We start from the raw sequence: 144,179 nt of genomic DNA on the forward strand, positions 1-144,179 counted from the left end.
GGTCTCTAACTCTGAATGCTAGCCTATGAAAAGCCAACTGACATTTACTCCTGAGGTGCTGACCTGTTGCAGCCTCCACAACCACTGTGGTTATTATTATTTGACTCTGCTGGTCATCTATGAATGTTTGCCCATCTTGGCCATGTACTGTTATAATCTCCATCCAGCACAGCCAGAAGAGTACTGGGCACCCCTCAGAGCCTGGTACCTCGCTAGGTTTTGTCCTAGGTTCTTGCCTTTCTAGGGAGTTTTTCCTAGCCACCGTGCTTCTACATCTGCATTGCTTGCTGTTTGGGGTTTTAGGCTGGGTTTCTGTACAGCACTTTGTGACATCAGCTAAAAAGGGCTTTATAAATACATTTGATTGATATTGGACTGGAAGACACCTCTTCACAGGACTCAGCTTGCGTAACACATTACTAAGGGAGACAATAGGCTTCTGAAACCATTATCTGTAATTTCATTTATTCATTAATTTAAGGCAACAACAAAAATGTAATCATTTTAATGTCTTGAATATTTTCCTTTCACCCTCTTTACTCTTACCATTATTGCTGAATAGAAACAATCAATGCATCTTTTTCTAGAAATCATTATATGACTGCTACAAAATAACATGATCCCATTGGGTAGGGCTGAGTCTTGTTCACAACTCAAGTCATATTGATTAGGTCAAAGGTCACCTTCTCCTTTCACATTAAGACTTGTCTCTAGATCACATCACAAACAAAACACACACACACACACCCTCTGTATGTGAATATTGAAAGACATGATGGAGTAAGACAATACTGAGTGAAGTTAGTCATCAGGAGTCAGGACTGTACTGTCTGTGCAGATTGTCTCGGGTAATGAGGCATGGTATTAGAGAATGCTGACACTGCACAGAGGAATATTACATACAGGCAAAATACACTTTGATTTTCACCTAGCATGTACTCCGAGGCTCTCACAAATTAATTATGTGTCAATGCTTCATCTGATTGATCTGACAAACACAAAGAATTTTTAGGAGAGGTAGAAGAAGAAGAGGAGAGGAGATGAGAGGTGAGTGCTAGGTTGTGTTTATACGTCAAGGAAGATTTTCGAGACACCTGTAATACATTTCCCTTTAGAGTATAAAACAGGAACACCCACCTTGTCCTGTACATTCTATAATTCTCCTCTGATCTAAGTCCTGTCACCAGTCAACTTCTATTTTCAAGGCTGCTTGTCAAAACAAAATATACAGAAGAAATTAAAGTAAAGCACAGCGTGTCACATTCAGGATTTCATGTTCTATTCAGTTGGGTTTTAGCAGGCACTCAGCCGCTATGCTTTCCTACCCACAGTCCTCTCTAAGCCAAGCTCACCAGCCAAGGATCTGATTGGGTGTGAAAACTGACTCTGACGGAAATTGATTGCATGGATATCATGCTCCTCAATTAAAATAGTTATTGTAGTTTTAAAAGTTCTGAAAGCAATAAGATCCATTTTGTTATACCACCAGCAGCCTTCTTCAAGGTCACTCCAACGTCAGCAGACATGCAGAGGAAAGGAGACTCTCTCTAGTGTTGGTCTCCTGGACAGAGGTAGGAGGAGAGAGAGGTGTGGGAGGTGATTTGTCAGGGGGCGTGTCCCATTGAGGATCCGGACCTGCCCTCTCCGTAGTCCCTGGGGTCTCGTCTCGGCTCAGGGAGTCTGATGGAACAAGACACGCAAGAACATCTTCGTGAGAAGAAAATCTCTCTCTCTTTCTCACACACACACAAACACACACAGACACACAAACTACATGTCACCAATCAAGTCTTCATTTTTACATTTTGTATAGAAATCTTTCTACTTAGTGGCTGTCGAGTGACGCAGATAAAGTGATTGCCAAATTGGTGGAGCCTGTAGTAATCAGAGAGAGTGTAATAGATTCCATTCCAATGGGGACAGGCTGCACTAATCATATCCCTTAATTGGACAGTGTTCAGAGGGTGATAGAACGACAGAAACGAGAGAGAAGGGAGAGCAAAAATACTATAGTTCTCCCCTCCTGCTCTCATCCTCCTGCTCTCATCCTCCTGCTCTCATCCTCCTGCTCTCATCCTTCTGCTCTCATCCCTCCTCTTACCTCTCCCTGTCCTCCCTGAGAGAGAGAAGACAAGAAACAGACATACTCCTCCTCACGTCTGCACACTTATCCTCCTCTTTTTCTCTCTATCCTTTCCTCCCTTCCTTCTAACCACGTCCTACTCCTACTCCCCTCAAACGTTCTGTCTCCCCACTCTGCTAACTGATCTTTCTCTGTACTTCTAACCATTCTCTCTTCTTACCCCCTTTCCCCTCCCAAAGACCACATCTCTGCTGGCGCTTACTCTGTCTGAATCCAAACATCCCTCTCTCCCCTCTCTCTCCTATCCTCTCTTGTTGGGATCTGGTCAAAGAGCCTATCCCCTGTTCTCTCCTCTTTTAACGACCTGTACCACCCATTCCTCTGTCCTTCCTCCCTCTCCTGCTCCCCAGTCTTAGACTGAGGTGCTGTCTCAGGCAGCAGAGCACCACATCCATTAACCAGGAGAAGGCATGCAGCTACCTCTGAGCCCTACTAAGCCCACCTGTGTGTGTGTGTGTGTGTGTTTGTTTGTTTTGCTCTGTAGTGTGTGTATGTATGTGTGAGTGCGCATGTGTGTATGCTCTGCAGTGTTTGTGTATGTTCTGTAATGTGTATGTGCATACTTCTCTTCTGGCTGCAGATATAAAGACCTCTGGTTCTGCACCTCAACCCACCTCTCAGCCAACAAGGGCACCTCATCAAAGAGTAGACACTCAAACAAACACACATATGCACACGCACACACAGACACACACACCATTCCCCCATGCCTGACATGAGGGGAGAAGCTGAGATAAGGGAGAAACTCAGAAAGGCTTTTTTGTGTTAGGCAATTTCATCTTTTATCTCCAGTCAACCAAAAAGTCTCCCTGCTGTTTGACATAATTACAAATATATTTACATGGCTCCCCTACGTTGATAAATTAACTATTTCTATTGCAATTGTCCTGGCTCAACCCTAGGCGCCATGGATGTAATAACTTATACAGTATATTCTATCCGACCCGCAGGAGAGAGGCCATTTTGTCCAGAGAGAAAGAGAGGAAGCAGGGATAGAGTTAACATGGAAGAAATGTCAGAATAAAGAGATAAATATTCCCTACAAGGTTAGAATACCTCTTTCTTTTTACCTGTCTCTCCCTGTTTCTCTGGAAATGCACACATGCACATGCAAGCACACTTCCCCATCACCTCTCTGTCTCTCTCTCTCTTTCTCCACCACCTCTCCATCTCTCCATCTGCTCTGCCCTGGTTAGAACAGTCAAGTTGTGGGGAAGTGCTATCTTAAAGAGGACTTTCCGGGTTCTTACCAGCCATTTCTTATTTATGGGCTTTAATGTAGTCGATGCATTATTGATCACAACCAATCATTTCCTCCTCCCCTTGCTTGTGACCGTGGCCCATGGATAGGGGGCAGGCTGAGCTGAAAAGCCCAATGCGGAGCTCACTGCAGAGTGTGGGGTTGGGACAGTCCTGGGGCTCCTGGGTGATGGACGGAGAGATGAGGTCTAAATGGAAGGGGTCGGATGTGTATCTTGTGTGTGTGTGAGAGACAATGCTGAGAGAGAGAGAGAGAGTGCTGTGGAGGGAAAAATTAGCTGAAAGTGTCAAACGTCTCCAAATCATACTAATATCCACTGACTGGTTAAATTGGAAATGCCTAGCCAGTCACCCCTAAAATGAACCCATCACTCATTTTGGAAAACTTTAGGTGCCCCGCGAGGAACCAGAGAGGAGGATCAAGCACCATGTTGCCGACACACTTTTCTCTCTCTGTTCTTTTTCTGGCGTTGTTGCTGAGGTCTATAGAGACAGACAGAGAGGGAATGGGGGAGGGAGAGATGCAGAGAGGGAGGAGGGGAGCGAGCTGTGCCCTGATTGAGTTTGAATTCCCTGCTCTTGGCCTAGAAACCGCAGGGCTTCTAAGTCATCATCCGGAAATGCGCTCATCACGCTCCAGCCTTGCCTCCTCAATCTTGTCACAAGTGTAGAGAGAAGTAGGCAGGATGCAGTCGCAGGTTTAGAACTACTGAGATTTATTAAAGCACCATATAGAAAAGCGTGACGAAACCCAAAGTGCAAAATAATAAAGTACTCAGGAAAAACTAGGAGAGATTCCTCTCAGGAAAACAAGCAACATATACAATGACTGAGTATATATACAGTGATAGAGTGGGGATTGGAACCAGGTGCGTGTAATGATGACGAGACCAGTCTGGAGTTGATGAGTGTAGGGCGTTTGCCAGCAACAGGTTCGGCAGCAGCTAGAAGGCCGGCGACGCTGAATGCTTGAGCTGGACAGGAGGGGCAGCCAAAGCGAAGGTTGGTGTGACAAATCTAGCCTTATTGCACCAGGCATAATCAATCAGAATGCGGTACTTCGGATGGTCTTAATGGGACGGGTGAAACAGCGATGAGGGGGGTTGAGACCGTGGCTGTGCCAGTTAGTGACCACTCTGCAGAACTGCCTCCAGAACAAGATTCATGATGAAAAATGCTAACCTGTGTGAGGGAACAGAGATGCAGAGGAAAGGCACTCATGGCAGTCATCCGTGGGTTAAATAAATATCGCCATTTGCATTTCCAAAAGGCAGGGCCGCCGACTGACCCTACTCGATAACATTAGGCAGGGAGAGAGAGGCCCATTTCTCAGGGGCCCCAAAACCCTGCGAGGAGGGGGGGCGTAATGAGAGAGGATCCTTAACGGATATTGATAGGGCCCCCAGGACAGCCTCTTATCCTAACTCTCCAGTAAGCAGTGCACTCTGCCGCGACTTAATTAAGTAAAACTTGTAGCTTCCCCGGGAGGATTTAACATCACAAACAGCTCTGAGACATGGACCGATCGAGAGGGTGAGTGGTAGAGGGAAGGAAGGAGAAAGGGGGAGAGAGAGAATGAGAGAAAGTATGAGTGATGAAGAATGAGTGCGGGTTATCAAGAGAACAAGAAAAGAAAGAGTTAGTCCACCCACATAAAAAACTAAAGTTTACTATAGAATATTACAGTACTTACTAAAAAATGTTGTAGTAAACTGTAGTATATTGTAGAATACTATACTACACACTGTAGTATCCCCCAATCATGTGTGTAGTATTTAGTATATAATTTTGTAGTATACTGTAGTAAATACTACAGAAATGTCCACAATAACACTACAGTCCGCAAAAACACTACATTTTTAAAACCTATAGTAAATACTACATTATTCAATTTGCATATACCCTGCCCATTCCCCTCCCCCATATCCCAATGTGTGCAACCCATAACTGAGAAACTTACATGCCAAGTATATGTCATATTGTGTTCCCTCGAGAAGCCCTGAACTCTCCATTCACAACCTAGTCCTAACTATAGGCTATGGAACAGTTAGTCTTTTAGTCTTTCTCCAGTAGGTTTCCTCAAGGAGAAAGTCCCCCACTTCTACATCAAAGATAATAAAACACTTTAGTAAATGTACCCCAAAACACCACAGTAAAAACGAAAGTCAGCAAAAACACTACAGTAAATCCTAACAGCGCTGCGGATTTTGCAACAAAAGAGAATCACGAGGTCACTTGTTTTGGTACTGCCCTTATGTCGCTTGTTTTTGGTCACAGGTTCAGGAATGACTGAAGAATTGCAACATTTACCTGGAGCTAACTCTGCAAATAGCACTCCTGGGTGTGTCTTAATCCATTATATAACACTCTTAGCAAAAATGTTTATCTGTAGAAACTATGAGAATAGAAAGGTTTTTTAAACTTTTCTAAAACATCACAGCACAGTTGAAAAAAGATGGCAATTAGAAATCAAAATTGGATGACCTTCAGAGATAAATGGGAGGGGTTGAGGGTAGCTGAAGGGTGCGATTAAAAACAGTAAATTCAACAGTATACTGCAGTAAATACTACAGCATTCACTATTGTGTTTTTGCAGACTTCAGAGGCACTATAGTATTTTTTACATTGGGCAGATGGCGGTCCCTTGTGGAAAACGGAACCAGGGGTATGATGGGTAATATGTCTTATCACAGCGAATGCTCCACTGGGTCTAATTGACCATTGTCCTGCAGGACACCATCTCTCTTTTCCTCTCTCGGTCTCTTGATCTTCCTTTCTCTGTCTCTCTTTCCCTCTCCTTTCCGCTCTCTTCCACTCACCATCCCAATCTCTCTCTCTTTTCTGGTTAATGTCAGTAGATCAGTCCTCCACCATTCATCCGACAGCTGTTCTTTGGAAAATGTGTAATTTAGAAATGGCCCCTGCTCATCCACCTGTCCCTGGGAAACCCTGTGCCAGTCCCCAGCACTTTCTACTGCAATCATCCTGCCATGGAGAATCTCAGCTGGGGATGAAGTGTGATGTGAAGAAATGCAGAGTGGAAGGAGTGGATGGAGGGAGGGAAGGGAAGGATGTAGGGAATGAGAGAGAGACATCACTGCTTCACATGAAGCCTGAGGAGGAAATGGATTCTCTGTCAGAGTGATTCAGAGGAAGCAGGAGGAACTGCTATAATGTCAATTGGAGATTGTGTGTGTGTCTGTGTCAGCGCGTAGAGTTTCATATGTTGAAAGGGAAGAGAGGATTTTGTAAATGTATGCTTCCACCACATCGCCTCTAGATAAGAGCTGTGAATAGCTATTCAGTAAGTGGATCTTTCTACATACAGCTGTTATTGACGTTGGAGTGTCTATTGTAAACTGAAGCGGCTTGCTGAGGCAACCTTCCCCGACCTGACAGGGAGTGAACACCTGCCGGCCAGTCCACTCACTCATCATCATCTCACTCTTCACTTCACAGCAGCCACCACACATACGCATACTGTATACACAGTACACACCCACCCACCCACGTACACACCCACTAAAATAGAGACAAAGACAGAACAGACGGCCTAATAAAGCTGTTAAACAAAGCCGCAGAGGGAAAAAAGACATGAGTAGAGTTACTATTCCATGATAAAGGAGATATCAGCGCAAACCATTCAGAGCGTTGCTTGACATAATTCCCAGAACATTATTTTCAACAATTCCTTTGATAAAGCTATCTGAAGACTGAGTTGCAGTAGAGAGAGAGAAAAAACAAAAAGCTGTCTAGCCACCAATCACATCCTGAATCTACAAGGAGTCTCAGAAACATGACCCTAGGCTTCAGTGGTGATTAGGGTCTGGTTTCAATGACGGACACTTTTGGCAACTTCAATAAGGGTAAAACATACATCTGGGGTGGGCCCTCTTCAGACAGACAACTCTCCCAACAAATCACGAAGCAGACATGTCAGAACTTTGCGAAATGCAGTTATTAAAATACTAAGGTTGGAGCGAAAACCTAAAGGACGATAACTCTCCAGGAACAGGGTTGGGGAGCCATGCTCTATGCCAAACTGACGTTCTATTACTGTTCAGCCGGAACATTTGAACATTGTGGGAGGCAACTCAGATGGGAACCTGTCATATGATGTAACACATACAGTATCAGTCAAAAGTTTGGACACACTTACTCATTCAAGGGTTTTTCTTTATTTTACTATTTCCTACATTTAGGAATAATAGTGAAGACATCAAAACCAGGGAATAACACATATGGAATCACGTAGTAACCAAAAAAGTGTTAAACAACTAAAAATATATATTTTCTATCTGAGAGTTTTACATTGATGACAGCTTCGCAGACTCTTGGCATTATCTCAACCATCTTCACGAGGTAGTCACCTGGAATGCATTTCAATTAACAGGTGTGCCTTGATAAAAGTTAATTTGTGGAATTTCTCTCCTTTTTAATATGTTTGAGCCAATCAGTTGTGTTGTGACAAGGTAGGGGTGGTATACAGAAGATAGCCCGATTTGGTAAAAGACCAAGTCTATATTATGCCAACAGCTCAAAAAAGCAAAGAGAAATGATGGTCTGCCATTACTTTAAGACATGAAGGTCAGTCAATGCAGTCGCAAAAACCATCAAGCGTTATGATGAAACTGGCTCTCATGAGGACCGCCACAGGAAAGGAAGACCCAGAGTTACCTCAGCTGCAGAAGATACGACCATTAGAGTTACCAGGATCAAAAATTGCAGCCCAAATAAGTGATTCACAGAGTTCAGTTATGTTATATTTTAGATTTTTCAAAGTAGCTACCCTTTGCCTCGATGTCAGCTTTGGACACTCTTGGCATTCTCTCAACCAGCTTCATCTGGAATGGTTTTCCAACAGTCTTGAAAGAGTTCCCACATATGCTGAGCACTTGTTGGCTGCTTTTCCTTCACTCTGCAGTCCAACTCACCCCAAACCATCTCAATTGGTTTGACGTTGGGTGATTGTGGAGGCCAGGTCATCTGATGCAGCACTCCATCACTATCCTTCTTGGTCAAATAGCACAGCCTGGAAATGATTTGGGTCATTGTCCTGTTGAAAAACAAATGATAGCCCAACTAAGCGCAAACCAAACGGGATGGCGTATCGCTGCAAAATACTGTGGTAGCCATGCTGGTTAAGTGTGCCTTGAATTCTGAATAACAGTGTCACCAGCAAATGACCCCCACACTATCACACCTCCTGCTCCATGCTTCACGGTGAGAACCACACATACAGAGATCATCCGTTCACCTACTCTGCGTCTCACAAAGAAACAGCGGTTGGATCCAAAAATCTCAAATTGCTCGTGTTTCTTGGCCCAAGCATGTCTCTTCTTCTTATTGATGTCCTTTAGTAGTGGTTTCTTTGCAGCAATTCAACCATGAAGGCCTGATTCACGCAGTCTCTTCTGAACAGCTGATGTTGAGATGTGTCTGTTACTTGAAATCTTTGAAGCATTTATTTGGGCTGCAATCTCAAGTGCAGTTAACTCTAATGAACTTATCCTCTGCAGCAGAGGTACAGTAACTCTGGGTCTCCCTTTCCTGTGGCCGTCCTCATGAGAGTCAGTTTCATCATAGCGCTTGATGGTTTTTGTGACTGCACTTGAAGAAACTTTAAAAGTTCTTGAAATGTTCCATATTGACTGACCTTCATGTCTTAAAGTAATGATGGACTGTCATTTCTCTTTGCTTGTTCTTGACATAATATGGACTTGGTCTTTTACCAAATAGGGCTATCTTCTGTATACCACCCCTACCTTGCCACATTACAACTGATAAATTCCACAAATTAACTTTTAACAAGGCACACCTGTTAATTGAAATGCATTCCAGGTGACCTCGTGAAGCTGGTTGAGAGAATGCCAAGAGTGTGCAAAGCTGTCATCAAAGCAAAGGGTGGCTACTTCGAAGAATCTCAAATATACTTTGATTAGTTTTAACACTTTTTTGGTTACTACATGATTCCATATGTGTTATTTCATAGTTGTGATGTCTTCACTATTATTATACAATGTAGAACATAGTCAAAATAAAGAAAAAAATCTTGAATGAGTAGGTGTGTCCAAACTTTTGACTGGTACTGTACACATATATACCAATCTATTTTACTAGCCATGTTATCACAGCAATATTGATACTGCATTCCCTCATACATACATGTATACAGTACTGTACTGTTAATGGTGACTGAAGTCTATTCCAGGAGAACATCTTCACATAGGTAAATAATGCACCTATGATTACACTGGCACGGTGCGTGTAAGATATAATCTGTTCACTACAGGCAGAGAAGCGGAGGGAACTGCTGCTTCTTATTACCTGTAGTTTACATTGCAAGTGATTGATGTGAGCAAAATGCGGCTCAGTATAGTAGGGAAAGAATCCATATCATTAGCTTACTGATCCACAGCCTCCAGCGGCCCTGATTCCAGCTCATGTTCATGCATGCCATTACGTAAAAATGTACATTATAAATGGATACTACCACTCACTTGCCCAAGAAGATATCCATGCAATCTACCCACCACATGTAGCATACAATTGCCTGAATATGCCTCTGTGTGCTACCGGCTCTAAACCACAACGCTGGAACACATAAGGTCAGTGATGTGTAATTAAATCAAGCGTAGTTGATGTTCATCCAATCTGAATATTCATTGAGGAGATAGATTGTGTGAAGCAGTGTTACAGCTGTTATCAACCAAGAGCCAATTTCCTGTGTGCGTCGACAACGTACGCACCTGCCTTAATCGTTTACAGGAATGAACAAAGAGATATTCTGATAAGAGCATTAATCATGGTAAAGAGTCAATCTGACATAGGTTCATTTAGTGCTTTATCAATCACTGTTTCCACAGGGGCAATTGAGGAATTAATTGAGGAGAGTTGCATCGAGAAATGCTGCCGCCTGCGTAGGGCGAAGAAATAAAATCGCTCATTAATTAGTAATGTGAAATAAAAATTGGGGCTAAACAGAACGACACAAAGCTGCCAAGCGGCTAGGCAGGGAGGGCTGTTTGTGTTGCATGTGTCACGTGGCTGATAATTCCCCCATAAAGCCATTCTTCACAGAAATGTAAATAGACGATAAACAATTAGAGTACATCCTGGGCTGAGCCTGCGCCTGCCTCCCATACCACCTCCAGAGTCGTTAAAATCCTATTAGCCGTCATTAGTTTTTAAAGAGCTTCCTATAGAAGAGCGGAAAAACAACATAAAAGTGGAGGCCTAGGTATAGAAAGAGGAGGAGAAACAAGAGAGATGAGAGAGAGAGAGAGAGAGAGAGAGAGAGAGAGAGAGAGAGGGAGAGTGAGAGTCTCTAATGGAAGCTGTGGAGCAGGCCTGAAAAGAAGATGAGATTTGTTTCATTCTCCACCATTATTTTTTCTGGGGCCAGATGGAGAAATGGAGCATATCAGTGCCTACAGTAATGCTGTAGTTTAATGTAGGCCAATGTGCCGGGATCCCCCAAGCAAGCAGCCTGCAGAACACACCAGGCAGACAGGAAATAGGGAAGTGAAGGACCCATAACAACCAAGGCTTTGCATAGTACTGGAGCCCTCTGTGTTCACGATGCACTATAAAGTCTTGTCCCCAGAGTGTGCAAAGCCATTTGGTCCTGGGTTTCATTGGGACTGCATATGGGAACAGGGCCTGGAGTAGTATGATATTGTACCACTCACCACCTCCCAGACGATGACTGTAAGCTGCGTCCCAAATGGTACTCCCTATTCCCTATATGGTGCACTACTTTTGACCAGAGCCTCATGGACCCAGGTCAAGAGTACTACACTATAAAGGGAATAGGGTACCATTTGGGACACAGGCTATGACTGTGGAGTGTAGAGTCCCACCCTGTGTCAGAGGGTAATAGAGCAGAGGCTATAACCAGCTTGGACAAGTCACTCTTATGGAACTGCTGGGAGGTCACAGAACGGTCACACTGGGTTCTGGAACATTGTGGAAATGATAAGCTGTAGCACGTGGTTGAATGGAGAAAAAGTTATTTGGAGTGACGAGGGGGTCATGGGAATTCCAATGTGACCACGTGCCGGTGTCGCAGCCCAATGCTGCCAACTGTGTTGTAGTGTAACCATAGCATTTGATCATAACTTTAACCATTTAATTATAGCAGAGATGGACCTTGATTAGCTGAATCAGGTGTTTCGGAGAAGCACTGGAACAAAATCCTTCACACTCAGTTAGCGCTCCCTGAATGTGAGTGTTTGTGTGGGCAGCATACCTGAAATGGGTGGCAAAACGTGTCAGAAGAAAGTCTTATGCCAATCAGGAGTAAAATAAAGTATTTGGATCTTTCTGCGGTTAACTTTGACATTTCTCCCGAGGAGAGCAGAGTTTGGAGGAACCTTTGTCTTTTTTCTCCAGCTTCTTGCCAAGGATCCAAACTTTAAACCAGGTTTATTTTCCTCATCTCAGTTGAAAAAGCCTCTTTCTTCACCACTGCTCTAAATATATCTTAAACTTCTCTCCGAAAAGTTGGAGATTCAAGGACAGCAGAGAGAAAAACAGAATGGAGATAAACTTGTATCTATCCCTCTATTAAACCACACCTCTGTTGTGCTGAGAAATCAATAGCTAACAGGGGATAAATAACAGTAAAACCATCCCCCATCCCCACCCTCCCTCCTCTCTTCTCTGCGCTTCTAAGAGCCATCAATCTTGCTCTACTAGAGGGGAACTCCCCCTGGTGTGATATGAATATCAGGCCCATGTGATGTATGTTATGAGATGTATAGGCGCCGGGCCATTATGAAGAGTGATTGGTCACAGCGTCCTCCCGCCCACAAACATGGTACGCACTTACTCACGCACTCACTCACGCACACACACACACAGAGAAAGGGGTAAGAAGACTGGCACATCTGCGTCCCTCCCTCCATCCTTCTCTAACGGCTGATCACTGGCGCCACCACCATTGAAGAATCACCCAGGTGCAGAGGCAAGCTGTCCGGGAATGCTTAGGAATGCTGTCTGAGTGGACTCTCTCGGCTCAATGTTATGGAAATCACTTTCTCACCTTCTCTCCCTTCGTCAGAGATGGAGAGATGGCAGAGGCACATATGGTTGCAGAAAAGGGAGAGGGAGAGAGTTAGAGAGAGAGTGTGGCGGAGAAGTGACAGCCTGGCTATTAGGCAAAGCCTTCTGTCATGTGAATACTCCCCCCATAGTCCTGTCATCCACACGTACATAGCCCTAGTCTGAAGGACACACAGGAAGCCTATACCATCTTCTCTGCCTGCCTGTGTGCTGCTGTCAAAACGTTCTTCTCCTGATAAATGTCCCCTGTCCCTCAGTTCCACATGTCCTCTCATAAATATATATTTTTAATCGACTGACAGAATTTGCCCTGAATAGTAACCACTGGGGATATCATTGATTACATAACTTTTCATGTTTGAGCATACAATCCATGCCCTCATAATGAACCAGACAGAACAGAATAGAGCTGTGAGAATATGTATATGCCTGGTCCCAGTGTCTGTGGTTCCTGTAGTAGTAGCTGAGACAGGAACAGAAAGAGAAACATGCAGAGACACTGCCACTGGGGCCTGACAGCTCCACAGTGTTAGCTGCTAGCTGGATGACTTATAAACTTTTATGTGTGCTAATGCATCTTGTAAAGCGTGTGTCATAAAAGCATGCCAACTCCTGCAGTCCCCCCCCCCCCCCCCCCCGATGATATTTCAGGATAGCACTAGACAGAATGCAATTGAAGTGTTTTGAGAAATCCAGTGGCCTGTCCATCCATGCCTGTTAGTAAAAACACACCCCTACTACCAGGACACAACCACATAAATACCTTCAGTGGAGGCTAGGGGGGAAAGCAACCAGAAAACATTCACATCTACAATATAAAAACTACCACGATAACAACTTCACCTCAAACATGTCATTCAAACAAAGAAAAACGAATCAGCAATCTACCTCAACGGCCCTGCTCAATCCAAAGCGGGGAAAAAACAACACACAAAGTGAAAATAGTAAAAAAATAAAAAAGCTGTCTGGATGTTTGACTAGTGAGAGGATGTGTGCTATGTGGTGCGCATATTAACACACCCTCTATGGCAGGGTAATTAAGAACTGGCTCCCTCCACTCGCTCTACTCCTCCCTGCCCCTACATTCCACTCAAGGTTGCCTTCTCCCTCCACCGCCGAATGCTGATGCTGAGGTGGGAGGCAACACAACGCCACGACAACACATAAATCGCCACTGTGACAGTGACTGTCGGGAGGCTGCTGAATTAAACATGCCATGACAATCGTCACGCTGTCCCTCTCTCTCTCTCTGGGTAGAGGGAGGGAGGAAAGGAGAGGAGGAACAGACGTCTTCTACCTTTTTACCTTGCTGAAGTGTGTGTTGTAATGCCACGTGATTCGGCGGGCCCCTGCCTGCAGTGGGACGGGAGTGGGGCTGCGGCTGGGGGATGAGGAGTTGTAATGTGGCACTGCGGTGGTGCTGGGTGATAATGTCGCTCTGCTGCTGCCGCGTTGACAGGTCATACGAGGGGCTGGAGTTTGATAAGCAGCTGATTCATCAGCCTTTGTTCAGCTCACCACTATCACCCTCCAGCATCTCCACTGAGCTGACACCAAACCTAGAACACTACCCCGGGGTGTCAAGGTTTGTTGCACTGTGTGTTTCGATATGTCGCAGTGTGTGTATGTGTGAGTGAATGTGTGTGTGTGTGAGAGAGAGAGAGAGAGAGAGAGAGAAATCGAGAAGAGAGAGAGAAATTGAGAGAGAGAGAGACAGAAAGACAAAAAATGAGCATGAACACTCCTGTAGTGTTTGTGCATGTTGTGTTCAGTCTTTTGACTGTTTGCATGAATAATGTTTCTGTGTGCAGTAATTTCTAGAGTGTGTATGTGTGGGAGTACTCTCTACAGAGATACAGGGTGGAAATCTGCTTTGGGAAGCACACCGGCACTCAAAGAAAGAAAGGAGAGAGAGAGATTGTGCACTTGCTCTTTTCTGTATCTGTTTCTGTATGCGTGTGTTTCCACAGACAAAGGAGGAGGGAGTGTTATCCCCAGGTACCGAGTCCCAGTGCCCAGTTATTCCAACTTTAAAAAACTCTGTCCCAGAAAACACCAAAGCAGACATTGACTGTCTTTTCACAACCAATAGGTCTGCCTTGTGTAAGACCCACAATTCTACCAGCCTGGAGACCGCTACATTGACCTTTAGCTGCTAGTTGAAATGGATGCCGTATGTCGCCAGTGCTCTGATAACCATCGTGGCCCATTACAGACCATTACATATTCTCCATTGCTACTGTGTCCGCTCCGTGACGATGATAACCCTGCCTGGTCTCGTCTCGCTGTAACAGAATGCTTCCCTCCAGATGTTGACTAGTCAAACTACACAGAGAATCACAACACATCTGTGTTCTACGATACACTGCTCCCACCTTCTCCTGCTGTCTACCTCTCATATGGGTTCTCTCTCTCTGACACGCACATCCCTTTTCTGTCTCAAGCTTGCTCTTACTTTCCCACACTTTCTCTTTCTCTCCCTCCTCAACAATATGAGGTATATGTTTCCTCCAGGACAATTGTTTTAATTAGCATGTTGACTGTGTTATATACCTACTCATCTTTTCATCTAACACCTTTCTCTCTCTCTTCCTGGGGGGGGCATGACAGGCCACGAGACCAAATTAATTGTTTAAACATATTTTAAATAGTCTACACACGACGCAAATGACAAAACACATTAACAATTGTTCAATTTGGTTTCATGGCCTGCCAGCAAACAAGAAAACGATCATTCAGTGGCGGCGCTCCTAGTAGCCGGGGACTTTAATACAGGGAAACTTAAATCACCTTTAACCAAATTTCTATCAGCATGTTAAAAGTGCAAGCAGAGGAGAAAAAAACTCTGGACCACCTTTACTCCACACACAAAGACGTATACAAAGCTCTCCCTCGCCCTCCATTTGACAAATCTGACCATAATTCTATCCTCCTGATTCCTGCATGCAAGCAAAAATTAAAGCAGGAAGCACCAGTGACTAGATCAATAAAAAAAGTGGTCAGATGAAGTAGATGCTAAGCTAAAGGACTGTTTTGCTATCACAGACTGGAATATGTTCCGGGGTTGCTCCGATGGCAATGAGGACTACACCACATCAGTCATTGGCTTCATCACTAAGGGCATCAATGACGTCGTCCCCACAGTGACCGTACGTACATACCCCAACCAGCAGCCATGGATTACAGGTAACATTCGCACTGAGCCAAAGGCTAGAGCTGCCGCTTTCAAGGAGCGGGACTTTAACCCGGAAGCTTATAAGAAATCCCGCTATGACCTCCGATGAACCATCAAACAGGCAAAGAGTCAATACAGGACTAAGATTGTATCATACTACACCGGCTGTGATGCTTGTCGGATGTGGTACGGCTTGCAAACCATTACAGACTACAAAGGGAAGCACAGCCAAGAGCTGCCCAGTGACACAAGCCTACCAGCCGAGCTAAACTACTTCTATGCTCACTTCGAGGAAAATAACACTGAAACATGCATGGGAGCACCAGCTGTTCCAGAAGACTGTGTGATCATGTAAGACCTTTAAACAGGTCAACATTCACAAGGCCGCAGGGCCAGATGGATTACCAAGATGTGTACTGCGAGCATGTGCTGACCAACTGGCAAGTGTCTTCACTGATATTTTCAACATCTCCCTGTCCTAGTCTGTAATAACAACATGTTAAAGCAGACCACCATCATGCCTGTGCCCAAGAACACTAAGGTAACCATAGTGTCCTCAAAGCTCATCAATAAGCGAAGGACCCTGGGACTAAACACCTCCCTCTGCAGCTGTATCCTGGACTTCCTGATGGGTCGCCCCCATGTTGTAAGGTTAGGCAAAAACACATCTTCCACGCTGATCCTCAACACGGGGGCCCCTCAGTGGTGCGTGCTCAGTCCCCTCCTGTACTCCCTGTTCACTCATGACTGCACGGCCAGGCAATACCATCAATAAGTTTTCCGATGACACAACAGTGGTAGGCCTAATCACCGACAACGACAAGACAGCCTATAGGGAGGAGGTCAGAGACCCGGCCGTGTGGTGCCAGGACAACAACCTCTCCCTCGACATGATCAAGACAAAGGAGATGACTGTGGAATACAGGAAAAAGAGGGCCGAACACTCCCCAATTCTCATTGATGGGGCTGCAGTGGAGCATGTTGAGAGCTTCAAGTTCCTTGATGTCTACATCACCAACAAACTAACATAGTTTGCACACCAAGACAGTCGTGAAGAGGGCACAACGAAAACTATTCCCCCTCAGGAGACTGAAAAGATTTGGCATGGGTCCTCAGATCCTCAAAAGGTTCTACAGCTGCACCATCGAGAGCATCACTGCCTGGTATGGCAACTGCTCGGCCTCTGACCGCAAGGCACTACAGAGGGTAGTGCGTACGGCCCAGTACATCACTGGGGCCAAGCTTCCTGCCATCCAGGACCTCTATACCAGGCGGTGTCAGTGGAAGGCCCTAAAAATGGTCAATGTCTCCTGCCACCCTAGTCATAGACTGCTCTCTCTGCTACCGCATGGCAAGCGGTACCGGTGTACCAAGTGCGGGGGTGACAGTCTAGGTCCAAGAGGCTTCTAAACAGCTTCTACCCCCAAGCCATAAGACTCCTGAACACTTAAACAAAAGGATACCCAGACTATTGCCCGCTCTCCCCCTCTTTTACACCGCTGCTACTCTCTGTTAACTTCTATGCATAGTCACTTTAAAAACTCTGCCTACATGTACATATTACTTCAACTAAACGGTGCCTCCGCACATTGACTCTGTACCGGTACTCCCCTGTATATAGTCTCGCTATTGTTATTTTACTGTTGCTCTTTAATTACTTGTTACTTTTATTTCTTATTCTTATCCATATTTTTTTTAAACTGCATTGTTGGTTAGGAGCTCGTAACTAAGCATTTCACTGTCAGGTCTACACCTGTTGTATTCGGCGCATGTGACCAAATTGATTTCATTTGAGTCAAACAGTTGTACTGAGCTCACGAGGCCACAGTACAGTACATGGACTTGGTAGGAAGTATTGGTAATATATTGGATACCACAAGATTATCAGCAAGAGCATCCCTGGAGGCAGATGCAACACAGGAGAAGATAGCAAACTGTTTATACCACCGTACACACTGAAGTTTGCTGTCAGACTCACCTATTGTTGTTGTTTTGTGCACTGGAGCCCTATGCGATACTGTATGATTCACTAGGCTTGCCCCCATTTTTCATTCCCTATTCTTCTATATTACTGCATGCCCAGAAAGCTACAATCTCCCCCATTTTACCATCTCCCCTCTTTCCCTTCTCTGTTCTGAGTTAAACAGGATCTCATTTTTTTGAATACTTAAAGCGGTACCCTCTTGATTCTCTTGTTAGATAGTTGAAGTACATCCTCTCCTGGCTCCTTTTCAATGTCATCAGAAAATGCTGAGGATAACTGCTTTCAAATGAATGAGTAGGCAAACACAGTGTGTACATATACTTCACTGACAAACCGACACACACCGACAAACACACTCAGAAATAGACAATCCATTATTTACAGACACTATATGCGTATTTCATGTTATTTAACCAGGAAAGTTCACTCAGTACACTTCCTAAGATCACAGTCCTGGTACTACAGTATACTAGTCTGCGATTGGTACAGATGTATGATCTTAATTTGAGCCAGGTTGCTAAAGCAGGAAAATAATCATTCAGCAACAGAAAATGTGAATTATTATGTGAATTATAATTAATGGACTTTTTTGTCGGGGTTAATACATTTTTCGTGAGGGAAATTACAAACTTCAGAAACCTTTTAAAACCTCAAATACACAATTAAATGTTAAGTTATCCTGCGACCGGTTGATCAAATTAAGATCCTACATCTGTACTGGGGGTGATGGTCAATGCAGAAAACAACACCAATATTGTCCAGTATTGACTCAAAACGTTGCTAGGCTGTGTGTTGTTGCAAGTCTTCCTACCTACAACTGAACTCAACCAGAGTAATCAGGCAGCTAGTCCACAGCAACATCCATTATAGAATCAGACACTGTCTGTTGCATCTTTTATGAAAAAACATTATCTTAGATAATTTTTTTGATGTGGGAGAACACATTTTTATGATTCAGATTGTGCCATTTCAGAAACTCTATTCATCTGAAAAGCTTTAATTTTGCAGCACTACCCTTTCCATTTAAAGACTCACGTCTGTACAGCGGAACAAAATACAAAACCACAATGTACGGGTTGCTATGGCAACTCCCAACATTAAATTGCGATGGTTATCAGAAGCTTTCTTGTTGTAAAATGACCTTTTATGTATTCCAGTGAATCCCTGAGAGATAAAAAAAAAACTGACCATTTGTCATCTTCTAAAGGAGCACATGAAAGATCACACACACATGCACACTTGCATAAGATATGTGTTGCTTAGGCTGCCTTGTTGATGTTTTTAGATAGTGGCCCTCAGAGTGAATACCGGTGACATGAGCCTTAAAAAGTGTGTGCGCGCTGTGTCTAGTACATGTGAGTTTTTCAATGAATAATGCAAGTTTATTTGTGGCGTGACATTCAATGAGTGGTGTTTGTGTGTGTGTGTATTTGTGCATGCACAGAGAACAAAATGAAAGGTGTTATGCCAGTGTGCATGTTAGTGCACACATGCCAGTGTGTGTGTGTATGGTGTTAGCAGGATAGCGCAGAGTGTGAAGTAGAATGTGACACCCACAGTCCCACTGGAGTGTGAATAAGAGAGGAGAGGAGTGTGAGGTGGAGGAGAGACACATGATCCTCCATCACCAACCACAGCAGCTACCTGGGCCCATCTATACACACACACACACACACATACACACACACACACACACACACACACACACACACACACACACACACACACACACACACACACACACACACTCATACTTGCAGCACTTACTAAAACCCTGTTGGCTGATGTTATATAGCCTATAGCCACTTAAGTGAGGGCATGTTGATTATACCGCGGCATACAGCACACGTGATGAGGTGGGGAGAATGGAGGGATGAAGGAGGGGTGGGGGAGAGAGAGTGGGAGGCCGCAGTGCCTTTTCTTCTCTCTGGGTAATGTAAATATTTCACTGTGTTTCCATCTCAGGGACAATCCCCTGTTCTCTACCATTTCACTCCTCTCTCACTCCTCCCTTTCTTCTCGTCCTCCACTGGTCTGTTTAACCATCTGAAGGGCAACTCATCTCAACACCAGACCCTTCCGTCTCCTGACCCTGGATGTGTTGACTGAACTGAACACCAGGAAGGTAACGCCAGAGAGCTCCAACTTCTTCTCCATGTACAGCCTCCATCCACAGAACCAGACCTCAACCAGAAAACTACCAACAAACCATCCATTCAACCAGAACACCACTAACTAACCATCCAATCAACCAGTACACCACTAACTAATCATCCAATCAACCACAACACCACTAAATAACCATCCATTCAACCAGAACACCACTAACTAATCATCCAATCAACCAGAACACTACTAACTAACCATCCATTCAACCAGCACACCTCTTAACTAACCATCCATTCAACCAGAACACTACTAACTAACCATCAATTCAACCAGAACACTACTAACTAATCATCCATTCAACCAGAACACTAGTAACCATCCATTCAACCAGAACACTACTAACTAATCATCCATTCAACCAGAACACCACTAACTAACCATCCATTCAACCAGAACACTACTAACTAATCATCCATTCAACCAGAACACTACTAATTAATCATCCATTCAACCAGAACACTAGTAACCATCCATTTAACCAGAACACTATTAACCATCCATTCAACCAGAACACTACTAACTAATCATCCATTCAACCAAAACACTACTAACTAATCATCCATTCAACCAAAACACTACTAACTTACCATCCATTCAACCAGAACAACACTAACTAAGCACCCATTCAACCAGAACACTACTAACTAACCATCCATTCAATCAGAACACCACTAACTAATCACCCATTCAACCAGAACACCATTAACTAAGCACCCATTCAACCAGAACACCCCTAACTAAGCACTCATTCAACCAGAACACCACTAACTAAGCACCCATTCAACCAGAACACCACTAACTAATTATCCAATCAACCAAAACACCACTAACTTTTATTTTATTTTATTTTTTAATTAACCTTTATTTAACCAGGTAGGCAAGTTGAGAACAAGTTCTCATTTACAATTGCGACCTGGCCAAGATAAAGCAAAGCAGTTCGACACATACAACGACACAGAGTTACACATGGAGTAAAACAAACGTACAGTAACTAATACAGTAGAAACAAGTCTATATACGATGTGAGTAAATGAGGTGAGATAAGGGAGGTAAAGGCAAAAAAAAAGGCCATGGTGGCAAAGTAAATACAATATAGCAAGTAAAACACTGGAATGGTAGATTTGCAGTGGAAGAATGTGCAAAATGGAAATAAAAATAATGGGGTGCAAAGGAGCAAAATAAATAAATAAATAAAATAAAATAAATACAGTAGGGAAAGAGGTACTTGTTTGGGCTAAATTATCGGTGGGCTATGTACAGGTGCAATAATCTGTGAGCTGCACTGACAGCTAGTGCTTAAAGCTAGTGAGGGAGATAAGTGTTTCCAGTTTCAGAGATTTTTGTAGTTCGTTCCAGTCATTGGCAGCAGAGAACTGGAAGGAGAGGCGGCCAAAGAAAGAATTGGTTTTGGGGGTGACCAGAGAGATATACCTGCTGGAGAGCGTGCTACAGGTGGGTGATGCTATGGTGATCAGCACGCTGAGATAAGGGGGTCTTTACCTAGCAGGGTCTTGTAGATGACATGGAGCCAGTGGGTTTGGCGATGAGTATGAAGCGAGGGCCAGCCAACGAGAGCGTACCGGTCGCAATGGTGGGTAATATATTGGGCTTTGGTGACAAAACAGATGGCACTGTGATAGACTGCATCCAATTTGTTGAGTAGGGTATTGGAGGCTATTTTGTAAATGACATCGCCGAAGTCGAGGATTGGTAGGATGGTCAGTTTTACGAGGGTATGTTTGGCAGCATGAGTGAAGGATGCTTTGTTGCGAAATAGGAAGCCAATTCTAGATTTAACTTTGGATTGGAGATGTTTGATGTGGGTCTGGAAGGAGAGTTTACAGTCTAACCAGACACCTAGGCATTTGTAGTTGTCCACGTATTCTAAGTCAGAGCCGTCCAGAGTAGTGATGTTGGACAGGCGGGCAGGTGCAGGCAGCGATCGGATGAAGAGCATGCATTTAGTTTTACTTGTATTTAAGAGCAATTGGAGGCCACGGAAGGAGAGTTGTATGGCATTGAAGCTTGCCTGGAGGGTTGTTAACACAGTGTCCAAAGATGGGCCAGAAGTATACAGAATGGTGTCATCTGCATAGAGGTGGATCAGAGACTCACCAGCAGCAAGAGCGACATCATTGATGTATACAGAGAAGAGAGTCGGTCCAAGAATTGAACCCTGTGGCACCCTCATAGAGACTGCCAGAGGTCCGGACAGCAGACCCTCCGATTTGACACACTGAACTCTATCAGAGAAGTAGTTGGTTAACCAGGCGAGGCAATCATTTGAGAAACCAAGGTTGTCGATTCTACCGATGAGGATGTGCTGATTGACAGAGTCGAAAGCCTTGGCCAGATCAATGGATACGGCTGCACAGTAATGTTTCTTATCGATGGCGGTTAAGATATCGCTTAGGACCTTGAGCGTGGCTGAGGTGCACCCATGACCAGCTCTGAAACCAGATTGCATAGCAGAGAGGTTATGGTGAGATTTGAAATGGTCGGTAATCTGTTTGTTGACTTGGCTTTCGAAGACCTTAGAAAGGCAGGGTAGGATAGATATAGGTCTGTAGCTAACCATCCATTAAATCAGAACACCACTAACTAATCATCCATTCAACCAGAACACCACTAACTAATCATCCATTAAACCAGAACACCACTAACTCATCATCCATTCATCCAGAACACAACCAGAACACCACTAACTAATCATCCATTAAACCAGAACATCCCTAAATAACCATCCATTCAACCAGCACACCACTAACTAACCATTCAATCAACCAGAACACTACTAACTAACCATCCATTCAACCAGAACACCACTAACTAACTAACCATCCATTCAGCCAGAACACTAGTAACCATCCATTAAATCAGAACACCACTAACTAACCACCCATTCAACCAGCACACTACTGACTAAGAGAGATAATTATCAAAACAACAACAAAATAGGTAGTTGGACGTGAGCCACTACAGCTCAGACTGTGTGTGTTTAAATACATGTCCTGCTGTTAGTGTGTGTGTGTTTGAGAGAGTGAGAGTGAGAGAGAGAGAGGGAAAGAAAGACAGAAAGAGAGTAGGAGAGAGAGATAGTGTTTGTGTTTAAAGGCTCTGGTGAGAGCAATAGCCCTTAGCCCTCTTATCGCTATTCTCTGAGGTAACGCTACTTCTCCTCAGGTCCCATGCATGATAAAACAGAGGTTGTGTGTGTGTCTGTAGGTCCCATGCATGATAAAACAGAGGTTGTGTGTGTCTGTAGTTCCCATGCATGATAAAACAGAGGTTGTGTGTGTGTCTGTAGGTCCCATGCATGATAAAACAGAGGTTCTCTGTGTGTGTGTAGGTCCCATGCATGATAAAACAGAGGGTGTGTGTGTGTGTGTGTGTGTGTGTGTGTGTGTGTGTGTGTGTGTGTGTGTGTGTGTGTGTGTGTGTGTGTGTGTGTGTGTGTGTGTCCCATGCATGATAAAACAGAGGTTGTGTGTGTGTGTGTATGTGTGTGTAGGTCCCATGCATGATAAAACAGAGGTTCTGTGTATGTGTGTGTGTAGGTCCCATGCATGATAAAACAGAGTTTCTGTGTGTGTGTGTGTGTGTGTGTGTGTAGGTCAGGGGATGTTTCATGGCTCCAGAGACAGGGACAGAGCAGAGAAAAGTGACAGAGTGGAGGAATAAATGAAGGGACCTGCTATCATCATTAGAAGTGCCAGACACCCCAGAGTGCCTATCATATTAGTGTGATTACATTGCATGATTTATATCCCTGCCAAGCCTCCCCTGCTAAGCAGACTTTATGCACATCACAGTCCCGTAGCTCTTTGACACACATACTGTATGTCCTTTGTTCCTGGAGTGGTTGCTTAAATGGAGCAGTGTTTGCTAAACAAGGTGTGAGCCAACGCACTTTAAAAGCTCCACCACAGCAATGCCTTCTGGTAAATATATATATATATTTTTTATTTAACTACGCAAGACAATTAAAAACAAATTCTTATTTACAATGACGGCCTAGGAACAATGGGTTAACTGCCTTGTTCAGGGGCAGACAGACAGATTTCTACATTGTCAGCTCAGGGATTCGATCTACCAACCTTTCAGTTACAGGCCCAACGCTCTAACCACTAGGCTACCTGCCGTATATACAGTGTACAGTGCCTTCTGAAAGTATTCATACCCCTTGACTTATTCCACATTTTGTTGTGTTGCAGCCTGAATTCAAAATTGATTAAATGTATTTTGTTTCTCACCCATTTACACACAATAACCCATAATGCCATAGTGAAAACATGATTTTTTGAAAATGAAATACAGAAATATCTCATTTACATAAGTATTCACACCCTTGAGTCAATACATGTTAGAATCACTTTTGGTAGCGATTACAGCTGTGAGTCTTTCTGGGTAAGTCTATAAGAGCTATGCGCACTTGGATTGTATAATACTTGCACAATATTATTAAAAAAATTATTCAAGCTCTGTCAAGTTTGTTGTTGATCATTGCTAGACACCCATTTTCAAGTCTATTTACGTCAAAACTGTAACTAGGCCGTTATTAAGGAACATTCAATGTCTTCTTAGTAAGCAATTCCAATGTATATTTGGCCTTGTGTTTTAGGTTATTGTCCTGCTGAAAGGTGAATTTGTCTCCCAATGTCTGTTGGAAAGCAGACTGAACCAGGTTTTCCTCTAGGATTTTGCCTATACTCAGCTGTATTCCTAAAAAACTCTGTAGACCTTGCCGATGACAAGCATACACATAGCATGTAGCCACCACCATGCTTGAAAATATGAAGAGTTGTACTGAGTGATGTGTTGTGTTGGATTTGCCCCAAACATAATGCTTTGTATTCAGGACATACAGGTAATTTCTTTGCAGTTTTATTTTAGTGCCTTATTGCAAACAGGAGGCAAACTCTGTCATCTAGGTTAGTATTGTGGAGTAACTACAATGTTGTTGATCCATCCTTAGTTTTCTCCTATCACAGCGATGAAACTCTAACTGTTTTAAAGTTACCATTAGCCTCATGGTGAAATCCCTGAGCGGGTTTCCTTCCTCTCCGGCAACTGAGTTAGGAAGGACGCCTGTATCTTTGTTGTGTCTGAGTGTATTGATACACCATCCAAAGTGTAATTAATAACGCCACGTTTCTCTAAGGGATATTTATTCAATGTCTGCTTCTTTTCTTTTTACATTTATTTTATCTACCAATAGGTGCCCTTCTTTACGAAGCATTGGAAAACCTCCCTGGTGTTTGTGGTTGAATATAGGTTTGAAATTCACTGCTCGACTGAGGGACCTTAAAGATAATTGTATGTGTGGGGTACAGAGATGAGGTAGTCATTCAAAAATCATGTTAAACACTATTACTGCACACAGAGTGATCCCATGCAACTTATTATGTGACATGTTGAGCAAATGTTTACTCCTGAACATATTTAGGCTTGCCATAATTAAGGAGTTGAATACTTATGGGTTATTGTGTTTAGGTCAGTGATACAAAATCGCAATTTAATCCATTTTAAATGTAGGCTGTTACAACAAAGTGTGGAAAAAGTCAATGGGGTGTGAATACTTTCTGAAGGCACTCTTTGTAGAAGTACATTTCATCCCTCGGGGCCATCGCTCAGTGATGTCATTGACAGCTAAAAAGGGATACAGTGATATATAACCCAGAAAAAAAGAAAAAGAGATGCTATAAGTAGCACAACTGCAATGGAAGACACAACTGCCAACCCAACCCTGTAAAACAACACATTTCCCTGACAATAAAACGTCTTATCTTATTCAAATTAGAAAACTTTTCCAAATCTTATATTGGATAAAGCTGGTATATTCTTTGACCGGATCTCATTGTTTTCTCTTCTCTTTATTTATAGACTATCTGATTGAACTTTTGATATGGAAAGACACCACACAGAACAGGGGGTGCAGAAAGATGAACGGACAGAAAGAGAGCACAATTATAACATGAAACGGGGCCAGCTTGTGACGCAAGTGTTCCTGATCCTCTGCACCCTTGATCGAGGAAAAGCTCAAGATTTTTGAATAATCCCAGAATATTCTATTAGGGCATTCTTATTCCAAAACTCTGAATGGGGACATCTCAACTACTGAATAGAGGGAGCCGAAGAGAGAAAGCTGAAAGCATTCCATAGGCCTCAGTGAATGTCCTGCCTCTGTCTTTATCAGAAAACTAACAGAAACCATATCCAAAAAGGACTGACTCCCTAAACGCCTGTCTATCATCACTTGCAACTCATACAGGATGAAAAACATCTTAAAAAGACAAGCAATTATCAACTTTTAGAGACAGAGAGACTCGATTGATTGGGATTTTTATTTTATTTTTATTTTTTATCTCCTTTCTTTCTTTCTTACTCCCTCTCCCTCTCCCTCTCCTCCCTCTCCCTCTCCCTCTCCCTAGGTCGTGGAATTGATCACTTCTCCCGACTATTTGCACTGGACTCTTGGATGAAGTCAGGACTCAGAAAAAGCATTGGATTGGTTTCGGGAGCAACCACAGTTCCTAAAAAGTGATGACCTGCACCCGAACAGGAGAGGAGTTTGGATGCTGAGTGCTTACATCGAAAGGGTACTAAAAAAGTGATCGGATATCAGTCCTTGTCCGCAACAGGTAACACATTGATTCTTGTTTTAATCCATGTCCTAGTTTGAGGCATAGACAAAATGGCACAGTTCTAAGCAATCTTTTATCTACTGTACTGTATACCATTTCAAGACAACCCCATGGCTATTTGATATAGAGGGTTATCTACTGATCATAGCATGTTTGTATTAGAGACTCAGTCTGATCTGAAATACCACATCTGTGGCCTTGGACCGATTCATGTAAATGTTAGAAGTTTGATTTAGAAAATGGATCTTATTGTAAATCTGGCTTCTCAGACCAAAGCATACATTTTTATAATTACTGAGACTTGGTAAAAAAAAAGTCTGTGCCAGACTCTGATGTGTCTCTGAATGGATATAATGTATCTGACAGAGCTGGCAGAGGTGGGGGTGTCGCCATTTCATAAAGAACAACTTGAATATTGCTGTGTGTATTACCAACCTCTGTCCCCAAGCAATTTGAATGTTTTGTTCTAAATGTGTGCCTTGGTAATAATGGACCAACGAACGTTAGTGGGAGTTTATCATCCTCCCTCAGCCCTCCCAATTGCTCTTAGAAAATAGCCTGACTTGATGTTTAACTATGCTAAATCTGAATGATTAATATTCGATGGTCTTTACCTGGATTGATTCAGATAGACTGAAAGATATTTGTACTGAGCTAAATTTAACTAAACCAACCAGTCCCAACTAAACCAGCCTGAAAAATATACTATTTTGGAAATCATTCTGACAAACGCCCCTGTTTGCTAACAAGCTCAGTGACCAGTGACCATTGTCCCATTGCCGGTAAGATATCCTAAATCATGTCGCCGCATTTTTGTTATTTTTGGTTCAATGAGCAACTATCCCTGTGTCATGACGTTGGCCTGGGGGATAGGTTTATGACAGTCATAAATACCTCTTCCCTCCTTTTTCCTCTCTCTAACCTACTGAGGTTACATTAAAAAAACCTTGGTTAACATAGAGATTCTGGGAACATCAGTAGGTAGGGGGAAATGAACTATATTCTGAACAATTGAACATATGTGGTGGTACTTAATGAATATGATGTCAGTTCGGTTGTCATCTGAGACATTCTCATCAATGATAAGTTGACATAAACTCTACAGTGGAAAGTCTACACATCAGAGTTATCGGATTCACATGGAATTGTTGTTCTATTTAAATGTTTGAATATGAAATTATTTGTGATGGGATGAAATGTGATTTTATCTTCTAAAATGTGAGATGTGGGTTTTCATAAGTTAGGGCTGCTCACTCAGTGGCCCGCCTCTGTGAAGGGACATGGGCTATAAAACTTTTCAAACACGCCCTCTTCTCCCTTCCTATATAAAGCCTTGACGACAACAGAACTTCCTGTTCCGAGGATATGAGGACGACGGTCCTATGTCAGAATGGTTCAGATAATCACTACAGAACGAAGCTAACATCAGCATGAGCTTTGGTTGCGAATGGTATGAACTTTTGAACTCTTATTCACTACAGAAGTGATACCTGCTAGAGAGTACATTTTTATTGCATTTTCCTTTTCCAAATGGGCGGTAATTTAGAATGCATAAGATGCTGTATTTACGATAGCATAGCTTTTTCCCTTTGTTCCACAGTCTCCCGCTCTTTCACTCAACTTAGCCCCTTTTCCTTTGTGTAACAAGCTGTCATATCTGTTCCGCTCACTAGGGACGTTTTCCTTTATGACGTAATTTGTAATCAAGTTATGATTAATTGTGTGTGATTAGTTAGGTATTTAGTAAATAAATAATTAAACCCAATTTTGTATTGCTGATTCAAATTGTTAGCCAGGGTTCTTGAAGATAAAAGAATTTACAACTTTCAGATGAGACTGAATTAAGACGATATTTGATATTGACGGCTATTGATGTAAAATATTACTAGGTCTTTAAGAGTTTATTCGGAAGATAATAGCTCTATAAATATTATTTTGTGGTGCTCGACTCTCTAGTTAATTACATTTACATGATTAGCTCAATCAGGTGATATTAATTACGAATAGCAAGTCATATCACATAATCCGGCATAGCCAAAGACCTGTATGACCTGGGGTTGTATGATTGGGAGGGTATGTCCTCAATCTCTGATTCGGATCAGGCCCTTAACTCGCTGTTTAACTCGGTTGTAGATTAGCATGCCCCATAGAACATATTAAGGACCGATCTAAATCAAGCTTCACTCATTAATTGTCTGAGAGATTTCATTAAAGAAAATTAGCTTGGGCCAAGGCTAGATTGATTCTACCTCTGACTGGCAGTCTTTCAGACATTTGAAAAATACATGTCTTACTCGGGTTAGAAAAGCATTGCAGTGCTAGAGGTGTCATTACAGAACCTGGTTCAATCCCGGGCTGTATCACAACCGGCCGTGATTGGGAGTCCCATAGGGCAGCGCACAATTGGCCCAGGGTAGTCCGGGTTAGGGGAGGATTTGGCCGGGTGGGATTTACTTGGCTCATTGCGCTCTAGAGACTCCTTGTGACGTGCTCGGTCGTCAGGTGAACAGTATTTCCTTCGACACATTGGTGCGGCTCGCTTGCGGGTTAAGTGGGCGGGTGTTAAGAAGCGCAGTTTGGCAGGCAGGAAATGGGCCTAAACTAACCGGTGCCCCCGCACACTGACTCTGTACCAGAACCCCCTGTAAATAGTCACGCTATTGTTATTTTACTGCTGCTCTTCAATTACTTGTTACTTTAATTCTTATTCTTATCCGTATATTTTTTAACTGCATTGTTGGTTAGGGGCTCGTAAGTAAGCAATTCACTTTTTGTATTCGGCGCATGTGACTAATAAAATTTGATGTGTAAATATTTGTATGAACATTCAACAACTGAGACATAAACTGAACAAGTTCCACAGACATGTGTCTAACAGAAATGGAATAACGTGTCCCTGAACAAGGGGGGGGCTCAAAATCAAAAGTAACAGTCAGTATCTGGTGTGGCCACCAGATGCATTAATTACTGCAGTGCATCTCCTCCTCATGGACTACACCAGATTTACCAGTTCTTGCTGTGAGATGTTACCCCACTCTTCCACCAAGGCACCCACAAGTTCCCGGACATTTCTGGGGGGAATGGCCCTAGCCCTCACCCTCTGATCCAACAGGTCCCAGACGTGCTCAATGAGATTGAGATCCGGGCTCTGCATTGGCCATGACAGAACACTGACATTCCAGTCTTGCAGGAAATCATGCACAGAACGAGCAGTATGGCTGGTGGCATTGTCATGCTGGAGGGTAATGTCAGGATGAGCCTACAGGAAGGGTACCACATGAGGGAGGAGGATGTCTTCCCTGTAACGCACAGAGTTGAGATTGCCTGTAATGATAAGCTCAGTCCGACGATGCTGTGACACACCACCCCAGACCGTGACGGACCCTCCACCTCAATCCCGCTTCAGAGTACAGGCCTCGGTGAGTACAGGTTCATTCCTTCGACGATGAACGCAAATCCGACCATCACCCCTGGTGAAAAAAAAAACATGACACGTCAGTGAAGAGCACTTTTTGCCAGTCCTGTCTGGTCCAGCGACGGTGGGTTTGTGCCCATAGGCGATGTTGTTGCCAGTGATGTCTGGTGAGGACCTGCCTTGCAACAGGCCTACAAGCCCTCAGTCCAGCCTCTCTCAGCCTATTGCGGAGAGTCTGAGCACTGATGGAGGGATCGTGCATTCCTGGTGAAACTCGGGCAGTTGTTGTTGCCATCCAGTACCTGTCCCGCAGGTGTGATGTTCGGATGTACCGATCCTGTGCAGGTGTTGTTACACGTGGTCTGCGACTGCGAGGACGATCAGCTGTCTGTCCCGTCTCCCTGTAGCGCTGTCTTAGGCGCAATTTAATGCCCTGGCCACATCTGCAGTCCTCATGCCTCCTTGCACGTTCACGCAGATGAGCAAGGACCCTGGGCATCTTTATTTTGGTGTATTTCAGAGTCAGTAGAAAGGCCTCTTTAGTGTCCCAAGTTTTAATAACTGTTACCTTAATTGCCTACCGGCTGTAAGCTGTTAGTGTCTTAACGACCGTTCCACAGGTGCATGATCATTTATTGTTTATGGTTCATTGAACAAGCATTGGAAACTGAAGTTATTTGGATTTTTAGGAATTATCTTTGAAAGACAGGGTCCTGAAAAAGGGACGTTTCTTTTTTTGCTGAGTTTAAATATATAAATTTTAAAAAGTCAACATACTTATTTTTTTCTTCATTTGAACCATTTACTGTCAATGAAGTGCCTTGCAAAAAAATTATGTAAAAAATCATAGGAGCTGATTCGCTTAATCCCTTTTTACTGCAGCTTTCTGCCCCCTCATTGTCAAACCTTTGACCCACATTTTTTGTTTGTTTAACGATTGCTTCTGGTGCTATCCCTAAAATCTTGAAGGCAGCGAATGCCCTCCCCCTTCACAAAGGCGGGGATCCTTCTGACCTACATACTGTAACTACTGCCCAATTTCTAAGCTATCTTGCTTTGCTCAAATATTGGAATCGCAAACACTAACTAAGTTTCTAACTAACTTAGTTTCAAATGATATTCTTCATGTGCACCAGTCTAGTATTATACCTGGACATAGCAATGTTTCAGCAGCTATGTTTGTCTTAAATTATGTGTTAAATTGCTTAGATCTTAGGCATCAGTGTGCTGCCATATTTATAGACCTATCCAAAGCCTTCGATAATGTCGACCATCCCCTAATCATTCCAAGGTTGTCTGAAATGGGCCTCGACCAGGCGTCTTGCAAGTGGTTTGGGAACTGTCAGACAGGACACAATGTGTGGTTTTTGATGGTGTCAAGTCAAGTTACCTCGATATTACTAAAGGTTTCCTGCCGGGGTCGATATGGGGACCTGTTCTCTTAAATATTTATATAATTAATATTGGTCTATCTGCAAAAACCTGTAACATTCATCTGTATGCAGATTACACATATGTATGCTATTGCACCTACTGCTGACCAGGCTATGTTAGAGCTGCAATCTGATTTTGTTGCCTTGCAGAAAGCCCTTGTTGATTTAAAATGGGTACTTAATGCAGGAAAAACGAAATAAATGTTGTTTTCTAATTCTCATAGAAATATTTCATATGGTTTACACTTTTAAGCATGGGAAGGTTCTCTCATAGAGCAGGTTCCTGCCTATAAATATCTGGGCTTTTGGATTGACAACAACTTAACATTTAAAAAACATACGGATGAGCTAGTTATGAAGAGAGTCTATTGACGCACCCGTGTGTCAATCTAAGTAACATAATAAAATAACTCTATCAAAATCTGTCAGTTTAAACTAGAGATATGTTTTTTTTGCATGGGCTGCCTATCAATCCACCCCATCTGCCTATTTCTGAATCCCGCATCTGCAGTGGAAGGTGGCTGAGCTACAGCGATGTTTGTCAGAACATGAGACATTCTGAAAATCGGTATTCTCATGAAAACTTCTGTAGCGTCTGTGAACGGTTTGGCCTACAAACTAATGTGACCAATCTATGGAAAGATAAGACTCCCACGAATACGATGGATCCGTTTTGCTCTACGACTCCCACAGTTGTCACGGGACTCGTCAGAAGGTAACCCATACAAATGAATGGAAGTATGGAGGTAGTTTTATGCCAACAAAAATAAAGGGTTAAATATGCGTAGAAAAAAAACACAAATATTTCCTGAGCTTTCTTATACCTCCCAGACAAAGGACAGACACTACAAAACTTTATTGCTTATGATTTATTTTTTCACAGTCCTTTTTTCCACTTATGAATGTGTTATTCAATGTGTTTCTATGGGTTATAATATTAAACGCCAAATTAAATATTTTATAAAATAATTGTTATACCTGAATGATCCTATAACTCAAAATCAAATAGCTAAACGATCCATGGTATGACCATCTTAAAACAATTCCTCTCTCTAAACATCAGGAAGCAGGTTGTAAAGGCAACCTTTCTGCCAGCTCATGATTATTGTGACACCATTTATAAGAAAGCAGCAACCACTACTCTAAAACCCTTGGATATAGTGTACCATAGCGTGCTTCACTTTTTCACAGGTGACAGGTTTAATACTCATCACTGCATCCTTTATCAGAAGGTCGGCTGGATTACTCTAAATTCCCGTAGATCACTTAATTTCTCCCTTTTTGTTTCCAAAGCTCTGCTGCACCAGCTTCCAACATATCTCACTTCTCTGTTAAAGTATAGAAATATGAGGCACCAAACCTGCTCACAGGGTTGGTTAACTCTTGAGGTCCCTCATGCCTCTACCAACCTAGGTAAATCAGCCTTTAGTTTTAATGCCCCCCCATAATATACAAATCCCTGGTGCCAATAGGGCAGTTTAGAACGCTGATGAGGAAGGAATTCACTGAGGTTTGCGAGTGTTTTGGTTGAATGCAAGAATTTATTTGTGTTGTTGAATTGTAATGCATCTGTAACTGCTGCATCTGTAATTTCTCTTTTGCTGTTTTATTGAATTATAATGTTGTTTTGTGAATTGTTTCTTCTCAGGGCACCATTGAGAATGAGATTCTGGTCTTAATTGGATTCCCCTGAATAAATAAAAGTTAATACATAAATACAAATCTTTCTCTCCCATTCTTCCTCCAATTAATTTTCTCCTCTCCACTGCCTCAATCCCCATCTTCCCAAGCTTGTAAACTAACCCTTCAGACAATAAAAATACTTGCATTCCCTCCTCTCTCCCAGTCACATTCCTCCCTTCATCCCTCTCTTGTCCCTCTATCCTCGTCCTTCTTGTATGATGAGTTCATTATGTTTTATACCAGTCATTATCTGATGTCTTTATCCAGGCAGGGAGCTGGGCTGGATTCTGCAACCTAGGAGTTTTATGAAGATGGGGAAAGGTGGTGTGTGTGCGTTCATGTGTGTCTGCGCATACTTTTATGTGTATGTGTGTATGTCTGTGTGTGTATGTGTGTGTGTTAACCTTGACCAAGGGCATTGCAGAAGCGTTATGCCACCCTGGGGTCCCAAATTGCAGCCATCTGGTCTGGAGTAGAGAGTAGTGGATTGTGCTTGGGTCTCAGTATTACCATTGGCAGGGTAAATCTCCTACAGCCCCTGAGATGGCAGTTATACTGGGCTTCTCCATGACTGGGTCATGGCCGTTAAAAACAAAACACTAGAATCTGCAAATATCTACAAATACAGTATATTCCTCCAAAATAAATACTCAAACTCCTATATTTATTTGTTACACAGGCTTTTTCAGTTTTTCATGAGTGTAGCAGAGCAAGGCAATGCAGTTTCCCCGTCATAGCTGTTATTTGGTTATTTGTGTTATCACTTATACATATGTTCTGAAAATCCAACAACATTCCAAAGATAAAACACTGAGCACTCTGTTCTTTTTTCAAACTTTTAGCTTAAAGCTTGTAGGTGTCTGTCTTATCAGACAGGTTCTCCTTTAACCATTATTCACCCAGATAGTACCTTTCAGATAAAGCATTTCTTTCCCACCCGAGATGCTGAGGCTGACATTTGCACAGCTCAGACAGGCAGACAGGGAGGCTCTGCCTGTGTCTCAGACCATTACTGTGTGTGTATGTGTGTGTGTGTTAGAGATGTGGTGAGGTGGGAAGCCTGACATCAAGGCCGGGAGAGACACACACCATAGGGACACAGCAGGGGGTGATGGGAAGGCAGCTGCTCCGGGCGAGCGACTCCTGAAAGCCATGTCAGTGTCAGGGGATCAATATGTGTGTGACTGGCTAAAGGCTATCTGTTACACCTACTGTTTTACACACTGTCTCACAAACCAATCTACACACACCGTCTCACACACTAACCTACACACCTCTACAAGTGAGACAGACAAAATGACAGTCAGACAAATGAACTAGAGGATGAACAGATGGACAGAGATACAGACAAGTAGACAGGCATTCAGGCAGACAAGCAGGTAGGCAGGCAAGCAGACAAGACACAGACCTTTCACACGACTACCTTCTAGACAAGCTTAGTAAAACACAGTGCTGCCTAAGCACGATTGTTCCACCAGAGGGCTTGGGTTGACCCCAATAATCAAACTACAGCTTGACCACACACTAGTGGACAGTGTGTCTCTCCATTTGCCCAGCCTGGCCCGGCTTGGCCCAGTGACCAGTGGAGCGGCGTGGCCGTGTGATTGGAGCAGGGAGATCGTCACAACTCTGAGCGTTACATTCCAGCGGGCATAGAGATTAGAGCAGCTAAATGCTGGCTGGGCCATGGATGTGACACACATAAGTTGCATTCATAATGCCCCTTAGCCCTGGGCTAAGGAAGATTTTTTTATTTTTACTCCATATACAAACGTATACATACAAACAACAAATTACAGACGCACACAAGCCATGACTACATCTCATCTGCCCAGACCCGCATGCTCACACCCCCATCCTTAGTGCCTGCGTTATTGTTTGCCACAGATTTTTTCATTGTGTTAATTAATGGTCGGATTAAATGATTTCCACGTTTTTAGTATACGTTTTAGCAAGATGAGTGATGAGAAAAGAATAGTCCAGCCCATTGGATATCTCACTACTCCCCCATATGCCATGTCTTGAAATATGCAGACCGACGGATTAAAAGTATGTTTACATTGTAATACTTCAGACAGCCAACTTTCTAGGTTCCAATAGTTTATATTTTGCACATTCTAAAGTGGGCTAGCGCCAAACTTAGCCCAGTGCTGTCTGGCCCTGCCTTGGAGCAGGGTTAGCACCAAATTTTCGAGGTTAACCCAAAATACATGGTGCCAAAATAGCCAGTGTAAAACGGGGTCTAGAACAACACCTAGAATGCTCACAGTCCAAATCACAAAAGCTGCATTGTCACTTAATTTACATATACTTGTGATGCTTATAATTATTATGCACGTTATTTTGATAGCCAAATTCATACTATTTCATCCTTCCATCTGAGGACAAAAATCGAAATACTTTAATCAGTATGCCTAACAAAAATGGCTGCTATGCCGGCTGGCTAACATCTTCTCATGTAGCCAACTAAAGCTTCAAACTCTACAGCTGGAAGGGCAGCAAACACTCCATTTTCATCTGTTTTCATAGCTTTTGTAATAACATTTATTTGGATATATCCATGATAATAATAGTTTTGCATGATTTCACCTAGATCAGAAAAGTTCCTTCATTGACAGTATTCTCTGTACAGGGGCGAGATTGTATTCAAAGTGAAACATTGTTTCCGAGGCTATGAAAAATCCACCTTCCAGAAACAAGTCTCTCACCATTGCTGCTTGCTATAGACCACCCTCAGCCCCCAGCGGTGCCCTGGACACCATATGTGAATTGATTGCCCCCCCATCTATCTTCAGAGCTCGGCTGCTAGGTGACCTAAACTGGGACATGCTTAACACCCCAGCCATCCCACAATATAAGCTTGATGCTCTCAATCTCACACAAATGATTAACAAACCTACTAGGTACAACCCCAAATTCGTAAACACGGGCACCCTCATAGATATCATCATAACCAACTTGCCCTCCAAATACACCTCTGCTGTTTTCAACCAAGATCTCAGCGATCACTGCCTCACTGCCTGCATCCGTAATTGGTCTGTGGTCAAACAACCACCCCTCATCACTGTCAAACGCTCCCTAAAACACTTCAGTGAGCAGGCCTTTCTAATCGACCTGGCCCGGGTATCCTGGAAGGATATTGACCCCATCCCGTCAGTAGAGGATGCCTGGTTATTCTTTAAATGTGCCTCCCTCAACATTTTAAATAAGCATGCCCCATTCAAAAAATGTAGAACCAGGAACAGATATAGCCCTTGGTTCACTCCAGACCTGACTGCCCTTGACCAGCACAAAAAACATATTGTGGCGTTCTGCATTACCATTGAATAGCCCCTGTGATATGCAACTTTCAGGAAAGTTAGGAACCAATATACACAGGCAGTTAGGAAAGCTATGGCTAGCTTTTTCAAACAGAAATTTGCATCCTGTAGCACAAACTCAAAAAAGTTCTGGGACACTGAAGTCCATGGAGAAAAAGAGCACCTCCTCCCAGCTTCCCACTGCACTGAGGCTAGGAAACATTGTCACTACCAAAAAATCGACTATAAATGAGAATTTCAAGAAGCATTTTTCTACAGCGGGCCATGCTTTCCACCTGGCTACCACTACCCCGGTCAACTGCCCTGCACCCCCCACCGCAATTCTCCAAGTCTCCCCCATTTCTCCTTCACCCAAATCCAGATAGCTGATGTTCTGAAAGAGCTACAAAATCTGGACCCCTACAAATCAACCGGGCTAGAAAGTCTGGACCTTCTCTTTCTAAAATTATTTCCCGAAATTGTTGCAACCCCTATTACTAGCCTCTACAAGCTCTCTTTCGTATCGTCTGAGATTCCCAAAGATTGGAAAGTAGCTGTGATCATCCCCCTCTTCAAAGGGGGAGACACTCTAGACCCAAACTGCTGCAGACCTATATCTATCCTACCCTGCCTTTCTAAGGTCTTCGAAAGCCAAGTTAACAAACCGATTACCGGCCATATCGAATCTCACCGTACCTTCTCCGCTATGCAATCTGGTTTCAGAGCTGGTCATGGGTGCACCTCAGCCACTCTCAAGGTCCTAAACGATATCATAACCGCCATCGATAAGAGACAGTACTGTGCAGCCGTATTCATCCACCTAGCCAAGGCTTTCGACTCTGTCAATCACCACATTCTTATCGGCAGACTCAACAGCCTTGGTTTCTCAAATGACTGCCTCGTCTGGTTCACCAACTACTTCTCTGATAGAGTTCAGTGTGTCAAATTGGAAGGCCTGTTGTCCGGACGTCTGGCAGTCTCTATGGGGATGCCACAGGGTTCAATTCTCGGGCCGACTCTCTTCTCTGTATACATCAATGATGTCGCTCTTGCTGCTGTTGATTCTCTGATCCACCTCTACGCAGACGACACCATTCTGTATAATTCTGGCCCTTCTCCAACTGCTCTTAAATGCAAATAAAACTAAATGCATGCTCTTCAACCGATTGCTGCCCTTACCTGCCCGCAAGTCAAGCATCACTACTCGTGACGGTTCTGACTTAGAATATGTGGACAACTACAAATACCTAGGTGTCTGGTTAGACTGTAAAATCTCCTTCCAGGCTCACATTAAGCATCTCCAATCAAAAATGAAATCTAGAATCAGCTTCTTATTTCGCAACAAAGCATCCGTCACTCATGCTGCCAAACATACCCTCGTAAAACTGACCATCCTACCGATCCTCATATTCGGAGATGTCATCTATAAAATAGCCTCCAACACTCTACTCAACAAATTGGATGCAGTCTATCACAGTGCCATCCGTTTTGTCACCAAAGCCCCATATACAACCCACCACGGCGACCTCTACGCTCTCGTTGGCCGGCCCTCGCTTCATACTCGTCGCCAAACCCACTGGCTCCAGGTCATCTACAAGTCTCTGCTAGGTAAAGCCCTGCCTTATCTCAGCTCACTGGTCACTATAGCAGCACCCACCCGTAGCACGCACTCCAGCAGGTATATCTCACTGGTCACCCGCATAGCCAATTCCTCCTTTGGCCGCCTTTCCTCCCAGTTCTCTGCTGCCAATGACTGGAACGAACTGCAAAAATCACTGAAGCTGGAGACTCCTATCTCCCTCACTAGCTTTAATCACCAGCTGTCAGAGCAGCTCACATATCACTGCACCTGTACATAGCACATCTGTAAATAGCCCATCCAACTACCTCATCCCCATACTGTATTTATTTATTTATCTTGTTCCTTTGCACCCCAGTATCTCTACTTGCACATTCATCTTCTGCACATCAATCACTCCAGTGTTTAGTTGCTATATTGTAATTATTTTGCCACTATGGCCTATTTTATTGCCTTACCTCCCTTAACTTACCTCATTTGCACACCCTGTATATAGACTTTTTCTACTGTATAATTGACTGTATGTTTGTTTATTCCATGTGTAACTCTGTGTTGTTGTATATGTCGAACTCCTTTGCTTTATCTTGGCCAGGTCGCAATTATAAATGAGAACTTGTTCTCAACTAGCCTACCTGGTTAAATAAAGGTGAAACAATAATACTTTTTTAATAAAAAAATAAAAAAGGTCAGACAGGCAAACATCAAGGTTTGTAAGGTTTATACAAACCATCACTGTTGGAAATCAACGAGCTAGGCTCGAAGCTAGAGGAACTAATGTGTTAATTAATGTATTGTTTATAACATTGGTGGCGTCTTGAGATAGAATGTTGGTTGCATGTTGTGTTTGTCCGTTAGCCCAGGGCTTTGGAATACAAGTATGACTAAAGCTTAGCCCAGGGATAAAAAATGCTTGTTTGAACACAGGCTAATCTATCCCAGGGCTAAGAACAGTGCAGTGTGAAAAGGTCTATACAGGACTACAGGGGAGGAGGAGAGGAGATACTATGTTCAAGGGCTGGAGAGAGAAGTGTATGTGTGTGTGTGTGTGTGTGTGTGTGTGTGTGTGTGTGTGTGTGTGTGTGTGTGTGTGTGTGTGTGTGTGTGTGTGTGTGTGTGTGTGTGAAAGAGAGAGCATGCACGTTTACTGTACATGTGGGTGTCAGCATGGATGTGTGTGGTATTCCTCTCTCCCTGTAAACCCACTGTAAAACCACCTGAGTGTGGGGATTTTAAAATGTATTTTTTCTCCCTGCTCTGCTAGATGCTCAGAATGTTATTAATCAGACTTACCTTGGCCTGGCCTCAATGTTGCGCTGCTGAAAAAGAAAAGGGAGACAGTAGTTTTAATACAGGGGCCAATAACACAGAGGTGCTGTAGCTACACAGCTGGCATGCCTTCACAAATCAAAAGCTATTTGACTTAGCAGTTCTTTAATACATTCACACTGTAGGAATTATTATATACTTACTATATCACTACCTGTAGATGACGTATACTACCCAAGGATAAAAAAGGGCTTAAGAAAGTGTCTGAGAATGAGTGTCTGTGTGATACTGGCTTTGAGACAGTGCCTTAATGACAGCTTTACAGTGCGACTTAGTAAGCGTGTGACCGTGTTACTGAGTGACTGTGAGTGTGAGACAGTGGCTTTCACATATAATTGTGTCACATGAGAGGAGAGTAAATTAATAAAGCGGTGGAGCTCTACTCTGACAGTAGACACTGTTCACACTTTAATTAGCAGCCACCAGCCCAGACAGCAGCTAGTGGAGGACCACAGGGACTAACTATACAGCACTGTACTGTATCTTCCCTCAAAGGACCCTGAGCTGCTAACGCCATCTCTCTGCTTTTCATTAAAACAAGACAACAGAATACTGCCATAGTTTTTCCCACTTAGTTCCCACATCTCATTGGAATTGGTGCAGAATTCAAATGAATTCAAAAGGTGAATGTAAAAATAAGAACATATTGTGAGGCCGGGTGGTGTTTAGTTTACCATTAAACAACGGGTGGGTCTAATCCTGAATACTAATTTGTTAAAAATGCATTCCAGTCAGTGTCTATTCGAAAGTTACCACCGGCTTAATCTATGATGTTAAAATGCCTATTTACTCTGTTCCATCTGACTGCATAATCCACTGTCTCATCAGCCCAGCCAGGCATCTCCTCTATAAATAGCATCTAGACATTATCTCACATTTCTATTTAGACTAACATTTCATTTTCAACAGTGGAGATTTGTATTAATCTTGCTGTTTGTCTCTCCAACATTTGCAACAGTGTTTCAATATTCAAATTCGATCTATAGCTGTCCCATAGTAATGAGTTGGGATGAGACAGACAGGCAGGCAGCCTTTCTCAGCCAGTCGAAATCATGAATCAGCATAATTTTTATGGATATATACAAAGAACTGTCGATAGAAAACAGGTCAAATGAAACGAAGTGTAGCTAGTTTGCTGTCTTTCCAGCTTCAGGTTGAAGTGATTGTGTTAGCTGTGTTGTTGGGTAGCTCCTCTGAACAACAGTGTTCTGACGATAAAGCACATTTTAACAACAGGCGATATCGCGCATCATTAGCTCATTGTTATGGATGTATCCGAATAAATGTCACTAGAAAACAGCTCAAACAATGCAGCTAGTTTGCTGTTATTCTGGCTGCACTGTTTGACGTGACTGTAAATTAGCCGTAGTTGGCTAGCTAGAAAGCAAGCGATTAGAACAGTGTCTCGGGCCTAACAAAACCTGTACCAATATATCCTCCAAACACCGGCTTCTCTGGCATTATCACTTAATTGTAACCCAGGTCCAATGTAGGTGAAAACATACTGTAGAATGAGTGGTCTACAGTGATGGCAGTAATTGTTCAGTCACTATGAGCTTTACTTTCTAGACTATTGGTTGTCTAAGATCAGCCCCTCTGCCCCTCACTGTGAACCAGGTCAGGACCATGTTAGGTCTGGTTCACGACCAGGTCAGGACCAGGTTAGATTTGGTTCAGGACCAGGTTAGGTCTGATTCATGACCAGGTTAGGTACAGTTCAGGCCTGGGTCAACACAGTCCGCACACCTGGCATTTAATGATTGACTAATGGCTGATTGGACCAGCTGACTATACACTCCTCTGCCAAACTCATACACACACTTGCTCACACAGAAAAGTGGACACTACTGTAACTTGCTTACACAAACAGCCACACACATTCTAGTACGCACAATAACACAGACTCATACGGGAGCAAACACACCTCACACAATTCAATGGAATGTGTTTCTTTGTGTATTGATGCACTAGGGCATGTGAAAAAGTCAGTGTGCATGACTGTCTATCTGTATGGGTGGAGGCATTCCTTCCTGTCTGTGTCACTCTTGGAATACATGTGAGTGTGACAAAAATTTGTATTTCAGAAAGTCTAATCAGTGTCTGTGTCAACACGATTATGTGCACTGTACACACATAGAGCAAATACATTTTGGTACTTTCCTGGCAGTCTTTACAGTACAACATAAGCATAGGTAAATGAGTGTGCTCGCCCGGATTTATTCTGCTATGTGTGTGTGTTCTCTGACTATTTGTGTATGCTACGTGAGGTGATGTGTGTGCGTGTGTTCTGTGAGACAGCCTGAGAGATGGTTTCCTCCGGGGTGACAGATAAGTGCTCAGTAATCATGGTGTGTGGTGATTGGAGGGTAAACACAGCGGCGTACGTCTGTACAGCTGCTTACCTACTGCCCGCACCGCTCTTTATTGATTTAATGACAGATCTGTAGATTACACTGGAAAAGAGGAGCCCATGCATTTCTGTAATACATAACAAATGGCCCATTCTTTATCAGTCTTGCCTCTAGTTAGACTAACTGCTTAGCGAGCACACACACACACACACACACACACACACACACACACACACACACACACACACACACACACACACACACACACACACACACACACACACACACACACACAGACAGAACTGAAACTCGCTGGAGAATGATTAGATTGTGTGTATAAGTTGATGTTAAGGGCTTCTTTCCATCTCATTCTCCATTTCGTATCTCTTGCAAACACACAGAGATATAAATGCATGCACACACACCCTTTTTATTTGTACCTCATCATGCACACACACACAATGAAATATTTTACATCAGCAGATGTCACAAAGTGCTTATACAGAAACCAAGCCTAAAATCCCATGTAGAAGCACGGTGGCACACACACCTAAGTGCCACTGTAGGAGCTCAGACAGTCTCTCTCTCGCTGTCTCTCTCTCTCTCTCTCCTCGATGTCTCTAAGTCACAGCAGGCATTACTCACTGCAGCAATGACTTCCAGAAGAGAACAAACAGGGCAACCATCACCATCCAATTAGGGCCTTAATGAACTCGGGCCTACCACTGGCCCATTTCTCAAACCAGGAAACCAATCGGCAGGCCGACCACAGCCATTAATACAGCCTACCTTCCCTCTCTCCCTGACTGCCTGACTGGGAGCCTGAAGTAGTTAAACTATAGCAGGTGAGTAATGGGCCAGCAGGATCTTTAATTTAACCCTGTAAGTAATAAGAGTTTTCTCTTAACTAGTATGAGGGAGGAGGAGTGTGTGGAGAAGGGGTGTGTGTGCATGTGAGAGAGACTACATGCACAGTACCAGTCAAAAGTTTGAACACCTACTCATTCAAGGGTTGTTCTTTATTTTTACTATTTTATACATTGTAGATGTCACGACTTCTGCCGAAGACAGCCCCTCTCCTTGTTCGGGTGACGTTCGGCGATCGACGTCACCGTCTGTCTAGCCATCGATGCTCCATTTTTCGTATATCTATTTGTCTTGTCTTGTTTCCATACACACCTGGTTTACATTTCCCCAATTAAGCTACTTGTATTTAACCCTCTGTTTCCCATCATGTTTTGTGTGTAATTATTTTCATGTTAGGTAGTGTTAGTTTATGCGCTCTACCTTTATGTTCCGTGTTTTTGAGCGCGTTTGTTTCATGTAGTGCTCTCGTTTTTGGAACTATAATAAAAGTGTGCCTGTTCATTGTATCTGCTCTCCTGCACTTGACTTCGCCTCCAATACACCATCCTGACAGTAGAATAATAGTGACGACATCGGAACTATGAAATAACTCATATGGAATCATGTAGTAACCAAAAAAGTGTTAAGCAAATCTAAATATATTTGATGACAGCTTTGCAAACTCTTGGCATTCTCTCAACCAACTTCATGGAAGTAGTCACCTGGAATGTATTCCAATTAACAGGTGTGCCTTGTTAAAAGTTCATTTGTGGAATTTCTTTCCTTCTTAACGCGTTTGAGCCAATCAGTTGTGTTGTGACAAGGTAGGGATGGTATACAGAAGATAGCCCGATTTGGTAAAAGACCAAGTCCATATTATGGCAAGAACAGCTCAAATTAGCAAAGAGAAATGACAGTCCATCATTCCTTTAAGACATGAAGGTCAGACAAAAACCATCAATATGAAACTGGCTCTCAAGAGGACCGCCACAGGATGGAAGACCCAGAGTTACCTCTGCTGCAGAGGATACGTTCATTGGAGTTACAGGCGTCAGAAATTGCAGCCCAAATAAATGCTTCACAGAGTTCAGTAACAGACACATCTCAACATCAACTGTTCAGAGGAGACTGCGTGACTCAGGCCTGCTTCAAAGAAACCACTACTAAAGGACACCAATAACAAGAAGAGATTTGCTTGGGCCAAGAAACAGGAGCAATGGACATTAGACCGGTGGAGATCTGTCCTTTGGTCTGATGAGCCCAAATGTGAGATTTTTTGGTTCCAACTGTCGTGTCTTTGTGAGATGCAGAGTAGGTGAACGGATGATCTCCACATGGTGGAGTCCCACCATGAAGCATGGAGCAGGAGGTGTGATGGTGTTGGGGTGCTTTACTGGTGACACTGTCTGATTAATTTAGATTTCAAGGCACACTTAACCAGCATGGCTACCACAGCATTCTGCAAAAATACGCCATCCCATCTGGTTCGCGCTTAGTGGGAATAATATTTGTTTTCAACAGGACAATGACCGAACACACCTCCTGGCTGTGTAAGGGTTATTTGACCAAGAAGGAGAGTGATGGAGTGCTGCATCAGATGACCTGGCCTCCACAATCACCCGACCTCAACACAATTGAGATAGTTTGAGATGAGTTGGACCGCAGAGTGAAGGAAAAGCAGCCAACAAGTGCTCAGCACATATGAGAACTCCTTCTAGACTGTTGGAAAAGCATTCCAGGTGAAGCTGGTTGAGAGAATTCCAAGAGCGTTCAAAGCTGTCATCAAGGCAAAGGGTGGCGACTTTGAAAAATCTAAACATCTAAATCACATTTTGATTTGTTTAACACTTTTGTGGTTGCTACATGATTCCATATGTATTATTTCATAGTTTTGAGTGTCCAAACCTTTGACTGATTAGGCCTGACTCGCAGTGGGCGTTCCAATTCATCCCAAAGATGCTTGATGGGGTTGAGGTCAGGGCTTTGTGCAGGCCAGTCTAGTTCTTCCACGCCGATCTCGACAAACAATTTCTGTATGGACCTCGCCTTGTCCACAGGGACATTGTCATGCTGAAATAGGAAAGTGCCTTCGCCAAACTGTTGCCACAATATTGGAAGCATAGAATCGTCTATTATGTCATTGTATGCTGTAGCCTTAAGATTTCCCTTCACTGGAACTAAAAGGCATAGCCCAAACCATGAAAAACAGCCCCAGACCATTATTCCTCCTGCACCAAACTGCATTCGAGCAGTTAGCGTTCTCCTGGCATCCGCCAAACCCAGATTCGTACGTCGGGCTGACAGATGATGAAGCGTGATTCATCACTCCAGAAAAAGACATTCCACTACTCCAGAGTCCAATGGTGGCGAGCTTTACACCACTCCAGCCGATGCTTGCCATTGCGCATGGTGATCTTAGACTTGTGTGCGGCTGCTCGGCCATGGAAATCTATTTCATGAAGCTTCCGACGAATAGTTGTTGTGCTGACATTGCTTCCAGAGGCAGTTTGGAACTTGGAGTGTTGCAACCGAGGATGATATCTACGTGCTTCAGCACTCGGCGGCTGAGTCATTGGCTGAGCCGTTGTCTCTCCTAGACATTTCCACTTCACAATAACAGCATTTACAGTTGACCGGGGCAGGTCTAGCAGGGCAGAAATTGTACAAACTGACTTGTTATAAAGGTGGCATCCTATGACGGTGCCACGTTGAAAGTCACTAAGCTCTTCAGACCATTCCACTGCCAATGTTTGTCTATGGAGATTACATAACTGTGTGCTCGATTTTATACACCTGCCAGCAACAGGTGTGGCGCCAAATCCACTCTTTTGAAGGGGTGTCCACATACTTTTGTATATATAGTGTATATACTGTAAAAAATATAAACGCAACATGTAAAGTGTTGGTCCCATGTTTCATGAGCTGAAATAAAAGATCCCAGAAATGTTTAATACGCACATAAAGCTTATTTCTTTCAAATTTTGTGCACAAATTTGTTTACATCCCTGTTAGTGAGCATTTCTCACTTGACAAGATAATCCATGCACCTGACAGGTGTGGCATATCAAGAATCTGATTTAACAGTATGATCATTAAACAGGGGTACCTTGTGCTGGGGAAAATAAAAGGCCACTCTAAAATGTACCGTTTTGTAACACAACACAGTGCCACAGATGTATTTTGAGGGACCATGCAATTGGCATGCGGACTGCAGGAATGTCCACCAGAGCTGTTGCAATATAATTAAATGTTCATTTCTTCACAATAAACCGCCTCCAACGTCGTTTTAGAGAATTTGGCCCTATGTCCAACCGGTCTCAAAATTGCAGACCACGTGTAACCTCACCAGCTCACGACCTCTACATCCGGCTTCTTAACCTGCAGGATTGTCTGACACCAGCCACCCGGACAGTTTATGAAACTGAGGAGTAAGAGGCCTATCCCCTCCCAGGCCCACCCATGGCTTCGCCCCTGCCCAGTCATGTGAAATCCATAGATTAGGGCCTAATGAATTTAATTTAATTTTTTGACTTATTTCCTTATATGAACTCAGTAAAATGATTGTGAGAAAACATATCTGTGTATATTTGTGCATTTGAGTAATGGTGTGGGCATGTGAGAACATAACCTTGGTAGAGATTGGTATGTAGAATAGGTGGTAGAGTATTTCCAGCTGTTGTGTGTGTGTGTGTGTGGATGCATACGTGTGTGCAGTCAGAGGACATACACAGTTTCACTTAAGCCCTTGGCTATGCAGTGCAAAACATGTTTACATCTAAGAACCCACCATAGTTTTACACACGCTGCTTTCCAATAAAAATAAGCTTGTATAAAGTCATTTTTATCCCTGTACACTTCATACCAATCAACATGAAGCTGCCTGCTATGCCTTTCAGATATCCTAGTGTGATGGGTCAGATATAAAGTCTTTGCTGCTTTAAACATCCAAGATCAGTAACATCTACCTTGACCATGGTGGTGTATAAGGGAGAGATGCCTCACCACTGGTCTGGGGCTCGGGCCAGGTGCTCCTCCCTGGACTAGGGCTGCTATTGCTGCCCCAGGCTGTGCCCCAGCCTGGTCCAGCTGGCCCAGTTGCTGTGTGATGCAGGCCATCTCCTCCTGGAGCCGCTTGGTGTGGATGGTGATCTCAGCGATATTCTCAGCGGCGGCGGCAGTCAGGAAGGCTTCCTTCAGGTCAACCAGGTGGAGGGTCCTCTTCTCCTCCAGACGAACCAGCCGGTAGAGGTCATCAAACTGACTGTTGACATACGCCTCCAACTGCTCTGTAGACATCTGAAGAGACAGAGGGAATGAGAAAGAGAGAGAGATATAGTAAATATTTCAGTTCAACTACTTTTGGAGAGAGATGGAAGGAGAATGTGAAGAAATTAGAGGAAGAAGAGGAGGATGAGAGGGACTACAGACACACGTCTACAGACACACAGTATTATAAATTAATGTTGTTTTTGTCAACAACACTTTTCGCATTCAACTGGTCTATAGACATGTTATTAGATGGACTATAAACCAGCCTTAAGATGGAAACGAAGGTGAGAGGGAGAGAGTGTGTTAGGAAGATGAAGAAGGTCAAATATGGAGAAGAACATGAAGAAAGTGAGAGAGAGTTCAGTAAGGTGAGGAGATACATTACTGTCATTTCAAATGAACTTGAATGAACTACCTTTGTAGGATATAAATTATTGAGATATAGACCTAAAACAGGGAAAAGAGACGGAGAAGTAGAGAGCCAGTGCATAATTGTAGAAGTAAAAGAGAGACGAGGAGATTATAAAATAACAGAGGATGATGGGGTAAAAGACTAGAGCTAGAAGGTGACAGAGAGAAGGAGGAACGGAGAGCGACAGAAAGATGAAGAGAGAGAGAGAGAGAGAGAGACAAAGATTTCACTTTTTTTAATTATCTATTTCACTTGCTTTGGCAATGTAAACATATGTTTCCCATGCCAATAAAGCCCTTTGAATTGATTTGAATTGAGAGAGAGTGAGTGAGAGTGAAAAGGGGATGGGCCTCAACCTCCTCTTTTTCTCTGTTTCTCGCTCTCGGAGTGTCATATTAATGATCTTCCTCTCTCTCTGTGCAGGGCCGGTTCAAGGCATAAGCGACATAAGCGGTCGTTTAGGGCCCCCGGTCACTAAGGGTCTCAACTTACTGTTGAGAGTAAGAATAGTAGAATACACTAGGTGCAATTTCAAAATGTGGTTGTGCATCAGCAGTTTTTCTCTTGTTATGTCAGTCAGTGACAGTCACTCAATAAGTCATGTCAGCTATCACTTTTTAGATTGGTAGTTAGTCTAGTCAGCTATCTAAACTTGTAGTAACCATGGCCGAATACCAACGTTTTTCATAATGAATCTTGTTCTAGAGACAGCTCTGCAGAGTGGTCTCTAGCTGGTACAGCCACAAAGTCATAACCACACTGCTAACCATAATGCCTAACTAACCTTAAATTAAGACCAAAAATATAAATGTTGGTTTTCATGAATTTTTACAATATAGCTAAGTTGGACTTTGCAGGTGGTCTATCTCAGGGGAAATCACTCAGTTATGACAATAAGCACGTGACCAGGGGCCCTTACCTCCAGGAGGCTCCTATTGATTTTGTTAATCATTCTTCTTCAGATATCATATTAACATGGCATAAGTCATTGCAAAATGTGTAGAATTGCAGTAAATTAGCTGTAAAACTGCAAGTAGTTTATCTCTACCCCATGGTAAAATCAGTAGAATTGCATGAAATGTGTTATACAACTGCGACATTTTCTCTTCGCCCCATGGCAAAATGTGTACTAGAATTGCAGAATACTTCCTTTAGAATTACTATATTTTCTCTCCACCCCAAGGAAAAATGTGTAGAATTGCAAGAAAATAACTAAACATTTTCTCTTCACCTTGAAGAGAGGGGCCACCAAAATGTTTTGCCACTAGATGGGGGGGGGGGGGGGTCTCCCAACCAAATCTCGCTTAGGGCCCCCAAAAGCCTAGAGCCAGTCCTGTGTCTGTGCCATGTGGTTGCTACCTGGTTGCAGCCTGGCATGGTGCATCTCCTCCCCAGGCCCTCCTCCATGGCTCCAGTCTGCAGATAGAGTCTTCAGAGCCCCTCTGCCATGCCATCTGTTTGGCTTTCAGGGCAATTGAACTGCTTACTGAGACTCCCTGTAATCCATTTCCCATCTCCCAATGCCGCCGAGCTCTCTTTAGCTATGACTCATTAGAATATGACACCTCCACTAGCAGGCCCCTCACTGGGATGCCTCTGCCTCCAACACAACACAACATTTGATTTGATTTGACAACGTAGATGGTGAAGCGTTGAGGAGCACCGCACAGCCCCCTGTCAAGGTCCCCTGACACCCCCTATGCCCCTCAATGCCCTCACGTCATCTCACTTCCCTCCCACATCTACCCTCCCCTCCACTCATCCTTCACCTCCCCATAACTGCTCAAGTGGAGCTGTTTCAAAGAAGTTGCCAAAGCTGGGGGCATTGGGGACCAAAGTCTTGTCAGTTATTGGCATCTCTGCACAAGCAATCAGATTCTCCAAATTACTCCCTAACTCAACAAAGAGATGTAACATTTTTGATTTACTTCCTTCATATGGGGGAGTTGAAAAATGTCTATCCTTCATTCTGATTCCAGGTGATCGAATCACAGCAAATTAGTAGTCACAGAACCAGTGTACTGATTCTAGAAGTGATTTTTTCTGTCCCATTTCACCTATTGGCGGGTAATTCCACGACAATGGAATTACGCTTTGGCTCTGATTTTTCACTTCGGCATACATTTTAAACAAAAACCATTGATTTCAAAGTTTAACAAACTATAAAACTCTATATGGGTTCCCGAGTGGCGCAGTGGTCTAAGGCACTTCATTCTAACTGAGTTGTGGGTGAAAAAAAAGGTACAATTGTTGGCTATACTATCTGTGGCTGGATTCCAATAAGAATGATATACCACTTTGCAAGCCAGAAAAATATGACTTGCCAATGTGGCCTGCAAACAAGGAGATTCAGACCGGTGTGTTAGGTTAAAACGAGCCTGTTAAAGTATGGTATTGTAAAACAAAGTAATGTATAGTCATAAATAATTACATTTTTATGATAAAATATTGACTTAGGCACTCACTTGTTGAAGGCTACAAGACTGAAAGCCATCAAATGCAACAATCATGTCTCTGTCACTAGCAAACACAGTCGTGGGTGGTACTGGTACCTCTAAAATTCACTCAAAAGGCACATAAATATGGAAATAAGGCTTTACACCTTAGTGTTAAAACAACAACCCAAAATGAGTCACTAATTCCCTAACACTGAGAAAGTGTAACAGCATCAGCTCTAAGGAAGTGTTAAAGGAGAAGTGTTTTCTAAAAACAAATCTCTATTTGTTATGTAATTGGCATGTTATAGAAGGGTCCCTTTTGTATATTGAAATCACGGGGTGCTTTCACACACTTGTAAAATCTATGCCATGGTGTACTGAAGCTGTTCTGGCAGCTCGTGGAGGCCCAACACACTATTAAGACATGTTGGTGTTTCCTTTATTTGGTAGTTACCTGTAGCAGCAGGCATACATGGAGAATGGAGAAGCTGAATAGGGGAATCGGCTTGAGTCGAGCAAAACGGAATATAACATTGTAGATAAAGTTTGGAATGACACAATTTAATGTGTACAACATCTAAAGACCTGCATCACTATACTGAGAGCTTTGCTGTTTCTAAAATGACGTATTTGGGTGTTTTGGGAGCCTTTGTTCATGTTTTTTCAGGACCCCATGCTACTTAACAAGGTTTCTCAAAAATGTGAAATCACAAAAAAGGTTTCTAGACCCTTCCATAACATACCATTTACATAAAATATAGAGATCTGGTTGTAGAAAATTTAACTTCTCCTGTAATTAAAGTCGGAATATGTTACACCCATGTAAGTTTATCAACACTTAGAAAACTATTAGTTTAAAACTATTTGAGATGGTCAAATATACTTTCAAAGAAAGTTTTCAAATTTAACACTGTGTGGTGAAATTCCGATCTCAAATTTGCTGTGTACATTGACACATTTTCTCACCACCTCTACTATCCTCCAGGGCCTCCAGTGAACCCCCATGCCCTCTGCTGCTGGGTCCCTACAACTCCTGCACCAGAGGGGATGGTGCGCGCTCCTAGCACTGGCCCTCTGTTTATGGAGCATGGCCCTCTGCCCTTGGACCTCTCTCCCTGGTAGTCCTGATAGTGAGAGGGGAAGCAGCCATGCGTGCTAATCTTAATTTACACTGCAGCAGACTGAGGCCTCCAAATGGGGCCACCGGAGAGAGAGAGAGAGGGTACAGGGCTCAACAAGGGGAGGGGGGAGGGAAAGAGATAGAGAGGGCACTGGCAAGTGTTTGTACATTGGGCCACTGTGCCTCTGAGGCTACACGAAGACAGACAACGACTGTTTGGTATCAACATGTTACAGAGAAGAGTTGTGATCTGTGTTTGACTAAATATAGCAAATTTCTTAAACATTAGTCATGAGAGAGAGAGTGCTGTGCACATGACTGCAGAAGTCTATACAGTGTACACTCCAATGAAATTGACAACGGACAGTGGCTCCTTTGGGGTTGGAGATTCAGAACGTGGTGCTACCAATTAGTACTGATAGAGAATGCTAACAGAGCCAACACTCAGAAATAGACCAAAGCAAAAGTCACAACCAGCTAATCAAGTCATTTATAAGAAACAGGAAAACATTACCTACTTAGCTCCAAAACAGCTAAAGCCTGTATGTGTTTACAATTTTCTTTAACGATCACTTGAACTCATAGTCATGCATACATTTGAAATCTTTAGCATACATATGCCCTAACGGCTACGGAAGATTAGAAAACATCTTGGGCTTGGCCATTAGGGATAGGGATATCCTTGTCGGTAGGGATAGGTTAATCGGTAGGTAGGGATATCCTTGTCTCATTGCACACCAGCGACTCCTGTGGTGGGCCGGGCGCAGTGCACGCTAACAAAGGTTGCCAGGTGCACGGTGTTTACTCTGACACATTGGTGCGGCTGGCTTCCGGGTTGGATGCGCGCTGTGTTAAGAAGCAGTGCGGCTTGGTTGGGTTGTTGTTAATGTAATTTCATAATTCCAATTTGTTTTCATTAATTGAATTCACTTTGCATAAAATAGACAGAGACCAGTCTTATCAAAATTAGATAATAGTATTTATTCTCGGAGCGCGCTCCCATGTAACCACGAACAACAGTTTATATATAAAATATGACGTCATAGGTTATAAAACGTTTTTCCTCCTATCAACCAGGACCCAACAAAGTTGAAAAGTTTATTCCCACCCATTAGCTCGCTCACTCCAGACACACACTTATCTATTAACTTCTGGAATCTTCAACTTCATCCATCACTATTTAGAAGACAGTTTCAGATAATGGAAAACCCAGGAAAACACTCTCTGCCTTATCTAAACATCCCAGAGCTAAGTTGAGTCGGTTTAACCATAGGTTAACGACCCTTTTTGGTTACTTAAAAACCCACAATTCCAGTCTTCTCCAACCTGGCTGGAATGGTATTTATTTGATTTAATTACTCCCTGTTTCATGCTACACAATCCCTTCCTTATGAATTAATATTATTAATCAGATATAATAAAACAGAGCATAAGTTTCATTAGTTATAGTTCTATTTAAAATGTAGATATTGTTTAGTCATTATTCATAAAATTCCTAACAGTTGTGTATCGGAGGACGCATGACTTTCAACCTTCGTCTCTCCCGATCCCGTACAGGAGTTGTAGCGATGAGACAAGATAGTAGCTACTAACAATTGCATACCACAAAATTGGGAGAAAAAAAGGGGGTAAAATTCAACAACAAAAAAAATACAAAATACTTGTATTTTGAAATGTATTTAATTAAAATATATGTATTTTAAAATATAGGAATTTATTTTCAAGTAGCCGGCCCTAGCAGCAACATTCTCAGTAACGGCTACAGAAATGTTTTACTTGCCAGGACTGCGATATGTTGTTGTTTATCAACCTTTGTTGCACTGTAAGTCACTCTGGATAAGAGTGTCTGCTAAATGACCAAAACGTTAATGTATATGTGAAAAAGAACATACCAAAATGAACTACAAAGCACACTGGGTATTATTATTGGCCTTGTTTCAGGGTCATGTCTAGATGAGATACAGCTTAACCTAATTCTCTTAACCTGCTATGTTAATTCTCCTAATCTGCTGCGTAAATTCCCCTAAATCTGCCAAGAAAAGTACATTTTTACAAAAGCTATATCCCTTCTAGGCAAAACCTTGTTTCAGGGCGGAGCTCATAAGAATAATACTCTGCATGCTTTGCGATTGTCCATTTTTACATACGCATTAAGTCAATTTAGCAGACGCAGCTTACTGATCACTGCACCTGTACACAGCCCATCTGTAAATAGCCCACCCAACTACCCCATCCCCATATTGTTTTTTAGTTTTTTTGCACCTAAGTATCTCTACTTGCACATCATCATCTGCACATCTATCACTCCAGTGTTAATGCTAAATTGTAATTATTTCGCCACTATGGCCTATTTATTGCCTTCTACATTTGCACACACTGTATATAGATTTTTCTTTTGTGTTATTGACTGTACGTTTGTTTATCCCATGTGTAACTCTGTGCTGTTGTTTTTGTCACACTGCTTTACTTTATCTAGGCCAGGTGGCAGTTGTAAATGAGAACTTCTTCTCAACTGGCCGACCTGGTAAAATAAAGGTGAAATAAAATAAATAAAAAAAATAACACAACATAGTGCCATCAGACTTCTGATACCAATGCAAAGTGAAAGGGGGCCAAAAAATGGTGAACCACTATAAAACAAGTGGTATAGAAAAGTATTTGGTATTTTGAAAGTACTAATTAGAGTTCTCGAAAGTATCTTGTTACAAAATACATTGGAGTGTAGTTCAGCCCAGCGTAATACATTATATACATTATATAATACTCAGAAGTAACTGAAATGCATATTTAAAATACATACTGCGCATCTCTGTGTACACTTGTTATGAAACTTTCTGTGAAGGTCATTTCCTCCCATATAGGTCCTGCTGGTGCTCATCCCCAGTCCCAGGGTCTCTGTAATGTTTTTAAAAGGGCTAAAAAGCATTAATGGAACATTAGGAGCAAATGACTTTGAACGGTCAGTCCCTCCCTCTGGCAACAATGGCCCCACTCCAAATTAACACTTTTCCAGGGAGATCCAAAGCCCCATTCTGCGCTCTCACTCTCTCCGTTATCGGCGTTTCTCTGCCAGCAATCAAATTTTCCAAATTCTCCACTAAATCAACAGAGGAGAGGTGACATGTTTTATTTACTTTCAGTGGCGTGTATTCATGGATGCCAAGGGAAGCCAGACTTCCCCAAACAATTGACTGTGTTTCATAATTTCCCTTTAATTCACAAGAGGCTGAATGTATCTCACTGGAGAAAGCATCCAAGCGAGCGAGAAATTGCCACTCTCTGTATGTGTTAATCATCTATCTGATGCTGTCTGGTCAAAAGTAATATGACATTGTTGTCACCCATAGCATTGAATGCAAGGGAAGCCAGCGAGCACTTTGCCTCCCTTGATAAAAAAAAAGTATAAATACCAAATCAGCGTTGAGCTAAACTAAGTGAGCTCAACTGTGAATGGTCCTGGCGAACCCCAAAAAAAGTGTCAAGGGAAGCCAGTTTGGATTTGGCTTCACTCCAATCACATCACATTGAGTGCAAAGAAAAATCTGATTCTGATCCAACCATAAATTCTTACATTGTGCCCCTGGCATGAGAGGATGGTTCTAACAATAGTTGTTTATTAGTCCGGAAATGTCAGAAACATTAACTTGCTTGAACATGCTATAGGTCATGTAACTGTTTGTTACATTGACAGAGGTTACTCTCCGGTTTTGTGATGAAACAAAGGCGTGGTTGAATTTATTCTGCCACTGTGTCTTCTTCTTGTCTTGGTGTTAGGCCTATATATCAAGGTCGCAAGGCATATGAACTAACAGGATATAGAGCAAACAAGGCAATTATCACAACACATAGGTTGTAGATTGGCTTTTTTCCTGGCTTGGCTCCCCAGTGATTTTACTCACGCACTGCTGCTGTTTACTTTCACCCTTTTTTACTCTAAAGTAATGTAAAAATGGGGAAAGCAAGGGAGGGAAAGAGAGGGCCTGTGGCATTCTAACGGCAGGAGTTTCAATGCCCTGCGCCTTTCACGGTTGTGAAGGAAAGTCAGGTACAGTGAGCTCCTGGGCAATGATACATACGGTAATTAAATTGAAATGCTGTGAAAGGAGAGAGAGAAGGACAAAGGGAGGGAGAGGCAGAGAGAGAGAGAAAGATTGAAAGAGCAGGAGAAAGAAAGAAATAGGCCAACAGCTTAGTTTTTCCCATGCATTTCTGTCTGTTCCTCGCATCCCTGTGACAGCTTTAATGTGTACTTTTCTAGATTTTCTGAAGCAGGGAAAAGGGATGGAGCAGGAAGGTGTGTTTGTGTGTGTTCGGTGCTCCTAATATGGGCCATGTCTGAAGCGAGCGAGCGAGAGGCAGCCAGCAGCACCACCCCAGCAGGCATTGTGCCACTAACTGCATTATGCAGAGGAAACAGTAAATAAAATATGAGACAGAGGTAAATATGCTGACTACCTGCTGCCTTGATCCCCCCGGTTAACACACTGTTTGTTACCTGCTCTCAGAGACAGACACATAGACACACACGCAAGCACGCGCGCACACACACACACACACACACAATGTGCGTGCTTGTGCGTGTGTGTGTGCATGCAAGGAGGTGAGTGGATAGAAAAGTTGAACCCTAACTGTTGTTTACTTAAATTAAAATCCCTCTACTTAATTGTGTACTCTGCCTCAGGTATGGGGATTTGAATCTGCATGTCGCTGAGCCCATATCTCCATGCGCCGCAGGGGGATGGTACTGCACACACACACACACACACACACACACACACACACACACACACACACACACACACACACACACACACACACACACACACACACACACACACACACACACACACACACACACCCTCTGGCTAGACTAACTTTACCATGCTAAAGTTACATATTTTCAAACTTCCCCATCACACCCACCCCTCCTTCTGCCACCGGTTGACTGCACTGTGTCAGCTTGCAGTCTTGTATAATGAGAAGCTGTGACATTTGAGAGCGTGGAGAGGACACAGCGACAAATCCACCTAATGGTTCCTGACAAGTCAGCCTGTGAATAAGGAGGGAAGTGGATTTTCCTGAACACGCCACACCTCTCTGGTGATAGTACAGAAGACAAAAGGTCCAGGAAGGCCTGGGGGCAGCAGGAAGGCCTGGGGGCAGTGTTGATATTTCAGTATGATAGATTGCCGGGGCTGGGGCTGCCCATAAGAGTATTACCTTTTCAAAGGGTGTTCAAATGAACCTGCTAGATTATGGTGCATAGCTGCAGGTCAGCTCTCAGTGGGAGACAGAGTTATGTAACAACACAGCAGAGCGTTAGGCCTGCAGGGTTCGCTGGGAGGCCAGGTACAACACTGTCTATGGTAAATAAATTAGACCTGGCTGGTTAGCACTGACCTAACTCCCAGACCTGCACGCACGCACACCATTTGATTTCCAGTGACTGTGTCCCCACACTAACCTATCTGGGCAGGAATTACAGCTATCCTTTCCAAGGTCGACCTGGAATAGTGAAAGTCTATTTCAGTTGTTGTGTGTTTTAAATTGGTCTACCTGAGGTAGCTTTCCGAGAGGGATAACAACTTTCTACTAATATCACTCTATTAACAGGACCCCTGCCAAATAACCTACTCCATGTCAAACATGCATGTTCAATAACTTCACTAAACAATAAACTACCTAGAGGAAGACCTACAGTCACTAGCACTGTATGAAAGCAATCCAGGACTCTGTACTATGTCTCAGCAGTAAACAAGGATGTTGTGACGATATCTTGTCTATAGTCCTGCTCAACAGAGCCATGTATGTGTGTCTGGGAGGAGGTGAAGACAGATTTAGGTGGTGATGTCATAAATCTCTAGGTTCTTAGACAGGGAGCCAAATGGAAGCCCTCCCAGTGAAAGGAACACAGTGAATAGATGGGAATAATTGGCTCCCATGTATACCCCCTCTGTCTCATTTAGGATGTAATCTCTGTGTAATCCATCTTTAGCTCACAATAGACTGATATGTCATACTGCCACTGACGGGATTCGTTGTTATAGAATTTTAAGGAAAATAATCATCATCAGACGGTCTCATTCAAAGCAATGTTCCGAGGTAGGAACACCATCGGCCATATTGGAATTTTAGTTGTAACAGTTTTGTTGTACTGACCTCAGGGTTGGTCCACTTGGTCTTGATGTGGTCAGCCATGTTCTGTGTGCAGCCCAGCAGGTCGTAACCCTCCCTGCTCTGGAGGAGAAAAAAGACACCACAGAGACACAGTCAAACCATTTGAAGTTGGTTTTTAAACTTTGTAAAATTCCATCACTCCTCAGCTTAATCTTTTATCATTCTAAATATTCCTCAGAGGAAAAATTCTGACAACGATTATCACACTTGATTCATGACTAATTGGTACTACAATGATAATGTGTTAATTCAATATATATATATATATATATATATACTGCTCAAAAAAATAAAGGGAACATTTAAACAACACAATGTAACTCCAAGTCAATCACACTTCTGTGAAATCAAACTGTCCACTTAGGAAGCAACACTGATTGACAATAAATTTCACATGCTGTTGTGCAAATGGAATAGACAACAGGTTGAAATTATAGGCAATTAGCAAGACACCCCCAATAAAGGAGTGGTTCTGCAGGTGGTGACCAAAGATCACTTCTCAGTTCCTATGCTTCCTGGCTGATGTTTTGGTCACTTTTGAATGATGGCGGTGCTTTCACTCTAGTGGTAGCATGAGACAGAGTCTACAACCCACACAAGTGGCTCAGGTAGTGCAGCTCATCCAGGATGGCACATCAATGCGAAATGTGGCAAGAAGGTTTGCTGTGTCTGTCAGCGTAGTGTCCAGAGCATGGAGGCGCTGCCAGGAGACAGGCCAATACATCAGGAGAAGTGGAGGAAGCCATAGGAGGGCAACAAACCAGCAGCAGGACCGCTACCTCCGCCTTTGTGCAAGGAGGAGCAGGAGGAGCAATGCCAGAGCCCTGCAAAATTACCTCCAGCAGGCCACAAATGTGCATGTGTCTGCTCAAACGGTCAGAAACAGACTCCATGAGGGTGGTATGAGGGCCCGACGTCCACAGCTGGGGGTTGTGCTTACAACCCAACACCGTGCAGGACGTTTGGAATTTGCCCAGAGAACACCAAGATTGGCAAATTCGCCACTGGCGCCCTGTGCTCTTCACAGATGAAAGCAGGTTCACACTGAGCACATGTGACAGACGTAACAGTCTGTCAGTCTGGAGACGCCGTGGAGAACGTTCTGCTGCCTGCAACATCCTCCAGCATGACCGGTTTGGTGGTGGGTCAGTCATGGTGTGGGGTGGCATTTCTTTGGGGGGGCCGCACAGCCCTCCTCAGGAAGCCTGACTGTCATTAGGTACCGAGATGAGATCCTCAGACCCCTTGTGAGACCATATGCTGGTGCGGTTGGCCCTGGGTTCCTCCTAATGCAAGACAATGCTAGACCTCATGTGGCTGGAGTGTGTCAGCAGTTCCTGCAAGAGGAAGGCATTGATGCTATGGACTGGCCCGCCCGTTCCCCAGACCTGAATCCTATTGAGCACATCTGGGACATCATGTCTCGCTTCATCCACCAACGCCACGTTGCACCACAGACTGTCCAGGAGTTGGCGAATGCTTTAGTCCAGGTCTGGGAGGAGATCCCTCAGGAGACCATCCGCCACCTCATCAGGAGCATGCCCAGGCGTTGTAGGGAGGTCATACAGGCACATGGAGGCCACACACACTACTGAGCCTCATTTTGACTTGTTTTAAGGATATTACATTAAAGTTGGATCAGCCTGTAGTGTGGTTTTCAACTTTAATTTTGAGTGTGACTCCTAATCCAGACCTCCATGGGTTGATACATTTGATTCCCATTGATCATTTTTGTGTGATTTTGTTGTCAGCACATTCAACTATGTAAAGAAAAAAGCATTTAATAAGAATATTTCATTCGTTCAGATCTAGGATGTGTTATTTTAGTGTTCCCTTTATTTTTTTGAGCAGTGTATATATTTTTTAAATTGTAATTTAGCAGATGCTCTTATCCAGAGCGACTGACAGTAGTGAGTGTATACAATTTTGTACTTAATCATCATTGTCCTGATAATATCCTGCTAATGTCATGATAATTTAATGATAAAGTCTTGATAATGTCCTACTAATGTCTTGATAATATCCTGCTAATGTCATGATAATTTCCTGATAATGTATGCCTGAGTGTAAATGTGGCAGTGATAATGTCCTTAACGGTCATCAAAATTGTTAAAAGATTTTAAAAACAATTCTGATAAACGCAATAGTTGGACAATGGATGAAGATAATTCAAACTTTTAGAATGTTTTAAATCCATCAGATATTGAACAAATTATAGCACATAAAACATTTTGCTGGCACAGACAAATAATTAATGGAGTTCAGGGATTATGATGAAAATGCAGGTATTCAATGTATTGTCAAATTTGATTTATTATTAATGCACTCATATATAAATGTTCTAATGGTATCAGGTATTTGTTACAATATGTTGTGTTAGCCTAGTTAGCATAAATACAATGGGTTCATTTCAATATATTAATAAAGTAACATTAACGGGTGGAACAGGGCTGCAACCACCAACACTTGCTCTGTCTAGGACTACCTGCACTGTCTAGACTGCCTCATTAAACAGTTCAATGGGATTGAAAATGTATATTGGTATAATCCCCATAATCGGCACAAAAGTTATTATTTTTCATGAAAGGGCCATAAACAATAACTAGTAATGTTGCATACTCAAAGAAAGGTTGCTTTCTCACCTTTCTGGTAAAATGTTTTATAAATTGCTGAGGTGTAGTCACTTTTAAGGACATAAGTTCAAGTACACAGTACAAATATGATGTACAGTATGATGTATTTCCTATTCAACAAAACTATGAATAAGGCTTGAATTTACTTATAAGCTTTCTAAATATAGCATAATCAAATTTTAAAATTATGATCTACAAGATTTCACCTTCCTTATAATTGTAAAATACATATTTGTATAAGAGCATATTTTCTAAAGGTCTCTCTTGATCAAAACATCAGCCGCCGTTGATGTGAAAGTCTCACAGAGCTCTAGCTTGGCTTCCTTAACTCGTTAGGAACTGTCCTTTCATCTCATATTAGCTTAGATGTAAGGTCCTCTATTTAGGGGACCTGCGTGGTTCTGGTACCGGTTCCAACTGACATTTTCGTTTATAGATTGAAATGTTTTGCATTGAGCGATAGCCCTGGTTCCCATGAACGCAGTGTTATTTCTGAGACTGTGTGACATAAGATGTGAAATCTAAAACCACTTGAAGCTGGCATGTCCCGCCTACCATTTCATTCACTTTTCCGACTGTCCATCAACTCCTGGCTGAACTCTACATCGCAGCCACCGACATAGATTTATAGCGATTTATATAAAATAATTCAGATTTGAAATAAAATAGACTTTCTGTTTGTCATAGACGACAAGACTAAAAGCTCTGACGAAGAGACCAATAAACACTTTGTGAGAAAACAGAAATCCACTTTGAGTAAAAATAAAATAAAAAACACTTACATTCTCAAAGATGTAGCCTACACAATACTTGTGATCATTTTAAGGAGAACAAAAATAACTTAGCCTCCATTTGAACACCAACACAGAAGCTTCAGGCATTTTCCCAATTGAGTCGCCTAGTTTTGTTGTTGGCTACTTGAAGAGAACTAGGGCCCATCACTCACAGCCCACCTCTTCCAATGCAATGTGGAAAAGTGTGCATGTAATTCTACTAGATGAAGACCTGGAAAGAGTATAACATCCTGGCATTTAAACCATACTCGATTTTCGAAATGTTGCATACTATTAAACATTCTATTTTCGCATACTGAGAATATGTCATGTGTAATTGCGTTGTTTCCCACTATTCGTTGATTACGGTAGCGCATCCCCATATCTAATTGATCAGCTGTGGTCAAAGCCAAAATGAGTATGACATGTGGGAATTTAAAGTATACTCAATTTAAAAACCTCCTCAAACGGGACACTATTTAGGACAAGAGTATGGGTATTCATTGACCCTGAGAAACACCCACTCTTTGACTGGAAAGATAAATATTTCTACGCTGCAGGAGCTGTATTTACTATGCTGTCTTCCGGGACAATGTGGACCAACCAGAGTTCCAATGCCACAATTGTTTACTTGCAGAGGACTATAGAGAAGAAGTGGCTACTCTTAGCAAACACATTAAGAATTTACACAATCTATTGGGAAAAGCACTCCCGCCTACCTTCTCCTTGTCTACTCCCCAGACTGGACACCATTACGATGTGCTGAGAGTATCACCACCATGTCAACTCTCTTTGACTGAATGGCCAATGCCTTCCAGGGACCCCTCCCAGAAGAAGTCTCCCACTTAAAAAAAAATGGAGCAGGACCATCGCTTCTGATGGATTTAGGCTTGTTGAGAACAAGTTCTCATTTGCAACTGTGGCCTGGCCAAGATAAAGCAAAGCAGCTCGACACATACAACACAGAGTTACACATGGAATAAACAAACATACAATCAATAATACAGTAGAAAAAGTATATAAACAGCATGTGCAAATGAGGTAGGATAAGAGAGGTAAGGCAATAAATAGGCCATGGTGGCAAAGGAATTACAATATAACAATTAAACACTGGAATGGTAGGATCTGCAGAAGATGAATGTGCAAGAAGAGATACTGGGGTGCAAAGGAGGAAGATAAATAAATAAATACAGTATCGGGATGAGGTAGATTGGATGGGCTATTTACAGATGAGCTATGTACAGGTGCAGTGATCTGTGAGCTGCGCTGACAGCTGGTGCTTAAAGCTAGTGAGGGAGGTAAGAGTCCCCAGCTTCAGAGATGTTTGCAGTTCGTTCCAGTCATTGACAGCAGAGAACTGGAAGGGGAGGCAGGCAAAAGGAAGAATTGGCTTTGGGGGTGACCAGTGAGATATACCTGCTGGAACGCGAGCTACGGGTGGGTGCTGCTATATTGACAAGTGAGCTGAGATAAGGCGGGGCTTTACCTAGCAGAGACTTGTAGATGACCTGGAGTCAGTATGAAGCGAGGGCCAGCCAACGAGAGCATACAGGTCGCAGTGGTGGGTAGTATATGGGGCTTTGGTGACAAAATGGATGGCACTTTAATAGACCGCATCCAAATGCTGAGTAGAGTGTTGGAGGCTTCGCCGAAGTCGAGGATTGGTAGGATGGTCAGTTTTACGAGGGTATATTTGGCAGCATGAGTGAAGGATGCTTTGTTGCGAAATAGGAAGCCGATTCTAGATTTAATTTTGGAATGGAGATGTTTAATGTGAGTCTGGAAGGAGCGTTTACAGTCTAACCAGACATCTAGGTATTTGTGGTTGTCCATATATTCTAAGTCAGAACCGTCCAGAGTAGTGATGCTGGACGGGCAGTCAGCGATTGATTGAAGAGCATGCATTTAGTTTTACTTGCATTTAAGAGCAGTTGCAGGTCACGGCAGGAGAGTTGTATGGCATTGAAGCTCATCTGGAGGTTAGTTAATAACACAGTGTCCAAAGAAAGGCCAGCGGTATACAGATTGTGTCGTCTGCGTAGAGGTGGATCAAAGAATTACCAGCAGCAAGAGCGACATCATTGATGTATACAGAGAAGAGAGTCGGACCGAGAATTGAACCCAGTTGGCACCCCCATAGAGACTGCTAGAGGTCCAGACAACAGGCCCTCCGATTTGACATACTGAACTCTATCAGAGAAGTAGTTGGTGAACCTGGCAAGGAAATAATTTGAGAAACCAAGGCTGTTGAGTCTGCAATAAGAATGTTGTGATTGACAGAGTCGAAAGCCTTAGCCAGGTTGATGAATACGGCTGCACAGTAATGTCTCTTATTGATGGTGGTTATGATATCATTTAGGACCTTGACCGTGGCTGAGGTGCACCCATGACCAGCTCTGAAACCAGATTCCGTAGCGGAGAAGGTACGGTGAGATTCAACATTTTTTGTAATCCATTTGTTTACATGGCTTTCAAAGACCTTAGAAAGGAAGTGTAGAATAGATATAGGTCAGTAGCAGTTTGAGTCTCCCCCTTTGAAGAGGGCAGCTTTCCAATCTTTGGGAATCTCAGACGATTCGAAAGAGAGGTTGAACAGGCTAGTAATAGGGGTTGCAACAATTTCTGCAGGACATTTTAGAAAGAGAGGGTCTAGATTGTCTAGCCCAGCTGATTTGTAGAGGTTCAGATTTTGCAACTCTTTCAGAATATCAGCTATCTGGATTTTGGTGAAGGAGAAGTGGGGGAGGCTTGGGCGAGTTGCTGTGGGGAGCACAGGGCTGTTGACCGGGGTAGGGGTAGCCAGGCAGAAAGCATGACCAGCCGTAGAAAAATGCTTACTGAAATTCTAAATTTTTGTGAATTTATCGGTGGGCGGCAGGGTAGCCTAGTGGTTAGAGCGTTGGACTAGTAACCGGAAGGTTGCGAGTTCAAACCCCCGAGCTGACAAGGTACAAATCTGTCGTTCTGCCCCTGAACAGGCAGTTAACCCACTGTTCCCAGGCCGTCATTGAAAATAAGAATTTGTTCTTAACTGACTTGCCTGGCTAAATAAAGGTAAAATAAAAAAAAAAAATAAAAACAGTGTTTCCTAGCCTCAGTGTAGTGGGCAGTTGGGAGGAGGTGCTCTTACTCTCCACTCTTTACAGTGTCCCAGAACTTTTTAGAGTTTGTGCTACAGGATGCAAATTTCTGCATGAAAAAGCTAGCCTTAGCTTTCCTGTGTATATTTTTTCCTTACTTCCCTGAAAAGTTGCATATCACGGGGGCTGTTCGATGCTAATGCAGAAACGCCACAGGATGTTTTTGTGCTGGTCAAGGGCAGTGAATGATACTGTCACCATCCCTACTGCCGAACCATGGAAGCGCGCCACCTGCCGTAGAGCTAATGGAGGGAAGCAGCCTGTGGTGAGTGGGGCTTCTTTGGCATTGGGAAGGCTGACCCAAATCCAGTTGTTGAACAGCTTTGCCCTCCTGGCTTTGGATGTTCCAGCTATCCTGAATCCTTCCCAGGGCGATTCTGCATCGGATTCTTCCATGGACTCGGATCACCAGACCTCGAGGGTGTCTGACGCACTGGCTCCTCAGTCAGCCACAATGGGGTTTTTCTAAGTTGTAATCGGCATCTCTATGGTGAGAAACATCTTGGTTCCTTAGGCAAAAACGTTTTGTTTTCCTGGGGCTCGGGTACAGGACTTTACTAGGCTGCTTCCTACCATTTTACGACAGAACATCGGGGCTGTCGCTGTCATAATCCATGTGGAATTTAATTACTTTAGGATAGCTAGCTTGGAATGTCTGAAACTGGATTTTATAGAACTGATTGGAACTCTAAAAGACTCCAATAAACATCCAATTATCTGAGTCATGACAGCAAAAGATTCAGCAGGTTGCTGGCACTACAATACTGGCTACGCGTCTACTGTAGCTCTGTTGACACCTTTTGGAAACAGAAGATGTTTTACAGAAAGGATGGGGTCCATCCAAATGATCTTGGTGTCTGCACCCTGTCTTCACATTTCAAGGTTGTGCTGAGACATTGATTTATCAACACCAAGTCCCGCTTAGGTAATCCCAATCATAAATTATCGTCATACTGCTGATCCTTCTGACTTAGATAACTACCGTCCAATTAACAAATGATCTTGCATTTACAAAGTTTTAGAATCCATGACTAACTTTCCCTGTCTAGCTAAGACATTACTTCTCACTCTATTTGTAATGTGCACCAATCTGGTTTTAGACCTGGACATAGCACAGTTTCAGCTGCTACACTTGTTTTATATGATGTGTTAAATTTCTTAGATCATAAAAATAATTGTGCTGTTGTCACGACTTCCGCCGAAGTTGATCCCTCTCCTTGTTCGGGCGGCGTTCGGCGGTCGGCGTCGCCGATCCACCTTTCATTTTCCATTTGTTTTGTCTTGTCTTCCCACACACCTGGTTCCAATTCCATAATTACATGTTGTGGATTTAACCCTTTGTTTCCCTCATGTCCTTGTCCAGAATTGTTTATTGTAAGAGTTTGTGCACGTTATGTCTGGCGTGCAAAGGGTTATTGTCCCATTGTATATATTTATTATTTTTGTTCACTGTGAGTTTTATTATTAAACTGCACCGTTCTAATAGTCTTTTCTCTCCTGCGCCTGACTTTTCTGCCGCCAGTACGCACTCATTACAGCTGCCTTATTTATAGACCTTTCCAAGGCCTTCGATACCATTGACCCTCACATTCAAAAGTTGACTGATATAGGCCTGGATCAGGCTTCTTGCAAGTGGTTTGAAAATGATCTGTCAGACAGGACTCAATGTGTGATCTCTGATGGTGTTACGTCTAGATGCCTGGATATTACAGAAAGTGTACCGCAGGGGTTGGTACTGGGACCTGCTCTCTTTACAACTTATATATTGGTCTATTTGCTAAAACTTGTAATATTAATCTGTATGCAAATTACACTGTTATGTATATCATTGCCCCAACTGTTGACCAGGCTATGTTAGAGCTGCAATCTGACCTTATTACCTTACAGAAAGCTCTGGTTGGTTTAATACTTGTTGATAGATGAGAAGCAGGTACAGGGAGTGAACATTTAATAGCAACTGACATGGAACAGGACAGGATAGCGTCTGGACATGAACACACAACTACATTAATGCTGACACAGGGAACAAACAGGGGAGCAGACAGTTATAGACGGGGCAATCAACAAAGGGAAGGAGTCCAGGTGAGTCCAATGAGCGCTACAGCGCTTAATGATGGTGACAGGTGTGCGTAATGAAGGGCAGCCTGGCACCCTCAAGAGCCAGAGAGGGAGAGCGGGAGCAGGCGTGACACTTGTACATAATGCAGGCAAGACTAAATACACGTTGTCCTTTTGAGAACTATGGCGAACGTTTCAGATGGACAACATATTTACTAATTGGATGGTTCTCCCATTGATCAGGTTTCCGACCACAAATATGTATGTATTTGGATTGACAAGACCTAATGTTTAAAAAACATACAGATAAGCTAGTTAAAAAGCTAAGATTTAAAGTGGGCTTCTTTTTTTAGAAATAGATCTTGCCTCTCCCTAAATAGCAGGAAGCAGATCGTACAGTCAACCTTCCTGTCAGTTCTTGTCTATGGTGATTCCATTTATCGGATTGCAGCAGCCTCTACTCTTAAACCTTTGGATGCCGTCTACCATAACACCCTTCGCTTTATCACTGGTGACAGTTTTAATACACATCACTGCATCCTGTATCAAAGGGTTGGCTGGTCCTCATTATAAATTCACGTAGGTCACTTCATTACTCCCTCTTTATTCACAAAGCTCTACTGCGCAAGCTTCCAACATACCTCACTTTGTTGTTGAAGTATGAATACATGAGTTACAAAACATGTTTGCAGGTTTGGTTAACTATTGAGGTTCCTCGGGTCTGCACCGAATTGGGTAGATCCGGTTTTTGTTTTAATGTGCCCAACTGCTGTAAAAATATGCAGATCTCATTGAAATTGGATGTTCTAGTGCCGCTCAGACAGTTTAGAGTATTGATAGAAGATCTGGAAGCTGAGAGATGTAGATGATATCTATGATTGTATTTTGTATTTTAACTGTCGCTTGTATTCTGTAGAATGTGTAAAATGCAGGGCACCCTGTTGAAATAAAGTAAAATAAAATAAAGAAATTCGGACACGGCCTATGTATTCCATTGAGACCATTTCAGCCATTACCGGGTTGTTTGACAGGTCATTACAAAAATGTCCGCGGTTAGAACGTTAATGGGAAAAAACGACAGACACAAGCAAGAGTATGAAAGAGTCGCAGGAGTAAAATGAAAGCAATCAATCCAGCAAGACGTGACAAGTGGATTTTGCATAACTCAAACACAGGAAATAGATGGCTGAAAAAGACAGTTCCTCAGGTGGGTGGGACATTCACGTTGCTAATGTCATCTCTACTCCCTCCATAGTCAAGATGATGATGTGTCATTCTCGCTCCATGATATCTCCTCTGCCCACAGAGAGCGGTTAGTTAGTCGGTGAGTCACAGGACGGGAGGGGACGGCTGTAAAACTTCTGCATTAAAAAGCCATCTGGAAAGGAAGCCATGACGCAGGAAGGAATTGATCCCTAGCCAAACGGACACTGGAATATATTCCAAACACATTCATAATAGGGCTGGATAATTGATAGGATTTGTCATGATGTCATTGTAGCTGTCCCATGATGGCATGCATTATTATTATTTTTTTTATTATTATTATTAATACATGACATCATTATGTGTTAAACATATGGATATACTCTGCTCTACTCTTCTAAAGCCCTAGTGTGTTGACTTGAAGTGCTGTATGAGTGCCTCAGCTCCATTAGTGTACTTCTATCATTTGATATTCAGCTCTATAAGTGCAATACTATCCTTTGATATTCAGCTCTATTAGTGTACTACTATCATTTGTGATTCCTTAGCTTTATTAGTGTACTACTATCATTTGATATTTCAGATACATAAACATTATTGATTATATCATTTCTCCTATACTGTAGGGGATGTATTGTGATGTTATGTAGATCATACACAGTAGAGGGCACAGAAGGAGTCACATACAGGCTCTGTCACTGTGCTGTATGCTCTCTCACCACGAAGAATACCTTTGCAGTTCAGCTACTCAATGACAGAGGTGGCTTAGATATCTCACTCCCTTTACAATGGAATGTAAGTTTAGAACTAATTTGTTTAATTTTTTATGCCATGACTGTTCTTATATGTTATATATGGTGGGAATGTGCTTATATCTATGTCATACATGGTGGGACTGTGCTTATGTCTATGTTATAAACGGTGGGACTGCTTATATCTATGTTAGCGCCTTCAGAAAGTATTGATACCAATGCACTGCACAACACGTCACTTCCTGTTGAACACGGAACGCTCTGTTCCATATTAGGTCTATCTCTGATCAGCTACCCAGGAAAGGGATAAAAATAGCCCATATGTAACCTTAGAAATAAGGTTAATGAAATCAATAACTTGCTAACATCAGATAACATTAATATATTAGCTATTTCTGAGACTCACTTAGATAATTAATAAGATAATACAGCAGTAGCAAAACAAGAATATCGCTGTATGTATTCAGAGCCATATGCTTCTAATGCGTAGAGAAGATCTCATGTAAAGTGTTTTTTAAGTGTTGTGGTTCCAGCTTCACTTGGCACATCTAAAGCCCTTTCTTTTGGGGTGTTGCTATAGGCCACCAAGTGCAAACAGTCAGTATCTAAATAATATGTGTGAAATACTTGATAGTGTATGTGATGTAAACAGAGAGGTCGACCTTCTTGAGGACCTGACTATTGACTGGTTTTCATCAAGCTGTCCACTCAAGAGGAAGCTTCTCACTGTAACCAGTGCTTTTAGTCTGGTTCAGGTTATTAATCAACCTACCAGGGTGTTTACAAACACTACAGGAACAAGATCATCCACATTTTTACTAATACTTTAGATCTTTGTTCCAAAGCTGTAGTCATACCCATTGGATGCAGTGATCACAATAGTTGTTATATCTAAGAAAGCCAAAGTTCCAAAAGCTGGGCATAAAATAGTGTACAGTATAAGAGATCACACAAAATATTTTACTGAGACTTTTATGTGGATGATGTTAAAAATATTTGTTGGTCTGATGTGATTAATCAGGTGCATCCAGACCCTGCACTTGATGAATTTATGAAATTGCTTCTTCAAATTATTGATAAACATGCACCTTTTAAGAAACTGACTTTCAGAACTGTTAAGGCTCCATGGATTGATGATGAATTGAAAATCTGTATAGTTGAAAGGAGTGGCTAATAAGACTGGCTGACTTACTGCAACTTGAGAAATGAAGACTACACTCAACAAAAAGAAGAAGAAACTGTATTATGAAGCAAAGATAAATTACATAAAAAAATCTTTAATTTAAACTACGGGCAGGAAGACATTCAACTCCACCTTTCATTGGATCACATGGCTTATTCATCACAATAGCATTTGATGTTGCCAATTTTTTTAATGATTATTTCATTGGCAAAGTGGGCAAACTTAGGCAGGAAATGCCAACAACGAACAGTGAGCAATCGTACTCATGCATAAAAAAATGAATAATGAAAGAAAAGCATTGCAAGTTAGAATTTTGTAAAGTTAGTGGGGAGAGGTGGAAAAATGTTTTGTAATCAATCAATAATGACAAACCTCCTGGCATTGAAAATTTAGATGAAAAGCTGTTGAGGATGGTAGCTGACTCTAGCTACTCCTATCGGTCATTTCTTTAATCTAAGCCTAGAGGAACGTTTTTGTCCTCAGGCCTGGAGGGAAGCAAAAGTAATTTCGCTACCCAAAAGTGGTAAAGCCGCCTTTACTGTTTCTAACAGCAGACCTATCAGCTTGCTGCCAGATCTTAGCAAACTGTATACATATGCATATACATATGAGATGAGTAATGTAGGGTATGTAAACATTATATAACATAGCATTGTTTAAAGTGACTAGTGATAAATTGAATGTAATCAATGTTTCATTATTAAAGAGGCTAGAGATTTGAGTCACTATGTCGGCAGCAGCCACTCAATGTTAGTGATGGCTGTTTAACAGTCTGATGGCCTTGAGATAGAAGCTGTTTTTCAGTCTCTCGGTCCCAGATTTGATGCACCTGTACTGACCTCGACTTCTGGATGATAGCGGGGTGAACCGGCAGTGGCTCGGGTGGTTGTTGTACTTGTACTTTTTGGCCTTCCTGTGACATCGGATGGTGTAGGTGTCCTGGAGGGCAAGTAGTTTGCCCCCGGTGATGCGTTGTGCAGACTGCACCACCCTCTGGAGAGCCTTACGGTTGTGGGCGGAGCAGTTGCCGTACCAGGCGGTGATACAGCCCGACAGGATGCTCTCGATTGTGCATCTGTAAAAGTTTGTGAGTGTTTTCGGTGACAGGCCAAATTTCTTCAGCCTCCTGAGGTTGAAGAGGCACTGTTGCGCCTCTTCACCATGCTGTCGCTGTCTGTGTGGGTGGACCATTTCAGATTGTCCGTGATGTGTACGCCGAGCAACTTAAAACTTTCCACCTTCCCCACTACTGTCCCATCGATGTGGATAGGGGGGTGCTCCCTCTGCAGTTTCCTGAAGTCCACGATCATCTCCTTTGTTTGGTTGACTGAGTGTGAGGTTATTTTCCTGACACCACACTCCGAGGGCCCTCACCTCATCGCTGTAGGCCGTCTCGTTGTTGTTGGTATTCCAGCCTACCAATTTAGTGATGTTTGCAAACTTGTTGATTGAGTTGGAGGCGTGCATGGCTATGCAGTCATGGGTGAACAGGGAATACAGGAGAGGACTGAGAACACACCCTTGTGGGGACCCAGTGTTGAGGATCAACAGGGTGGAGATGTTGTCTCCTACCCTCACCACCTGGGGGTGGCCTGACAGAAAGTCCAGTACCCAGTTGCACAGGGCGGGGTCGAGACCCAGGGGCTCAAGCTTAATAATGAGTTTGGAGGGTTAAATGCTGAGCTGTAATCAATGAATAGCATTCGATGAACAGCAATAGGTTGTCCAGATGGGTTAGGGCAGTGTGCAGTGTGGACCTATTGGGGCGGTAAGCAAATTGGAGTGGGTCTAGCGTATCAGGTAGGGTGGAGGTGATATTTTTATTTATTTATTTACCCATTTTTCTCCCCAATTTTGTGGTTTCCAATTGGTAGTAGTTACAGTCTTCTTGTCTCATCGCTGCAACTCCCGTACGGACTCGAGAAAGGCGAAGGCCAAGCGCCATGCGTCCTCCGAAACACGACCCAACCAAGCCGCAATTCTTCTTGACACATCCAACCTGGAAGCCGCACCAATGTGTCGGAGGAAACACAGTACACTGGCCCGCCACAGGAGTCGATAGTGCGTGATGATACAAAGATATCCCTGCCGGCCAAACCCTCCCTTCCCAGGAACGACGCTGGGTCAATTGTGCGCAGCCCCATGGGCCTCCCGTTCGCGGCCGGCTGCGTCACCCGGGAGGTGACGAAACTGATAGAGACATACCCCAAGCGACTTACAGCTGTAATCGCAGCAAAAGGTGGCGATACAAAGTATTAACTTAAGGGGGCTGAATAATTTTGCACGCCCAATTTTTCAGTTTTTGATTTGTTAAAAAAGTTTGAAATATCCAATAAATGTTGTTCCACTTCATGATTGTGTCCCACTTGTTGTTGATTTTTCACAAAAAAAATACAGTTTTATATCTTTATGTTTGAAGCCTGAAATGTGGCAAAAGGTTGCAAAGTTCAAGGGGGCCGAATACTTTCGCAAGGCACTGTATATGCCTCATCACAATTCCTTCTTTGGACCATGGTATAGTTTTCGTTCTGAAATGCACTGTCAGCTGTGGGACCTTATATAATTGGCCAATCAAGTTGTAGTGACATCTCAGGGATGATCAAAGGAAATTGGATGCACCTAAGCTCAATATGCTGTGTCATAGCAAAGGGGTGTGAATACTTATGTAAATGAGATATTTCTGCATTTTAATTTCACTAAATTTCCAAATAAAATCTAAAAACATGTTTTCTCTTCATCATTATGGGTTATTGTGTGTAGATGGGTGAGATTTTTTTATATTCATTTTTAATTCATGAATAAGTCAAGTGTTATGAATACTTTCTGAAGACACTGAATGCGTGAAGGATGTGCAACTCACCTTCTGCCAGACGTAGGCCTCGCGCAGGGTGATGATCTCATGTTCGCGGTGCTCCCCCTGCACGGCACACACCACACAGATGACCTTCTCGTCAGCCTTGCAATAGAGAGTGCCCTCCTGGCCATGCTCCTTACAGCGCAGCCTCTCCACTGTCACTGTGTCCCTTTTACTAACCCCCTCTAGAGCCGCCACTGCCTCTTCATCATCAACCTTCCCCTTCCCCTGGTCTCTCTCTCCTCCACACACACCGTTCTCTTGTATCCCAGCCCCACCGCATGCCCCATTTTCCACCACCCCTGGCTCTGCCGCAGGCCTCATTCCCTGTACCCTTTCCTCCCCTGCCCCCTCCCTTGTGTATCTGTCCCTGCCCAGCCGTTGGGACTGCGTCTGCAACACTTCCTGGCCGTAGGGCATCAGCTGGTGTCGTGTGCTGCAGGCGTGTTTCTCGGCATGGGCAGGGCAGAAGGCGAAGCTGCAGGTGTGACACACCTGGGTCGCCGGCTGGGCCTCATCAGGCTCACACGCATCACATGACCCATCCATTTGCGGTAGCTCGTCCTCATCAGGTCCTCCACTTCCTCTCCAGGGTTCCCTTTCGTCTGTCATTGTAGTGGGTCTGAGTAGGGTGAGTAGGGGGGTAAGTGAAAGACACCCTGTGGGAGAGATGAGTAGTAGAGGACAGGGTATATAAATAGGTATAAACAAGGTGTAGGGACTACTGTCAGAGGGAAAACAAAAACATCCCTTTCAAAGGTACTGTACCTGCCAAAGTTTACTGCTTTTGTCTGCAAACACACCCCTCTTTGTTTGCATACTTTTCCCCACATACACACACTGTAGATACACACACAACTGGTGAGAGTGCAAACTTGCATCATCTAATGCAACTGGTGAGAGTGCATACCTGCATTATCTAATGCATACACTCTCTTTCTCTCCAAACTCCTCCTCTTCCGGTCCAGTATCAGGGCCAGACCATTTAACGCTTCAATAATTTTGTTTTTCTCTCTTCTCCCTCCCCCTTTCATTTATATCACTCTACGGGAGAGCATTTTAAGAATGGAGGCTACCCACGCTGCCTGCCTGACACACACAGCAGGGCCTGAGCTGCATACAAAAGTATGTTTTGTGCTCTCTCTCTCTTTTCCTCTCTCACTCCGTGGGGGCCTACCTCTCCTGAGCACAGCTCGGCTATTCTCTCTCCTTTCTGACACAAACAACCACCAACTGGGCCTCACTGCACATAAAACTCCCCCTACTCTTCAGTTCTCTTCTCCACTCTGCTATCTCCGTTTCTCTGACTCTTTCACACACCGACACACACTCTCTCTCTCCCCCCCTATGGGCCAACCCGTGTGAAGCTTGGTTCCCAATGTGTACTCACTGGTATATCTGTGAGGCAGGCTCTGCAGTTTTGTTCGCTTTCTGTCACTCTTTGTTTCTCTCTCTGCTGCGGAGAGCACAGCCAGTGATGATGTTAGCTAGCTAGCACTTCCTTAGCACAGCTGCCCTGATCTCTGTGCTCTAACCTGCTCCTTTCACTTCACAGTTGACGCTCAGGCCCTGGCTGTATTCACTTCCTTGTTTTCCTCAGCTGCTGGGTATTTTTTTCTCTCTTTCTCTCTTTACTTCCTGGTTCTCTAGTGGCAGCAGGAGAGAGAGACACACAGAGGTGGGAGAGAGAAACTGGCTTGACAACCACAACAAAGGCAGAGAGAGCAGCCTGCTAGCAAACACAGACAATGCAGCAGGATTAGTAGGCTTGAGAGGGAGAGGAAACAAACTCTTCCACTGTTCTCCTCCTTAGAGAGAGCTAAGAGGCTATTGAGCTGAGCTCCACATAAGCAGCAGTGTTTGGTGTTTGGCCAGTGAGTGCTGCCTTCTACTTTATGGTGAAACATAAATACGTTTTACAGTCTAAGCTGTAATCACAGTCTGGGTCTCACTGGATGCGGATGAAGATGTTTTGCCAATTGAGCAGCTGAAATACCAATTGAATTGACTGTAATAAAAAAGCACTTCACGTTCTCATATAAAAGTTCACAGCTGGACAAGCCTCTCTGCAAGAGAATAAACAGCAGAGACAAAATAACAAAACAACAAAAATTTAGTACATTGACTTCATTCTAATTACAATATACCCCAAACACAATTACACAATGAGCCCAAATTATACCCATTGTCCAAATCTTTGGCAATTTGCACTGGAAAATAAAGAACAATCAATGGTTAAAAAAAGGGGTTTGATTTCAAAGAAGGTAAAACATGGGGTCTCCCAGAGAGAGTGAAACTATGCAGAGGGGTTAGTCAGAGCTTTAATTGATATGACAAGACCACCTACTCACTAAACCCTGATCAGATTATTCCATTATTTTTCTTGACCCATTGAGCCACGTTGTTTGGAGAGAGATGGAATCTGGAGTCAATATAAGGTTGGGTGGGCATCTGATACTGAGCGGGGTTTGGCCGTTGACTTAGGAATGCGATATGTTACAGAACAATAGCTACCTTTACTGATCACTCACGTAGAAATTGTTATTTTTCAGGTCAATACATGACAATACTTTATAGCGACAAATTCACAATAGATAAGCTCGTCAACAAACGTACACAAATCAACAGATTTCGGGATCATGCATTACATCTGTCATTGGTTCCACCCAAACCTTGATGCAGCTAGAGTGAGCAGTGCTGTTCCAATGAGGTAATTACCATCAGCCCATGCTAAATAGTTTCTGGCCAATTAGAGGGGCCATTGACTTGATTCTAATTACAATATACCCAAAATACAATTACACAATGAGCCCAAAAGCAAATGTGAAACAAACAAGTGTTTTTTATGTTTCACACTTGTTGTGGCTCACAGTTGTATAATTAAAGTAAAGCCAGTTATACAATACTATACTGCAGTTTAGTAAAGTAATTTCCTATAATAAAGATTCAAGCACACAAAGACCAAGAATGAGTGGGATGTTTTGGCCGACAGACAGAGATGGACAAGACAGACAGAAAACATTTACCTACTGCGTCATCTGTAACATTGTGGTATTGGCATGAAAGATCAGAATCTGTCTTGGGCAGAGAATACCAAACAGCATCGCTTTCAGGACAACAAACACTTCTAGCTTCTTCTTCTTCTCTCTCAATGTCTGTCCCTCTCCTTTTCTCTCTCTCTCTCGTCTCTCTCTCTTTCAGAGTCACAATATCTCTCAAATCAGGTCGATAGTTAATAATAAAGAAGCATTTCTTCCATGTCCATTGTCCTCTAAGAGCGGTTTTAATGTACAACCTAGTTTGTTCTCCTGTTCATGCATCTTGGTTGAACTGAGAGGTAGAAAATAAATGTTTCTTTCTCTCTCATCTCAAAGCAGGTCAGTAAATGTTCATAACACGATGTCAAATCAAAAAGAAGAATCAATATGGTTTCAGAAAGAAACTCAGTGTCTGGACTGGTGGTGATCAGCTGGGTCTGTGTGGAGGCAGAGAGGGACTGCTGTCTGATCAGAGATAAATTGAGAGGGGGAGATGGTGAGAGACAAGGGGACAGGGGGGATGAATGAGAACTGGAAGAAGGAGAGACATATAGAGATTAGAGGAGAGAGATATTGATACATAGCGGGAGACATACAGTTTCAGATAAAAGGTTTCCAAAATGGTTCTTTGAGTAGGGGTAGGGTTCTACCAAGAACGTTTTTGATCAGAAGAACCCTTTTTAGAAGACATGGGTTCTACCTAGAACCTTTAACATCCAAATAACCGTTTTTGAAAGATAGGGTTCTTTGATGATTCTTTGGAAGTCAAGAAGGATTGTTTGGAAGGCAAGAAAGGTTTTACATAGAACCATATATAATATTTCCCAACATGCTCTATTGCAGGAAGATTTTCTAAATTGTTTGTTATACTGTAATATCTGTGGTTTTGCATTGATTGGTTGATTAATTTGACACTATGCAAAAATTAATCTAATCTGTTAGTAATTGGATTTATTGCACCCGTTAGTTAGATGGTTGTTTCAGTTTAGATGATTGAGGTAGTCTCAGTATTCAATCTTCCCTACCCTGGCAGTCATACTGAATGCAGGTTGCGGGTGATTAACAATTCCGCTTGTTGGATATCCTAACTCTGGCTGGATTCCAAAAGGAATTACACATCACTTTGGAGGCCAGGATAATGTAGCTTGCAGGCCTGATGTGGCCTGTAAATCAGGAGATTCCTAACACCCCTGTGTTAGGGTTTAACTAGGCCTTCAAAGAAAGGCCTTACAGTATAATGTATTGTCTTAAGTAATTACATTTGAAAGGCTAATAAGGTTGGTGGAACTGTTCATTGAGGGTTCTATGAAGAACACTCCAAAGATAAAAAGATTATTGATAGAAATCTTCATAGACAGTTCTAGGAAGAACCGTTAGATTATAAAATGGTTCTTAGTAGAACCCTTATTGAGGGTTCTAAGTAGAACCATATACATGGGGTTATTTGAAGAACCCTATGAAGAGGGTTCTACATAGAACCCTCCGCAAATGATTCTACCTAGCACCAAAAAGGGTTCCCCAAGGGGACAAACTGAAGAACCCTGTATGGTTCTACTAAGCACCTTTTTATCTGAGTGTAGAGGAGACAGAGATGGAAAAAGAGAAGGACAGACAGAAAGAGACAGAAAGAGAGAAAGAGAGAGAGATTATAATGCCAAAGGGGGACATCGGCTTGTGACGCAAGTGCTCCTGATCGAAGAAAAGCTCAAGGTTTCAGAATCATCCCAGAATATTCTATTAGGGCATTCTCCATCCAAAACTCTGAACGAATTTTCTGCTGAATCAAACATTACTCAAACCCCCTAATGTACAATGTTCAATATTCAAATACAGTGCCTTGCAAAAGAATTCACCCTCTTTGGCGTTTTTCCTATTCTGTTGTATTACAACCTGTAATTTAAATGGATTTTTATTTTGGTTTCATGTAATAGACATACCCAAAATAGTCCAAACTGGGGAAGTGAAATGAAAAAAATAACTTGTTTCAAAAACGTCTAAAAAAATGTAAAACGGAAAAGTGTTGCGGGCATATGTATTCCACCCCTTTGCTATGAAGCCGCTAAATAAGATCTGGTGTAACCAATTACCTTCAGAAGTCACATAATTAGTTAAATAAAGTCCACCTGTTTGCAATCTAAGTGTCACATGATCGATCACATGATCTCAGTATATATACACACCTGTTCTGAAAGGCCCCAGAGTCTGCAACACCACTAAGCAAGGGGCACCACCAAGCAAGCGGCACTGTTAAGACCAAGGAGCTCTCCAAACAGGTCAGGGACAAAGTTGTGGAGAACTACAGATCAGGGTTGAGTTATAAAAAAATAACAGACACTTTGAGCACCATTAAATCCATTATTAAAAAATTGAAAGAATATGGCACCACAACTAACCTGCCAAGAGAGGGCCGCCCACCAAAACCGATGGACCAGGCAAGGAGGGCATTAATCAGAGAGGCAACAAAGAGACCAAAAATAACCCAGAAGGAGCTGCAAAGCTCCACAGCGGAGACTGGAGTATCTGTCCATAGGACCACTTTAAGCCGTACACTTCACCGAGCTGGGCTTTACGGAAGAGTTGCCAGAAAAAAACAAGCAAACATGTTTGGTGTTCGCCAAAAGGCATGTGGTAGACGGTACTCTGGTCAGATGAAACTAAAATGTAGCTTATTGGCCATCAAGGAAAACGCTATGTCTGGCGAAAACCAAACACCTCTCATCACCCCGAGAACACCATCCCTACAGTGAAGCATGGTAGTGGCAGCATCATGCTGGGACTGGGAAACTAGTCAGAATTGAAGGAATGATGGATGGCGCTAAATACAGAGAAATTCTTGAGGGAAACCTGTTTGTCTTCCAGAGATTTGAGCCTGGGACGGAGGTTCACCTTCCAGCAGGACAATGACCCTAAGCATACTGCTAAAGCATCACTCGAGTGGTTTAAGGGGAAACATTTAAATGTCTTGGAATGGCCTAGTCAAATCCCAGACTTCAATCCAATTGAGAATCTGTGGTATGACTTAAAGATTGCTGTGCACAAGCGGAACTCTTCCAAATTGAAGGAGCTGGAGCAGTTTTGCCTTGGAGAATGGGCAAAAATCCCAGTAGCTAGATGTGCCATGCTTATAGAGACATACCCCCAGAGACTTGCAGCTGTAATTGCTGCAAAAGGTGGCTCTACAAAGTATTGACTTTGGGGGGTGAATAGTTATGCACACTCAGGTTCTGTTTTTTGTCTTATTTCTCATTTGTTTCACAATAAAAAATGTTTTGCATTATCAAAGTGGTAGGCATTTGTGTAAATAAAATGATACAAACCTCCAAAAAATATATTTTAATTCCAGGTTGTAAGGCACAAAAATAGGAAAAATGCCATGTATATTTCTTATGCAGTCAGAATGAAATCAATCCAAATACTCTACATACTTATGGCCTATAGCACATGAATGAATTGCTGTACTGCTTTGATGTACAGGGAGAAATTGTGAGAACTCTGCACACACACTATCTATTTATCTCACTCTTTCCATCTCCATCCCTCTCCACTCTCCTCAGCTATACCGTCCCTCACAGCATAGGCTATAGAAACACAATGAGCAATGCTAAGAGTGCTCTCTTTTGAAAATAAAATACCTCCTACTTGTGACTCTATTCATCGCACATAAAAGCCCCTGATGCGAGGCTGGAGAGGAGACGAGGTGGAGAGAGAGTGTCTGCTTTATACAATGATGGAGAGGCAACACACAGTGTATGTGGGCATGTGTATGTGTGTGTGTTGGTAGTGTCAGGCACAATCTGGATGCAGCTTCCAGCTCTGACGTTATTATTAGTAATGTTGGTGATTTCACATCACCAAAACTCTTCACTAACAGCTCTCAGGCTACTCCATAAGACTGAGAAAGCTTTCATCTAATAATTTCTCCATTCCTTCTCTTATAGTATAACAGGATCGATGCCCAGGTTTAGTGCATGCTTTCTCTCAATAAGTCATCTTCTAAGCCAGGGCTGTAGCATGTATGTTATCATAACCTTAGGCCTGCCCTGGACTTGATTGCTTCTACAGGTTGTCGGATCTTAACTGCATCACCCTTTTATCTTTAAAATGGTGTATAATACTTGTATGTTTGAGGAATTTTAATTATGAGATTTCTGTTGTTTGAATTTGGTGCCCTGCACTTTCACTGGATGTGGGCCAAGCACAGAAAGCAGCTTTTTCATTAGTTTTGTTGGAATAGGGTCCAGTATGCAGCTTGAAGGTTTAGAGGCCATGATTATTTTCATCAGTATGTCAAGAGATATAGTACTAAAACACTTGAGTGTCTCCCTTGATCCTAGGTCCTGGCAGAGTTGTGCAGACTCAAGACAACTGAGCTTTGGAGGAATACGCAGATTTAAAGAGGAGTCTGTAATTTGCTTTCTAGTGATTATGATCTTTTCCTCAAAGAAGTTCATGAATTTTTTAACTGCTAATGTGAAAGCCATCCTCTCTTTGGGAATGCTGCTTTTTAGTTAGCTTTGCGACAGTTTCAAAAATAAATTTAGGATTTTTCTTATTTTCCTCAATTAAGTTGGAAAAATAGGATGATCGAGCAGCAGTGAGGGCTCTTCGATACTGCACGGTACTGTCTTTCCAAGCTAGTCGGAAGACTTCCAGTTTGCTGTGGCGCCATTTCCGTTCCAATTGTCTGGAAGCTTGCTTCAGAGCTTGGGTATTTTCTGTATACCAGGGAGCTAGTTTCTTATGACAAATGTTATTAGTTGTTAGGGGTGCAACTGCATATAGGGTATAACGCAAGCTTAAATTGAGTTCCTCAGTTAGGTGGTTAATTGATTTTTGTCCTCTGACGTCCTTGGGTAGGCAGAGGGAGTCTGGAAGGGAATCAAGGAATCTTTAAGTTGTCTGAGAATTTATAGCACAACTTTTGATGCTCCTTGGTTGGGGTCTGAGCAGATTATTTGTTGCGATTGCAAATGTAATAAAATGGTGGTCCAATAGTCTAGGATTATGAGAAAAAACATTAAGATCCACAACATTTATTCCATGGGACAAAACTAAGTCCAGAGTATGACTGTGGCAGTGAGTAGGTCCAGAGACATGTTGGACAAAACCCACTGAGTCGATGATGGCTCCGAAAGCCTTTTGGAGTGGGTCTGTGGACTTTTCCATGTGAATATTAAAGTCCCCAAAAATTGGAATATTATCTGCTATGACTACAAGGTCCAATAGGAATTCCGGGAACTCAGTGAGGAACGCTGTATATGGCCCAGGAGGCCTGTAAACAGTAGCTATACAAAGTGATTGGGTAGGCTGCATAGATTTCATGACTAGAAGCTCAAAAGACGAAAACATATTTTTTTTTGTAAATTGAAATTTGCTATCGTAAATTTTAGCAACACCTCCGCCTTTGCGGGATACACGGGGACATGGTCACTATTGTAACCAGGAGGTGAGGCCTCTTTTAACACAGTAAATTCATCAGGCTTAAGCCATGTTTCAGTCAGGCCAATAACATCAAGATTATGATAAGTTATTAGTTCATTGACTATAACTGCCTTTGAAGTGAGGGATCTAACATTAAGTAGCACTATTTTGAGATGTGAGGTATCATGATCTCTTTCAATAATGTCAGGAATGGAGGAGGTCTTTATTCTAGTGAGATTGCTAAGGCGAACACCTCCATGTTTAGTTTTGCCCTACCTAAGTCGAGGCACAGACACAGCCTCAATGGGGATAGCTGAGCTGACTACACTGACTGTGCTAGTGGCAGACTCCACTAAGCTGGCAAGCTGGCTAACAGCCTGCTGCCTGGCCTGCACCCTATTTCATTGTGGAGCTAGGGGTGTTCGAACCCTGTCTATGTTCGTAGATAAGATGAGAGCACCCCTCCAGCTAGGATGGAGTCCGTCACTCCTCAACAGGCCAGGCTTCATCCTGTTTGTGGGTGAGTCCCAGAAAGAGGACCAATTATCTACAAATTCTATCGTTTGGGAGGGGCAGAAAACCAGCGATTGATTTCAACCAGCGATTGAATTGTGAGACTCTGCTGTAGAGCTCATCACTCCCCCTAACTGGGAGGGGGCCAGAGACAATTACTCGATGCCGACACATCTTTCTAGATGATTTACACGCTGAAGCTATGTTACGCTTGGTGACCTCTGACTGTTTCATCCTAACATCGTTGGTGCAGACGTGGATAACAATATCTTTACACTCACCAGTTTTAGCTTTGGCCAGCACCATCTTCATATTAGCTTCAACGTCGGTAGTCCTGCCCCCTGGTAAACAGTGTATGATCGTTGGATGATTTGTTTTAAGTCGAATACTGCGGGTAATGGAGTCGCCAATGACTAGGGTTTTCAATTTGTCAGAGCTAATGGTGGGACGCTTTGGCGTCTCAGACCCCGTAACGGGAGGAGTAGAGACCAGAGAAGGCTCAGCCTCTGACTCCGACTCGCTGCTTAATGGGGAGAACCGATTGAAAGTTTCTGTCGGCTGAATGAGCGACACCGGTTGAGGATTTCTACAGCACTTCCCTCCAAAAGCCATGAGAAAGTTGTCTGGCTGCGGGGACCGTGCGAGGGGATTTTATACTCATGTTACTATCTGTACTATCTGGTGGCACAGATTCTGTTTCATCCTTTCCTACATTGAAATTACCCTTGCCTAACGATTGCGTCTGAAGCTGGGCTTGCAGCACGGCTATCCTCACCGCAAGGCGATCATTCTCCTGTATATTATGAGTACAGCGACCGCAATTAGAAGACATCATGTTAATGTTACTACTTAGCTTCGGCTGTTGGAGGTCCTGACGAACCATGTCCAGATAAAACATCCGGCGTGAAAAGGTTGAATGAAAAAAAGTTGAGTGAGGGAAAAACTAAAAATATAAACGGTAATAAAAAAGTTAAAACCTTAAAGTTGTCAGGTAGCAAAGTAAGGTTGGCAACAAAATGCACAGCAACACGTAAACAAGTCAAAACGCACAAATAATAAGGTTAAAACCTCTTACTTCTACCCCCTCCTTTTTCGAAAATTCTGTTAAAAATCGCGCAACTTTTCAGCGTCCTGCTACTCATGCCAGGAATATAGTATATGCATATGATTAGTATGTGTGGATAGAAAACACTCTGAAGTTTATAAAACTGGTTAAATCACGGCTGTGACTATAACAGATCGTGTGTTTCATTGAAAAACGCAAGAAAAACTGCTCTCTGAAAGCTAAAAATAATTTCCATAAGTCACTTCCACGAGTTGTTAAAAGAGAACAGAATTTAATATCGACCTGCCTGCAATTCATACAAATTCCACACGATGTCGCCATTGTCGTCATTTTCAATTGAATTAATTGTTGGAAAATCCATCTATCTGGCATCCATTTTCCCAGTCTTCACCCGGATGTAGTTGATGAAGACATTAGCAGCCATTGATTTGCAAGCGAAGACCTATTGAAAATACATCGCCCTGTAATCATTTTGATAGATTATAAACGTTTACTAATACCTAAAGTTGGATTACAAAAGGATTTCGAAGTGTTTTGTGAAAGTTTATTGTCGACTTTTTTAATTTTAAAAAATTACGCAGCGTTTAAAAACGATGTTTTTTTCTGAATGACACAGCTTCCATACAAAGCTATTTTGGGTATATATGGACCGATTTAAACGAAAAAAAGACCCAATAGTGATGTTTATGGGGCATATAGGAGTGCCAAGAAAGAAGCTCGTCAAAGGTAATGAATGTTTTATATTTTATTTCTGCGTTTTGGGTAGCGCCGGCTACCGCAAAATCTGTTGTTTACGTGTCGTGCTGGCATTTTGGGGGGTGCATGCTATCAGATAATAGCTTCTCATGCTTTCGCCGAAAAGCATTTTAAAAATCTGACTTGCTGGCTAGGTTCACAACGAGTGTAGCTTTAATTCAATACCCTGCTTGTGAATTTTGATCAAAGATTGAGTTGTAACGAGTACATTTAGCATTTAGCGTAGCGCATTTGCATTTCCAGGGGCATACTTGAGACGTCTGCGTCTCAAGTATGGTCAAGAAGTTAATCCCCGATTGACTTAATATAGTTACATATTTACAATATGGACATTCCAATGTTATTTTACCCCAGATCTAAATAAGAAATTATCATAACAGACACTTTTGGATAACATAAATAGGAAACAAATAAAAAAAAATATCAGTCATCAGGATACACCAACATTAGTTACATTCAAAGAAACCTGGTCTCAGAGCATTTTGTATTATTCTGAACGTAAATCCGAGACAACCCATTTAGTTTGATATGTTACGTTTCGTATGGTATGTATTAATTTGTGGATGTCCATCACCCATATCGTGTGATATGTTACGTATTACAATTCGTATTGTATGTTACAAATTTGCTAAATGTACAATATGTGAAGAATTTGCAAAACGTATGGTATGTTACGGATTCTAGCTTGGTGGCTAACGTTAGCTAGCTGGCTAACTTTAGCTAAAATGGGGTTAGGGGTAAGGCTTAGGAGTTAGGTTAAAGAGTTAAGGTTAGGGTTAGCTAAAGGGGTTAGGGGGAGGCTTAGCTAACATGCTAGGTAGTTGCAAAGCAGCTATAAAGTAGTTGTAAAGTTGCTGATTAGCTAAAATGCTAAAGTTTTCCGTGATCAGGGTTGGGTAGGTTGCTTTCTAAATGTAATCCGTTACAGTTCCTAGTTACCTGTCAAATTGTAAACAGTAACGTAACTTTTGGATTACCCAAAAATGTGTGTTACCAATTGAACGACATTATTGCAGGATAAATAAATGTTGAAGTTTACATAGCTGGCCATATATGGATGTTAAATTTTACTTTATTGGTTGGCTATGTAGGCTTCTTCTAACCCATTGCTTTCTACCACATATAATAATAATAATAATACAATTAAATGATATATTTACATTAAAAACCTAAGTCTATCAGAATTACAGTCATTCCAATACATTTAATACCCCTTGATCTTCAAGAATAGGACTTGGAAATATGGAAGTATAGATTAGTCAAATTGTTTTATCTGATCATAATCACAAAACTAAGGATTTATTAGCCATCCCTAATCTGTTGTTTATTAATTTGTTATCATGGAGGATTGATTGGGCTCATTGATTCAAGTTCAAAAATAAATGCTGTGCTCATGGAATGGCATGCTTTGAGCACTACTGAAAAGTGCTATTTACATTTGAAAAATTAATGCCATATGCTGCATTTACGATAGGCCTATTGTTGACCTTTTTGTTGGTGACACTTTGATATTGTCACATCTACTCCTGCTCCTCCTCTCTGGCGCTCGTTGTTGCCAGTTGTCTCACCATAATACACACCTGCCAACATCGTTACGCTCACCTGTGCCTCATAACACTCCATCACCTTCCTGATTACCTCCCCTATATCTGTCACTCCCTTCGGTTCTTTCCCCAGGCATTATTATTTATGTATTTCTCTTTCATGTCTGTACGCTTTTCGTGTTTCTTGTTTTGTACTGTTCTCCAGACTTGCTTCCCGACAGATATCTTAAAGGGCAAATCCACAGATGAAACAATAACAAAACGGTCTCCCCTCCTCTGTATTGGTAGAAAGCTGAGGTATGGGCCTGGAGAAATGTAACCACTCTCAGATTAATAGACAGAGCTATGGATGAAAGGACTGACCATCCATTACATCAAAATTATTGTTTTAACTATGTTATGAGGCTATACAGTGTGTTTACAAACATTGCAGGAAAAACAAGCTTATATTTAGGGTTTTCATGGAGTGTGACATTTGAACTAAGCTCATGAGGCATTCATAAATTATATTCTTCAATAATCAACGGATATATATACAGTACCAGTCAAAAGTTTGGACACACCTACTCATTCAAGAGTTTTTCTTTCTTTTTACTATTTTCTACATTGTGGAATAATAGAAGACATCACAACTATGAAATAACAAGGAATCATGTAGTAACTGAAAAAGTGTTAAACAAATCAAAATATATTGTATATTTGAGATTATTCAAAGTAGGCACCCTTTGCATTCTTTCAACCAGCTTCATGAGGAATGCTTTTCCAACAGTTGAAGGGGTTCCTACCTATGCTGAGCCCTTGTTGACTGCTTATTCTTCATTCTGCGGTCCAACTCATCCCAAACCATCTCAAATGGGTTGAGGTCGGTGATTGTGGAGGCCAGGTCATCTGATGCAGCACTCCATCACTCTCCTTCTTGGTCAAATACCGCTTGTACAGCCTGGAGGTGTGTTTTGGGTCATTGTCTTTTTGTTGAAAAACAAATAAGAGTCTTAACAAGTGCAAACCAGATGGGATGGCGTATCGCTGCAGAATGCTGTGGTAGCCATGCTGGTTAAATGTGCCTTGAATTCTAAATAAATCAGACTGTGTCACCAGCAAAGCACCCGCACACCATCACACCTCCTCCGCCATGCTTCACGGTGGGAACCACACATGCGGAGATCAACCGTTCACCTACTCTGCGTCTAACAAAGACACGATGGTAGGAACCAAATTTGGAGTCCATTGCTCGTGTGTTCGTGTTTCTTGGCCCAAGCAAGTCTCTTCTTCTTCTTGGTGTCCTTTAGAGATGGTTTCTTTGCAGCAATTTGACCATGAAGGACTGATTCATGCAGTCTCCTGTGAAACAGTTGATGTTGAGATTTGTCTGTTACTTGGACTCTGTGAAGTATTTGGGCTGCAATCTGAGGTGCAGTTAACTCTAATGAATTTATCCTCTGCAGCAGAGGTAACTCTAGAGCTTCCTTTCCTGTGGCGGTCCTCATGAGAGCCAGTTTCATCAGAGTGCTTGATGGTATTTGCGAGTACACTTCAAGAAACTTCCAAAGTTCTTGACATTTTCCAGATTGACTGACCTTCATGTCTTAAAGTAATGATGGACTGTTGTTTCTCTTTGCTTTTTTGAGCTGTTCTTGCCATAATATGGACTTGGTCTTTTACCTGTATACCACCCCTACCTTGTCACAACTGATTGGCCCAAATACATTAAGAAGGAAAGAAAGTCCATAGAATTAACTTTTAACAAGGCAAACCTGTTAATTGAAATGCATTCCAGGTGCCAAGAGTGTGCAAATCTGTCATCTATTCTGAGTGGCTAGTTTGAAGAATCTCAAATTTAAACTCTATTTTGATTTGTATAACACTTTTTCGGTTACTACATGATTCCATATTTCTTATTTAATTGTTTTGATGTCTTATACTTATAATTTATAAGTCCAAAAATTAATGTAGGAATTACAAATTGCCTCTTTAAGTCAATCAAGTGTGAGTTTGAGCATGTGTCCATTAGATTAGGCCTATGAATTAAAAAAAATCAGATTATATTAGATTGAGCAATAAAATACCCACTTTTATTCCATAGGCTGGGATTCACGATTTGCAGCTGTTGCAAGAGCACATTTTTCCCTGGCTGTCCATTGGTTTCAAAAACAATGATCCAATCAAACTGTATTTGTTATATGCGCCGAATACAAGAAGTGTAGACCTTACCGTGACAAACAGTGCAGTTCAAGAAGAGTTAAGAAATTTGTTATCAAAAAAACTAAAGTATAAAATTACAAAAAGTAACACAATAAAATAACAATAACGAGGCTATACACAGGGGGTACCGGTACTGAGTCAGTATGCGGTGGTACAGGTCAGGTGATGTAATTTGTACATGTGGGTAGGGGTGAAGTGACTATGCATAGAAAACAAACAGCTGGTAGCAGCAGTGTACAAAACAAATGGAGGGGGAGGTCAATGTAAATAATCTGGTGGCCATTTGATTAATTGTTCAGCAGTCTTATAGCTTGGGAGTAGAAGCTGTTAAAGAGCCTTTGGGACCTAGACTTGGCCCTCCGGTACCACTTGCCGTGTGGTAGAAGAGAAAACAGTCTTAGACTTGGGTGACTGGAGTCTCTGACAATTTTATGGGCTTTCCTCTGACACCGCCTATTATATAGGTCCTGGATGTCAGGAAGCTTGGCCACAGTGATGTACTGGGCCGTACCCACTACCTTCTGTAGCACCTTACGGTCAGAACTTTTTGAGGATCTGGGAACCTATGCCAAATCTTTTCAGTCTCCTGAGGGGGAATAGATTTTGTCGTGCCCTCTTCACGACTGTCTTGGTGTGTTTGGACCATGATAGTTTGTTGGTGATGTGGACACCAAGGATCTTGAAACTCTCGACCCGTTCCACTACAGCCAATGTTAATGGGGGCCTGTTCGGCCCGCCTTTTCATGTAGTCCACGATCAGCTCCTCTGTCTTGCTCACATTGAGGGAGAGGTTGTTGTCCTGGCACCACACTGACAGTTCTCTGATCTCCTCCCTATAGGCTGTCTCGTCATTGTCGGTGATCAGGCCTACCACTGTTGTGTCGTCAGCAAACTTCATGATGGTGTTGGGAGTCTTGTTTGGCCACGCAGATGTGGGTGAAATAGGAGTACAGGAGGGGACTAAGTACACACCCCTGAGGGGCCCCAGTGTTGAGGATCAGCGTGGCAGACGTGTTGTTGCCTACCCTTACCACCTGGGGGCGGCCCGTCAGGAAGTCCAGGATCCAGTTTCAGAAGGAGGTGTTTAGTCCCGGGGTCCTTAGCTTAGTACCATCCTGTGAGTTTCAGTCCAACCCTAATTTAACACACCTGATTCAACTATTTAGCTGCTCACAAGACCTTAACTAGCTGAATCAGATATGCTAAATTAGGGTTAGACTGAAAACCTGCAGGACAGTAGATCTCCAGGAAGAGGGTTGGTCTAGGGTATCAGGGAGGATGCTGTTGATGTGAGCCATGACCAGCCTTTCAGAGCACTTCTTGGCTACCGAAGTGAGTGCTACGGGGAGGTAATAATTTAGGCAGGTTACCTTCGCTTCCTTGGGCACAGGGACTATGGTGGTATGTTTGAAACATGTAGGTATTACAGACTTGGTCAGGGAGTGGTTGAAAATGTCAGTGAAGACACTTGCCAGTTGGTCCACGCATGCTTTGAGTACACGCCCTGGTAATCTGTCTGGCCCTGCGGCTTTGTGAATGTTGACCATTTTAAAGGTCTTGCTCACATCGGCTACCGAAAGTGTTATCACACAGTCATCCAGAACAGCTGGTGCTCTCGTTCATGCTTCAGTGTTGCTTGCATTGAAGCGAGCATAAAAGGCATTTAGCGTCACCGGGCAGTCTGGGTTTCCCTTTGTAGTGCGTAATGGTTTTCATGCCCTGCCACATCTGACGAGCGTCAGAGCCGATGTAGTAGGATTCAATCTTAATCCTGTATTGACGATTTGCTTGTTTGATGGTTCGTCTGAGGACATAGAAGGATTTCTTATTAGTGTTTGGATTAGTGTCCCGCTCCTTGAAAGTGGCAGCTCTAGCCTTTAGCTCGATGCGGATGTTGCCTGTAATCCATGGCTTCTGGTTGGGATATGTACATACGATCTCTGTGGGGACGACGTCGTCGATGCACTTATTGATGAAGCCGATGACTGAGGTGGTATACTCCTCAATTCCATTAGATTAAGCCCAGAACATATTCCAGTCTGTGCTAGCAAAACAGTCAGGTAGCGTAGCATCCGTGTCATCTGACCACTTCCGTATTGAGAGCTTTGTATGCATATCTGTGTGTGGAGTAAAGGTGGTCTCAAGTTTTTTTTTCCTTTGGTTGCACATGTGCCATGCTGGTAAAAATGTGGGAGAACTGATTTAAATTTGCCTGCATTAAAGTCCCTGGCCACTAGGAGCGCCTCTTCTGGATGAGCATTTTCTTGTTTGCTTATGGCCTTATGGAGTTGGTCGAGTGCGGTCTTAGTGCCAGCATCAGTCAGTGGTGGTAAATAGACGGCTACAAATAATATAGATCGATAGGCAGCTTAAACTTGTTGAATTCAACCATTATTGGGCTCAAATGCACATTTAGATTTATGAACAGCCATCCACAACAAACACAATCTGTAATGCGCAAATAGCTAAATGAGAGAGCAGCAGTGTGATTCACATCAATGTGCTATGTAGATATCAATAATAAGTGATGTCTGTATCGCCATAGACTACATCACTGCTGTCATCCTTACCTCTAAGCGTTTATTCAAGTTGCATAATCTTTGGATGTCAACAGCAGTCACAGCATTGGAAGACATAACTTGGACTGTAGCCTACAAAAGCCTATTTCTCCTCTTTTCCCGCAATCCATCAAACCCATTTGGTGTGTCAACATTGTGGTCTCTGACTTGTGGTCAGACTCGCTCAGGTGGAGAAATTTTAACTTGCGCCTTTTTTCAATGATGATTTGAATGTCATTAAGAAAACAGAGAAGTGTCAAAGTTTATTTTTCTGAATTTAAAAGTAATCATTGAAGTAAACATCTAGTTTTTCAAAAGTATCTGTAATCTGATTACAATATTTTTGCTGGTATCATAACGGATTACAGTTACTATTTTTTACATGTAATCCGTTACTCCCCAACCCTGACAATACTTGTCAAATAGATAAATCGCCCTTAGTCTGTTCAAATCAAATGTTATTTGTCACATGCGCCGAATACAACAGGTATTCCTTAACCAACAATGCAGTTTTAAGAAAAATAAGTATTAAGTAAAAAAATACATAAATAAAAAATATTAAAAGAGCAGCAATAAAAAAACAGTAGCGATGCTATATACAGGTGGCACCGGTACAGAGTCAATGTGTGGGGGCACCAGCTAGTCGAGGTAATTGAGGTAATATGTGCATGTAGGTAGAGTTAAAGTGACTATGCATAGATAATAAACAGGGAGGGGGGCAATGCAAATAGTCTGGGTAGCCATTTGATTAGCTGTTCAGGAGTCATATGGCTTGGGGGTAGAAGCTGTTAAGAAGCTTTTTGGACCTAGACTTGGCTCTCTGATATCGCTTGCCATGAGAGAGAGAACAGTCTATGACTAGGGACTCAAGGAAGGAAAAAAAGGACTAAGTTGTTGTGATGAACAGAGGGCAAACATATCTTGAAAGACAATGGTTGCAGCATCTTTTAGGGAGTGGTAAAGAGGTGACCAATAATGGTTGCAATTGATGGTTTAATGAGACATCAGCTGGTTGTAATAAGGATGCTGCATTTTGAGGCAACATTTGTAGGCAGAATGTCCAAATTGGCATTTTCCAATCCCTTGAATGCTTCGCCGGGGAAGCTCTCCCATAACACCTTGCAGTGCAGGAAATTTTAAAAAAAATAATTAACGGTGGACAGTAGTCCCTGATTGGGATAACATTTTCCAGAAAAATAAGGAATAACTTTGAGAAATGTATAAGGTTTATTTATTCACTAAATTATGCTAAAATGTTTTACTTTCATATTAAATGTGAATTCAAACCTTGAGTAAATGGTGTTTATCAGCCCGTTACCAAGCTAGCTAGCTAGCAAGCAATCTCATCCTGCTTTTTGGCTGTTAAGAGATGAACAACAAATCATAGGTTCAGCCATGTGTAAATTGTGAAGACCCAGACAGTTTTTAAATCATGAATTGGTGAATTTGCTAGCCAGCTGAAGACATTTAGCAAACTGATTTTTCCCATTTGTTTTCAGGGACTAAAACGGGCAGCTGATCGTGTTCCAGGTTGAAGGACATCTCACCCTGACACACTGCAGATGTAAAGAACTTGTTGTGAACCTCCCAGCCACAAGGATAATCATGATATCCCAGGATATTATTCAGGATTGTGCAACATCACAATGTTTGATAACAATGTTATCATGCAGATTTGTCAGGACATTGTAATTTATGAAATTATTTCTGTCCCAGGGGATTGCACTGTGTGCAAGTATTCAATTTAGACCACAATTAGTTGAATTAGGTGTTAGTGAAGGGCTGGAACCAAATATCTAAACTACTGTCATGTCTAAATTGCCCTCATGTAATGAGCAAGTTTATGAATGTTGGAGTTTAATCTCCTTGAGATGTCCCTCACTTGGGAATGACTTATTTTGAACAATGGACTATGTTTTAAGGACTCATGCACAGATAAAGGAAAACCAATAAAAACGTTAACAGTTATTCAGAATTACAAGAGGTGATGTCTCCATGTGTTTCTGGTTTTGAGGCTTGGGCATCCGGTGACTGCAGTTCATAAGTCAAATCCCCTGCAAGGAGAGAGAAATACATCAATATTATTACAACTCTGTATTCATTTCATTATATATTCTTGTTTGATATGCATTTATATAATCATATTGGACATATTATCCTTTATCACATGCCACTATTAGGATGAAGTATTCTAGGCCTTCTAATCTAGATAGATTGCATCATATCACCTTTCAATATTAGTTATCAACAAATATGAAACCATGTTTTTTTGAACATCGGTGTCATTTAATGCACGGGTGGGATAGTTGTATGAATGAATCACAATGCAAGCCTACTCAATAGGAAAAAAACAGCAGCTCTAATGCAATATTAGCCTCACAGTGAAACTCCACTATTCTCAGCCTGGTCTCATAGACTAGACGTAACATAGTAAATGTAAATCTGGAACACTCAAATTAAATCAAATCAAAGTTTATTGGTATGATATGTGACATTTGGTATGTTTACATGAGACAGAAGGTTACTTAAGGCAAAAACGAAAGTAGAGTAGTTGGTAGGCGTATAACACAAAGGTTAACATTTTTACATTTTAACAACCATTTACTACTTCTTAACTACTTTAAAATGATTTAGCATGTTAGTTAACCCTTCCCCTAACCTATCTCCTAACCCTAACCCCTAGCTTCGCTAACGTTGGCCACCTAGCTAATGTTAGCCACAACAAATTACAATTCGCAACATATCATAAGAATTGTAATTCGCAACATATCATACAATTGTAATTCGTAACATATCATACGAAATGAATGATGGACATCCACAAGTACCATACGAAACGTAACATTATGTCTACCCCTGAGTCTAGGTTGCTATTCTGGCTATTATTCATTCTTAAACGTATTTATACATAAACAAAATTGTAGCCTATATGATATCATGCATGCAATCTTACCTGTCATGTCCACAACGACGGAGCAGCAGACCAAGCAATATGCAAAAGGGGGACCCTATACCGTAGGATAATTATTCTGGTCGGTGTCAACTTCATTCATTAACAGGTAATGAGGAGATCGATTCTGTTACTTGTTTACTTGTTATTTGTGTCAGATATTTCCATTTTGGGGTAGTTTTTCATTGAATTGCCAGCACTAGTTGCTCACGCTGCTAAAGTGGCTACAATGTAAACAAACGTCTGGCGCTCGGTGGAATGTGAATGCGTTATCACACGATGCTGCCTTCAAATCCCGTTCCAAATGGCAATAACCTACTGGGAAAATGCTGCATACTAAGGTAGGTGCCTTTGGAGGCAGATAGGCCGCAGCCTTTGGATTGGTTAAATAAAACAGTACGCTACACCAACAATAGTTTCCATTCATACAAAGTGTCAAAATGATTGCCCAGTACTGGGCGCGAATAAATCATGTCCAGAGAAAAAGCAAGCTGCTCAGACCACTGCACTATGTCAGTTCACAATGCTCTATTAAGCCATGAGAATACATGATGATACTTAATGATATGAGCTTGGTTGGATTGCAGAGGCTTCCCCAAACCATAGCCCCTAGGTACTGTACTGCATTGTATAGCCTACAAACATTGCTTCCAGCTGTCCCGTGGCGGTGATTATACATTTGAAATATTTATTCAAATCCTCCTGCTGCAGGATTATTTTCCTCTAAAATGGTTCATATTAAGATCTGACATCTGTAGCAGATGGGAAGACTAGTAGTCACAGTGAATTGGTGTGAGAGTGCTGCTTGGCAAAAAGTTCCAAGTCTTTTTTTTATTTTAAATTTTGCTAGGCAAGTCAGTTAAGAACAAATTCTTATTTTCAATGACAGCCTAGGAACATCGGGTTAACTGCCTGTTCAGGAGCAGAATGACAGATTTGTACCTTGTCAGCTCGGGGATTTGAACTTGCTACCTTTTGGTTACTAGTCCAACACTAAACACTAGGCTACCCTGCCACCCCATGTCTGAACCTACTTACTAAGACACAGCCCAATCATATTCTCCTACACATTTACAAAAGTTAGTCGCAACCCTCAAAATAATATAAAATAACATCCCACATCACTAACAATATCCTCTGTTAATCTGTTTAAAAATGTATATTTTGAGAGTATGTATGGTACAGTAAAACAATATACTACAGTGAATCGGTTGACACTGGAATCTATTTGATTGACGACACGATTGAGACAATCAAAAAACTGTTGGAATGAAACTGTATTTATTCACGGTGATTCATTGAGTATCTACAGTACAATAATATAGACAATAGCTCCTGTCACTCTGTAGCTCAGCTGAAAAGCATTTCCTAGATGCTGTCAAAGCTTGACACCTAGCCAGCTGTCTGAAAACTGAAACTGAAAGGAGATGTAAGCTGGTAAACATCACCACTGTCATCAGCCTTATCAAAGCGGCTTTATATCAATCACTTTCCCTATCAAAGCTAATCAACTGGTCTCCTGGTCCCAGCTCAGAACATCCGTCAAGACAGGGAACAAACACAGACTCATTTGTCCACTAAGGCCAATATTTGATGTTTTCTCTGCTCAGAAAGGTCGAAAACAAACCAGTCATCCAAAGGTTGAAAGTGTGCCCTGTTTTCCAATGACGTCAGAGCATAATATTTTCCCCCTCTGTTACATCTCTCATGCTCTTGGCTCCAGCTGAGCTCCGCTGAGCTGCAAACGAGATGCTAGCGGTTGATTCATCTACGGTTCAGATCCAGTGCCACGTCAGACAGTCAGACAGACAGACACGTAAATAATCAGATACATCAGTGACGCACCGTCAGAGCCCTGGCGAACGCAGTCCTGTCCCGCGGCCTCGTTCCATCCCGCTGGATTTAAACGGCTACCTCTTATCAGCCCCCTGCACACAGGCCGTCCCCACGGTAACCGTCTTCCACCACCAATCCCAGGGCAGCGATGTGCATCCACCGGTTTCTAGCCGGGTCGGCGCTGGCCTGGTTTTGCTCACTGCTGCAGAACTGGCCTCTATCTATCTGGGGAAACAAGAGAGAGTTATTTAGAGCCAAACAACCCACTCAGCTAATATTATGATATTTGTTCTGCCCTCTAATATCTGCTTGTTTTGGATTTCCGTTTGTGTTCGATCTCAAGAGATACTGTCAAGTTACAATGCCAATCCGCTTAACTTCAAAACACTTATTTGAACAGAAACGTAGGTTAGCAAGGTTCAAACAGATATTGTCCTTAATGGATGATGTTGGCTATTTTTTAACAGAATACTTCCCAAAAGAAATGTGAAGTTACAGTTAGTTTACTGTAGCCTCTGGGCTTGTTAAGGCCTTATGCTCCACAGGGAGCAAAGAGGAGTAGCTCTAAGTAAGAAAATACTGTTTCCTATGTTGTCAAGCACAATTCTGTCCTAACACAACTTTTAATCCTGTTAAGATCAGCAGAATAGAGACAGAAACACTGTGACTGCCAGGAAAAGCAGGGTATAAAAGTCCTAACCCGAACACAATGGGGATTTGTCTGAGACTGTCACATCTTGGCAAAGTGTACAACGCTGGAGGCATCCGCTGCTATAGTGTATCAGTGATTCATCTGAGGCGGGCAAGTCTCTGCCTGTTCCTTCCCTGAGTGCTGCTCTAATCATCCCTCATACTTACTTACTCTCCCTTCTCCACTGAGCCTGTGCTATGAATGCCTCCACTCACAGTGCACATATTAGGGCACGATTAGCAGACTGTTTGTTCCATTCTCACGTTGTTACACCACATCTGGAATGCTCACAGCGATGACATCATAGCAGATGACACAGAACAGATCCATGACCTCCTCCTAACAATAACACCCAGTGTTCCCCTCTCACCAGGGTCTTAACAGTGGGTGCAGGGCCCAAAATTGCCCTCTGAGTGCCTACTACCCTGACGTATGCCATTCTGGCTTTGTTGTGGCCCTGGGGGGCTCCAAGGACAGACTGTCCAACCAATCGGCCCCAGAGCCAGAGCCAGACCTTGCCAAAGCCACCGCTGGCCTCTCTCCTCCAGGCCTGCCTCCTTTCCCTCCCTCCCTCCCTCCCTCCTCTTATCCTTCTCTTTTCATACTGTATCTAACCTTCAAACTTGTCCACATTTCAGCACTCTGTTCGGCTTGGTGTGAAGCTCAGACAAGCTTCTCTTAATAACTGTCAATCAGAGGTCAGCAGCATCAAAATATGTTATGTTCTCTATAAGCAGGGGGTTCGGAGGGGTGGAGGGGGGTTGCTAACATTTGGTACAATTGTTCAGGTAATTACAGTACCAGTCAAAAGTTTGGACACACCTAATCATTCAAGGGTTTTTCTTTACTTTTACTATTTTCTACATTGTAGAATAATAGTGAGGACATCAAAACTAATAAATAACACATATGGAATCATGTAGTAGCCAAAACAAGTGTTAAACAAATAAAAATATATTTTAGACTCTTCAAAGTAGCCACCCTTTGCCTTGATGAAAGCTTTGCACACTCTTGGCATTCTCTCAACCAGCTTCACCTGGAATGTTTTTCCAACAGTCTTGAAGGAGTTCCCACATATGATGAGCAGTTGTTGGCTGCTTTCCTTCACTCTGCGGTCCAACTCATCCCAAACCTTCTCAATTGGGTTGAGGTCGGGTGATTGTGGAGGCAATGTCTTCTGATGCAGTACTCCATCACTCTCTTTCTTAGTCAAATAGCCCTTACACAGCCTGGAGGTGTGTTGGGTCCCCGTCCTGTTGAAACACAAATGATAGTCCCACTAAGTGCAAATGAGATGGGATGGCATTTAGCTGCAGAATGCAATGAACGCAACAAATAAATCAGACAGTGTCAACAGAAAAGCACCATCACATCTCCTCTTCCCTCATTCATGGTGGGAACCCCACATGCGGAGATCCTCCGTTCACCTACTCTGTGTCTCACAAAGACACAGTGGTTGGAACCAAAAATCTCACATTTGGACACATTAGACCAAAGGACAGATTTCCACTGGTCTAATGTCCATTGCTCATGTTTCTTGGCCCAAGCAACTCTCTTCTTATTATTGGTGTTCTTTAGTAGTGGCTTATTTGCCGCAATTCGACCAGCCTGATTCACAGTCTCCTCTGAACAGTTTATATTGAGATATGTCTGTTACTTGAACTCTGTGATGCATTTATTTGGGCTGCAATTTCTGAGGCTGTTAACTAATGAACTTATACTCTGTAGCAGAGGTAACTCTGGGTCTTCCTTTTCTGTGGTGGTCCTCATGAGAGCCAGTTTCATCAAAGCGCTTGATGGTTTTTGCGACTGCACTTGAATAAACTTGAAAAGTTCTTGAAATTGTCCGGATTGACGGACCTTCATGTCTTAAAGTAATGGCAGACTATCATTTCTCTTTGCTTTTTTGAGCTGTTCTTGCAATAATATGGACTTGGTCTTTTACCAAATAGGGCTATCTTCTGTATACCACCCCTACCTTGTCACAAAACAACTGATTGGCTCAAATGCATTAAGGAGAGAAATTCCACAAAGTAACTTTTAACAACGCACATCTGCTAATTGAAATGCATTCCAGGTGACTACCTCATGAACCCGGTTGAGCGAATGCCAAGAGTGTGCAAAGCTGTCATCAAGGTGGCTACTTTGAAGAATCTCAAATCTCAAATCTATTTTTCATTGTTTAACACTATTTTGTTTACTATGTGATTCCATATGTGTTATTTCATAGTTTTGATGTCTTCACTATTATTCTACAATGTAGATAATAATACAAATAAAGAAAAACCCTTGAATGAGTAGGTGTGTCCAAACTTTTGACTGGAACCCTATATATTTGAAGGTGAAAGAGAATAACATCATGTCCACTCAAACAACACAACGCAGCCTAAAGCAAACCCAACAGAAGAGCAGGGAGGATAGAGGGATGTGACTGATGGGGAGAGAGAGAAAGAGTCAGAAGGGAATGGGAAGGTGAGTGAAAGAGAAAGGAAACAGGATGAGAGAATATGGGGTAGCGAAAAAAAGAGTAAGGGGTGAGTAGAAAAAGAAAAAGTGAAAGGAGGAAAATTCCATTTTCGTTGTGTCTCTCTCTCCCTATCTCTCTACAGCTTTCTCTCTGTCTCCCTGTGTCAGTGTCCAATATCAACTTCTAAAACAATTATTGAACTGCCGTAGGAGGAGCAGAGAGCACAGTCAGCAAACAGACCTGGGAAGAGTTCCTGTCACAGAGAAAAAGGGAAGAGAGTAGAGAGGGGTGAAAGAAAGGATAGGAGGAGGGGGAGGGGGAGGGGGAGGAGGGAGAACTGAAGAATCATCATAAAAATGTAGATTTAATGAAAGTTAAACCTCGTATTGATTCGGCTAACAGTTCACGTATGAATGTTGTGTGTGAGAGAGCGAGTGTATGAATGTGTGTGAGAGAGAGAATGTGAGCGTGTTTGTGTGTGTTCTCTAGCTGTATCTCGGGCGTCTTCGGAAGAAGACAAAACTACTCAGGGCGAAAGCAGATTATGAGATTAAATATAAATAAATAACTATGTAAATGAATGCACTAGTAAAATGGGTTGGAAATAATTTCGCTTAAGCTTGTTAAAAGACTGTGTGTGGACTTGCATCCCAACAGTTGCATCCCATGTGTGTGTGTGTGTGTGTGTGTGTGTGAGATGATGACGACTTTGTAATGGCAGCTCTGAGGTGGGAAATTAATCTCCTAATCAGTGCACGGCGCGTTAGCTTAGCAATGGCCTCTAGGTGGGGAATTACCTGCAGAGCGTCTCTGCCCCCAATGACTTTGCCTTTTTCCTCTCATTTACTGTAGCTGAGCAATGACTGGACTGCCCTGCCTAAGACTGTATGGCCAGGCAGCGGTCAAACCAATCTCGGATAATACAGTATAGTAAATCTCCCATGCACGCTATTATTTTAGAGTAACACTGAAAGTAACATCAACAATGGTATAATCATATAGGAGTATAGGTCTTGTTTTGTTATGAGACTGCTCTTATTTAAATGGCAGGAGAAAGGTATTGTGGTACTTTTAAAAGTTTTATTTCACTGTTTCAAATGGATGGAAGTAACATACTGTATGCATTGCAGACTTGGTGTGTATGAGTGTGTGTGCATGTGTGTTTGTGTTTACTATATGTGGAAATACTAAGAAGCACTCAACACCCAACATCTGGCAGCAGATGTGAGAGGGTGTTTTGAGTGTGTGTGAGAGAGAGAGAGGTTTATAGGCACCCAGCACTTTGCACAGCAGATGTCACATTCTGTCTGGCACAATGATCTGTGGGGCTGCTCTAGTTATATCCTCCTCTCTGTCACCACACTAGAGGTCGACCGATTAATCAGAATGGCCAAATAATTAGGGCCGATTTCAAGTTTTCATAACAATCGGAAATCAGTATTTTTGGGGGCCGATTTCCCGATTAAAAAAAATAAAAAATGTATAGCTTTATTTAACTAGGCAAGTCAGTTAAGAACACATTCTTATTTTCAATGACGGCCTAGGAACGGTGGGTTAACTGCCTTGTTCAGGGGCAGAACGACAGATTTTCACCTTGTCAGCTCGGGGGATTAATGGTTAATGAAATACAAATGGTGTAGAGGTAAATCGTCCTATAATTCCTACAACCTAAAACTTCTTACCTGGGAATATTGAAGACTCATGTTAAAAGGAACCCCCAGCTTTCATATGTTCTCATGTTCTGAGCAAGGAACTGAAACGTTAGCTTTCTTACATAGCACATATTGCACTTTTACTTTCTTCTCCAACACTTTGTTTTTGCATTATTTAAACCAAATTGAACATGTTTCATTATTTACTTGAGGCTAAATTGATTTTATTGATGTATTATATTAAGTTAAAATAAGTGTTCATTCAGTATTGTTATAATTGTCATTATTACAAATAAATAAATACAAATTGTCCGATTAATCGGTATCGGCTTTTTTGGTCCTCCAATAATCGGTATCGGTATCGGCGTTGAAAAATCATAATCGGTCGACCTCTACACCACACACAAACACAAAGTCCATGGGTCTGCTCTCCAACACAGAGGAGGATGCTGGGGCTCGCAACAGGAGAGAGAGAGCTGTGAAAACTAGAGCAAGACAGGTAGAAAGAGAGAATAAGAGACATGTCGAGCTGGGGGGGGGCAGGTTCCCAAGTAAGCAGAAAGGGTACAGGAAGAGGTGAGGTTGTTGGTTTACAAACTCAGGGATATGGTTAACTAAAGCTAGGGTCACAAATAGAAAAACTAGGGGTTAACTAAAATTGGAAAGAGGGGGTTTACAAACCAAAGCTGGGAGAGGGTTCTCAGTCCAACTCAAACACAGCAAATGCCTGCCTGGTCTCAGGGCTGGAAGGCCAGACTGGCGCTTTGAGAGAGAGAAAGAAGTGACTGTGTTAGAGAGAGGAGTGAACAAACAGAGTAGGGACACGGGGACGGGGGCTGTGCCTTTTGGAGCCCCAGCTAGTGAGACTTGCAGCCATTTTACATCAGCTTGTTCCCTTCCACTTTAACGACAACAAGAGCTGGGAACAGGAGGAGGAAAGGAACGTCTAAACGGGTGTTGATAATGAGAGAGGAGCAGATAGAGAAAGAGTGTGAAGAAGTGTGATGAGAAAGTGATGGCACAGACAAAGACATTGTAGTAGTTCATTTGCTAAGAGCCATACCATCAGATAGGAACAGATACTGTAGGGATGAGGATGCAATGGAAGGCAGCATGGAGCCTTGACTTGGACTGCTCTTCTTATGTGAGTGGAACAAGAGCCTGATTACAAAAGCTCTTTTCAAGATGCACAGTGTGGCCAAGAGGATTGTGGGGATTTTCTCTGCCTCTCTTTATCTCGCTCGCTCTCTCTTTCTTTCTTTCTTTGATTATTTCTCTCTCTCCATCTCTGTCTGTCTCTGTCTCGCTCTCGGTCTTTCCTCTCTGAATCTGTGTCGCAGTCTTAACGGTCGGGCAACCACTGCATGTTAAACGCTCTTTGTTTGTAATCAATCAGCACAACATTTTATAAGAGCAGAACAGGGTTTATTATAGCAGCGGCTCAGAAGAATGACACCAGTCTGCACATCCATCAACTTCACACCACAGGGCCCTGCAAAATAACACTACCTATTCACCAACCATGGCACATATAATGGGCGTGGGTGTCCTATAACATGACAGGCAAAGTCATGCAAAACAAATTCAAATATCAGTGGAGAAGACAGTTGTCTAAGAGCAGGTTGAATACCTTATGCAGGTGGAATAGAAGACTCTAGAAAGGCAATCGGTGAAACATTACCTCTTCTGTCATTTCAAAAAGCTAAGTCCCCATTTTAGATAACTGCTAAGCTCTGGCACAAGCATTCGTCTGAGTAACAAACCAATTTCAGTAGGACATGTTATCCCCATGATTTGGGGCCTGGCCATACCACAGTGAAACATGCTGAGACCAAAGAGAAGAAGAGCATGTGTGTGAACACTCCAGCTATCAGACAGAGAGAGAGAGAGAGAGAGAGAGAGAGAGAGAGAGAGAGAGAGAGAGAGAGAGAGAGAGAGAGAGAGAGAGAGAGAGAGAGAATGAAAGAAAAAAAGAGGCTTGCTTGACTTTGAAGTGGCCCTTATCACCTTCCCTGCCTCCTCCTTCACCCATCATCCTGTCCTCCACCCTTCTCCCTCCCCATCCTCAGTGAGTCATATATCTGTCTCCTCACTGTCAGGATGCCTCTGAAGTTTAGGAATGTCTTCCCTGGATCTGAGGCCCTGTGAGTTATGGGAACACCTGGAAGGGGGCAAAGAAATGGAGAAGAGAGAAAAAGCAAGGGTGAGGGAGGGTTAAGGTTAATCCCCTCATCCTAACACCTATCTAGGGCACTTTGTTGACAGAGAAGGAGCCTGATGGATTGGTTCTGGTATTCATCCGTGTCTAGTTTGGGAGAAAAGCGTTCGAACTCTAGCATGAGTGTAGAAATTTGGCCCTGTCCAGCAGTGACATCAGAGGCGGAAGGGGCGCGAGGTTGAGTGACGGGAGGGGCGGGTTTTAGGGGAGTGGGGGTTTAAAAACAGAACATGGGTGAGGTCGCACCCTGTCCTAGCTACAGTATATCGTTCCTGCACAGCAAGCCTGCATTCCTCAAGTCTGCATGCTCCACAGTCATCCATCTGCCTGCCTCCTCCAGCCCACGGCAGGCAGTCTGTCAGCATCAAAACACACCAGGCAGATGTGTACGTGAGTGTGTCTGTTTGTGCGTGCGTGTGTGAGTGAGAAAGAGTGAGAGAGAATGACAGTTGCTAACAGAGGGAAAGAGATACTGTATGTTTGTGTGTTAGTGCAAATGCTTGTGTCTGTGTTTATTTTTGTGTTGTAGCATGGTGCATGTGTATGTGTGGTATACTGTAGGTGAGTCTATTTGTGCTTTAGGGTCTGAAGTGAATCCATGAGGATGTCATGGCCACTGAGCACTGTTGCTCTGCAGAGCCACTATGACAGCAGAGTGGAGTGGACATAAATCAATGGGTGAATGGATAGATCACATTTACTGCTGTATTTGTCCTTGCAGGGGATGTCTGTTTCCCTTCTCCCTGTCTTGCACTGCCTAACTGTATGCCATCCCCTTCCTGATGAGAGAATATAAAACAATTGGCTCTGATATTCAATCTCCAGGTCATAAATTCTCACTCCCAGGGCACCATTAAATATTTTTTTCCTCCCGGTAGAAAGAAGAGAAATTTGAATGTCGAAAGCGAGAAAAATGTACAAAATTGAATGAAACCAAATGAGGTAAAATGGAGGGAATTCATCCAGCTAGCAGAGAATGTCAGGACCACCGCACATGTAGAGAACGAGTAAGTGGTAAGACCGATTTAGATTCAGTTTCAGTGGCATTGATTTTGCAGGAAGGTGTCTCTGTAGCCAGCCTGCACGATTAGTCCCCCCAATCAATGGCTCCACAGAGAATCTCTCACTGGCAATATTTCCAAAGGCCAAACGAGCCTAGGAAATTAGAATGAAGAGAGATAGAGAGAAAAATGAGAGAGAGTAAAGAAGAGACAGAGAGAGAGAAAGAGAGGATAAAGAGCGGGAGAGAGAAAGAGAAGAGAGACAGAAAATGAGAGGGAGGTATAGAGACAGAGCGTCCCATGAAACAGAGAGATAAGGACATGGTCCCATAAAAGAACACCACTTATAGGTATTGTCTGCCAGCCAACACGCCTGCATTGTTTGTTTGCTATAATGACTGGCCTGCTGTAATTCTCTGGGTGACACTCCCTGTCCCTGTCCCTGTCCCTGCACCTCTGTTTGGACATTCTGAGTGTTCAATTTAGTCAAGAGGAAAAAACCTACACTTTCCCCCCTCTTCAACAGTTTTTGTTGTAGTGTGGGTGTTACATGGAGGATTCACTCAAGCTACAAAAGTGTATATCAACAGGAAAACGTCCACATTTCCCCCTCTCTTGTGTTGGGGTAATGTGAGGGTGTTCTGATGTGAAGTGTTCTGAGTAGGCAGATAGGACGGAGAACTGAGCCCTATAATTGTCTCAAACAGTGATTCCTGTGGCTCAGGGTGTGGGAGACCTCAGCCTGGATGTCAGAACTATGATTTGAGGTGATTCAGAGTCATGGATCAGGGTTTATTGCAGGTGTGCAAGGTTTGGAATGCATGCAGAGAGAAACCTGATGTTGAGGCTTTACATGTCTGGCCAACAGTTGGCTAGCTTCAGAGCTATATACATGTATTTCCTGTTGTAGAGGTAGAAAGGATGTTCTAGATCTATGGAAGTATAGTCTTGCAATATACAACACTATTCCCCTCACCTTTATGGTTTGCTCTTTCACTGTATATCAATATCTCCTTATGCATCTATCTCTTCTTCAGTATGTTGTGTTGCTGTGACCTGGGCACCCTTGAGAATGAGACCCTGGTCTCAATGGGTTTTCCCTGAATAAATAAAGAATATGTTTAAAAAACAAAGAACGATGGCATGTCCCTGCATGCTGTAAGGCACTGATACTGACACAGACACAGCCCATAATGCTTCACTCCTGTCTCTGTACAATAAGCTGATCCCCTTGGTTCCCTTCCAAAAGGTATTGGATCTCAACCTGACTGACGGACTGACTGGTCAGCTATGCAAAGCTTTAATCATCTCAATGTAACACTGCGCCATCACTGGCCCAGGCGAGCCGGAGCATGTGTAGGCTACAACAGCCTAGTACGGCACAAAGCCCGATTTACATAGAAATGACCAAATTACCAAGCACAGGCCCCAGCAAATGGTTCCATCGTTCAAAGTGACTGAAAAATAGTAATGACACACACACCTCTAATACGCTAAAAGCCGTGAGCCAACACTAACATTCAGAAAGGCCATGGAGCTATGAAGGGAGGAGAGGGAAAGTGCTGAATCAGCGATGTGCTGGTATTTTGTCATCAAGTGCCACATATCCCCTTGCCCTTCTCTGTATCGATTCTCTCAGTACTCAGCAGTGATGTGGACAAAGCTCTGATGTCACAGTCAGGGCACACATAATCCAGAGTCCCGCTAATCATACTCAAATGTTGTTGGCATGAACAATGGCAATTTATTTTCCATCTCCATGCCTCTGAGCGCCGTCCACCTCCATGGTCTTATTGTGTATGGGGTGGTTGTGTTTCTGTATTTCGAAAACGTCAGGCATAAGGCGAGTACAGGTTTGTAGTGTGTTGTGTTACGGCTGCAGATGCGCTGCCTGTTGTATATAGAAAGGTCACAGCCTCCCCGGTGTTATGCAAGCAGAACCATATGTCCGTCCAGCTCATTCAGACCGGCCAACATCTAGAACGCTGCATCACTTGCCTTGCACCATGCAAATCCTAAACTCACACTGCACTGCATTAGCATAGAAATATCTTGATTAAGAACACACGGCCACAACACAGCCCAGGTGGGTCTGAAGGAGCCTCACTCAAAAGCCAAATGATAGATTATCTCTATGAATGCGATCAGTTATTCTTCCCCCTCTGAAAAACAGTCATTTCCATAAGACTACTAATTCACATTTACATAGAGATGAAGCCTTATGCTAATGACCAAACTCAGTGTGCTTGAAACAGGCCTCTGTAGAGGCTGCACTGAGGCTTCAACAAGCTTCACCCAGAAGATTACACAAATCTGTCAGCCACGTTATTCAGGAGCCAGGGTGAGTTTTCACTCAATGAGAAGGAAAAGAAGAGAAAAGAAAGAGGGAAATGCTGGGACAGCACCTAGTCCTGACATGGAGGAGCTAATGTCATGCTTGGCTGCATCAGGGAAGCAGATAAACAGGACAGGATGTTAATACACAGGAGATGAGTAATTGCAAGGCTTGCAAATGTAAAATTAACGTGTGACCTTTCTCTAACTTTCTCTCTCTATCTTTTCAATGAAAGAGAGGAGTTTGTACACAGAAAGACACCCAGCTATTGGCACCAGTGTTAATTTGCTAGATGTTAGTAGAGAGAGAGAGAGAGAGAGAGAGAGAGAGAGAGAGAGAGAGAGAGAGAGAGAGAGAGAGAGAGAGAGAGAGATAGAGATAGAGATAGAGATAGAGAGAGAGAAGGCTACAACCAGCACATAAAGTAGCGATAAACTACAGATATATACTCGCATCTTGTCCAATGAAAACCACATAATGTATTGGCTATTATTTGAATAATGTATAACACCCAGTGCTTAATTTATAAATCGGGAGGTCCCGGAACACATAGTGTGAGAGAGAAAGGGGAGGGGAGGGGGGGCGGAGATTGTTGGGGTCCCGGAAAAAAACGCAACGCAAACAGCGCAGCAGACAGAGTAAACTGCCAAGTAGCCTACTATATTTGGTGTTGAAACGGACAGCACTCTCCAAGGTGCTGATTAATTCAAAGCATTTTAGACGTCACTTGCAGTATGCCCACATACTTTAGTATAGCTGCGGGGCTTATAAAAGTTTTTCTAGACATCAATGTACACGACTTTGCAGAACACCCGTCATATGCATATGCACACATACTCAGCTATGGGGTTTACAAGACCCGAATTTCATATAATTTTCAAGAAATCAATGTAGCAGTAGAACAAATTGTACAATATCGGAATATAACTTCAAATAAAATAAATCAATGTAGGCTAGAACAGAACACACATATGATAATATATAGGCCTCCTGCCTATGTGATAATATGAAGCACATATTCAGATTACCTTGACAGTACAACAAAAAGTTTGTAAAGAAAAACGATTTCCTACCTTAGATTGCAAAACCTCCCACAATGGGGGCGGCAGGTAGCCTAGTGGTTAGAGCGTTGGGCCAGTTAGCGGAAGGTTGCTGGATTAAATCTCAGAGTTGACGAGATATGAATCTTGTACACGGAAAGCCATTCTCGTCCATTCTTATTAACTCCTGCGAGTCAATTTCTTGCTCAAAGCCATGAGCGGGCTGTGACGTTTAGCCGTTCTGCTGTTCTGAAGACTGTCTGTAGTGTATATTTTTTACTCATTTTGAGTGTTAACTATGAGGCCTACTAAATAGTGTAGGTGCCGGTGGTGATGCTGAACTGGTGAGATTAGCAGCGCTGCTAGCTAAAGCATCGCCATCAGGAGCAGTTTGACCCTCAACCCTCCCCTCCGGCACTGACAGTTCTCTGGCTCGTTCTGGGTTCGATTCACCAATTTTCTCTGGATTTTTTGACTTGAAAAACGTAATCAAACTCGATTGCCTTTTCTTATAAATTTTTTATTTGGTTTTCCCACGAATCAAATCCAGTAAGGAGATGACTAGACTAGGCTACGTAACGTGATTAAGTATGGCCTCTTCACCAGCTGACCACCACTACCAAGACCTGTGTCAAGATCAGTTATTTACCCCACCGGCCCTCCCACCTACAGGTTATAAAGGTGAGAGGACATATCTATTATCTGACCTACAGTATATAAAGCTGGGAGGACATATCTATTATCTGACCTACAGTATATAACGCTGGGAGGACATAAATATTATCTGACCTACAGTATATAAAGGTGAGAAGAAAAATATATATTATCTGACCTACTGTATATAAAGGTGAGAGGACATATATATTATCTGACCTACAGTATATAAAGGTGAGAGGACATATATATTATCTGACCTACAGTATATAAAGGTGAGAGGACATATATATTATCTGACCTACAGTATATAAAGGTGAGAGGACATATATATTATCTGACCTACAGTATATAAAGGTGAGAGGACATATATATTATCTGACCTATATAAAGCTGGGAGAACATATCCTATTATCCGACCGATATAAAGCAGGGAGAACATATCCTATTATCTGACCGATATAAGGCTGGGAGGACATATCCTATTATCTGACCTATATAAAGCTGGGAGGACATATCTATTATCTGACCTATATAAAGCTGGGAGGACATATATAGTATCTGACCGATATAAAGCAGGGAGGACATATCCTATTATCTGACCGATATAAAGCAGGGAGGACATATCCTATTATCCGACCGATATAAAGCAGGGAGAACATATCCTATTATCTGACCTACAGTATATAAAGCTGGGAGGACATATCTATTATCTGACCTACAGTATATAACGCTGGGAGGACATAAATATTATCTGACCTACAGTATATAAAGGTGAGAAGAAAAATATATATTATCTGACCTACAGTATATAAAGGTGAGAGGACATATATATTATCTGACCTACAGTATATAAAGGTGAGAGGACATATATATTATCTGACCTATATAAAGCTGGGAGAACATATCCTATTATCCGACCGATATAAAGCAGGGAGAACATATCCTATTATCTGACCGATATAAAGCTGGGAGGACATATCCTATTATCTGACCTATATAAAGCTGGGAGGACATATCTATTATCTGACCTATATAAAGCTGGGAGGACATATATAGTATCTGACCTATATAAAGCTGGGAGGACATATCCTATTATCTGACCGATATAAAGCAGGGAGGACATATCCTATTATCTGACCGATATAAAGCAGGGAGGACATATCCTATTATCCGACCGATATAAAGCAGGGAGAACATATCCTATTATCTGACCTACAGTATATAAAGCTGGGAGGACATATCTATTATCTGACCTACAGTATATAAAGCTGGGAGGACATATCTATTATCTGACCTACAGTATATAAAGCTGGGAGAACTTATCTATTATCTGACCGATATAAAGCAGGGAGAACATATCCTATTATCTGACCTACAGTATATAAATATGGGAGGACATATCTATTATCTGACCTACAGTATATAAAGCTGGGAGGACATATCTATTATCTGACCTACAGTATATAAAGCAGGGAGAACATATCTATTATCTGACCGATATAAAGCAGGGAGAACATATCCTATTATCTGACCTACAGTATATAAAGCTGGGAGGACATATATATTATCTGACCTATATAAAGCTGGGAGGACATATCCTATTATCTGACCAATATAAAGCTGGGAGGAAATATCCTATTATCTGACCGATATAAAGCTGGGAGGACATATCCTATTATCTGACCGATATAAAGCTGGGAGGACATATATATTATCTGACTGATATGAAGCTGGGAGGACATGTCCTACAGGAATGTGTTCATCCTTCTTTACTGTACAATGTTTAATTTACAGTACCAGTCAAAAGTTTGGACACACCTACTCATTCAACGGTTTTTCTTTGTTTTTGCTATTTTCTACATTGTAGAATAATAGAGAAGACATCAAAACTATGTAATAACACGTATGGAATTATGTAGTAAGCAAAGAAGTGTTAAACAAATCAAAATATATTTTATATTTGAGATTCTTCAAAGTAGCCACCCTTTGCCTTGATGACAGCTTTGCACACTCTTGGCATTCTCTCAACCAGCTCCATGAGGTAGTCACCTGGAATGCATTTCAAATAACAGGTGTGACTTAATTTGTGGAATTTCTTTCCTTCTTAATGCATTTGAGCCAATCAGTTGTGTTGTGACAAGGTAGGGGTGGTATACAGAAGATAGCCCTATTTGGTAAAACACCAAGTCCATATTATGGCAAGAACAGCTCAAATAAGGAAAGAGAAACGACAGTCCATCATTACTTTAAGACATGAAGGTCAGTCAATCTGGAAAATATCAAGAACATTGAAAGTTTCTTCAAGTGCAGTTACAAAAACCATCAAGTGCTATGATGACCAAGTGCTAATACCTATTTTTTAGTCTAATACTTATTTTTTACTTACAAATTGCACTGTTGGTTAGGGCCTGTAAGTAAGCATTTCACTGTAAGGTCTACTACACCTGTTGTATTTGGCGCAAATGACAAATACACTTTGATTTGATTTGACAAAACTGGCTCTCACGAGGACTGCCATAGGAAAGAAAGACCCAGAGTCATCTCTGCTGCAGAGGATAAGTTCATTAGAGTTGCCAGCCTAAGAAATTGAAGCCAAAATAAATGTTTCACAGAGTTCAAGTAACAGACACAGCTCAAAATTTACTGTTCAGAGGAGACTGCGTAAATCAGGCCTTGCTGCAAAGAAACCACTACTAAATAAGAATAAGGCTTGGGCCAAGAAACACGAGCAATGTATATTAGACCAGTAGAAATCTGTCCTTTGGTCTCATGAGTCTAAATTAGACATTTTTGATTTCAACCACCTTGTCTTTGAGAGATGCAGAGTAGGTGAATGGATGATCTCTGCATGTGTGCTTCCCACTGTGAAGCATGGAGGAGGAAGTGTGATGGTGTGGGGGTGCTTTGCTGGTGACACTGTCAGTGATTCTGCAGCGATACGCCATCCCATCTGGTTTGCTCTTAGTCCCACTATCATTTGCTTTTCAACAGGACAATGACCCAACACACCTCAAGGCTGTATAAGGACTATTTGACCAAGAAGGAGAGTGATGGAGTGCAGCATCAGATCACCTGGCCTCCACAATCACCCGACATTAACCCAATTGAGATGGTTGGACTGCAGAGTGAAGGAAAAGCAACCAAGTGCTCATCATATGTGGGAACTTCTTCAAGACTGTTATAAAATCATTCCAGGTGAAGCTGGTTGAGAGAATGCCAAGAGTGTGCAGAACTGTCATCAAGGCAAAGGGTGGCTACTTTGAAGAATCTAAAATATTTATATTTTTAACACTTTTTTGGTTAATACATGGTTCCATGTGTTATTTCATAGTTGAATGAGTAGATGTGTCTAAACTTTTGACTGGTACTGTACATTAAAAACACAAAAAACGTTGATTTAAAAACAGGATATGTCCCATGTTAAATGGAATATGTGAGAAAATACCGGTTGACACATTTTCCATGATACATATCACCACCAAAATCAGTCCGCCTTGACTGCATATTTCCTATAGAAGTTTTCTCATGAAATACCAGTGGAGGCTACTGAGGGGAGGAAGGCTCATAATAATGACTGGAACGGAGCAAATAGAATGCCGTCAAATTATGTGTTTGATGTATTTGATACCATTCCACCTATTCGGCACCAGCCATTACCACAAGCCCGTCCTCCCCAATTAAGGTGCCACCAACCTCCTGTGTTGGATACAATCTCTTTTTCAATAGACACCTGGTCCAGGATGATTGAACGAAAGAATGCTCTAGTATTAAATGGTGAGAGAATATAGACTAGTTGTTTCAGCCATGATTGAATGAGAAGATGCTGGGGTACAATGAGAGCAGCAGACCAGTGTTATGGAAGATTACAGGGCGGATGTAATCTTTTCCATAATTGCTGAGTGCAGCAGGTTGGCCAGGCACTGAAAGAATGGACAACAGCTGGAGAGCTGTATTAGTGTTCCCCAGTGAATGATTTACTCTGACAGAGCCCTGCACAAACCAATTCCCCCACTCCACTCAACTCCACCACACAACTGTGCCGAGCCGCACGGCTATCAGATCTTAGGGAAATACGCTCTGCTCAAGAGGACCTCTTTTATAGGTTTTTATATTTTAACACACATGCAACATGTACACACACTGGCAACATCTGCCTATCTCTCTCTCTGTCTTTCTATTGCTCTCTCTCTCTATCTCTCTATCACATACACAATCATGCAGAGAAATGTGAAAGCAGAACCAGCCTCTATAGATTAATGCAATTGTGGGGATATACAGTAGATACATACAGTACAGATGCATATAAAAACAGATAACCCTCTGGGATAAAAAATAATAATATAGAAATGTCCCCCCTTTTACACAATTATCCCTCTACCAGTCACGTAATCACATTCTATAAACGGCATAACCAAAACTCTATAATTATATTTAACTGTATGTGTTTTGAGTTCAATCTATTGTAAATTCATTTAAATTAGGAAATTAAATAGGTCTAGCTACCTCTCCATCTTCCTGCGTGCCTTCCTACCTCTGTCTCTGCATGGAGGGTTAAACAGGGTAACCCTGCTCTGACCGAACCAGGCATAATGCCAGCTTGCCTGCCTGGTTGGCACACCACACAGTTCTCTCCCTTCCCTTCCTCTAGCCCCCCATTCTCCGTGCCAGCCTGTGCCATCCCAGGTCCTGCTCTACACCCCCCCACTCACTGCCCCTAAATTACCTTGTCCCCCAGCCTTGGCCGTGCTGCCCAGTCCCTACCCTCCTCTAGCCCACCAATCCCCTAATACCCTTGCACCTCTCTAGCTCCCCAACCTTGATCTGTGTCCCCATTACCTGGCCTCCATCCCCCAGTCTAAGCCCCATGATTTCCGCTAAGTCCTCGCACCCTCCGGGTACCCCAGCATGTGCTCTCCTACCCCACAGTCCGAGCCCCTTGATGTACCTCAGTCCCCTCTCCCTCCAGTCCCCAGTCCGTGCTCTCCAGTCCCTCAATACCCCTGCCATGGCCTTCAGCCAGTCACAGCTTTATAATGAAGTCACTCACTGACGCACACAGACAGGAAGTGCCATGCACTGCACAGCCATGAAGGAATGCCAGTTATGTCCGTCCACTAGCCCAAGATGTGCACATGGCCACCTCTCTAAAGCAAGCCAGGCTTGATAGTCCCCTGGGATCTGGCAACTGGTTGTTGCTCTGTGATGTTTTGTTGAGATGATTTTTGTGGAGGCTATTTACACTGAGTAGACATTCACAACTATGACATCTTTATTGAAGGGAATGCAAAACAATATTGTTTGGTAGAAATTGCATTAAGTGAATATAAAACCATTTATACTCTATTTATATATCAAATAAATTAGTATCCCTGTTTTCAATTGACAACCTGACCTGTTGAAAAACAAAGAACAATAACAGCTGAGCTTCAATACACAGCTGTGTCTCACCAGCTCGCAGGATTCTGGGTTGTGTGAGTGTGTGTGTGTTTATGGGGGTTCAACCTAGCTTCCTCAGGTGTGGCTGCATTGTGGGAGCCTCTGGAATGCAGACCAGATAGAGAAGATCTGTGTTTTTACCTATTCTCTCTATAGGCTCAGGCTCCATCCAGAAACAAACAACCCTAGCTCCTACCCCCAAAGCACTTTATGTAGATCTGAAAATATTAGATAGCTAGGTATAAGACATATGGTGGTAGCTTGCCCTAGGTTAGGAGGAAGGTTTGGCATTTTGGATATAGTAGCTTCCAATCCAATACTTTCAAATCCAAGTGTAGGATGTAGGGCTAGGGGTTGTTTTGGATAGAGCCTCAGGACTACAGAGAGCAGAGCCTCTGCCAGCTTATAGTACACAACTGCCTGTGCCTGCCTGGCTCCCTGGCACGCCCTGTGACACAAACAGAGCATGAATAGGCCCAGAGGACGGCCATAGATGCTTGGCCCCTGCACCCTGCATGGCTAACTAGCTCACACGTTCAGATAGATTTAATTTAAAAAACGCTGCCATTACCAGTGGCCAATGAGGAGTTGCCATAATGAGGCCATGTCACATAGGGGGCTTGGAGAGTTCACCGCCTCAGTGTAGACAGTGGGATGGTGGTGGGATAGAGGGGAGGGGGCGGTACGTTTTGTGAGGTTTGTGGCCAGTTGACACAAGCCAGACATTGAGTAAGAGGACGTGTGATCTGTTAGGAGCGGTTCTGACAAAAGGCTTTGATATATGCCGCTAGTGTTATATAAATCCAATCCATTAGAAGTGACATGAGCCCTGGTGCCAAAAAAATACGTTAAAAAACAATTGAGAAAATACCACTTTTGTTTTCCATTTAGCTAACCACTGTAGACAGATGCTAGGCAGGGACATGGGTGGAGAAGGGAGAGGGGGTGGAAGGAATGATGGTGGGGTGCAAGTGTAGTTTAGGCATGCAGACCTAGGCTTAGTATTGATTGTAATCCCTCGTGTCTGCAGCCCGTCGTAAATCTGCTGTTAGGTTGGCCCTTATCTCCCCCATATAGCCCTCTGACTCCCTCTTCCCCAGAACACTGTTAAAATTACCTGTTTTCCCCCTCCACAGCAGTCAGTGCACTTATTGATCCCCAAATCCCTATTACAGGACCGGTAAGCAGGCAGACATGCAAAGGCAGGCTAAAGCCTCCAGCTCCAGATGCTCAAACCCCAGCCGCGTCTCAGGCCGCTAATCGCTCCCTAATAGGGAGAAACACAGATCGATGACAGTGACACGCGTAGTGGACACCATGGGTTGTGTTTTCATAGAAGTCAAGATAAGGCACCTCATAGTGCATAAACCCTTCTCATTGTTAAAGTGAGGCTCTTTCCTAAGGCCCCCTCCTCTCCCCTCCCTAACCCTACATCTACCAGGAACAGGATTAAATGTTCTGGAGCGCCCTGCAGCTAGCTATCAACAAAAGGTGTAAAAGGGAACCAGATGAGATCAGGGATAGAAGGAGGAGATGGAGGGATAGAAAACCATTAGCTGGAAACCATTAGCCCTTCAAACATTTATCACTGACACCCCTATGATGTGCCTCCAGCATGTCTTGATAAGGAGATTACAGTAACCTGAAAGGTCACTGTGGAACTAATGAGAAAGAGACTCACTTTAGTTTGAGAAATCAAATAAATAGTGTGCTTCCAAGATGTAGCAGTTTATGTAACAATAACAAAAAAGGGGCCTCAGGTTAGCAGATGGATTTGGTCAATGCCTTCACCCTGTCTGATGATAAAATTAACCCTTCAAATAAATTAATGAGGTGTCCATTTGTATCAAATAAATGCTGTGGCTCCATGATGTAATGGTCTAGGGAACAATAACAAAAAGGCCTCAGGGAAATAGATGGGTTAGGAACAGTGGAGGCTGTTAAGGGGAGGACGGCTCATAATAATGGCTGGAACGGAGCAAATGGAAATGCATCAACCCATGTTAAGGTGCCACCAACCTCATGTGGTTAGGAACAGCGAGGTCAAATCCTTTGTCTTACATTAAAATGAAACATTTAACAACCCTTTTAAAAACTTTTACATGAGGCTGAATTCAAATAGTGAAGTCATCACCAGTAGTAGTTTTGTTAATATATTTGTCACGGATCCCTCTGGAACTTTCGTTGCGCACACCTGGCCCCTATTCCCACTGATTGTATATGTATACAGTTGAAGTCGAAAGTTTACATACACTCAGGTTGGAGTCATTAAAACTTGTTTTTCAACCACTCCACAATTTTTTTGTTAACAAACTAGTTTTTGCAAGTTGGTGAGCATGACACAAGTAATTTTTCAAACAATTATTTACAGACAGATTATTGCACTTATTATTCACTGTATCACAATTCCAGTAGGTCAGAGTTTACATACACTAAGATGACTGTGCCTTTAAACAGCTTGGAAATTTCCAGAAAATTATGTCATGGCTTTAGAAGCTTCTGATAGGCTAATTGGCATCATTTGAGTCAATTGGAGGTGTACCTGTGGATGTATTTCAAGGCCTACCTTCAAACTCAGTGCCTCTTTGCTTGACATCATGGAAAAATCAAAAGATATCAGCCAAGACCTCAGAAAAACAATTGTAGACCTCCACAAGTCTGGTTCATCCTTGGGAGCAATTTCCAAATTCCTGAGGGTTCCACGTTCATCTGAACAAATAATAGTATGCAAGTATAAACACCATGGGACCACGCAGCCGTCATACTGCTCAGGAAGGAGACGCGTTCAGTCTCCTTTAGATGAATGTACTTTGGTGCGAAAAGTGCAAATCAATCATAGAACAACAGCAAAGGACCTTGTGAAGATGCTGGAGGAAACAGGTACAAAAGTATCTATATCCACAGTAAAACGAGTCCTATATTGACATAACCTGAAAGGCCGCTCAGCAAGGAAGAAGCCACTGCTCCAAAACCGCCATAAAAAGCCCGACTACGGTTTGCAACTGCACAGGGGGACAAAGATCGTACTTTTTGGATGAAATGTTTCATTTTTCTGATGAAACAAAAATATAACTGTTTGGCCATAATGACCATTATTATGTTTGGAGGAACAACGGGGAGGCTTGCAAGCCAAAGAACACCATCCCAACCGTGATGCACGGGGGTGGCAGCATCATGTTGTGGGGGTGCTTTGCTGCAGGAGGGACTGGTGCACTTCCCAAAATAGATGGCATCATGAGGAGATATTATGGAATAGAAGAAGCAACATCTCGAGACATCAATCAGGAAGTTAAAGCTTGATTGCAAATGGGTCTTCCAAATGGACAATGACCCCAAGCATACTTCCAAAGTTGTGGCAAAATGGCTTAAGGACAACAAAGTCAAGGTATTGGAGTGGCAATCACAAAGCCCTGACCTCAATCCTATAGAAAATTTGTGGGACAGAACTGAAAAAGCATGTGCGAGCAAGGAGGCCTACAAATCCGATTCAGTTACACTAGCTCTGTCAGGAGGAATGGGACCAATTTCACCCATCTTATTGTGGGAAGTTTGTGGAAGGCTACCTGAAATGTTTGACCCAAGTTAAACAATTTAAAGGCAATGCTACCAAATACTAATTGAGTGTATGTAAACTTGCGGCCCACTGGGAATGTGATGAAAGAAATAAAAGCTGAAATAAATCATTCTCTCTACTATTATTCTGACAGTTCACATTCTTAAAATTAAGTGGTGATCCTAACAAGGGAATCTTTACTAGGATTAAATATCAGGAATTGTGAAAAACTGAGTTTAAATGTATTTGGCTAAGGTGTATGTAATCTTCTGTCTTCAACTGAAAATGTGCCCTTTATTCACCATGGTGCTGTTGATTATTGTTACAATGTCCGTTGGTGTGTGTGAGTACCTGTGCGTTTTGGCTTTCGTGCCATTGTGGATTGCGCAGATGATTATGGGTCTCATCCCGTGTAATAATCATTGTGAGTTTGTGTATTTATTCGAGGTACTGCTCGCTCTTTTGTTTTGGGTTTCAACCCTGTGTTTTTGTTATGCGTTTTCTTGGTCTTCGTCCCCGTGCCTTTAAACGTCATGCCGTAATTTGGGCTAAATAACAAACCCTATTACTCATTCCTGCGTCTGTCTCCCGAATCCATTATGAAAACTTGACAACACTTACCACAAATGACTGTTAAAATAGCACCACCAAGACAAACCATTAATATTTGCACGTTATGATAATGTAAGATAGTTCTAATAAGCTTATGATACATTTCTCTGTTAAATTAATATTGAAGAAAAAAAGTATTACTTAAAATGACCATGAACAGCAGAAAATGTCCCAGATTGTGCCTTTAAAGAGAGCTGGATAAGGGCTGGGGGGGGGTAGAGCTTTCAGTTGGGCCATGCCTAACGGTCTGCCTGTCAGAGAGAGACTCAGAGTTCCCTGGTAACAGGCTCTGAGGGCATGGCATTTCAACAGCACAATGGGTGCACTGTAGTGGACAGGGATGGGACAGGGCCCTTTATATGAAAACCCCAGGACTGCACACACAGAACAGGCACATTTTTGACCCATCATTGTACCCTGCTGAAGAAGAATTGAACATGAAAAACATGGTCTGACAACTTAAATTACAATATATTTAACAAAAAGACAGGAAGATTGGAATGTTACAATGCACATTGAATTAGTGAAGTAGATTGCAATTGTGAATGTCAAAAACTGGTTAACAGATACAGTATTCACATACAGCATGTACAACAAATATGACTGGGTCATGAAATTAAGACTATAGATACAATCATAAAACCAAATACATGAAAACAAGTGTTTGCTTTGAAAGTTGATTGTACAGTAGGCTAGAGCTTCTATAAAAGGATGAGACAGGTGACAAATTGTACATCACAAATTCATGTGTCAACAAATACTAAACTATTTAGGAGTAATCTATTAAGGCTTGGTTCTCATGATCAAGCAGTCACTTTCTTATTGTACATATTAAAGACAATGCACCCTGACACCACAATAGTTGATTCCTATTAATAAACACAACTGTGTATCAAAATGGAACAATTGAAGGCTGACCATTAAACCTAAATAGGTACAAAGATGCATTGGCTCTCATCCAGTGGAGGCTGCTGAGGGGAGGATGGCTCATAATAATGGCTGGAACGGAGCAAATGGAATGGAATCAAACCATGTGTTCGATGTATTTTATACAATTCCACCTATTCTGCTCCAGCCTTTGCCATGAGCCAGTCCTCCCCAATTAAGGTGCCACCAACCTCCTGTGCTCTCATCATGGTATTCTATTGCAGTTATCTTTTGAGGCTGGGTGAAAATAAATTATGGCATATCCTGCAAGAAGCCCAAAAACAACATTTTATCCTGACAAATAAAGTAGGCAAAACATTGGTTCACACAAGAGGTAGTTCATTAAAATATTCAAAAACATTTCAACTGATGCACGTTAATCTGGTACAGGTGTGTGGTTACTGGGCTGGGTTACTGATTAGCAGCACACGTCATTCTGTGTGGCAGGTGCGTAACACAGAACCATATATATGAGAGGAATCAGAAACACGCTCACAGCTGGTGGTATTTCTCCTTGCAATGCGATATGTGTTTGTATAATCTGTCTATTCGGTTCTGTAGTACATCCGCGTGTTCATAGGAGAGAAAACCTAATTCCGGAGATAAAGGTTCGCTGTCTCTGTACAGCTCGAGAAGCCGAGTCCTGGTGTCCCTGCGTCGGTGCAGTTCTATCACTCGCTGCGCTGTCCTCTTTCTGAACACAGACACGGAGCCCAAGACCGTGCTGTGGTACTTCTCCCACATATCAAGCACCCGGTATCCATGTACAAGCCCTGCCTCGTTGTCTATGAATACCAGGTCACCGCGGGGCGTTCTGAGCAGGTTGTTGGTCTCCCTCTCCATCACGCGCGAGTCCCACTGCAGGCTAAAGAGGTTGCTAACGAGCCTGTCGAAGTTAGCAGACAGGTAGTCCAATATTATCAGGTCGGTCCACTGCATTAGTTCGAGCAACTCCGCAGTCGTTTTGTTCACCAGCTCCCCTTGCAGAGGACGCAGCCCCTTGCTCTCCTGGCGCAGCGGAGCAGGTGTGACTACCCCGGTCAGGTTGGCGACCCACTCGGTGAGTGAAACAACCGCCCGCTCACTCCACTGTAAACCGCCAATTCTTCTCCTAACAGAAGCCCATTGTTCACTGTCAACGTTCAACTGGGCAAGGATGAGAGGCGGTAGATTTGTAATACCTAGCAAATTAGCCAGGTAATAAGTCAGCGTTTCCCCCTGCACCTGGTCCGCGTTTATTCCATAACGCACGCAGGCTTTGGCTCCGTCCGAAAAAGTGGCCAGCTGATTGGATATTCTACCACAGCCCGGCTCCAGTCTGACTATGCGGTGTCCCCGGGCTCTCTCTCTCCAAGCCCGGGCATGTTCCTCACTGAAGCTGGCGGGAAGCTGAGCCTCCAGCCATTCACTCCAAAAAATACCCTCAACGAGCGAGCCAAATTTGGCCGGGACCTCCCTCTGTACTGACCCCTTGTTATCTACATTCATATGGTAATCTCTGCTTCCTAAAGAGCCAATTTGATCCCTAACACCAGTAACGTTGCGGACATCGAGTCTGCCCCCCAAGTGCAGTCTCTGTGCCACTGGCACAGCGAGCAAAGCACGGAAAGTTTTAGCGGAGATGTCCGGTGATGGCCCAACGTGAAAGGACCTCGGTAACTGTAGCCCCCGTTTGTATCTCTCCAGCCGACTCTCCAGCCTGCTCCAGACGTAGAATACACAGGCACAAGTGCAGAGAAAAAGCAGTGCAAGTAAGTTCGCCGACACAGCCCTCATGTTTACTGACAGCCGCCCTTCCCTTTGTTGCGCAGAGACAACTCGCACAACCCCAACGGTAATGCGGTTCGCATATCTGTTCCGCTTGGGTGAAATAAAATCCTTATCCGTCGATATGAGTTTTATTTATCGGACGAGCTTTTTTTCATAATAGCTGGTTTCCGACCGCGAACGGCTTTCTCTCTGCGTCTCCATCTCTCCGGTCTCCACTGGGTGAGGCTGGTTTAGTTTGATTTGTGTAGCTACTAGCTTCGGCTCAGATACTAGGATGAGGAACACGTGACTCAGGTTGAGAGCTGGTAGGCGTATCATGGGAAGTGGTGGGTCCTATGGAAGCGGTACTTTGGAGAGCTACACATCCAGAGGAAGTGCGGCTAGGCAACATGGGCACCCGATGGTGCACGATTCTGTCAGAATCAGACAGCACTTTATTTAATTGTTTCAGGGTTGGAAATAATTAATTCCAATTGTTCACGTGAAACGTATAATTACTAAAGAGTGCTCCTGAAACAAGTTTCAGGGACTTGATCCATGCAGTCCACTCCACAATCCAAACATAATATAGGCTATCATATAAAGGTCCACTGCAACCATTTTTTCAATATCAATATCAAATAATTTCTGGGTAACAATTAAGTACTTTACTGTGATTAACTCAAAATGATAAAAGAAAATAAACAAATAGCTTCTTGTCAAAGAGTAATTTCTCAAGCAAGAATTTTGCTGGGCTGTTTTAGTGGGGAGGGGGGGGGGGCTGAAAATGTGCTGTTATTGGCAGAGGTTTGGCTCTCTTCCTTATTGTTCTAACTAAAGTGATTTACTGCATTGCCAAAACTCCCTCACCAAAATAGGCTGACATTTCAGGTGGTCTTTAAAACCGCTCAACACTAATAGGGTATTATCATTCTCTCTATCATTCCAACCTCCTAGTGTTGAAATATACTGAACAGCCAATCAGAATTCATTTTCCCCACAAAAATGCGAGATGATTCCTGCAGGTGAAGAAGCCAGATGTGGAGGTCCTGGGCTGGTGTGGTTACACAAGTCTGTGGTTGTGAGGCTGGTTGGATGTAATTCTCTAAAACGAGATGGCTTATGGTAGAGATGAACATTACATTCTCTGACAATAGCTCTGGTGGACATTCCTCTAGTCAGCATGCCAATTGCACACTCCCTCAACTTGAAACATCTGTAGCATTGCGTTGTGACAACTGCACATTTTAGTGAAGGTGCGCTATTTAATCAACTTCTGAATAGGCACACATGTTGGGTGGCTGGATTGCCTTAACAAAATATAAATGCTCACTAACAGGAATGCAAATAGATTTGTAGGCACAATTTCAGCTCATGAATCATAAACGCTTTACATGTTGTGTTTAGATTTTTGTTCAGCATATTTAAAACAGTCAATCACCTTTTTGACTGCACTGGCCCTTTAACATCTATGCTTCCTTTTTAGTTAATTTATGACTATGACCTAAATATTATTTTCTTGCTGTGACCTCAATTAAGGATGCTTCTTGCCTCATGCTCTAATGTATAAGAGCCCGTTTTCTTCACACATGGCAATGCAACATTGTGGATTGGCATTAGGCCTATAAGCTACTCATTGCACGCAAATAATTAAACATTCTGTGTGCTGTCTTATATGCCTTGGCCGGGTTTCCAATTGTGATGGAACTTAAAGGCGCTGCTTGGTCAATATGAGGTCTGCATTGGCTGTGCAGCATTTATGGTGTTATGGCCTCTTCAGAAGTCAGGGCATTCTTGCACTTTGCCGAGCAGCAGAGAACAGTTGTGAAGAAAGTAAGTTTGTGTTTGTACAGTCGTGGCCAAAAGTTGAGTGACACAAATATTAATTTCCACAAAGTTTGCTGCTTCAGTGTCTTTAGATATTTTTGTCAGATGTTACTATGGAATACTGAAGTATAATTACAAGCATTTCATAAGTGTCAAAGGCTTTTATTGACAATTACATGAAATTGATGCAAGAGTCAATATTTGCATTGTTGACCCTTTTTCAAGACCTCTGCAATCCGCACTGGCATGCTGTCAATTAACTTCTGGGCCACACACTGATAGCAGCCCATTCTTGCATAATCAATGCTTGGAGTTTGTCAGAATTTATGGGTTTTTGTTTGTCCACCCGCCTCTTGAGGATTCTCAATGGGATTAAGGTCTGGGGAGTTTCCTGGCCATGGACCCAAAATATTGTTGTTTTGTTCCCCGAGCCACTTAGTTATCACTTCTGCCTTATGGCAAGGTGCTCCATCATGCTGGAAAAGGCATTGTCCATTCTTTATTCATGGTTGTGTTCTTAGGCAAAATTGTGAGCGAGCCCACTCCCTTTGCTGAGAAGCAACCCCACACATTAATGGTCTCAGGATGCTTTACTGTTGGCATGACACAATATCAGTCTGTCCCTGATGTTTTTCCTGGAGAGAAGTGGCTTCTTTGCTGCCCTTCTTGACACTAGGCCATCCTCAAAGTCTTTGCCTCACTGTGTATGCAGATGCACTCACACCTGCCTGCTGCCATTCTTGAGCAAGCTATGTACTGGTGGTGCCCTGATCCCACAGCCTAATCAACTTTAGGAGATGGCCCTGGCACTTGCTAGACTTTCTTGTGAAGCCTTCTTCACCACAATTTAACCACTCTCCTTGAAGTTCTTGATGATCCCATAAATGGTTTATTCAGGTGCAATCTTACTGGCAGCAATATCCTTACCTGTGAAGCCCTTATTGTACAAAGCAATGATGATGGCATGTGTTTCCTTGCAGATAGCCATGGTTGACTGAGGAAGAACAATGATTCCAAGCACCATCCTCCTTTTGAAGCGTCCAGTTTATTCGAACTCAATCCGCATGACCGAGTGATCTCCAGCCTTGTCCTCGTCAACACTCACACCTGTGTTAGAGACTCACTTGCATGATGTCAGCTGGTCCTTTTGTGGCAGGGCTGAAATGCAGTGGAAATGTTTTTGGGGGATTCAGTTAATTTGCATGGCAAAGAGGGACTTCAATTAATTGAAATTCATCTGATCACTCTTCATAACATCCTGGAGCATATGCAAATTGCCATCCTACAAACTGAGGCAGCAGACTTTGTGAAAATTAATATTTGTGTCATTCTCAACTTTTGGCCACGACTGTACAGGACCTCCCACCCTCACCTACTATCATCCAATCATGCCAATGCGGAGTCCTCTGCATTGTTCCAAGGTTTGACAGGCCCACAGTGATGTGGTACAGAGCTCAATTTGGCCTCTGTGTGCCTCCAGGGGCTCTGCTATTGCATCAAACCATCCATATGGCGCCTCCAACTACAAAAATCAGACCAAGTATAAGTTGTCTTTTATGCTTGCAAGTGATTTAAAGTTGCATATTTACTACAACAGATGAAGACATAACATATGTTTCACCAAACACCACGCAGAGAATGGTTGAAGCATGTGTCGATACTGATGGGCGCTCTGCTCTTGGATTGGCTTTCTTCATTCAAATATTTCCTGAACATTAGAAGTATTTCATAATACTGGCGACGGATGAACTCCTGGAGAGATTACCACTTATGGCTGCAGGTATTGAGGGGGCTTGTTCAATGGTTACTCAATAAAAATGTACTAAATCACAGATTGGGCACATTGCGCATCTGTTATGCTAAACCAAGGCTGTTGTGTCTGCCGATAAGAATGTGGTGGTTGACAGAGTTGAAAGCCTTGGCCAGGTCGATGAATACAGCTGTACAGTATTGTCGGTTATGATATCATTTAGGACCTTGAGCGTGGCTGAGGGGCATACATGACCAGCTCAGAAACCAGATTACATAGTGGAGAAGGTACGTTGGGATTCGAAATGGTCAGTGATCTGTTTGTAAACTTGGCTTTCGAAGACCTTAGAAAGGCAGGGTAGGATAGATATAGGTCTGCAGCAGTTTTGTAACAGGGTGTCTCCCCCTTTGGAAAGCTGCCGCAGTCATTCCCCTCTTCAATCTTTGGGCATTGATGTTGCAAGGTTATTTTGTATTCTATCACTCATGCTCATTGTAATTATATTATGTATACATTTCAACATTACTGTAATGTTTATTTCAGCACATTTGCCTGAGTTTCATATGTACAAGTCCAATAGGCTGTTTAGTCTATTGCCATGTGACTAGGCCTTATGCCTGCTGTAGTGTATAGCCTTTGCTGTTATATACCTACCTGTACTAGCTTATACAGCCATGTCATATGTATTATAGCAGTGCTATAGCCTAAATTATCGTTCTCTTTCCTTTCAGAACCATAGTTCATGTCAGTTCTCACTGGACATGATTCTCAGTTATCTGAACCCCATGAGTGGTCAGGTGTGTGTGAGAGAATGCGGAAATTTTCCATTAAACTCCCCTTAACCTGGACATCCGCCTCATCCTGGTTCTGAATGGACATTCGGCAGTGGTAGCCTATTGGGCCTCCAACCCCCGTAATCTCTGACACCCAGAGCATCTGTCCACGAGACTACAACCTTGTGATAGTTATTACTGAATCGGATGCAGCTGAGAAGAAACTAAACACTAGGGGAATGTAGTGACGAACACGGTAAAAAATTGGGCTAGGGTTGTAGAGAATCGAAGGACAATGAATATAGTATCAACCCTTAGGTGCTGGCTTAAGGCTGGTAGCAACCACTTTATTTAAATTTGACTAGGCAAGTCGGTTAAGAATAAATTCTTATTTACAATGACGGCCTACACCGGCCAAACCCCGATGATGCTGGACCAATTGTGCACCGCCCTATGAGAATCCCAATCACAGCCGGTTGTGATACAGCCTGGAATAGAACCAAGGTGTCTGTAGTGATGCCTCAAGCACTGAGATGCAGTGCCTTACACCGCTGCGCCACTCGGGAGCCCCTAAACTTAACTTGGTTGAGTTTACAAAAAACAGATCAGCTATAGGTCAACCTCACTGACTGGGGTCTACCATATGGGTGTCATTCCTGATTATTATAATTTTTTAAAAGTATGTGTATGTTACCCATTATGACAACCTGCACCTCCTTGCCATCCAAGTGACAGGATAAACAACCAAGTAAACCACAGAGTACATGTATTTACTTGGTGTTTCACAGGATTTAGATACTTAATATGATCTGACCCTTTTGTCAACTTTTGCCTAAAATGACATACCCTTCAGGACCTGAAGCAAGGATATGCATATTCTTGATATCATTTGAAAGGAAACACTTTGAAGTTTGTGGAAATATGAAATGAATGTACGAGAATATAACACATTTAGATCTGGTAAAACACAATACAAACAAAAAACATGCATTTTTAATTTTTTTATCTTTCAAATGCAAGAGAAAGGTCTGACTTTAAGATAGGAGTCTAGGTGTAATTTAGACTTTGGCCACCAGATGGCGGCAGTATGTGTGCAAAGTTTCAGACTGATCCAGTGAAGAATTACATTGCTGCACAATATTTTGTATCAAGTCTGCCAGGAGTTTGCTCAAATATGCTAACTTGGTCAATTGATACTTTTTCAAGTACATTTTCAGCAAAAAAAGAAACGTCCTCACTGTCAACTGTTTATTTTCAGAAAACTTAGCATGTGTAAATATTTGTATGAACATAAGATTCAACAACTGACACGTAAACTGAACAAGTTCCACAGACATGTGACTAACAGAAATGGAATAATGTGTCCCTGAACAAAGGGCGGGTTCAAAATCGAAAGTAAAAGTCAGTATCTGGTGTGGCCACCAGCTGCATTAAGTACTGCAGTGCATCTCCTCCTCATGGACTGCACCAGATTTACCAGTTCTTGCTGTGAGATGTTACCCCACTCTTCCACCAAGGCACCTGCAAGTTCCCCGACATTTCTGGGGGGAATTGCCCTAGTCCTCACCCTCCGATCCAACAGGTCCCAGACGTGTACAATGGGATTGAGATCCGGGCTCTTCACTGGCCATGACAGAACTGACATTCATGCACAGAACGAGCAGTATGGCTGGTGGCATTGTCATGCTGGAGAGTCATGCCAGGATTAGCCTGCAGGAAGGGTACCACATGAGGGAGGAGAATGTCTTCCCTGTAACGCACAGTGTTTGCCTGCAATGACAACAAGCTCAGTCCGATGATGCTGTGACACACCGCACCAGACCATGACGGATCCTCCAAATTGATCCCGCTCCAGAGTACAGGTCTCGCTGTAATGCTCATTCCCTCGACGATAATCGCGATTCCGACCATCAACCCATCACTCTGACCATCACCGCAGACAAAACTGCAACTCGTCAGTGAAGAGCACTTTTTGCCAGTCCAGTCTGGTCTAGCGACGGTGGGTTACAACAGGCCTACAAGCCCTCAGTCCAGCCTCTCTTAGCCTATTGCAGACATTCTGACCACTGATGGAGGGATTATGTGTTCCTGGTGTAACTCGGGCAGTTGTTGTTGCCATCTGTACATGTCCCGCAGGTGTGATGTTCGGATGTACCGATCCTGTGCAGGTGTTGTTACACGTGGTCTGCCACTGTGAGGATGATCCGCTGTCCATCCTGTCTCCCTGTAGCGCTGTCTGAGGCGTCTCACAGTACGGACATTGCAATTTATTGCCCTGGTCACATCTGCAGTCCTCATGCCTCCTTGCAGCATGCCTAAGGCACGTGCACGCAGATGAGCAAGGACCCTTTACATCTTTCTTAAGGTGTTTTTCCGAGTCAGTTGAAAGGCCTCTTTAGTGTCTTAAGTTTTCGTAACTGTGACCTTAATTTCCTACCGTCTGTAAGCTGTTAGTGTCTTAACGACCGTTCCACAGGTGCATGTTCATTCATTGTTTATGGTTCATTGAACAAGCATGGGAAACTGTGTTTAAACCTTTTACAATGAAGATCTGTTTTATTTATTTAACCTTTATTTAACCAAATCAACATATATTTTAGATTCTTCAAAGTAGCTTGCCTTTGCCTTTGACAGCTTTGCACATTCTTGGCATTCTCTAAAACAGCTTCACCTGGAATGCTTTTCCAACAGTCTTGAAGGATTTCCCACATATACTGAGCACTTGTTGGCTGCTTTTCCTTCACTCTGCGGTCCAACTCATCCCAAACCATCTCAATTGGGTTGAGGTCGGGTGATTGTGGAGGCCAGGTAATCTGATGCAGCACTCCATCACTCTCCTTCTTGCCACAAAATGGACTTAGCCCTATTTGGTAAATGATTATCTTCTGTATACCATGCCTACCTTGTCACAACACAACTGATTGGCTCAAATGCATTAAGAAGGAAAGAAAGGCACACCTGTTAATTGAAATGCATTCCAGGTGACTACTTCATGAAGCTTGTTGAGAGAATGCCAAGAGTGTGCAAAGCTGTCATCAAGGCAAAGGGTGGGCCATGTTCTGAATTCTGTCGCTGTACATTTCAAAAGTGCTGAACAAATAGTTATACTGACTATGTCCGTTGTCGCTTGCTCATTGTCTTAATCAAAATTACAGATCGCCTCTTTTCCACTTGGTCGCCTTATGCCATAGTTTGTACATCTCAATTGTCAAAACACATTTGTTTAAGCAAGACAGCCATATCAGCTTTGCTTTTTTTTAAAGCGGTAAATGAGACTAAATGAACTGTTTCGCTGCCAGAAAAGGCTCTGCTGAAAGTCAGGTTTAGCAGTCAGTGGTAAGGTGTTGGGACTCTGCTGTTGGGATATCTTTATGTAGGCCCTAACAGTTTGTGTGCACTGTTTGTCACTGTTATATTGCAATTAATGTATTGTTTAGTGTTGTGTAGTGGGTTTTCTGGCATGCATCCCACATTTTCTTTGTTTGCCAGACCAAGATTTACATGCTAAAATCACCACCGCAAACTATCAAATACAGTTAATCAACCTGATTTTCTGTAAAAAACATTCTATTCAGGTCTCTCCACAGGCTCTCAAGACTGCTCCTAGCAACAATAGTCCTTGCAGTGCTTCTGTGGTGAAGTCTTGGAGCCCCAAAATATAATGATGTCCTGCTTCTTGGACTTCATAGACACTTGTGCTGTACAATTAATCAATATGGCTATAAATGCCACAAAATCCACTTCTCAATGAGTATATCCAGATCACTCGATTGACTTAACACTACAAACTGGTTATAATGCATCCAACGGCATATCGTCAACACTTTTGCCTCTTGCCCCTTCTACTCTCTTCACCTCCTCCATATAGGAGATCTGTTGCACAGCCCTGATCCTTGACACCTCAACCTCCCTCATCCTAACAGGACACTCAAGGAAGTCCAGAGTATGATTCCCCCACAGTTGCAATACCTCAAATATCCAAGCTTGACATATTCGGGTAGTCTCCTCAAACAATAATATCGATAGGCTTTTCTCCTTCCTTCCATTTGCAATACGGGTGCGCTGACCACTCCTGTGATTTTCTGACTAAGGTACTCGTCATCTATATCCAACGAGACTCCAGCTATAACTCTTTTGACAGGCGCCCTGCTTCAAAGATCAATACATGTTACTTCTGAAGTGAACAATTTTGCCAGTTCCAGTGCAAGCTTCCTCTGTTCTTCATCAACACAACCAAAACAAGGTATCTTCTAGTCACCTTGATTGAATCCACATTTTCCTACTGTTCTTCACAGTCCTTGATATTAAAAATAGAATTCCAAATTGAATCTCCTTGTCCAAAAAAACGTATTCCAATAAGAAATGTTCTTTGCCCACTGTTACTGTCACGCCCTGATCTGTTTCACCTGTCTTTGTGCTTGTCTCCAACCCCCTTCAGGTGTTTTCTGTTTCTGTTGCCAGTTCCTTTTGTTCCTCAAACCTACCAGAGTTTTGTCATTTCTGCCTGCCCTGACCCTGATTCTGCCTGCTGTCTGGTACCTTTGCCCCACTACTCTGGATTACAGACCTCTGCCAAACCTGACCCTGAGCCTGCCTGTCGTCCTGTACCTTTGCCTGCCCATGTTCAAATTAATAAACGTTTGTTACTTCAACATTGTCTGCACCTGGGACTTACCTTCAAACGTGACATCAGTGTCAACACATGGACACGTTCGAGGTCGTCATTTCTAGCATGTTGAGCAGAAGGACATGATGCTTTAATTTCTGTGATAAGTAAATAATTGCACCAATGCATTCCATCCAAAAGTGAGTGTTCCTCAACAGTGAAACCCTTGAATTATGGAATAAGAGTTTGTCTTATGACCAGTTTAAGTGCATTTATAAATTATTACAATTTGGCAAGCATGAATTACTATTTCAATTTTAACCATAACTTTTTTTAAATGTGTCTAATAATGTTGAATTGCAGGGTCAGTGCTATCTGTGATCCTTGACACGTCCCTAACCGTTACCTCAACCAGAACCCTTACTAAACCGTAACCCTTACCTTAACCATTTAACATTTTAACTTCAATGGGGTAGGGATGTCCCAAGGATCCTCAGATAGCACTGACCTTTATTTCAGAATTGTGTCAATGAGGTGGTCTGTTTTCAATTGGCTAACATGTATTACGTGGTTTGTGCAGGCTGAAATATGGTGCGTTAAGATGCAATCGGAAACTTTAACATTTGTAAAGAGCATGGTAACAAGCCTTGTTGCACCCCTGTAATTACAGACTGCAATTACCACCAGATACATGTTATTACAGTGTAACTATGAATTATTACAATTCATTACACTACTACTTACAGTGTAATTACATATGTAATTGGAATGTAGTGTAATTACATATATCATTGCACTGTAATAAGGACCCCTTTTTAAGTGTTACCCTTCTTGGTATACGTCGCTTGTTTGTATCAATTGCAAAGACATTGGCAACTTTATTTGTAATCAAATTTGTTCCGAGGTTATCAGTGGTCACAGAGGGACCGAAGAATCATATGTTTTAATGTTTAGAGGAGATCTTCTGTGTAAAGTGGACAAAGAGTGCAACAAAATATAAATGTCACACTTCGCTGTTCTACGAATGGTCTGAGGCAGGTGTTAGATTGCAAGTGTTTTCAAGTGCAACATTAATAACAATGGATTTGGGGAACAGCTCGGAAATTTAACGATGCTCGTACGAAGGTTCTAACAATTAATTTAGCATTAAGATGCTTTTGGGTAACCGGGCCCTAGTTATTTTCAAGTCCAGTCTGTGTGATTAGTACTTCTGCTGAATGCAGCTCATTTGAGTGGATAAGGAACCACTTCTCTAGGATAACATTGGAGCGTATTCCCTTTCGGTCTCCAAAGTGTCCTTTTGGGTGGTGGTATAATTTCCACCAAAATTATTTTTTAAATGTATATTTTTGGTATTGTTGTTCGGACCCCACTGCCCGCAAGTCGTCGCCAAATTTGAACCAGGTTAGTTTTTTTTGTCATGAATCTTGTTCTGGAGGCAGCTCTGCAGAGTGGTCACTAAACTGGCACAGCCACAACATGAGCAAAATTGCAACGGTGGGATGGGGGGAGATGTTAACACCAATATGTGACTCGTTTCAGAAAACTAGGCATATGTCGCGCATCACTACTTCACAGGAGAGCAATTTGAATGTAATCAAAATTCAGTTTTTGGCAGAAATGCTTCTGGAACGTGTGAACATTCATGTGCCTTAATAACAAATGTGTATGCCATCTGTAAATGTAATATTTTTTAAATTATGAGCCTAGTTGGTTTAGTTACAGAAAAAGACAGCGACCTCCTCTCTAGCCATGATTGGCTGAGATAATGAGTAGGCTGGACATGCTAAGAGATGAGTTCGGATTGGTCTGCCATGTAGCACGCTTCTGTCATTAACATGAGCTGGTCAATATGTGTAGGTTATCCTTTCTAATGCCGCTTCTTTAAAATATATCATGTAGTAGAACTGCATAAGTGTTGCTCTCCGCTTTGTGGAGAACCGAGTTTTGAAATAAGTGGAATTAGAGTATGATGGCTAAGGAGAAAATTCTGCCATTTGATTGCAAATATGAAGACGGAGTCAAAAAGAGAACTCACAGGTGGTTGTATAAAACACCTATCTCTGGATTGCATCTTCAAACTAAGGGAACCATGGCATCCATGACAGAGAGGGAGAAGCGTCCATCCATGGATAAGATAGTCTAGCTAGCTACATTTTCAGATATGACATGTTTCTATTTTTGTCAGAAAGTTGTTTTCATGTCAAGTTAGTGTACTGTTAGCTAGCTAGCTAACGTTGTGTATGGTCTGTGTAGTTATATTATTTGTATATCTGCGCAATTTGCTTTACCAGTTAGCTAACATTGAACCTGGTTGGTTAGCTACCTGCAGATTTAATGCAGGGTGGTAATGTTATGAGTTGGGATTATGGTTCATATTTTATATAGCTAGCTATATGTCTAAACAAGACTCCTATGCTAGTAACCATATAAATAGAATGTTCATGATGTCACTGTGATAACTGTCGATAGACGTAGCTGGGAAATTCGCCAAATAACTGACACATTCACGCTTCTCAACACCCATTGAATATGGCTGGTGTCACTAAACGTTGGCAAAAAGCGTAATTAAATTGCTGCCAGCAGCACAGTTGCAGTCGGCAATGCTTTGGATAACATAAAAACAGCCTAACCAGCTCTGCTTGGGCGAGTAAAATAGCATATGAACATGGGATGAGCAATGGTAAAATGTGCAGAATTGCAAGAAATTTGCTTTAATGTTCAACTTTGGGCACGAAAAACGCTCTGCCTCTTTCAACATTTTTAAGCAGAAATGGGGTGTGCCTTTGGTGGTTCATCAATTAGTAATTCTGGCCATGCTCGCTGCAACCGACGTAGCTAGTTCGTTAGCTAGCTACAAATGACTAGCATAGCTAATAAATCCTCCTGTATATGCTGATGCCATTTTACAGGATTTGTTTTGGAAGCAATAAGCATTAAATGACCTGATATGATGGTGCATTGATCAGTTATACAGTTTAAAGATGTTATTTTAGTGTTTTTGCCCAAAGTCGACATTTAAAGCAACTGTCCAGTGTTTTCACATTTCTATAAAATATGAGCTATAATTAATTACAATTTGAGTGAAATTGTTTTCCTAAAAAAAATGTATTTACCTTTTTTTTAAAGGAGTTTTACTTTTTTGAAATGGTGTGGGCATACCCCAACAATAGAATGGTGTGGGTCTATACCGTCATTAAAAATACTAATGTGGCCAGCTCATCCTCCTTAAGAGGATGTCATCATTCTCTATGAGGAAATAGGAAGCATTTTTGAGTAAAAAAAATAAAATGTTTTCTCCAATTTAAGCTGTGGCCACAAATACGAGTATAGTATGAGTCAACAACATTGTTAGGGAATGAGTTAACAAAATAATTACTTTTTAAAAGTGAGATTTTCACTTAGTCACTGGACTTTAAAACTGTAACATTTTCTCTCAGCCTCATGGCAAAATGTGAATAATAACATGAGAGAACTATACTGAACAAAAATATGAGGATGAGCTGACCAATCAGTGGTGTACTCGTATTTAATATTTTTAATGACCTGTATATGCCAACACCATTTCAACACAAATAGGCTTTTTAACATACTTAATTACACATTTTTGTAAGGAAAGTTATTTAACTCGTAATAAATGATAGGTCATATTTCATAGAAATCTGGAAAGACTGGACAGTTACATTAAAGGGGCGGGAGGCAGGTTGGCTAGTGGTTAGAGCGCTGGACGAGTAACTGAAAGGTTGCAAGATCAAATCCCGAGCTGACAAGGTAAAAAATCTGTTGTTCTGCACTTGAACAAGGCAGTTAACCCACTGTTCCTAGGCCGTCATTGAAAATAAGAATTTGTTCTTAACTGACTTGTCTAGGTAAATAAAGGTTTAAAAAAAAAAAAAAATTGACTGGGCAAAAAACGCTAAAATAACTCCATAACTGATCAATACCCAATCGTACCAGGTAGTTGAATGCTTAAAAACAAAATGGATGAATAAGATATTTGGAAACAAAGGTGCCGTTTCTTACTGATCTCTACAGCTTCTGTCCAAAAACAAATCCTGTAATCAACACATACTGGAGGAGTTACTGACTAGCTACACGTGGCTAGCTTAGGTAACGAACTAGCTACGTCGGTCGCGGAACGCATGACCAGAATGAAACATTGAAGAACCACCAAAAGCACACCCCATTAGGAAAGAGGAGGAGTTTGACCATTTTTCGTGACCCAAAGTCGACGGTTAAAACATATTTTCTGCAATTCTACACATTTTGAAATTGCTTATTATGTGTTCAAATGCTATCTAGGGGAGCCCCCAACCTCCAGGATGCCCCATTTCGCTAAATTAATTATGAAAGTATTTTTTTTCATGCAGGGGTGCCCTTTTCTATTTTGAGCACCTGCCCCCTGAAAGGTCTGTGCATGGCCCTGAGCGCAGGCGTATCTCAGACCTAATTAAGATGAACAGGGACGCACAATGGAAAGGATTTTATTTTTTCCCCCTACTCTTTGAGCCTGTCCCCACCATGCTTTATTTTTAGAATCTACGGGGGATCGCTGCAATTAATAATCTCTAATGTAGCATGAATGAGTGCACATACTGTACATCCAGAAATGGATGAATCTAATTAGCTCTCATCCCCGTCCCCACTCTCTCGCCAACTCTGTCTAATTCAAGCCTCACTTTTCACAGCCAGTCAACTCTGTATTCAGAATTTAAGTTCTTAATCAAATTAATTGGGTCATTTTTACAGTAGCATGCTGGCATACCAAATTGCCTGAGTCCAGAAGAACACAGCTCCAGACTGAATGCTCAATTACCAGGTCTAAAATAGCCAGGAGTCCAGCCACGCATTGCACAGCACGCCATGCTGCTGATCATAGAGTTTACTGTCTCCAGACAATGCTTACATTCACTGGACATATTGGCAAGAGGCAGGGAGGCGAGGAAGAAGACACACATGATTGCTGCCTGTTGTTGATGACTCTGGGAGGGTGGAAGATGATGAACAACAGTGTTCATAAGAAATGATTCCACTTTAATAATGACATGAGATTGTCCCTCTGTTATTCTGAGAGAACAGGACCTGTGGGCCAGACAGCTAGTTGCCCCTTATTACTTTCACTTCTCCAGTCCTGGCAGAACAGGCAAAGCTTGTACATAGGATGTGTAGCCGGTTTTAAAGTGTAGAATTGGCATTTCGTCTAGTGGGTGTGTGTTGTGGAGGACTGATTTGAGTCTGGTTTGACCAAATTTTGTTGACTGGCCCTGCTCCACTCCGCAGCAGTGTGGTGTCAGTTCTCCCAGATGTGCAGGCCTGCGTGTTCAGATATCAAGCCTATCCATTTCCTGCCATGTGTTATTTCCAGGACACTGTGGCTCTGAACCCCCGCCTCCCTCCCGCATTCCTCCTTTATTTCTCCCTCTCTTTCATTGTAAAAACGCCAAACACCAAGAGGGCCGTATAACACTGGCCCCGGCCACTCTGCTCTAATCACCTCCCTCATGGTGACTGCCAGTGCCCGATCCCAGCTTAGCCTGGCCGTCTGTCTGGCCACACCACACTAGCTGTGAGAGCTCAGGTTCTCTGTGGTGTCTACCTACCTCTGGGAGGGGCCAAACAAATGAGAGCAGGAGAAAGCACACCAACCAGGCTGCTGTCATTCCGTCTAAGGTTTGCCCATGCTGAGCCATAACTCAATGCTCTCCCTGACGTGGCCCATCACTGGTTACAGGGCCGAATAATGAATGGACAGGTCTTCCATTAGTGCGGAGAGCAGCCATCATTTCACTGGGCCTGACAATTACTCACGTCAGGGAGTTGTGGACACACTGGGCTCATATCCCCTAGAAGGAAGGAATTCTGCTTGGTCTGGTGTGGTGATACCTATAGTTTAAGAGTGAGTGTCTCTGTGTGCATGAGGAGGAGGCATTAATGTGTAGGCTATGTGTTTGAGAGAAATTATGTAGATACTGTAAGGCAAAAAAAAGAAAAGGACATGGAAAGGGAAATATATATACACATATACACTGAGTGTACAAAACATTAGGAACACTTTATAAATATTGAGTTGCACCTCCTGTTGCCCTCAGAACAGCCACAATTTGTCGTGTCATGGCCTCAAGGTGTTGAAAGCGTTCAACAGGGATGCTGGCCCATGTTGACCCATGCTTCCCACAGTTGTGTCAAGTTGGCTGGATGTCCTTTGGGTGGTGGACCATTTCTTGATACATACAGAACTGTTGAGCGTGAAAAACCATGCAGCGTTGCAGTTCTTGACACAAACTGATGCGCCTGGCAGCTACTACCATACCACGTTCAAAGGCACTTCAATCTTTTGTCTTGCCCATTCATCCTCTGAATGGCAAACATACATAATCCATGTTTCTATTGTCTCAAGGCTTAAAAATCCTTCTTTAACTTGTTTCCTCCACTTCATCTACACTGATTGAAGTGTATTTAACAGGTGACGTGAATAAGGGGTGAGAGCTTTCACCTGTATTCATCTGGTCACTCTGTCATGGAAAGTACAGGTGTTACTAATGTTTTGAACACTCAGTGCATATCTGTCTGTAAAACTTTAATACTAATAATACCCACCCTTCCTACACTTTGGGGTGGGGAGGCATAGAAGAAAAATTACTACTTAAATTAGTATCGGTCCTTCACTGCTACATTTTGTTGTTGTGTGATTGCACTTGTTGTGTATATATAGAAAATAATTATAAAAACTGATTAATACTAATGGTTAGCATAGATGCTGGAATTAGCACCATGCAAGACTATCCATGACATCCCTATACAGAATAATAAATTGTCACGCCCTGGCCTTAGTATTTTGTGTTTTCTTTATTATATTGGTCAGGCCAGGGTGTGACATGGGTGATTTATGTGTCTTGTCTTGTCTAGGGGTTTATTAGATTTATGGGGTTGTGTTTAGTAGAGTTGTCTAGGAAAGTCTATGGTTGCCTAGAGTGGTTCTCAGAGGCAGGTGTTTATCGTTGTCTCTGATTGGGAACCATATTTAGGCAGCCATATTCTTTGAGTATTTCGTGGGTGATTGTTCCTGTCTCTGTGTTTTGCACCAGTTAGGACTGTTTCGGTTTTTCACGTTTTCTTATTTTGTATTATACATTGTTCAAGTTATCATCTTTATTAAAGATGTTTATAAATAACCACGCTGTGTTTTGGTCCGCCTCTTTCCCTGGAAGAAATCCGTTACAGAATCACCCACCACAACAGGACCAAGAGGCGTTATAACGGGCAGCAGCAACAGCGGCCAAAGACACAGGACTCTTGGACATGGGAGGAAATCCTCGACGGGAGAGGACCCTGGGCTAAACCAGGGGAGTGTAGCCGCCCCAAGGTGCAGCAGGAGAAGCGGCAACAGGAGCAGCTCAAAGAGGAATGGACATGGGAGGACGAACTTGACGGTAAAGGACCCTTTTGCTCAGCCAGGAGAATATCGCCGCCCCAAAGAGGAGCTGGAGGCAGCAAAGGCGGAGAGGCACTGGTATGAGGAGGCAGCACGGCGACGTGGATGGAAGCCCGAGAGTCAGCCCCAAAAATGTATTGGGGGGGCACACAGGAAGTGTGGCGAAGCCAGGTAGGAGACCTGCGCACACTTCCTGTGCTTACCGGGGGGTTAGAGAGACCGGGCAGGCACTGTGTTATGCTGTGAAGCGCACGGTGTCCCCAGTGCAGGTGCATAGCCCGGTGTGGTACATACCAGCTCCGCGTATCGGCCGGGCTAGAGTGGGCATCGAGCCAGGTGCCATGAAGCCGGCTCTACGCATCTGGTCTCCAGTGCGTCTCCTTGGGCGGGCATACATGGCACCAGCCTTGCGCACGGTGCGCACGGTTCGCCTGCATAGCCCAGTGCGGGCTATTCCACCTTGCCGCACTGGCAGGGCGACCGGGAGCATTCAACCAGGTAAGGTTGGGCAGGCTCGGTGCTCAAGAGCTCCAGTGCGCCTGCACGGTCCGGTCTATCCAGTACCACCTCCACGCACCAGCCCTCCGGCGGCAGCTCCCCGCACAAGGCTTCCTGTGCGTGTCCTCGGCCCAGTACCGCCAGAGTCTCCCGCCTGTCGAGCGCCGCCAGAGTCTCCCGCCTGTCGAGCGCCGCCAGAGTCTCCCGCCTGTCGAGCGCCGCCAGAGTCTCCCGCCTGTCGAGCGCCGCCAGAGTCTCCCGCCTGTCGAGCGCCGCCAGAGTCTCCCGCCTGTCGAGCGCCGCCAGAGTCTCCCGCCTGTCGAGCGCCGCCAGAGTCTCCCGCCTGTCGAGCGCCGCCAGAGTCTCCCGCCTGTCGAGCGCCGCCAGAGTCTCCCGCCTGTCGAGCGCCGCCAGAGTCTCCCGCCTGTCGAGCGCCGCCAGAGTCTCCCGCCATTCGGCCAGGATCTGCCAGAGCCATCAACCTGCCTGAGCTACCCCTCAGTCTCGTCAACCTGCCTGAGCTACCCCTCAGTCTCGTCAACCTGCCTGAGCTACCCCTCAGTCTCGTCAACCTGCCTGAGCTACCCCTCAGTCCAGTGGGGCCCTTTGTTGGGTCGGCGGCGAGGGTCGCCACTCAAGGGACGCGGAGTAAGCGGACTAAGACTATGTTGGAGTGGGGTCCACGTCCCGCGCCAGGGCCGCCACCGTGGACGCCCACCCAGACCCTGCCCTATGGGTTTAGGTGTGCGGCCGGGAGTGGGGGGGGTACTGTCACGCCCTGGCCCTAGTATTTTGTGTTTTCTTTATTATTTTGGTCAGGCCAGGGTGTGACATGGGTGATTTATGTGTCTTGTCTTGTCTAGGAATTAGATTTATGGGGTTGTGTTTAGTAGAGTTGTCTAGGAAAGTCTATGGTTGCCTAGAGTGGTTCTCAGAGGCAGGTGTTTATCGTTGTCTCTGATTGGGAACCATATTTAGGCAGCCATATTCTTTGAGTATTTCGTGGGTGATTGTTCCTGTCTCTGTGTTTTGCACCAGTTAGGACTGTTTCGGTTTTTCACGTTTTCTTATTTTGTATTATACAATGTTCAAGTTATCATCTTTATTAAAGATGTTTATAAATAACCACGCTGCGTTCTGGTCCGCCTCTCTTTCACTAGAAGAAAACCGTAACATAGATGATATACAAAAAGTAATAGATATTGTACATGATATACAGTATACACAATAAGTAATTGTATCTGATACATTACTCTATTTGGGATGTGCAGAAAAGACGTGCTGTAAAACTGTGTGCACGAGTGTGTGTGAGAGGGTAATGGACAGAGAGTTAGAACAGGTTGGTCAGAGGGGGGGATGAGTAATGTAATCGCTTGATGGACTCAGTATTCTGGTGGTGAATCCTGAAGCTTGCCAAGGTGTTTATACTTGCCATGCATTCTGAGAATCTGACTGTTACCATCTGTTTGTTTCCTTTACTGGTTCCCTCTCTTCCACAGAGAATGGTAGAATCAGGCTGGAGAAAACTCAATGCCGGTCGAAAATAGAGACTCCAGCAGCTACAGACTGATTTAGTAAAGTGGTAAGTAACTACTGGTTACATGAAGTGGAGCTTGCGTTGTGTTTGTTGGATGACTCCGAGAGGGAAGATGACAGGCTGTCAACACTGTGTCATCTCCCCACCACTGAACATTTGAATAATGCATCTATAACACAGGGCCGACATTGTATATAGTTGCATGTGATACATGTATGCACCACATTGTGCTGGCTGCCTGCTGTACTGCCACCTCTTGCTTCGCTGTGGAAAGTTACAGAGGATATGCTTTTAATCTTGGCTGAGGATCACACAGTTGCTTGGAACGCTAAATTTCTTCCTCCAAAAAATACTGTAGCTCACATGCATGGATCTTATTTGCCAATTTTCCATTCTGATTCCGTGTACAATAAAAGGCAAATGCCCTTTCTCTTCTCCTCCATGTAAACAAATCTTAAAACTCAGCCTTTGGACAAAGCTGAGGCTGGAAATCCGCTACCGACCTGAGACCTGCACAGCATCGCACACTATTACACAGAGCTCTTCACGCTTTATGAGTTTAAAAATGTATTTTCTGCTACTTCCCTCACTCAGACCGGGTCTGGAGCTGACCAGGTCTTTACGGAACAGGTCTAGTTGTCCTCAGGTCCATTCGGAATGGATCTGTCACACCCTGATCTGTTTCACCTGTCCTCGTTATTGTCTCCACCCCCTCCAGGTGTTTCCCCAGTGTATTTATCCCTGTGTTTCCTGTCGCTCAGTGCAAGTTCGTCTTGTATGTTTCCAAGTCAACCAGTGTTCTTCCTGTTCTTCTGCTTTTTGCATTCTCCTTTTACTAGTCCTACCGGTTTTGACCCTTGCCTGTTGCTGGACTTTGTACCCGCCTGCCTTGACCATGAGCCTGTCTGCCACTCTGTACCTCCTAGACTCTGATCTGGTTTTGACCTTTTTGCCTGTCCACGACCATTCTCTTGCCTACCCCTTTGGAAAAATAAACATTGTAAGTGTCACGCCCTGGTCATAGAGAGGCTTTTATTCTCTATTTTGGTAAGGCCAGGGTGTGACTAGGGTGGGCATTCTAGTTTCTTTATTTCTATGTTTTGGCCGGGTATGGTTCTCAATCAGGGACAGCTGTCGATCGTTGTGTCTGATTGGGAATCATACTTAGGCAGCCTTTTTCCCACATGTTTTGTGGGTAGTTATTTTCTGTTTAGCTGTTTAGTTGCCTGACATAACTGTGCACTTTCACTTTTCTACTTTGTTATTTTGTTGCGGTGTTCAGTTTAATAAATATCATGAACGCCTACCACACTGCACCTTGGTCTCCTTCTTCAACCCACGAGAGTCGTGACAGTAAGACTCCAACCATCTGCCGCCTGTGTCTGCATCTGGGTCTCGCCTTGTGCTTTGATAGATCTCTATATTTAACACATTTATTTATGCATATTTTGGAGTTTGGATGGGAAAGCACCAGGTCCATTTCGAAACGGGTCTACATTTTTGGACTGTGAAGGCCTCTACTACAGTCCCCCCAAACCTCTGCCTTTTTCAATATTCAATGTGATTTTATTAGCTTGTCTTTGCCAATTTCATGCGCCCCCTTGGTGGTGGCCAATAAGCGGGTCCATGGTTTTTATAGAGATGATTGATGCAGCTCAGCCCTGGCACGGCCCCATATCCCTCCTTTTCTCACTCATTGCACTCTTAGCCAGGGAAGAAAGACTTGGCAGTTTGATGTACTGTATTCCACTCATCTCCATCTGGGGAAATGAGTGAGAGAGAGAAAGGGAGAGAGAAAGACAAAGGGGAAGGGGGGGGGGGGGGCACTGTCTAGCAACTCCATTAAGGAATCAGTGTCCAATCTCCTGGATTGCACCCACTGACCTGACACACCAAATCCCCTATTAATTCATTTAACAATTGATTTTATTTTTCTATGTTCCCCTCCACTAACTGGCTTATTGACTCTGGTGTGCTCTGTGGGAAGGCCTGCCTTTTAAATTAGCTAAAGGGGAGCTTAACTGCTTCTGATTGTTGTTAGGAGACTCATGCAGAATCTAATTTATTTGTTCTGGTGAAATGCACCATGGGTTATGATCAGGTCTGTGTCTCTTATTGTCACGCCCTGACCATAGAGAGCCCTTGGTTCTCTATGGTGTAGTAGTGGGTGTTCTAGCTCAATATTTCTATGTTGGTGTTTTGTATGATTCCCAATTAGAGGCAGCTGGTAATCGTTGCCTCTAACTGGAGATCATATTTAGGTAGCCATTTTTCCCACCTGTGTTTGGGATATTGTTTTGTTTGTGCATGTGCACCACTACTTTTACGTTTTGTTTTTGTTTAAAGTTTCACCGTAATAAAGGTGTCGAACTTCAATCATGCTGCGCCTTGGTCCGCTCATTACGACGATCGTGACACTTACAAGGGTCACATTGTCGGATTAGAGATGGTGATTAAATTCTCGGCTCATAATGTTTCACCTGAAGATTTACACCATTAAGCGAGAGCAATAAAAGGTCTGAGTTTAATGGATGCGCAGCCTGAAACGCTTGTTCTCATCACGTCGGGATGGTTTTACCCCTTTTTAACCCCCCTCCACAAGCAAACACACACCTTTCATGGACCATGCTTTCTGACATCATAGCACAGAAGTTAGACTCATGAGTTTGGAAAAAAATGAAAAATAAATCACTTAGTGACTTACTCCTTGAAAAAAGTACACTTGACATTTTACCAACTACCTGAGACCGTACATTGCATTGCACTGAATTGCCATCAGCCAGAGGGAATGCATCCTATAAAAGCTATCCAACTGCCCGTGTTGTGCCTAATGGAAGCGTACAAGAATTAACACGTTAAAATTCTCGATATTTGATGCACACATTCATTCTATTTTATGACTGAAAATATTGATTAAAAAAGTAGATTTTGGTTTGTTTCTAGTGTAGCAGGTAGAATGCCATAATGATGCAACGCAACGACTGTAGTAAAATAAAAAAACTATTTCAACTGGAACAACCATTGCAGTAATGGATTCAATATATACAAGTAACAGATAAATAGTTTAGAATTTTTATTTTTGTGTAACATTCAGTCATCAGCAGGCTTCCAACATTGAAAAAACCTTTAAGTATTCTGAAGAACCTTAGTCACTCCAAAAGTGAACCACCCACCATCAAAGGAACCCAGCGGTTGCGCCCCTCACTCTCATACCCTCACCACCCCCCCCTACCCATCTGTCACTCCCCGAGCCGCGACACAAGATTTGCCATGTCAACGCACCCTCGCAGGAGCTCCACCCACACCTGCACAGCCAACCAACCAGGTAACACATACTGGTGTCTACCACGACAACAGCCAATAACGCTCAGTTTCTTCACAAACAGCCCAATGGCAAAGTCTGTCTACTTCTGCAGGGTCTCCTACCAGTCAGAAGAGTTCTCGTTCCTTTGCATATAGATTTTTGCACTACATAGATGCTTCACAAATATAACCATGTGTCATGTTCTATAACTAATCAGAATGTGTTATAACTGTTATGTAACCAATTTATTGTTCCCCAATTTATCAATATTTTATAGCAAATAAAACCCATTTAGATGATTTGTGACACATTTATATATTGCTTACAAAGCCTATATATGAATTTATGAAACATTCATAAGAACTTCAAATAAAGCAGAACCGAGTTCTCTCAGGAACCTTAAGAACTAAGCAATAACCATTTAAGAACCTTTTGTTCTCCAATGGACTACAGGCTAAGAAACCCAAGAGCACAAACTACAAGCATTTCGCTACACTCGCATTAACATCTGCTAACCATGTGTATGTGACAAATAAAAATTTGATTTGATTTGAAACAAAACAAAAATTACATTTCAGTTGCTAGGTACTGTATAAGATATGAACATCTGGATAGCGCACAACCCTAGTCTACACTTTTTCTGATCTGCAATAATTATGTTGTGTACATAGAACTTTACTGCTCTCCAGTCCCTGTTTACTAGTGATTGAGGAGAAGCAGCAATGCATTTCTTACAGTCTTGTTTTCCAGGTGTTTTTCCTATTCGGATAAAGTTCATCAAGGAATCTTCAACTGCATCCTCCTCTGTTGACCAATACCTTTTGTTCCTTTGGCACCTTTGGAAAGAGATTACATTATACATGACTACATTATGCCACAACAATTTAAATAAAGGTTGACTACAATACAGTACTTGAACCTCTCTATTAACTCTACAAGGTTGCAACTGTATATGCAGTGTGTTGAGGTTAGGTTAACCATCCCAACTAAATAACTACATAGATAAGTGTGTGAGAGAAGAATGTGCAATGCTGACATCAAGGCAGGCTCAATCTGTATGGAATCTATGTTCCAACAATCTGTTTGCAATGTAAACCTTTTAATAAAGCAATAAGTATTAAATCAAGTTCCCTCCCCCCAGAAAAACAAATCTGTCGTTCTGCCCCTGAACAGGCAGTTAACGCACTGTTCCTAGGCTGTCATTGAAAATAAGAATTTGTTCTTAACTGACTTGCCTAGTTAAATAAACTCACAATTTTCCATACCTTTTTGCTCACTCCTTTAGCACTAGCACAGAGTGCCTGTATTCTGATTTTGCCAAGCATCTCCTTACGAACATTTTGTGCTAGTGTGCACCGTGCTACATGCTTCCACGTAGATTTGCATTTAAAGAGCCCATGTCAGGCAAAACATTGCTGATAGTCCTGGTGATTGGTCTTGTCATCACTTGTTTGTTTACGTGGTACCAAAAGCAGGGGACCCGGTTATTCTCTTATAAGTATTTGCATATCGCTTCTTTCTCTTGTTCTGATTTGAGCTGTTTTCTTCTGAGGAACTGCATCTCTTGTTAGTCTTCTTGTATTGCTTCTTTCTCTTGACTCCTGCTAATTTATCTGAACTGTCTCCCTCTGAGACTAAATCAACGTGTTTACTGCTGTCCCCCCTTGTCTTTGGTTCTGAAAATTAATCCGAATTGCCTTCCTCTAATGCTCCTGATGGCCCTCGGACATAATCGTCTTCACTGTTGTCAATGCTGGTTATTGAGTCATCATTCTTGTATCCAAGCATATCTTTGGTCAACTGTATTGAAGAAAAAAAGTATCAGGATAACTAGACATATAACACAAAGTATTTGGACCCCGGCACATTTTGATTAGTTATGGCCCTGGGCCCTCTACTTTAGATTTTGTTATAATTCAATGGATATGGGATGGAAGTGCAGACTTGCCGATCTTTGATTTACAAAGCTGATTCACAGTAACTTACAGTGTGTGTTGGTGATGAATTAAACTTTATCTTACGTATATGCTGGCTGTTCTGATCAACAGCGGTGTATCATCCAACACATGGACTTTTGACCCAGAGGTACTGGCAGCCTCGATGTCTGACATCTAAGGATACAACAAAACTATATTAGTAATGTGCAAATTAGGCAATAGGATATGAAAATGATTCAACAATCCCCAGTATCCTCATTCTAAACAACTGACAAACCTGAATATCAGGATGTTTTCAAATCCTATTTGCATTTACACTCCACTAGACCCCTAGTTTCAATATGTGGAATAAAATGTAAATGATAAATTATTTCAGTTTTGTACTGCTGTGAAGACATAGGCCTTGACATCGTCATTTTTCGCTTTGCAAAAAGCCTCAAGAGAACTCCTAATAAACTTTGGTTGCTGATGTTCATATCTTGTGTTCATATCTTAAATAGTCTAAAGGACAAGTCCCTATAAGCCTTTGTCAGGAATCAGGACTAGATTAATAAAGCCAATGCAACTGCATGTTTTACAAATGGTAGGCTATCTTATGATAGGACTAGTTATAAAATTAAATTATAGGCCAACACTGTACACTATAGGCAGATTTCTTTGCCGGATAAGGTCTGCAATTGTCTTAACTAGTGAGGCAAAATGGGCAAAACATGGCCTGGTCATGGATGAGAAGCACATTTTCAAAACGGGGTAGAACTGAGGGAACATAAGGCGGACCCCAAGATTTCAGCTTCCTGTGTTAGCCGTTGTAATCCTCATGCTCTTGCTGCTTTTATTTATAGATACTCACCCCAACAGGGAGTTATGGGGAGGGAGGTATAATCAAAATGTAAAAATGGTCTACTTAATGCTTTTGAGGGAGCAGCAGAAAAGTTTATCAAACCTGGGCCCCCTTGCTGGAATTGGTAGTTGTAGCACTAGTAGTAGCCATGTAATGGCACTAGTGTTGTAGTCAAGTCACTAAAGCATAAGTCAGAGTCAAGTCACAAGTCCCTATGGCTAACTCTGAGTTGAGTCAAAGTCAGTGCAGTGCAGAAATATCTAACACGTAATATCTAACAGTTTCACAACATATACCTAAAATACAAGTACATCTAAGTAAAGTTTAGATTAAGGATATATATACATATATGTCAGAGCGGCATTGGACTAGGATACAGTGGCATAGTATAGAGTACATTATATACATATGAGATGGGTGATGCAATATTTACAAACAATTAAAGTGACTAAGAAACTGTAGAATAGTATAGAGCACAGTTTACACATATGAGATGAGTAATGCAAGATACGGAGACATTATTAAAGTGGCTAGTGTTTCATTTCCTAAAAGTGGCCAGTGATTCCCAATCTATGTCTATAGGCAGCAGCCTCTGATGTGCTGGAGATGGCTGTTTAACAGTCAGTGGTGTAGTATAGAATACAATACAGTATATACATATGAAATGGGTGATGCAACATGTAAACACAATTTAAAAGTGACTAAGATACAGTAGAATAGTGTTGAGTGCGGTTTATACATATGAGATGAGTAATGCTAGATACGGAACATTATTAAAAAGTGGCCAGTAATTCCTAATCTATGTCTATAGGCAGCCGCCTCTGATGTGCTAGTGAGAAGCTGTTTTTAGTCTCTCTGTCACAGCTTTGATGCACCTGTATTGACCTCGCCTTCTGGATGATAGCGGGGTGAACAGGCAGTGGCTCGGGTGGTTGATGTCCTTGATGATCTTTTTGGCCTTCCTGTGACATCGGGTGCTGTAGGTTTCTAGGAGGGCAGGAAGTTTGCCCCTGGTAATGCGTTGGGCAGACCGCACTACCCTCTGGAGAGCATTGCGGTTGTGGAAGGTGCCGTACCAGGCAGCCCGACAGGACGCTCTCAATTGTGCATCTGTAAAAGTTTGTGGGGGTTTTAGGTGTTAAAGCCAAATGTATTTGTTCAAGGAACACTACACTACATCAACAAAATATATATAATTAACTAAATTGATTTGGAGGCAGCAGCCAATAAGCATGTATACGCCCCTCATCCTGTCGCCAGCTTGCTGCCTTTTCTCCAACCAATCGAGCCCTCCAAACCATAGGCCTAGGCTACCACAAAAACATGATATTTTTGAGTATTGTCTAACCAATAAGCCTACAGTATGACAAAAAATGGACACTTGAATATTAGCTAAGAATCAAATAGTTGGTGTGTACTTCTGAATTTACGCTATGGAGAGTGGCAAGACCAAACTTTTCAGTGTATTAGCTAGAGGAGCCACACAAATGGCAGCTGTCCGAAAGGTTCAGAGTGGGAATATAAAAGACTGAGACAAACATAAATGAACAGGCACTGCAAATTGACAAAATAGCTTAATTCTCACCCTAAATTCATGACAATCACTATTGGAAAGCCTTCTCAGAAGAGTGGAGGCTGTTATACCAGCAAAGGGGGCCCAGTCCATATTAATGTCCATGATTTTGGAATGAGATGTTTGACGAGCAGGCGTCCACCAATAGGCCTACATGCTGACAAAATGCACCATATGAGTGGCCTACAAACGTACCTTTCTGGACCTTCTAAGATGTCGGAATAGACCCAAATGGATAAAAATTATTACATAAAAAGGACTAGTCTCAATGCAGTAACAGTGATTTTGGTATTGGAAAAACAACGATGTTTGAGCAATTATGTAAATCACCCTAAAACATACAATTTAAGTCAACGGTGTAGATAGTACGTAGACAATACTGTTTTGATAATAATATATTCCTCACTGTGTTGAAGCACAGGTAGAATAATTTTCTGGTCAAAAAATTTGGCCCATACATTTCTTATATGGCTAATCAATATCTAAAGCAC

General features: G+C 42.7%; 2 protein-coding genes across 2 annotated transcripts; both read right to left on the bottom strand.

Moving 5' to 3' along the window:
- Positions 1–323: 323 nt before the first annotated feature.
- Positions 324–73,005, bottom strand: LOC139373265 (tripartite motif-containing protein 44-like). Its single transcript, XM_071113582.1, has 6 exons — positions 72,779–73,005; positions 71,395–72,047; positions 56,772–56,849; positions 46,376–46,669; positions 39,141–39,166; positions 324–1,680 (listed from the first exon to the last, which is right to left on the bottom strand). The coding sequence occupies exons 2-6, from the start codon at positions 71,998–72,000 to the stop codon at positions 1,605–1,607; spliced, it is 1,080 nt and encodes a 359-aa protein (XP_070969683.1). The 5' UTR covers positions 72,001–72,047; positions 72,779–73,005; the 3' UTR covers positions 324–1,604.
- A 42,387-nt stretch (positions 73,006–115,392) lies between these two features.
- On the bottom strand, positions 115,393–117,852 carry LOC139382348 (four-jointed box protein 1-like). Its single transcript, XM_071126325.1, has one exon. The coding sequence runs from the start codon at positions 117,635–117,637 to the stop codon at positions 116,354–116,356; it is 1,284 nt and encodes a 427-aa protein (XP_070982426.1). The 5' UTR covers positions 117,638–117,852; the 3' UTR covers positions 115,393–116,353.
- Between the last annotated feature and the right edge of the window lie 26,327 nt (positions 117,853–144,179).

This window comes from Oncorhynchus clarkii, chromosome 2, assembly GCF_045791955.1.
Source record: "Oncorhynchus clarkii lewisi isolate Uvic-CL-2024 chromosome 2, UVic_Ocla_1.0, whole genome shotgun sequence".
NCBI classification, from domain to species: domain Eukaryota; kingdom Metazoa; phylum Chordata; class Actinopteri; order Salmoniformes; family Salmonidae; genus Oncorhynchus; species Oncorhynchus clarkii.

Coding starts and splice junctions, on each gene's coding strand:
- LOC139373265 (XM_071113582.1), bottom strand. CDS start 72,000: ATGACAGACGAAAGGGAACCCTGGAGAGGAAGTGGAGGACCTGATGAG. Junction 56,850..71,394: donor AGGCCTACGTCTGGCAGAAG/GTGAGTTGCACA, acceptor TTTCTCCTCCAG/AGCAGGGAGGGTTACGACCT. Junction 39,167..46,375: donor GCCCGAGCCCCAGACCAGTG/GTGAGGCATCTC, acceptor TTTCTTTTTCAG/CAGCGCAACATTGAGGCCAG.
- LOC139382348 (XM_071126325.1), bottom strand. CDS start 117,637: ATGAGGGCTGTGTCGGCGAACTTACTTGCACTGCTTTTTCTCTGCACT.